General features: G+C 48.9%; 6 protein-coding genes across 6 annotated transcripts; 3 read left to right on the top strand and 3 right to left on the bottom strand.

Annotated features, from left to right (window-relative positions):
• Positions 1–10,120: 10,120 nt before the first annotated feature.
• Positions 10,121–22,818, bottom strand: LOC144125093 (dual oxidase maturation factor 1-like). The gene is made up of 11 exons (XM_077658178.1): positions 22,641–22,818; positions 21,885–22,077; positions 19,454–19,511; positions 18,148–18,282; positions 16,700–16,798; positions 15,714–15,867; positions 13,627–13,850; positions 13,203–13,319; positions 12,426–12,541; positions 11,844–12,007; positions 10,121–10,395 (listed from the first exon to the last, which is right to left on the bottom strand). Exons 2-11 carry the CDS (start codon positions 22,068–22,070, stop codon positions 10,344–10,346), a joined length of 1,305 nt encoding a protein of 434 aa, XP_077514304.1. The 5' UTR covers positions 22,071–22,077; positions 22,641–22,818; the 3' UTR covers positions 10,121–10,343.
• A 123-nt stretch (positions 22,819–22,941) lies between these two features.
• On the top strand, positions 22,942–74,383 carry LOC144125092 (dual oxidase 2-like). Its single transcript, XM_077658177.1, has 30 exons — positions 22,942–23,224; positions 25,893–26,027; positions 26,608–26,772; positions 30,987–31,165; positions 33,909–34,113; positions 35,860–36,065; positions 38,177–38,237; positions 38,297–38,393; positions 38,504–38,609; positions 49,243–49,339; positions 50,271–50,458; positions 51,600–51,778; positions 53,735–53,856; positions 54,812–55,024; positions 57,280–57,393; positions 58,134–58,342; positions 58,697–58,882; positions 60,445–60,667; positions 60,770–60,863; positions 62,006–62,181; positions 62,842–62,929; positions 64,639–64,892; positions 65,847–66,077; positions 67,194–67,287; positions 67,399–67,448; positions 68,116–68,397; positions 69,350–69,579; positions 70,742–71,062; positions 71,992–72,120; positions 74,131–74,383. The coding sequence occupies exons 1-30, from the start codon at positions 23,089–23,091 to the stop codon at positions 74,251–74,253; spliced, it is 4,893 nt and encodes a 1,630-aa protein (XP_077514303.1). The 5' UTR covers positions 22,942–23,088; the 3' UTR covers positions 74,254–74,383.
• A 4,787-nt stretch (positions 74,384–79,170) lies between these two features.
• On the top strand, positions 79,171–89,196 carry LOC144125087 (peptidase M20 domain-containing protein 2-like). The gene is made up of 6 exons (XM_077658170.1): positions 79,171–79,378; positions 80,687–80,853; positions 81,920–82,069; positions 84,135–84,261; positions 85,646–85,891; positions 87,960–89,196. Exons 1-6 carry the CDS (start codon positions 79,171–79,173, stop codon positions 88,250–88,252), a joined length of 1,191 nt encoding a protein of 396 aa, XP_077514296.1. The 3' UTR covers positions 88,253–89,196.
• Positions 89,111–99,430, bottom strand: LOC144124175 (solute carrier family 28 member 3-like). The gene is made up of 8 exons (XM_077656827.1): positions 99,297–99,430; positions 98,698–98,919; positions 96,895–97,056; positions 96,663–96,788; positions 96,371–96,498; positions 95,430–95,604; positions 93,251–93,590; positions 89,111–89,175 (listed from the first exon to the last, which is right to left on the bottom strand). The coding sequence occupies exons 1-8, from the start codon at positions 99,345–99,347 to the stop codon at positions 89,111–89,113; spliced, it is 1,269 nt and encodes a 422-aa protein (XP_077512953.1). The 5' UTR covers positions 99,348–99,430.
• A 690-nt stretch (positions 99,431–100,120) lies between these two features.
• Positions 100,121–102,659, bottom strand: LOC144124174 (uncharacterized). Its single transcript, XM_077656826.1, has 3 exons — positions 102,585–102,659; positions 100,978–101,337; positions 100,121–100,303 (listed from the first exon to the last, which is right to left on the bottom strand). Exons 1-3 carry the CDS (start codon positions 102,603–102,605, stop codon positions 100,121–100,123), a joined length of 564 nt encoding a protein of 187 aa, XP_077512952.1. The 5' UTR covers positions 102,606–102,659.
• A 1,207-nt stretch (positions 102,660–103,866) lies between these two features.
• LOC144123374 (uncharacterized) lies at positions 103,867–105,984 on the top strand. Its single transcript, XM_077656217.1, has 3 exons — positions 103,867–103,912; positions 105,010–105,143; positions 105,287–105,984. Exons 2-3 carry the CDS (start codon positions 105,031–105,033, stop codon positions 105,885–105,887), a joined length of 714 nt encoding a protein of 237 aa, XP_077512343.1. The 5' UTR covers positions 103,867–103,912; positions 105,010–105,030; the 3' UTR covers positions 105,888–105,984.
• Positions 105,985–113,234: the final 7,250 nt, after the last annotated feature.

The following is a 113,234-nucleotide window of genomic DNA, read 5'->3' as shown; positions in this document are numbered from 1 at the left end:
ATGTAGGAGGAAGGGCCACCGCATCCTCTATAGAGACGAGATACGCGTGTGTCGTAGTAGTCCCGATATTGTGATGCGCAATGTGTACCTGTGCAGACGAGCTAGGGCTTCGCGGATTTTGGGGGTCAGTTCGCATGCGGCCGGGGCGCCGTATAGAGAATTTTGCCGACTGCTACCACGGGATCCAGCGTGTGACAGGCCTCCTGCCTTGCACCACCGTACTTGTTTGACATGCGAGCGATGAGATGATGTAGGGTACTCTTGCAGGTGCTCTTGAGGCAATCAAGTACGAGGAATATTACAGCGGCTGACCGGTGCACCGAGAAGTGTGAGACCCCGTTGTGAGATGTGAGCAGCTCTGTTGGGATGGTTCCTGCCACCACTGCTAAAGAATTCCGTATTGTACGGTGCTAGCTGGAGGCCCAGGTCTGTTAGTGAGGTCTCCAGGCTATGCACCGCTTCTTGCAGCTCGGCTTGCATGTGATCGACAGACTCAAAATCATTGGCTTCGACCCACACGGTTACATCGTCCGCGTAGATCGCGAATCTTGCTGCAATATCTTGTTCTCTCGTGCTACCTTCGCCATTGCCAAGTTAAACAGTAAAGGGCCGAGGACTGAGGCTTGAGGAACTGCCCAGAAGGCCACGTCCCCTTCTCACCCATAGAATCCACTCACTACCAGCCGAAAAAAAAATAGAAAAAGAGTAGCTAGGAACTGCAAGCTCTGCTATATAAAAAAAAGAACAGAACTCAGAACAAGTACGTGTTATGTGCAGCACACCCCACATCAACCTCCAGTTCATGCCCTCACGCGATTGCTTTATCTAGTGGCAAAGCAGTCATACTGCGTGACATAAAAGGCCGTGGAAAGTGCAGGGTATTATTTACACAGCTGAAAATCTCAAGAATGGTAACTAAGAGCATATGCAACGCTGTGTACATTTTATTTTTTTGTAATCAGTTTTTGGCTCAGTGGAGTGGTTTATTTTGTTCCCTTGTATTCTTTATTTGTGTTACCAGCATATTTAACCAACAAAATTTCAAAGAGTTTCGCACACCCAACTCTGTCGTTTCCGAGCGCAGCTCTCGCGCCCGTTCCTGGGTTGAGCCGCGTCGCCGTCGGTGTAACTGAGTGAACGATAGTACCGTTGCTCGCTCACAGATGGGCGCGCCGTCGTCCATCACCACTGCATGAACGGAGGTTAGAGTCACTGGATAAGCCAGCGACTCTGGCGGAGGGAAGGTCTGTCTGCAGCGTCACGCGCCCACGCGCACCCACGCGCTGCCTCCTCGCAGTATAGCGTTACGCTCCGCTCCGTTGGCAGGCGGTGCTGTGAAATACGGGGTACATTTTGTCCGCGTCGGCCACACCACTCACAGCGTTGTCTTCCTAGTATAAGGCGTCTGCTTATATATTACAATACAAAATAGGCTCATCCGGTTCTTTTTGAAGAATGAGTGACGCAACCGGTGGAAATGATTCGTCTGCCGCTGCTGCTAAACGAGCTGCTCGAGCAGACGCTCAGCGCCGCCGCCCAGAGGACCCAGGAGTCCGCGGTTCCGAAGTAGAGGCAATAGGCGGCGCCTTCGAGAGGACCTTGCCGTTCGCGCCGCCGAAACAGACAGAGCTGCAGCTGTAATTTCGCATTAGAAAGTATCGCAATCGTACTTAAATTTTTTTTTTCGTTCGGAAGTATTATGAAGTTTGATGTATTATAATGCACGGTGCACTTAGCACTTCTTGAAGAAATTTTTTACTGTAAAACACTCAAAATCGGTCATTTTTCCCCGGTAAGGAAAGAGTTGAATGACGAGCAGATATCTAGGTGGCAGATTACGAGACTATGCGAAGGCAGCGTGTGAATACGCATCGCTTCTAGCGTACTTTGATCGCGTCGCTTGCCCCCCTTGCTTATATATGTGCATGGACTTATGTATGGGGCCAAAATGCGTCGTTGGCATGGAGGAACGAAAGCTCGGGAGAGGCCCTCGCTATCCGAGCTGCATGCCAGAAAGTGTGCCGGAAGTCACGCGCTTTCGCAAGGACTACTTGGAGTATTTGGCCGGCGGCGCAGCCAATAGTAACGCTGGGCGCAGCGGCGTCGTCTGCTACACTGTCTGCTGCGCATGCGCAAGCGCGCCGAGACGACAGCCAAGAAGCGGGAGAGGAGGGGGCAGCGGCTTCAAAAAATGTGACGTAACCGCCTCTCCTGTGTTCTTTCCTCGCTCCATGGTCGTTGGTCATAAAATTCGGCCATTGAGTGGAGGGAAGTGATTGCAGTAGACGGGACGATTTCCACTGACTGGAGCGAAGTGGCGTCACTTCCGGCAAAGGCATAAACAGTTGCTAATATGCAGAAGCGTAGCTTGTTGGGCCAGTTGGCGCATGGCCCAACAATTCACGTTTATTTAATGTTATTTAAAGGTTATTCGAGGGTTTATTTGTAGCATCACAGAAACGTTAGAAGAAAAGAACATTAAGGTAATTGAATTAACGTTTGACCGGAACAAAAAAGTAGCATTGTTCTAATGTTTCGGTGATACCCGGTTTTCATGCGACGTTAATATCATGTGCGCCTATGCAGGCAACTATGGCGACCAGGCTAACCAGGCTGGACACCCTAGCCAGGCTAGACAGGGGCCAGCTAGCCAGCTAGCCAGGACGACGCCCGGTAATCCGGTACGTCTCCGCTACGCTAAAGGCGGTGAAAAAGTGTACCCTCTATGCCAAACCTTTAGGGAAAGGGTCATTAGTGGTTCTGGGTTTTTGAGGAACGTAAATGGAACAGTAACAACTAAATTCTTGGTGGACGCCAGTGTGTTGTGCTGTATGATCTCAGTGCACGTTAAAGATCCCCAGGTGGTCGAAATTACTCCGGAGCTCTCCACTGCGGTACCTCTTTCTTCTCTCAGTCCCTCTTTTATCCCTTCCCTTACGGCGCGTTTCAGTTGCCCGCCGAGGCACCCCGCTATACCCCCAAGCCCCTTAACGATAGGGTCGACTATTCTAAAATTCTCTGTCTTCTGGGGAAAAGGTTATGTTTGGGATTAATTTTGAACGCGTATTAGGGGGTCGGGTTACACTGCCCCATCACCCCCTCCTTTTGTGCAGCGTCTTTTGGGCTGCGAGCAGCCCTCTGGTTGAGCGTTTTTCGAACCTGGCAACAATATGGCGGCTGGGGGCGTATAGGGTTGCCACGCAGGATCCTCCTGACGCCCGCCAAATTTGAGTGAATCTGCATACGGCGTACACGCTCATGTTTTCTCACATGCACGGTTTCAAGAACACCTAATTTTATTTCAAATTTTGTGGGTACTAAAACAATATACTTCCCTTCTGCCTCGTGCTGGGCGCCAAAATCAGATATGATGCGAAGCAAAATATCTGTCTCTGTATTTTGATATTTGCTTTGCAATAAATATGGCAGGGTTGCTCCTAATTCGTATAGGATAAGATAGGATAGGATAGGATAAACTTTACTGCTCTAGTTTCTATACACTTCTGAGTGCAGAGGTCGTCTTCATCTTGCGATGTCCTCGCCCTCTTCAGCGAGTGGAGCCCCTATTCCAGGGCCCCATTGGATCTGGAAGCTTTCATAGCATGTTGTACCAGCCTTCGTTGGAAGGCTGGATTGTGGCTGGAAAGCGCTTCCTCCCACTGCTCCCGACACGGTTCTTTCTGATTATGGAAACTATAATTGTCCTTGCACTCCCACGTTGTGTGATACTCCGTGGGTCTACCTCCTCATTTGGGGCACGTGTCCCTGTACTGCGTCGGATGCATCTTATTTAATATGAAAAGATTAGCCGGGGTTTCTGTTTGGAGCCTCCTCCATATACACTATAGTGAACTAGAATACTAGTATTCTAGTTCACTATAATATACACGTAAAGGGTGGATTGAAGGGAAGCGGTAGTGGGGCGACCACCTGAAGTGAATTGACAAGGGGTTGACGAAGAATGAACTAGCTTTATTAGGTTAGTAGCTTTTAGCCTTGTGGCTCGTAATGCCACCCCATACGCTGCGATAATATGGGGCGTGGCCGGCTTATCTAGCGTAGATAAGCCCGTCAGTGCCGCATACTGATTCACAATTCTTTTCCCTTATGGAGCGAAGCGGTCGTGGGGGGGGTTCTACTTTGACTTATGCAGTGACGCTTCAGAGCGGCCGGTCACCCATGTCTCGGTTGTACCGTCCTCGGCTTGCGCGTCAGGCGGCGCCTGCTTGAGACTGCTGTGACCTTGAGACTGCGGATCAGACGATGTGTTTTGGCTGCCTTCAGCCATTGATGTTTCCGTGGGAGCCTCTGGCCTAACTTGAGCTCCTACCACGCTGGTCCTCCTGGTGTTTAGCTGGTCGCGATCGATGTGTCTCCCCATCTGCAGCCTTTACGATTGCCATGTGAGAGGCCTCGATAGACTACCACGCCTGATTTGTATTTGTCACCCGTTCCGTAGTTTTTGAGCCATATGTCCTGGCACAGCGGTTTGCCGCTGCTGCACACATCTGCAGAAGGGAAAAGGCCGTGACACGACACTGCTCAATAAACAGCGTGGCCGATACCCGAGAAGCATGGAAGCTGAGGTTTTCCTCTGTTTGGGAAGGTACTACGCCGAAAATGATGAACAGTGTGGTCCAGGCATCTTGCGAATTGCCGTGCGTGTTACTGTTTAACCCTTGCTTCACATTCTGTGCCGCCCTTTCCGCCAGACCGGTCTGTAGGGAGCGGTCCGCAAATGATTGATGCTGTTGTGCTTCATACCTGTATATACACGGAACTCCTCGCTTGTAAACTGCGGCACGTTGTCCGTCATAAGCGTCCTCGGCAAGCCGAACTGGCTGAACATCGTCTGAAGTGCTTCACTTGTTTTTGCCGAACTGACAGTCTTCATTGCGATAACCTCGATCCATTTCGTATTATAATCACCCCACGATCATTAACGTGTGACCTTCCACAGGGCCCGGAAAACTGACATGGATTCCAGACCACGGCTCCTCTGTGTCCGGCCAAGGCAAGGGCTGTTGGGCAGGGGGCATGCTGCCTTATTCTATGCATATTGGACACGTGTTGACTGCAGCTTCTCAATGTCCCGATCTAGTCCTGTGTACCATGAATACGGAACGTGCCAAGTTAGTCATATAGTAGCTACTCCTTGAGGCATCATGCAGCATACGCAGCATTGCTTGCCGCGCAGTCATTGCAATTACTGCTCGATGGCCCCAGTACACAATTCCCTGGCTCGTAGGTGAGCTCTTGAATCTTGGCCGGCGCGCAGCGTCCCGTTATTATGTCGACTGTTGCTGTACTCAAGGCCGCCGTTATAGGGCCGCCCGTTGTTCCTTCGAGTCGTCGATTCCGTAAGTTTCGAAGTAGGACTCCGGACGCAGCTGGTAGGCTTCCCAACTGTCTCTCGTTTCATCGAAACCCGGCGGTTCGGTGCGAGCTGCCATGGAGTGGCCCCGTTGTGGGCAGCCTCGTCGCCACTGAAGGAAATCAACAATGGGTTGGCGAAGAACGAACAAGCTTTATTAAAGGTTAGCAGCCTTTATAATTCATACTTGGCAGCGCAAAAAAAACGAGGACAAAAGCGAACGAGGAGACAACACAAGCGCAGACTATCAACTGAACTTTTATTCACAGAAAGGAAGCTTTATAGGCGTGAAAGAACACAAAAACAACAAAAGGAAACGTTACAACCGATGTACAAAAAAATCAATGACATTTCATTCCTGCGTGATAAGGAACACAACAGCAAGAGGAAAAACAAAATCAATCTCATCAGGCCAACTCTTCGTACTGTCTACTTGCCCTCAAGAAACTGCGCAGAAAAGGAACTTCCTTATCCTGCAGGCTGACCGACGGTGATGCGGCACATGCTTCTCTCTCTTTCTTAATCAAGTAAGCTTCTATCAGCTCCCTGCATACCTTATCCCTGTGCCTGAACAAGATACTTGTCCTGTCAAGGTGAGGAAAGCAATCTTTGCAATCCTTGCAGAGCAAAGCGAGGTGGGAGGACACAGCACCTTTTAGTGATCTGCGGTGTTCCGCTAGACGCTCATTGATATACGGCTAGACGCTCCTCGTTTGCTTTTGTCCTCGTTTTTTTGCGCTGCCAAGTATGAATCCACACCAACTAGCCCAACTTTCTGTTCTTATAAGCTTTTATAGCCTTTTGACTTGTGATGTCACCGCAAACGCTGCCGATAACATGCGGCCTGGCCGGCTTATCTAGCGTAGATAAGCACGTGTCAGCGATTGCTGATTCACAACACCACCCACCCAAGGCGGGAAATTATCTGTGGGGAAACCTTTTTAGAGCAAACTTTATCGACCAAAAATATTCAAGAGGGGCACCCACTCAACGGGACATTATGCTTGGTATCAGCTGAAGAAACAGCGTGCGGGGGCGTCATTGCGTAAGGGAATGCTTTTCGGCGCGACCACTCACGACATCATGGCGGGCTTGGTTCCTTTACGACTGAATAGCTTGCAAGCCGGACCGAAGAGGGATAATACGGGCTGGTTGGTGCATGTTTACGGAAAAGAAATAACAGCGTTTTTTGAAGACGGGTTAGATAACGAGACAGATATCTGCGCTGACTAGCAACCAAATGATTTATTGTGAAAACTGAAGCAGCATATAAAGGACACGCGAGCAAGATAACAAGAATAATAACAAGAAAAAAAGAAAAAAAAGGGCGACCACACACCACGCACTCGGGGTGAATTATTCATGGTTACTGTTTAAGATAAGCACGTTCCAATGGGAACAAGACGATTGACGTGCTACTGATGCATGCGTCATTTGCGTTTTGCATATTGTAGGCCTCGAAAATGAGCATCGATTCTTTCGTCTTTGTATTTGTAGTTTTGTATCTGGATCGAGTTTGCCTATTACGTTTGAAAAATGTTTCTCACGACTGAAGAGGCTGATGATCCGCCGACATTGCATCGTGCGATGAATCTGGCCAGAACTGTGCATATTATATGAGTCTGTTGTGACATACGGCTATAGTGAACCAAAATTTCTGGAAAAAGAGTTACAAGATGGGCAGCGAGGTGCGCGCATTGATGTGGCTGGTACTCTCGCGCTTCTGGGAACATATTCGGCCGGCACAGAGACTAAACTGTACAAAACAACCTCCGGCTCCTTTCCGCATTCTTTGTGACCAGCTGACTTCTGGGCACAGGTTGACGTCAAAGGGTGTGGTCTGGTGCTTAAAGTCGTCGGACTTTTACTTGTCTTCTTAACTGCCTTGAATACTTTGTGCAGGGAAGGAAAGAGCGTGTGTTGTTTATTGGGTCCCAGTCTGATTATGTTGCTCTATAGGTTCCGGTGCACTGCAGTGGTCTCTTTTAGGGCCCCTGTTGTTTCTAGTGTATATTAGCGAAATTGTGAAATATACGATATACGTACGTTTATATGCAGGTGACTCTGTCATCTAGCATGATGTAAACAGTTCTTCAGATTCCCATTTGCAGTGCTACTTGGACCGCATACAGAAATGGTGTTTGACGTGGAAGTTGTTCTTGAACCCAGTAAAGTGTCACTTATTTTCCTTTGCACGCAGACATCATCTCTTCCTGGCTGAATATAGATTGGACTCAATTTGACTACCTAGAGCATCATCATCATCATAATCCTGACCACGGCCACTGCAGGGCAAAGGCCTCTCCCATGTCTCTCCAATTAACCCTGTCCTTTTACCGCTGCGGCCACCTTATCCCCACAAACTTCTTAATGTCATCAACCCGCCTAACTTTCTGCCACCCCCAGCTACGCTTGCCTTCCCTTGGAATCCACTCCGTTACCCGTAACGACAATCGGTTATCTTGCGTTCTCATTATATTCCCTGCCCAATCCCATTTCTTCCTCTTGGTTTCGACTAGGATGTCATTAACTTGCGTTTGCTCTCTGTCCAAGTTCTGCACTCTTCTTGTCCCTTAATGTTACGCCTATCATTTTCCTTTCCATAGCTCGCTGCGTTGTCCTCAATTTAAGTTGGACCCTTTCCTTTGGCCTCCATGTTTCAGCCCCGTATGTGAATGCCGGTAAGATACAGCTGCTATGCAGGGTGTTTCACCTAAGACTTTACACAGTTTTTAAAAACAAGTTTTTTGATGTAGAAGTGCGCTTTTTTCGGCTCTTTAGTTACTGAGAGGCGTGTCTCGCACCGTAATATCCATATCAATTTTTAGAATTTTGAAAACTCGGTTACCCTCGGCGCTGTGGCGCAACAAATTTCGACTATTTCGACGAGTTACTTGCGCTCGAGAGGTTACTTTTCCTGCAAGCTTCTCTCCAAGTGTTCCCTCTATGCCCTTCTTTCGCGATGTTGACTAAAAACATTGTTTCCTGGCGATCCGTGTCTGTATTATTTTGTTACTGCTGCGTGAAGTTTTATAAAAAAGGCGAACTGTGTAAGGATATTTTCCGATCTGCCATTAGGTTATGTGGCTTTGTGACCGAACTCGGCATCGCGCAAAATTCGGCTGGTGATGAGCATAACTATCTAAACTGTTCAATTACAATTTAAAGAGTGCAAATTGCAATTCCGTAATGGAGCCAGAAAGTCATATCTGTTAAGACAACAATAATTTTTTCTCTAGAAAAAGTTGTCTTGGGTGCTAGAGCCTGCAGTAGTTTGGCTCTGCGAGCGGAGCGGCCTACGATTAACCGAATAAGACATAGCGCACCAGTGACGTCAGTCACTCCACGTATTCATCTTCCGCTTTGTGAGTGCAGACCAATGTAAGCCGAAGCTCCCGCTGGCACTGGCTTCATCGTAGCCTTCACTGCATGCATACTACATTTGCGAGCAGTGGGAACTGAAGGAGACCCTCCGGATTTCTAAAGATACTCGCTTACGGTACTCACCTACGTTACGCTGGGTGAGCAGTTAAACAACTCTGGGTGGTATAAATTTATCTGGAGCACTCCACTACGCGACACCTCTATCTCTATTCCTTATTTCACCCTCTTCCTGCTTCCTTATATATATATATATATATATATATATATATATATATATATATATATATATATATATATATATATATATATATATATATATATATATATATATATATATATATATATATATATATATATATATATATATATATATATATATATATACAGTGTTGTAGGCGTTACCGAAAAAAAGTACCGCACGTTACTTTGCCGTTACTTCATGGACATAAATTTTAAAGTTTTCGTCACCTTAAGAACTTACGATAACAATTTTATAAAGCTCACATTTCACATATAACATCTAGCCCAAACAACGATTTGGCGCGATATCCTGATTTAACGAGAATACTTTGCACGAATGTGCAGGAGCTTAGCAATGTTATAGTGGCCTAAACTTGCCTGTAGAGTTACATGTGTTGGATTCTAACTGTGTGGCACATGATGAAGCCATCTTCTGAATGTGGCATTAAACACAAATGACACTCCATCATCAATTCTAACTTCACAAAGAAAACATCGCTGAACTGTCAAGAAATTCATAGTAATTCTGAAAAATGTGATGCTCCAAAATGCTCGGCATACTTCCACTCTGTAGAGAGCTGTGTTTGTGAGTTTTTTGGGAAGGGGAGGTAGGTGAAGGCAAGTGTGTGAATGCGTGTTCGTGCAGGTGTTTCGTGCTTTATGGCTATTCCGTCTTTATTTTTTTTAGTTGGGTGCGTTGTCAAGGGCAGCTGTTTTCTGGCATGCATGCGAGCCCCAACAAGGGTTGTCGGGAGCACCTGTACATTTTGTTTATTTACATCATTTTAGGTGCTCTGTGCTTTTTTTTTCTAAATAAGTGGGTGGAGTGGGTCACAACTAGAACAACTAAGTAACTAGTAACGTGACACCTCACGTTAGCGAAAAATGTTAACGTAAGTACGTTACCCATTACAGTTCCGGATTGGTAACGAGTACGTTACTAAGTTACCGAAAAAAGTAACGCGTTACTGGTAACGCCGTTACTTGTAACGCGTTACCGACAGCACTGTATAATATATATTATTCAGGAAATTGCTCTTGCAAGTCAAAAGAACAAAATCTTGTTACAAGCATTTGCTTCCTGCTGTGCAGGTAGTCGAGATCAAAGGAGAGACAACGCTGTGCGCCACAGAGACGGATTTATCGGTCACTTTTGGAGGGGGTGGGGATCAGACCCATTTGATGTATTGATCGATGTGTTTCTCACATTTTTTCATTAAAAATAGTGCGACATAAATTTGCTCCTCATGTGCAATGAGTTTCCTTCATTCCCATCGCCGACTGCGTGGAGATGGTCTTCAGCAATGCTTGTCGCGGCAGCGTTGCCTCGCAGCACCTCTTAGGCCTATCGCTTGAGCGTGTCCATGAGGATGTGCTCCTTGGAACTTCCGTCGTACCTGCAATGGAAGACGTTCCCAAAAGCTTATCTCTGGATCACGGTTTGAGCCGCACGCTCTGCCAAACAGGTCTGAAATTGAAGGCGTCTGCTCCAACCATTTGGCCACTGTGCCTGGGGTGTATCGTATGGTATACGGCCTAAACGCATGGTCTTGGGCCACGTTCCAAGAGAATGTCATCTTTCAGGCTCATTCCACACGTACAAATAGAGGCCAGGAGTCAGAAAGACATAGAGATAGAGGGGAGGGATTTCTTTAATGTGAGAAAGGGACGAACTTGGTCACCCTGATTATAATAACGTGTCTCATCTGGCCCACCAGAGGAGAAAGAATAGCGAAATGGCAGAAAGGCACTGAAGATGGAAGGGTATAACGGAGTAATACAATGAGCTATGCCAAGCCTAATCACCGCACGGCATCTCTGTATAAGTCACGTGCAAGAGCGCGCGCTCTCACACACACACGCACACACCTCCCGCAGCGCTCCCATAAATGGCCAAGACTGAATGGAATAGAAATAGCAGAAAAATGCACAGTGATACCAACCCCAGCGCTTCGGTGCAGTGTTCAGCGTGGTCGCGTTCATCTCTTCTATGTCCCTCTGTCTTTTTGAGCTGTTTTTTTTTTCATTTCAATCTTGCCTACGAATTATCGATTAGCCTAATCAGTCGCGTTTGCAACCTCATAAATACATGGCTTTAAGACAGGTGCTTAAGAACGTGTCACACTGCACTGTAGCAGAAATGCAGGTACTTCAGTATCGATGGCAGATGCCGGGGCTAGCAAAACTCTTTTCCTTCCTTTTTACTATTATTTTAATAAAAAAAAACCACTACCACCACCAAAGCAGCCTACGTCCTGCCTGTACTGATCCCCAGTGCCGCCGGGTACCCACCGGTGATGCAGTGGGTACAAGCTTTCCCCTGTCTGGTGCTAGGTTTATTTAGTGTGAAATGCTTGGGAAATGGGTCTTTGACTCCACCTTGAGAAGTCGAAAATACCTTGTGCCATGGCGCTCTCTGGCCATAGATGCCCTTGTGGCATAAAAATCCACAATCATCATCATCATCCTGCATGTACTGCCGCGCTAGAATTTTACAGAATGCGTGTTCTGTAGGAAAAATAATTATTGTGGCGCTGCATGCCTCGCGACCCAGTCGTCTGGTATTGCTACACCAGCAGATGTAGACTAGACGTCCACACGGACATTCAGACATTCCAGGCGACCACTTCACGTAAGTGGGCAGAAATATTTTTTTTTCTGCCCACGCGGCCTCCGTATAACTTCACTTTTTAGTACATACCTACAAACGGCCTGAAAATATTTCGCCCAAAAACTTAAGAGCCAAGCGAAATGCCTGTATACCCAAATTTCATGCCTTCCTTATTAATCTTCTTCCACTGCTTCGTGCAGCCTTATCCGGCTTCAGCCCATGGTTTGAACTTGCCTGTCAGTGGTCTTCAGCGTGTTCTCGTAAATGGGGCCTTCGTCCTCTTCCTCCTGCACGGCGTCCGGCACTGCGGGCCGCCTGCGCGGGGCCGGGGCCGGCTTGCGCACCGACACCACCTGGTAGCGGTTGTAGGCGCTGCGCTTGCGCAGGGCGGGGGCCTCCTGCATGCATCCACGAGACAGGTTATATACCAGCGCGTGACGATGCAACGTGTTCCGCTACCTTACGCTCAATTCCCAGGGTTGATCCCGTTCGGGACTCTGGGGGATAAGTGAAAGCTCGTGGGGGGCACGGGAAAGAACTCTGGGGGACACGGGACGTAAGGGGGTGTACGGAGGGAAAGGGGAATCTATCGGGCATGAATATTTAGAGCGCTCTTCTAACTAATCAACAATCCCCCCTCGCCCCTCCTCCCTGCGCTGCGTGGCAAAGCCCTACTGGCACATTGCTTGAGGAGGGCATTGCCGAATTACCCTCTCCCCACCCATGCCGGTTAAGTGCGGAGTTGCCGTCCGGGCGTTTAGGTTTGCGCTACTGTACTAAATTCATATTCTATTATATTCGAGCGTGCCTACTCACGTAGTCGGGGCTATCTGTGCCGTAGTCCGGCACGGAGTTGCTCGGTGAAAGCAAAGCAGTGCCGGTAGCCGCTGGCTTCTTTTCATCGGTCGTCACCTTCGTCAAGTCCACGGGCTCTGCAATAAAGCGTGCGACAGGTGCCGATGGTTGAGAGGTCAAAGGGAAGCGTTCTTTGACCATGAAGTGGACTGCGAGGACGATGCGGACGTCACCATCGCGAGTGCGAAGAAAGTAAATACAAAACTAAGTCACGTGAAAGGTCAGCGGCCATGGAGACGACGGGAAATTAGGGCGTAGCTGAGACGGAAGTCACCTGATTCTGAGAAGACAAATATGCATTGTAATGTACTTCTTTGGCAAAAGTAGCGAGCAACAGGTTTTTGCTTCTCAGCAGTATAATAACGGAGCCGTTACGACAACCCTAAAGACCGAAAGGTGTCAGAACATGAGGACAGGGGTTCGCCTTACTTTGCGGAAATTCAGAGCTTAAGGCCTGCCATAAGTGCTTCACAACGCGGCTAAGAAACAAACCACCTGCGCCCGGTTACTTTTTGGCAAAATACTACGTGCGGTATGATCGACCAGGATATCATTAGCCATTTCTTTTTGTGAGCTGCAACAATTAGCACTGACGACTTTCCATCAAGCATTTCGCGAGCTGTAAGCTTTACCACTTTGTTACTTGTACAAGAAGGCTGGGGAGTCCCGTCGTCACATTTTCAACGCTTCGTCACTTGATATTTTAGGAGCACTCATAGAGAAGCAATGGGCACCGACCGTCGTAAATCTCCTCGTAGTCCTGAAGGATGTCGATGTCAAAAAATGCGGCGATGACGTCCGGGAAGCGTAGGTCCATGAACAGCACTACAGCACCGGCGGTCAGACATACCAGCCCTGCGGGGCGAGACGACAGGTGTACTCATTAACCATTGATTGACGAGAATATTTTTATTTTAGTTGTTTCTCGTTCTTTTATTTTTATTTAAGGAGGATGGAGAGGGATTTGTATGGTTAGCTAAACTTTGCACTCACTTGACTGCCTTCTCGTGTGGCTCGGTTACTGCCACGGATATCAGCTCATCTTTACGGTAAGGTCACTACTGCACGATAACAGGTTAGCTAAACGTAATTGAAAGTTTGCGTCAGTTTTCCTCCACCAAATATGACAGGGAAGCTAACAGTGGAGACGCTGGGCACGCACCGTTAACGAGGTTCATCCAGAAGCACCAGCCGTAGTGCATCCGGATGAAAACGAGGTGGTCATGGTCATAGAAGGGCACCTCCAGAGGAATGAAGTTTCGGACGCTGGCATATACGATGGTACCGGTGATGAGGCAAGTCCCGGTCAGCATGAGCACGCAGGCACCGTACCAGAGCACGCTGAAGAACAGCAGGTTGCTCACCACCCAGAGCGGGAATGCGGTCCTGCGCATGTGGGAACAAGATGTCGTTTGTGTGTGTGCAGGCTCGCGCCATGTTGTAATAGTTGAGAGTGAAGGAAGAATGAAGAGGAAAGTGCACAGGCCTGCCGACTGATTCCAGCTGAGCCACAATCACTGCCGCGTTCAGACACATTAGCGTTGAAAGAGATGTGAGAAGAAAGATTCAAAGAAAGAAAAAGGGGGGACACTTAGGCTACGTCTTTAAGGCTTGACACGTTAGTGTTAATGGGTCCTAGCTGTCAGCGGCTCCTCTTGACCACGCAGACACGGACACGATTTCCTCATTATGTGGAAGATCACATGGCATCCGTATAAAGCCCTGCTTTAAACAAGCCGTAATGACGTGACTGCGTGGCCTATAAATATAAGGTAGCATGTCTGACTCGCAACCCAAGAATCAAAGGTTCGATTACTCCAATTTTCTTTTCAGCGCAACTCCTTTACTTTATATACTTACATGTCCTAATGATATTTGAGACATGTTGAGACATTCTAACCACCAGTTTTTTTATGCTTCAATCACTTTCCATTCCACAGCTCCACGTATGACATCACGAGCCTTTCGACCAATCCGGCTTTTCCGCCCACACCGGCGACGACTAAATCCCGCGACGACGACTACGCCGGGTTCTTCGGTGAACGGGACCCTTAAAGCCGTCGTGTCAATGCACTCGTCGCATCAACCGCGTCCGCGAAAGCGACGATGACATTCACTTCGGCAACAGATACCCCGCGCGAGTGTCACTGCGCGGTGCAAAAAGCCGAGCAGTGGGAGACTGGCTGCATGCGCCCGTCGCCTTTAATTCTCACACTGCCCGAGGCCAGGTTGCGCTAGAGTCACTAGGTTGAAGAAGAAATGAAAATTGGTTTTGAGGAAAGGAAAGACGCAGTAACCATCTCACTTCTCAATGAGCACCGAACCGGGCCGTGAGGGAGGGGAGGACGGTGCGAGTCAGAGAGGACCGTATAGCTGGAGGGCTCCGCAATAACGTTACAAGCATAGAAGAAGCTGTGATAGAAAGTACTACATTTGCTTAAAAACATTAGTGGACATTCGAGCGTTCCCTGTAGTGGCATGACATCTATATTCTCTGCTTATCTTTATTAACGCGACAGCGTTAAGGAGCTCGTGTCGCAGAACCGCCGGTGTCGTCGGCGTCTTTGGACGCGTGAGCGAAAAATGGCGCATCTCGGTGGACATCTGAACCGCGCCGTAAGGGAAGGGATTTTAACGCGACAGCGTTAGATTTATTTATTTATTTATTTATTTATTGATTGACTGATGGATGGATTGATTTATTGATTGATCATTGATTGATCGATCATCGATTGATTGATTGATTGATTGATTGATTGGTTGGTTGGTTGATTGATTGATTGATCGATTTCTCCTTCCCTTACGACGTGATCCGGGTGTCCAACGAGAAATGAGAGACAGGCATAATTTCCTTTCCTTAAAAGCAATTTTCATTTTCCTTCCCTTACGGCCCGGTTGTCCGCCGAGATTTGTGAGACAGGCGTCCTTTCCTTAAATTGTCCAACGGGCCACGCGTCGCGCCGAACGGGCGATGGCGTTCCGTGTACTCCTCGGCAACGATGCGACACGCTGTCGCGTCTCACTCTTAAAGACGATGCTTAAGCGTCCTCCAATTTTTTTGCGTGCTTGTTTCTGGCCGTTAATTTCAACGGCGCTCCAAATGGAAATCAGGCGTGTTTGCACACATTTTTTGTGCGTCACTTCCTCAACAGCTTGGACAGTTGGTTCCAGCCAGTCTATTGGTTGTCCTTCGTGGCGTGTGGCAATAAATGGTATAAGTATATATACGCGCAGTGGAGGCGGGCTCACCAGATGAGTATGTGCGTGTACCAGCCGGCGATGCGGTAGTTCCTGCCGAAGCGGATTCCTTCGCCGTCAAACGTGAAGTACTCGGCGATCCAAAGTATCGGCAGAGGCGTGCCACGCACCTGGGCTTCTCGAAAATCCTGGTTATAGTGGCCAGCTGAGCAAATGATCACGTACATGTATGTTAACAAGCTAATAATCACTGCGCGATTAGAACTAACAGCTCATTCAAAACATCTTAAACGGTCGCCAAGGAGCTGAAGTTGAAATATCGGTCGCTTAAATTTGACGCCTTGCTGGCTGTGTTATGTCAATCACGTGACTCAAGACAAGCATACAAGTATAAGATCCTTCATTTGTTAGGATAGCTCGCCCAAACAATGCAGTTAATTTGATATTTTTCTTGATACCGTTTTAACTTCTACTACCCTTGCCATGTATGCCTCTTTTACAGCTATATGGGCATTTTAGACTCGTTTCCCTTGATTCGCGTTGACAGTGTCGCCGTTACGTCCGCAATCCAAATTCCTCAACTAAATGACTGACAAGTGTATAGAATATGCACAAAGCTGCTGGCTCGGGCACGGCCAACGTATAAGGCTGCTAGGTTCCAATCTTGAGCGAGGACCAACTTGGGCGACCGAATTAGAACTCGAAGCTAACCCTGACCTTTATGCAGAGTGAACTTCCTTCGGCCATAATTCTGCACAATGAGTCATGGGCTGCAGCGGCTATTCGTGTTTTATCAGTAGCAGTTCTGTAGCAGTGGCATCATCATTACGTTAATCCTTTTCAGAACCAAGTGGCGCTCATCACTAGTCGTACCCTGAGGTTAAGCGGCTCATTAACGCCACAGAGCAGGTATTTGCGCAAAAGGCAAATCGTAGCAAATGCTGCTGGGTGCATGTAAGCCACACCGGATCACACATACTCTAGCCATACTGAAACGCTCGCATGTGTAGTGCCAACACTGTTCAGCGATCCCGCACCTTGAGGTCCAAATCCCTGCCTGCCTTGAGCCCACTCCCAAGAGAACCGCTCGTTGTAGTTCACTTGGTCTCCGTCCGTGCCGGTGTAGATGGTCTCATCTGGAGGGCACAAACAGGAAGTCTGATCAGCCGACTAATGAGCTGTAAATCTGTGTAAGAGTGACATCTCGTCAACGATATGGCTCTCAGTAGGTTAAAATTTATAAATAATGAATAAATAAATAATTTCCATCTATATGTGTAAAGTACACCTTCTGCCTAAAACACCCTGGTCACTTGCACATGAGCTGCACTCGTTTTGGGACCATGTTATGGCAATCTGAAGCGTTGTCAGCGTTTAGAATTTCCAAATAGCCTCGAATGCTGCGTGCTTCCGCCATTTTCTACGCAGCCCCAAACCAGCAGTATACACAATCGTGGAAGCCCGAGAGCGAGGTGCGGAAACTGCTGAGGCCAGTCACCAACTGTTAATTCTGTGCGTTTTTGTTTTTTTACAGAGGATGTACATGTTTGCACTTTGTGCCAGAATCAATCGGCCGCTGTGATTCAATGAATGCTGTCCCACAGTTTCGTGGTGTAAAACGCTTAGCTGAATCCTTCTGGGACCTTGGTCGCTCTCGCAATGTTCTATCAGTGCTGATCGAGAAAGCTAAGGATATGCACTACGTTTAACAGCGCCACATAAAAGAAAAAAATGACAGACGATTACGAAAGTCAGCAATGCGAAATTTGAGCGCAGCTCTTCAGACGCCCCTCCGAGATCTTCCTTTGGCAGACACCTTTCGGGTTGTCCGTTCATCCACTCTCGCCGTGGCAGGTGGCGCTTCGCTCTGCTGTCACCTGCCAACGATTATTTTGGTACGAATGTTTTGTTCAAAAAAATTAAATAATATAATTTTTCGGTGCTACCAAATCAGCTATTGTATGCAGCACCTACAGGTTCCAGAAGCTACTGGTTGCAGCAGATACTGGTTGCAGCAGATACTGGTCCCAGCAGACACCGGGAAGTCCTCTCTTCCTGTCCCCTCACCCCTTTCATTTCATTTCTCCATTCTGCCTGCTATCCTTTATTTCTGCTGCCCCAGCTCAGGTGCTTCAGTATCGATGGCAGATGCCGGGGCTAGCAAAAATCTTTTCCTTCCTTTTTACTATTATTTTTAATAAAACCAGTACCACCACCACCACCACCACCACCACCACCACCGGGGATGTGCTAATGTACGAGTTCTCCTGGAGCCAGTAGATTCCAAGTTCGAAAATTTCGCCTGAGTAGGCATGGACACGAACGCTGACAACGCTATCTATTCAAATTGCTCCAGATGCGACTAGCCGACATTGTTACATCATCGCTGCGTCATGAAATTGTTGTGATCCTCAGCAAGTGAAATGTGTAGCTGCCAAATTAGCTTTACGTCGCCTCGCTTCGCAAGTATCGCCACTGTGCTCACTTTTCAGCGTTATGTTGACGCTTCGAAGACCAATCTTGACTTCTATTTCAGCGTTGATCTCCTGGTGGCTGAACGCCTTGTATGGTGTGGTCGCGCGGATCTTCGAATACTCCCATTCTTGGCCGAAGTTGCACACTGCGAGAGACAAGCACAAGCTAGACACTATGGAGTAGTACATAAATAAACTGAAGCTCTGGAACATTCGAAAAAAGTCGCTCCCTTTCCCCCCAAAATGAGACAAGAAAGCAAAGAACTCCTGCTGAGCTGTGGCATACTGCAGCCTCAGCAAGCAGCGACTGCCCTTCAAGGGTGCTTCATATATATTTGTCTCCTGGTACTGTGGTGTGACCACAATCACCTGATGGGGAGGTCATTAGGTGTGGTTGGCCTCTGGAGAGCGGGCGATATTATTATAAGCTACGGGTTAACCACACAACAAGGAAGGAGGGAAGGAATTTACCCTTCATTACGCTCAGGGCTTTATGTTGTAAATGCTTAATTTTTTGAGCGTAAGTCATTCAAAGCATAAGATTTAGTTTGAATTGAAAGATATTAAGCTCCATAAAATGATGGGTTTTACCATCGTTACCAGACAGATAAGCACATAGGGAATGAAAAATAAGATATCCTTAATTGAAGGCGGCACTCGAGAGGCGCTAGTGATTGCACTCTATGGATTGCTATCGCTGCCAACAGCTAACATTCTATTACACCTTCCTTTAATTACAGATTACTTTTGAAGAAAAGTTTATTTTTGCATCCACTGCTGTTGCATATTTACATTCATCTTACCAAAACTTCCCACGGGTCCAAACATCAGCGCTAGCCGCCGGAGTCCTGAACTAAGGAGTCCGCCCGCCTGACTTGCCCAACGTTTTAAAAACTAAAAAAGTTTTGTCTCCCTCTCTCCTGTTTAATGCATGCATACGCAAAATGCATTCACAAATTTCATTCTTAAGTGAGGTAAATTGTTATTATAACCGGATACAACTTAAGTCTGCAATGAAGCCCCGTCCACATTTATGACTCCCCTATACTGCTCCTGCGCTACAAGGAAATAGGCCATTGGTAAAACTTTTTTTAACTGAAAAAAAGGCAATCACAGGACGACATTATAAGCGCAAGAACTCTGCTTCTTCTGACTCGTTTGGAGTGAAACATTAAAATATTGATTTAATTTACTGCTGCGATTGGCTAGCGGAACTAAGCACTAGCTGCGTGTTTCATGGGTATTTGTTGCCAAATGCTAATTTTTGTATCCTACTATAGCAAACTGTTCTTAAGAGACAGCAACGTCATCACTTACGCAGAATGAAGGTGCCGATGAAAAGGCTCACGAGGACTCGTACCAGCACGTTTACTTTCTAAAAAGAAAAAGGAAAGAGACAACCGGCGTACATTTGCGCGCATAGTTCACATTCATTCATTCATTCATCTTTGTTCGACATCTTTACATAGGTCTGGAGCACAGACAAAAAGCTGAAGAAGACACTGCACTACTCAGATAAAAAAAATAAGGAACGAAGTTGGGAAGCGCAGAGCATCACCTGTCAGTCCTTGCCTATATATATATGTGTGTCTCCTTACCGAATATTTTCTGAGACCCTCACTTTTGCCTGTAGTAAAAGGAGTGTGTGCCTACGCATGTACAGAACCTTGTAGGTAGAAAGCTGTCAACCACCGGGCATCGGGGAGTACCCTGCTTCATTGTCCGCTCCCGTTTTACAAAGAGTACGCTAGAAACGACGAATGACCCCTCCCCCTTACTTCTTGCTTTGGCCAATCTCGGTTCGGATTCATGCTCAACTCGGCGGCTTGACGTAGAAGGAAAAGGCACTCTATACCAAACTGACTTCAAGGCCCATGTGAGTATAATTAAACGGTGTAGAAAGTGCGCCTGTGATGACGGACACGACAGAGTCGACTTTCGCAGCCACTGAAAGGGGGGCGCCCAGCAAGCGCTAGTGAAGATATCCTATTTGAAATCAAGAAGAGGAAATGAGCACGGGCAGAGCATGTAATAAAAGGAGCAGATACCGACTGTCTTTTCTGGCAGAGGAAGAATTCACCGGTGTTGCGCTCCCACGTGCTTTTCCTTTTTATTAACTGCGTTCAGGTGAACAGCCGCCCGATTCTTGGCCGATCCCCCACAGTGTGGGTATGTGCCATCTTTTGATAGGCTAACAACAACGACAACAACAACAGTGGAATGTATTCCAAAACAGGGTAAAGGTAGTAGGGAGCAGCAGAAAGTAAGGTAGGTGGTTTCCTACTCTCAATTAAGAAATTTGAAGGGATAAAATGGCCGCAGCTCGCGCAAGACAGGGCGAACTGCATTTATCGACAGATGCTTTTGTTCCACAGCTGACGCAGTTAAGCTACTGCAGATTATGATTATGAAAAGATTGCCACAAAGCACGAAAAGACACAATAAAGGGCATTGTGTGGAAAGGCGAGGCCAATGAGACCCCGCGAAACATTGAGGTTGTGCTGCTAGATTGTTTGTGACCATCTGTGACCGCGAAACTGACACAATGCAAACATGCATGGGATGGAGCGTAGAGCTTTTGAGGGACATATCTTGTCTGCAAATATTAGATCAAAATTATATTACGAAAAAGAAAAATATGGGGTCAGATGACATGAAATTGCTGAAGCTGTGACAGAAGAGCAGAACAAGTGACTTATTTAACTTTTCTCCGCGGAAAGAGGCCAGAAGTGCCCGTGCGGGAAAAACAAGTCGCATACACTGCGCCACGGCGCTACTGCCGCTTGTGAAGCATCAAGTGTGGCTTTATTCGCGACTAATAAATTGGGAAAGCAAATAATGCGCAATTAGGTGACTAAAACAGATCCATCACGTTCCCATAAAATAGTGACTTGCTAGGCAAATTCTTTTTGCGAGTCACATGCGTGAAAGCTCACCCAAAACGCCGGTGGTGCAGAAGAGGCGCGTGTTATCGCGATCTTTCAGGCTACGGATGTTTAAAAAGCCTTGCATCATCCGTTCCTCTGGGTGTCGAAACCAATGCGTACTGTTTTATGTACATCCTTGCTCGTGTGTACTGCTGAAAATAGGCGGATGGGACGTCATGTTGGCGTGCACTTCGCAGCGAAAGAGTCGGCATGTTCGTTCTCTGGCAACGTACCAGAACCTAACATCACCGCTTATAACACATCAGAATCCAAGCCAGTTCTTACCATGGTGCTTTCTATTTTTTTTATGCATGTTTCTTTTTTTGCGACTGCTGCGCAGCAAGCAACAAGACAGAATGCATAGCTAGGCAGAAGTTTGAGATTACAAGATTTACATGTACCTTTACGCTTGATGTCTCTCTTCGTTATTCTGCGTGTTATAGCTAGCCTTCAACGTGTTCTTTTTGCCCGAGGCCACTTCACGACCGCAAAGAACCACCGGAGTTTCAGCTCTCCATCGCCTTTGCGTACACTGTGATCAATGTAGAGATGCGGTGCGGCCAAAATACTACGGAGCACGCTTCGGCGTTTGAAGTTTTCTCACGTGTTCCGTATAGAGAAGATGTGATGGCTTTTTTAGTTCATGCATGAGCGCACCAGCGGCACGCGCTAACATATTAATAAAGTACTTCCTAATTTTCGTTAGTTAAGGCGTGACAATGGTTTCATCGCCGATGCGCGCTCTCTCCCTGAGGTTTGTGAGCCTGTTGGCATCGTTGCTAAGATTGTATGAGCAAGCGAGAAAACGAGCAGTTTCTGACCTGTCCACTTCGGACACCGGGTATGATGAGCAGGAAGCCGAACGTGAGGATGCAGAAGACGAGGATGAGACCAGCCTCGAGCACGTCCGCCGTCACCGGGGTCTTGTTCTCGCCATAGAGCGTCGGAAAGGGCTTGTCCCGAAGCGCCGAGTACCAGGAGCTTGGCACGTACTCGCCGCCCGCCATGATGATGCTGGTAACAGAAGGGCGAAAACGCAGAGGACATTCCTGTCACCAGGCAAGAAATCAAATAAAGAAAAAAGAACTTCCAATCCTTTTTAACCTCTTTTAGGGTGAAGATGTGACAGAGGTAACAGTACCACGGTCCAGCCACCCCACATCCCACCCACTCCTTCCAACGCCATAAGAGAGCTCATTTCAAGCCCTGCGCGTACAAGGCACCTTCTAAAGACATGACTGGAGTGGTTATTTCTTCGACAACGTCCACTCCGCACCCCACCTGGACAAAATCTTGACTGGCCAGCAGGTGACGCACCTACTGCTGTCAGACGCGTTCTGTAACTGCTCAGGAGCTTCTGACATCTCTGCCACCTTCAGGGCCATTGAGCGCACTGTGCTTTTCTCTGTACTTCACTGACTTTGCGACGCCTTGCGGGTCCAGACAGTCAGTAATGAACCCGTTCCCTACACCGATCGCAATCCTGGGAAACGACAAAACCACCCGTCGCGCGCTGTCTTTGAGTCTCCCACTGGCGGTAACAAAAGAACTGCAGTGCCGACAGACCTCACACTCACCGGGATGTCTGTTTTGCCTCGTTGCGGATGTACTGCGGTCACCACACTCGCGCCCGTACGCTAGCTCGTGTTCTAGTCGCCGGCGTCGCTGCTTACAGTTGGACCGCCGCCTGAGTGGGGCAGACTTCGCCCCTAACCACGGCGCGGTATTTCACTCGTCGACATCGGCGGCTGCAATGTCTCCACTCTTGTTCCAGAGGAAGTGGCTGGCGGGACGTTTCTTTCCTGGTTCGCATCCGGCACGCGCGCAGCCAAGAGCCTTCCACATCCGCCCGATCAGTGCAAGACGGCCGCCACACATCCGCCGGGAGGCGACGAAGACCGCACAGTTCGCGCTCTTCTCCTTTCGAGCAGGGGGTGAGAGAGACTCCCGCGATCGAGGAGCGCGGACAAGTGCCCCAGTCCACCCGCGCCGCGTCTAGACTCCTGCTGTGTAGGGACAGGCGCCATGATGCGGCCTGCGGCCCTTCTAGCTGTGCTCCTCCTGAGCTGTCCTTTGCCGTCGAGGACTCAGGATGCAGGACCGACAACGACGACGACGAGCTCAGCGCCAGCAACGACACCAACGCCGCAACCTTCCAGAGGTGAGACTGACCTCCTCTCTCGTGAAATGTTTCTAACTCTACCTGTTTGTTATTGTCGGGGATGAATAATACACAAAATAATTATGCGCCCTCACCACTTAGCGCGTGCCACACACTTGCGTTGAGCGAAAGGACAGAATCAGAGCTGTAACCGCTTCTGGAAGCTTGTGCAGTAGATAAGCTCGCCTGGAATAAAAAACAAACAATTGAAAGCGAGCTAATGACCGCGAAGAACATTTCGTCGTGGTTTCCCATGTGTTCATTGTAAGAAACAAAATACAGGCTTAAGTAATGTGGGGTTTTAATAGGGGAGGTAAATATGTTCTCCTCGCTTAATCGCGGCTGACACAGTTCAAAACCGCCAGACCCCACCCCGTGATCGCGTGCGCTACCGAGCGCACGCCGACCACGGCCTCAACGCCTTCGTACAGGCGTTGAGGCAGGTCTTGCAGCGGAGGTCACGCCGACAGCGTCCCCGCAGACTTCCGCGGTGTTCCGAAGGCGGCGTGAAGGCCTCCGCTGGGACGACCCGCATGGCCCTATCGTGTCCGCAGGCCCACGAAGAGAAGGCTGGTTGAAAACTGCAGGTCAGGATTCTGCAGTAGTCGCCAGGGCAGCATCAGCCGGAGGTGACTGCTGACTGGTCTCGCTACAGCTTCCCCGAATGGATGCGGCGAAGAGGATACAGGCCACTTCGTCGCAGCAGGCGGCAGCGAGACGATGTGCACCGGACAGCAAGTCTGGGTGGCTCCACCGGATCTGCAAGATAGCTGAAAGGCTCTCGGCGTGCCTTTAACGTAGGTCACGGGAGGGGAAACGGCATGCGCAAGGGCCTCGTGGCACAATGCCTAACTCGCGAGCAAAACGTGTAGGGCGGCTGTGCAAACGCAAAGTTCGAGCGAACAAAGCCCTTTCTTGAGTTGACCGAGACTGCTCAGTTCGTGCGAGACCACAAAAAAACGAGTGGGCAGCAAAGTGCGCAACTCTCAACACCACGGTCCTTTGGTCGTGTCTCCTCTGACATGGTGCAGGCAGCTCCAAAAATCCTCAGGCCTCACTACCACTCCGACAATGACCGTGAACAAAATAATGACCCGGCAAGGGTTGCGTGCGCGCAGCCGCCAAGAGACATCAGCTCTGCAGGGTGGTCGTATATCCCGCTCACTGCATGAAGTAGCTTCTGAGCGGTTGGTGCCCACCGTATCGGACGGTGTCGGAGCTCCCGGTGCCGAGCTGCAATACCAGTGAGCTCGTAGCAGCACCCGTGGCCCCAGGCCACCCGGCTACCGTAGCCGCGACTCCCAGAGTCAAAAAGAGGGAGCAGAGAAAAATATAGAGAGAAAACTCGAACCACCCACGCGGCTTTCGTACTCACTTCGGGCTCGGCAACTACGCGGGCGCTAGGCCTCGCGCTCCCACGACGCGGGCCAAGTGGTTCTCGTGCTGAAGAAACTCTAGAGAAAACTTGACGAAATATGGGCTGAGCATGTCGAAAATTTTAGACATGCTATGCTACAGCGCAATACACCTCGCACTCAAGAAAGCATGCCGCAGGTCCTAGCGATCAAAATTCACTCTAGGCCTAGAACTTGTCAAGTCCGGACAAAGAGCGCTCCTCGAACCGAACAGACAGTCGTCCAATGTTCCAAAAGCAGGCACCACGTTGGGCTTCCAGATGTGGGGTTTTAATAGGGTAGATAAATATGTTCTCCCCGCTTAATCGCGGCTGACACAGTTCAAAACCGCCAGACCCCACCCCGTGATCGCGTACGCTGCCGAGCGCACGCCGACCTCGGCGGGCCTTGATATGAGGGAACAAAGGAGCGACACAGTGGCTGGCACAAACAGGTATTTATAGCTACAGAAACAATAACGCCAGCTAGCAACAAAATACGCTAAGAAATCGAGATCGTCCGACTCACCAGCAAGGTTACGAGCGATTGTTCGCCCACGCTAGGGCAAGAGATACTCCGAAGCCGGACGGGACGAGATGCGGGAGAACGGTCCTCCCCACGAGGCTTCGCCCCGCTGGCGAAGAACGGAGCCGCGGGCGGCACGTCCGCTCGCGCGATCCCAGCCAAAGAGCCTGATGCTGTGGGCTATGTCCCGCGCTCAGCAAGCAGTCTGTCTGTATCGCCCTGCCTTGTTAGTTACGGTAACTAACCAAGGAATGCGCCCTCTCTTGAAGCGATGCTGTTGCTGCAGGGTGCATTGCTGAAAAGCAAAACTTAAGGGGACGAGCCGCAGTAAACAAGACTTAAGGAACTTTGTACATGCCTAACAATTTATTTTGGTTTTTACCCTACTATCACCACAAGCACAGTTAATTTTATCCAGCAGGTTTAGAGTTCACAAGACGCAGGATAAATGATTCGCGCTGGTGTGAGCTTTTCGCAAATCGCCAAAATAGATGCTAATTGGAATAAAGCGGAATCAGAATGCTAGAATACGGGAAGTTCGATGTATAGTTGTGAATGTCATGGGCGCTGCGAAGCAATGTGCTGAACAATGCAGGCCTCCTACTAAACAGAACGTACCCATTCTCACAGAACCCATTCTCACAGAACGTACAAGAATCTGCTTAGTGAATTTTGTTCTAGAGAGGATGCAAAGAATAGCTGTTGAGATTGTATTCGCCTTTTTTCTTTCCTCTCTTTTTTTTTGCTAGACAATAAACCAGCCGACATCAAACAAAATCTGATCGACTGGCTGCTTGACGGCATCGACCCTCACCATGAAACGGAGTTTGAAGGTTACGACGGTTGGTACAACAACCCCAGCCACCCGGAGCTGGGTTCAGCAGGTGAGTGTGCTTGCCACTAATTAGAGTCTTGTTCGTGCGCGGACGGTGCCCTTGCGAGGAGGTTCCGTCGCTGTTGCGCGATCGTGCAGCGGCATACTTACAAGAAACACGCTACATGATGTGGGTTTCCTTAAAAATACAAAAAAAATACACCCCACAACAAAATACCTTTTCGCGATTGGTTTTACCGCTTGTAAACTGGTATGTTCGTTCCTGCGATTCGATCAGTTCTTTTGCACCCATGGTGATCTGAGCCGCTAAAGAAGCCAAATAATTCTAAACACAGACGGGTAGTAACAGCTGAGACTACTACCACAACTTAGCATTAACGTCTTTTTTGTTTGTTTGCTACACCTACAACTTGATTGCTGAAGGCCCCGGCTTTAATTTCGACCACGTGCAAATCTTTAATTCGAGAACTAAGTAAGCTGCGGCGTTCTTGCATTTCACTAATCTAAATGAGGTCGCTGTGGTGCGGGAGACGAACCCACGACCGTTTGTATAGCAAGAGAAAACCCCTGCGGGCATTTCGGCATTTGTGACTGCGACAAATGCTGATGGCCACGTGTTCTTGCCGCAGACGGACACCTCATCCGGCTCTTCCCAGCGCAGTACTCGGACGGCTCGTACAGGCCGAACGGCCAGGATCGACCCAACCCGTTCACCGTCAGCGAGAAGACCATGCGGGGAGACTTCGGCGAGGGCCTGTCCCGCACTGGAAAGACAGCCTTCCTCGTGTTCTTTGGTACGGGAGCACAGCCCCGAATCTCCGACACACGGCCGTAGCAGGCTGTATTCTGACCGTGCGGTGGACTAATCGTACTATTATTTTAGTCTGAGCGTGCTTTCTAGTGAAAGCAAGGAGGTAAGATACTTTTTAAGCACGGAGTTTCTGTATATCGTCAGGGTATACAGGCCTTTATCAATTCTCACTAATATATCCTTTCTTATGATCGATACGTCAATCATTTACTTATTTTTGACCTTTTCATCCATATACTGAAATCCAGAACCATGTCACTCAGATTTCTATCTGTAAGGCTTCATTCATCGATGCATTATATATTTTTGATATTCTAAAACAGCGCGCACACAGCTTTCATACCGTTGGGTCAGCATCATAGGAACTTGATTGCCCCTGTTTTTTGTGTTTTTTTACACAGCGAAATAATCTCGGATCTGTTTGGCCGACCTTGAACTATCAATCATAAAAATGTGAAATGCTTTATAACACCTTTTTTTTTTTTAAGCGGAAACACACAACTGATATAAGTTTAGTCGAGTAGAGCTTGTTTCTTTAGGAAGTCGATTCATTAGATTCATTGGAGTATAGAGCGAATTCATTACAATGAAAAGAAGTCTAAATCGGATGCCTATCGTTCATCGTTGAAAGGTATCATCAGCTCTGGGCTGTCTGACGCCCACCGTTTAACCCGTGATCTCCTTACAGTGTGGAGCTTGGATAGAGATGGACCGTCAAATATTTGGCACGGCATTTTAAAAATTCACCGCTATTTTTCTTTACACCCATATCAAGTTGCCAGTTTTCTCTGCTTGCTTTCTCGGTGATTATGCCGTTAAATTCTTACTCTTTCTTTTGATTGACCACGTAACTTTGGAGCTGGACTTTGATGGCGACTACATATCAGGAGTCATCATCAGCAGCATCATCAGCAACCTTACTACACCCACTGCAGGGCAAAGGCCTACCCCATATCTCTCCGATTTAACCCTGTCTTTTGCCAGCTGCGGCTACCGTATAACCGAAAACTTCTTAATCTCATCCGCCAACCTAACCTTCTGCCGCCCACTGCTGCGCTTGCTTCCTCTTGAAATCCACTCTGATACCCTTAAGGACCATCGTTTCCTTAAGCCTTCTCATTACGTGCCCTACCCAAGCCCATTTCCTTTAATGGTAATTTCTTATTCTTGCTGTGTACCTTTCGACAACCAACATTTATTTTGTTGCGAACTATGCACACACACTGTCGCTTCACTAATTCTGTATGTTCAACGTGTGATACTCTTATGCCTAGCAGTAAGGTTGTGTTAATTTCTTGCAAATTTTCAATTATTTATTTATAGGCGGCGCAGCAGTCAGGATCGCCACCAATCAGGATCGTCACACAGTAGAGCGCGTAGTACCCGTGTAACAGGGATGCGGTGACCCGGAGCAATAATATTCGGCGTTGAATATTTCTATTCACGAGGATTGAAGTTCAACATGTTCGTAGTGTGCCGGAATCATGGCTTGTTTAATTTTTTCTATGCAAGCCGTATGGGCTATTTACGCAAAAAAAAAATCGATTACAATTAGTAACGAAATCCACTCAGCTAGACATGATTAAGGCCCCTAGTTTCCCGCTATTCCGCGAAAAAATGCGGATTTAAAGCATTTTTCGCGGAATATGTGTTAGCAGCCACATTCTCTTTTTTGATGACACTGTAGTCACGGGCATCAGTAGGAACGATGATGTAAAAATGACTACCTTATTTGCACGAATAAAACGTGAGCGGGGAAATTGAGAACTGAGGGGATTTTAGAAGAAATTATATTGCGATTACAATGCAATCTCAAACATTTCAGGCCAAACATAGTCGAGCACCCTGTCATCCAAAAAGGAAGAACGAAGCGGACTGCACGCTAAAATAAGGAATCAGCGGATATGCCGGTGTTATATAAAAGGCCACGCTTCAGATGCACGCCCCGCAATCGAGCGAGGCTATGCCTCCGACACTTTAATGCGCGCAGCCTGCCACTCAGAAGCAGCCTCTGCCACCGCCAAGCCGCCACTACTTGATGTTTAGAGCTTCCCAGTCCTGCGCCCGTTTGCATTTATTTGCTTTCCCTGCAGGGCCTGCAAGGTCTTTGCTCTGCAGTGGGCGTAATCAGGCTGATGATGATGCTGATGATGATGACGACTCCTTTTAACCGTTTCAGTGTCTTCTCTTTTTCAACTACCCGCACCGCCGCCTCCTTTCCGCTTCCATGGTCCGTTGCACTTTCAATGACACGTACTTCGCCCCAAGGTTATTCTAAAGCTGGCTTCTCCTTGTGGCTTTTTAGTCTTCTGGCGAAAGTCGCTTTAGCTAGCTTGTAAAGCTATGAGAAAAAAATCACACTATGTTCACGCCTTGGTTCCGAATATAAGCGAGGTGCATTCTGAAGCATTATTTAAAGTCTCCGGCGGAATTTCGCGGATTTTTTTTTTAAATTCGCGGAATTTTAGAATTTTCCACCGTGGAAAGTTTGGGGCCTTAAACATGACATTCTGCGGTCTAAAAAATGCTGATATACCGGTTGTTTGGAAACCTCACATCACCTCCAGATATCTGAGGAACGCTGCAGAATTTCTCTATTACGAGCAAGAGAAACTTCGCCCTCAAAGGTGGCCAGTGTTTCAATGGCTTCCATCTCTAAAGAAGGCTTCCTGCAGTGCAGCACCCATAAAAACGGAACTTTGGCGGTGAACATCTTCCACGCTCGTCATTAGCCATTTTTTACCACGAAGAGTTCTGTGGCTATTATTTCCTTCATTGCTTGAAAGAACGGGCGGAAGTGCTGCGCTGACGTCACCGGGGCGCGCTCGAGAAAACCGACAAAAGAGTCCGTGGTGGTCGGTCTTATCGGAGCCGAACCACTTCCTGAAAACACCGATGCTGCAAACCAACTCACTTGGCATGCCACTTTTTGTTCCTGTGAGTTCGCGTGCAACTTTATCGGCATGCATCACAGAAGTGGAGCGGGATATTACAATGATTCTATTCCAATCTTATTATATTTTTGTTGTCGCTCAAATAGGCCAGCCGGCGCTGCGTAGAAGTGCAAAAAAAAATAGTTTCATGATATCGGCCGGTATATTACCTCCTCTAAGCATTAGATTTCGGAAACATTTCCCTTTACCTATACACTACAAGGATCACAACAACGATCGATTTAAAGATCGCTCTTCATGTCCAGGTGGCGCTGCACGATGAAGCATCGCGAATGTCTGTAAATGCAGGAAGGTTCAAGCAGAATTAGAAACCTTAATTTTAGCATGAGTTTGACGCATCAGACCTTGAAACGAAAAAAAAATTATCTGCTCACATTTCACGATGTGATGGTTGCTTGGTTACTCTTTGTAATGTATTTGTACCTGGAACAGATGTGTACGCGTGTTATACTCTTAGTACAGGATGTAATGTCTGTGTAATTACTGCATTTATCATACGGCACTGCAGGGTGATGCTTCATCGTCACCTCAACATGGATAGTTTCGGTAAACGGTGCAGAAACAATAAAGCGCACTATATTGGTATGCCCCGAGTACGATGTTTTGCGCTTCCACATCGCTTGTCGGCATGAGTGGCGAACAGAAAGCAGGAGGACAGACCTTCTCGTTAAAACGGCTTTGGTACAGTCAAATATGAAAAGAAAGAAACTGTTGGTTGCTGCTCCTTACGCCGTGCAAAGAAGGAAGTTCATCGAGACGATCCACGTCTCTTTTTAGCTGTAAACGCCAGCGAACATATAGGTTAGGGCAGTTCATCAAAAACAACGTTGATTTAGTTCCTATCTACCCGATAATTGGCAGGGGCTCCGGTTTAGTTAAGCCGCTTCGGCTGGCAGATTGCTGGTTGCATGACGAATAAACACGCGTTTTCTAAAGAATGGACGTCAAAAAACACTGGCATCGTAATATCCTGCACCTACTCCGGTGACCATCATCATGTCGCGCCATCATCATGTCATGTCAGGAAGCTATGGCTACGATGAAAAAGAACAGCAATAAGACAGAATATAAAGGTACACGTGTCGCGAAACCTCCACTACGGCTCCACCGTCGAGCCTGGAAATGCTCCAGGGCTGTTCTAGAGATGCCGTGGAAATGGTGTGGTCGTGCTTGGGATACGTTACGGGCATGCTCTGGAGATGTCCTGGAGTAGCTCTAGAGGTGATCTTCTGTTGTCCCACAGGCCAACAAGTGGTCGAGGAGATCCTGGACGCGCAGAGGTCTGGCTGCCCGCCGGAGTACTTCAACATCCCTATACCGGAGACGCACGAGTACCGCAATATCGGCGCTGCCGCCATGCCTTTCCTCCGGACTCGCTACGACGTGCGAACGGGCAACTCGCCCAACAACCCGAGACGACAGGTTAGGCTTCATACACTGTCACAGATTGCAACACGGGTCGCTAGGTAGACTTGGATACTAGATAGTTAGTGTGTCGGAACGAAAATGTGGCTGCGAATTCGAGGTTGATATTTCACAAAATCAAGCAAAAAAGTACGTACTTATGATTGAGCAATCCCATAATCAGCCTAGGAAAATTATAGCGTGCTACGTACGAGGTCGTTATGAGCCGTGGGCAACGGCTCTGGACAATTACGTGATTTAATGAAACAAACCGCCTGTTTTGAGGACCTTAAGCGCATGACAAAGTTTCTATTGCAACTGGGTCAGTGAACATGCCCTCAGCGAGACACCATAAAGTTTCCAAGCAACGCTTTGCCGAAAGCCTGTGCACATACCGTAACATGCCGAGCGAGCATGTGCATTAAGAAGCGTGCAGGGCACATCTCCGAAAAAAAAAATATTGATAGAATGTTGGTGACGAGGAGGCGTCGACGGTAAAGTGTTGAATATTGCTTAGAACTTAATTTGCGCTTGCTCGATATTGGAGCGATAGTTTAAAAAAAAAACAAGTGGGTGGCCTTTCGGGTCCAGCTGCTAAACTTGAAGAGTAATTGCTGCACTATAAATCCTCGAGTCAGGTAGGTCGGCATTATTTCATTCACCGTCGCCATCACTAATCCATTAATAACATCCTTACCATCAAAATGTGGTGCAAGGTGCAAGAAGCGCTGCGACCAGTTTTTGTTTTATGAAGCCTTTGCGAGTTCCTGAACTCATCGCTGTTTCGGTTGCTGCTGAGAAACCCCAAGTGATAATTTAGTTCCTGGTCGTTGGAGCCGTCGAACTCTCTTCCGAGATGACACACCAGTAGGACGACGATACCATGCGATATCCTTGAACAAGGAAGTCTGCCCGTTCGATGCCCAGGAAGTAAACCAGCAGACAAGGAGAGGAAAAAGAGGAGATCGGTGTGAGATACATGACGTAAGCAAACAGTCACAGAAAGCAAGGACCATAGGGGATGTCTTTTTTCAATTTTGTGCTTTTCATCAATGGAAGATTAATAAAAGCAGAAGAAAAAAACAACCTCATGGCGCCGGTGGGATCCGAACAAACGAACACCGAATTCAGCGTCCGATGGGTTCGCATCCCACCGGTGGCATGTGGTTGTTTTCTCTTCTGCTTTTATTAATCTCCCATTGATGAAAAGCACAAAATTAAAGAAAACACATCCTCTATGCTCCTTGGTTTCGGTGACTTGGCTTACGTTATGCAGGAAATAAACCAGCACTGCTCTTGGCAGAATCAGCAGAAATTGACAGCATAAGTCCGTGTCCGGTTTGCTGCGGGTATCTTGTCTACGGACGTGTGGCGTTAGTTTGAAGAATTTCTGTTGTTGTTGTTTTTCTATGGGAACAAGTTCCCAATGCTAGTGCTGAACTCGCCCCAATGGTGCAAAAAACCGTGCATAACAAAGTTCTTGGCATGGCTGTGCAATATATTTTGGTGCATATTACCTGAAGACAACCAGCGAGAAAAGGAAAAAAAGACGCGGCAATCTCCGCCCCGCCCGTGCTGGAGCAGCAAAGTGGGGAGAACCGGGAAGCCATGCAGCACGTGCGGGGCAGAGATGGTCGCGTGGTAAGGGCGTCACGGAGTGGCGCGATTTGATTGACGTCGCCTTGCACTCCCCGCAGTCGCGCGGTTCTCGAATGGCACGAGAAATGGCCCAAATTAGTTGAGCCACAGCGGCGAAGGTATTCGTTTTTTCGAAATAATAAGAAACTGATACGGCTATTACTAACGGCACGGTTCAGGTGTCCGCCGAGATGTGACAGATACTGCGTCATTTCCTTTCACCAAAAACCAATTTTCAATTTTACTAACGGCCGGCTACAAAGCTCTAACTGCGACGAATGATTTCCAGGCTGCGGTTTCTGTATCTGCTCAACAATCACCAACTTGGCATAAACCCACAATTGTTCATTCATCCACGTGTGAGTCGTCAAACTCGGCACTCCCACCGTCAAAACCTGGAACCAATCTTTGCACGTACTAACAGATTTAAAAATTCTTTTTTTTCCACGCACTGTCACCCAGTGGAATGCTCTTCCAAGAGATGTTTTTTCCGCTGATAATGTAACAGTTTTTGAAGCAAGTGTACGAAAAACCCTGTGCTGATTTTTCCTTTATATATTTTTTTTGCTTTAATGGTTGCCGATTCATTTTCCCCTTTTCTACTTTATATCATGTGTTTGCAGTGCACCCTGTTCGTTTTATATTTTGTGATTGCTTCCCAATGATGGCGCTGAATTGCATTTTTTTGTGACCTGTATTGCCCTTCCTGCTTGGTCTTCAATGACTGCAGTATGTTTTAAATAAATAAATAATCGGGCGCCCAAAGGTACAATTGTTATCAAGTTTACCGTTAAAATTTAGTCAGTTACTTTACGAGTTAACATGATTCGCCTGTTTTTCGACGGCCGCCAACAATGGTATTGCTATGCCGCAACAAGCTTCTCTTTACCTGAAAAATCCCATTTTTTTTTAATTTAGTGGCGGGCTAATTCTCCGAAACACCTGGTATGTGTACACACACCTGAACAGACGGGCTGATGCAGCAGTCAAAGCATTGCGGTATGGTTACTTACTCTATGTGCCCCTCTTTCCGTTATAACTTGCACGTATCAGACAACCCGCTGCAGTGAATGACCCTTAATTGCTGTCGCTGATTAATGGCGAGCACTGCGGCCGGTCGCAGATCAACGAGATCACCCCGTGGATCGACGGCGGCCTGACGTACGGCACCTCGAAGACGTGGGCCGACACCCTGCGCGCGTTCCGCTGCGGCAAGCTGGCCTCGTCGCACGGCGGCCAGTTCCCCGTGGAGAACAGCATCCGACTACCCATGGCCAACCCGCCGCCGCCCAGGTTCCACCGGCTACGACCCGTGTCGCGCTTCTTCCGTGAGCAACACGGCCGTGTCCGCATGAGCTTGCTAATCACTTGGCCGCCTGGCTCGTCGCCTTCGAAACTACACTTTCGTCAATCAGACTGCTAGTGGTGCACCTTTTTAGACTATTTAACGATTTCTTGCCCATCATGTCCTACGTTGTCATGATGCACATAGGCGTGCTCAAAGGGGAGGGGGGGGGGGGGGGGGAGGGGGGCAGTGGCCCCTTTGATGACATGAGGAAGGGGGCCGCAAATTTTGTCCCCTATTGTTCCCTGCTACCCAGGAGACTTAAAGAGGCACTACCATGAACGTTAGACCCCCTCATAGAGATCTGTGCACGCATATGATGATACACGCCCTGACAACTTTCAACCAAGTGATATATATGCCTGTGGCTGATGCTTCTTTGCAGCCTTTGTGAAGAAGTAGTGCTTGCTCTTGGCGGCATTAATATGGTTGTGGAAACTCAATTATTCCCCATGGTCTAACTCCGGGAGCACTTAGTATTTTCTCGCTTAGAGTGTAGACACACACATGCGCTGGTTCTAGTCACTACAGCATCGCGATCATTCTCTATTATAAGGTACGAGAAACAAATTGGATGTGGTACGTAAATCAACGTAGTTTATGTAGGTTTACAACGAATTATTTCGCACGAGTGCATTGCGGTCACAAACTTGGAGGAGGGGCCGATGGTATCTAGTGTAAGATCCGGCTGCCTTTGACAAAACTGGGAAGTTCTGTCTGTGTTTTTGTTTAAGAACAGATGAACATGCATGCATTACTGCTGTCAAAACTGCATGCCTGTGCAATTTTGACAACCAGCAGAAATGCATGTGCCCATAGAAGTGTGCGCTTCATTTTGCGGTTCAGCCTATAGGCTGAAGGAAAAAAAAACATGCGGTTGGTATACCAACCGCATATTTTTTTGTGTGTGTGTGCAGAGAAGGCACGTTTGTTATACCAACCACATATATTTATTTTTTTTTGCGCAGAGAAGAGAATATAGATGGAGGTTTAATCTATTTTCAGACTGCTGCCATCGCCTCCGTGATCAGAAACTCGTTCTTTTGCCTATGAATTTCATAAAAAGAAGGGAGGTGAACGGCTTCGCTTCAAAAGTGGAGCAAAAAGTTTTTCCTTGAGAAAGATTGTGAACTTGAATAACCTTAAAGCAAATAAAGATGGCATATTCGAACGCATTATTTTCTAGAAAAGTGGATGCCTGAAAATGAGTGTCCATATGAAATAAACCTTTTCTACGGACATTGGTAAGCTTGCTAAAAACTTAATATTCATTCCCAGCGTGTTCCTTCACCAACAGGGCTGAAGGCTGCTCGGGAAAGAGGCGGCACTGTAAGGCAGGTCTTAGTTTTTTTTGTTGTTGTTGTTAAAACGTGAAACCTTCTATTATAACCATTGCAAATGATTCCCTACGAACTGAAATTTTTTAAGAAAAAAAAAAGACAGTGGAACGCACACAAAGCCATGTTTCGCACAATGCTGTCTTAAGGAGACTAACTTTAGAAAATCGAAACAAAAAGCAGGCCACTGAGGCATCCTGTCCCGATATTTTTTTTTCTTACTACACAAGCTGCAAGATATATTTATGACCAATTTCAAAAACGTCCGAAGATGTCTTGCGGGAAGTAAGTAGAAGAGATGATAATAAAAGCAAAGAACAGACAAAGCCTATTTGGTGAAGACTGCCAGGCGTTCGTCCGCAACCGGAACATGACGCCGGGCCTTGTTCCAGGGCTGGGCAACCCGAGGGGCAATGAGAACACCTTCCTGCTGACCATGGGCACCCTGTGGTTCCGGTTCCACAACGCCGTGGCCGAGAAGATGTGCCAGAGGTTCGGCACCGTCAACGCCGGCTCGAACAACTCGTCTTCCCTGAGGATATGGAACGAGGAACGCATCTTCAACGAGGCCAGGAAGCTCGTCATCGCTGTGCACCAGGTGACGGCGCAGCGTTTTGGACACTGCTTTTCCTTCGTAACATAGTGGAAAGAGTACGCTGGGCCAATAGCGGAAGCTATAGTGTAAGCCCATAAATTGTGCATTTGTATATGCAGCAGCAATAAAAAAACACAACTGAATAATTTCTTAAAGCCAGCAACATCATTTCAAACTGACGATGCTCCAGCGAGCTGCTGTGGTTTAGTAAATGAACGCAGTGGTAAATACCCATCAAATGAGGCCTTCCAGTCAATGGCGTCAACCGATTGTCACGGCATCACGGTTAATTAATGATCAATCCCAATTCACGGACGCACCTGACAGCCACTTAAGATGTCACGATAAAGGAATCACCGCGACGCCATGACAACCACTCGACGCCGTTGGCTGGAGAGCCTCCTTTGAGGGCACTTGCCGCTGCAGTCTTGAGCTGTATCTGACTACAGTATATGCGCGCATGCACCATTTTAACGCACTAGTGTTAATGCTCCCGTTCCGCAGAAAATCCGGCGTCGTCACCGTCGGCAGCGTGAGTGAAGCGAAAACGCAGGTGGCCCACCTGCCACCTAGGTCACGTAAACTTGTGACGTCATCACAACCTGCCCACTGTAGCAGGTGGCAATTAAATTATTGATTGGTCGTGCGAGGTTTTTCGAGAAGAGCAACCTCGTTCGCCCCACAGGTGACTCTTTGAAACAGCCACTTCCCGGGTCAGTGGCGCATCTCTCAAACGCTGCACCACTGCGCCAGGAGTGGCATGGGGGCTCCCAGCGACCATCATCATCAGCTTGACTAGGCCCACTGCAGGGCAAACGCCTCTCCCATGTCTCTCCAATTAAATCTGTCCTTTGCCAGCTGTGCCCACCGTATGCCAGCAAACTTCTTAACCTCATCCTCCCACCTAACTTTCTGCCGCCCCGTGCTATGCTTGACTTCTCTTGGAATCCACTCTGTTACCTTTAAGGACCAGCGGTTATCTTGCCTTCGCATTACATGCCCTACCCAATCCCATTTCTTCATCTTGATTTCGACTAGGATGTCATTAACTTGCGTTTGTTCTCTCACCCAGCGTTATATGAAAGTAAAAAATGGAAATTCCAATTCCGCGCATAAGGTCATTAACACATTCACGCTGTCGCCTCATATCCTTAAGGTAGAGCTTAAGTATCCCCTCCATCTTTTTTCTTTAAAAAAGCACGACCACCACGCACATAAGACGGTTTTCAGAATATCGCTTGTCCGCTCACTGCAAGCGGTGACGCTATTAAATAGGTTCTCAGCTTTTCGTGCTGATAACCTTCAAAAGCAAGGCGGGTAAATCAGTGATGAGAGCTTTCATTTCCGTGGGTTACGATCGACACTCCAGTTCAAACACATCGGGAACTACAGTACGGAAAAGAATGGAGGAGTTGAAAATTTTGTTTTGGATATGAGTTTATTGTTAAATTAAGGAATTTCCCGTTGGCTGTGTATCAATGCATAGTCATACGAGGGCATCGCAAGAGTATCCTCCCCTCTCACAACAGGACCTGGGGGAAGATTTCTTGTGGTGTAAATTTACTCAGCGCTGAGAAAAAAAAACCGTCATGACAGGGACTCTGTGTGTTGAAAGAGTAGCTATGACAAAACGCTGAATCGGGCGGCTAAGGAGAAGCTACCGAAACAGTACAATATAGTAGCTGCATTTCCTGCGTCTCAGCGCACTTGGTGGCATCAGCCCTATTCGTATAATTTGAAAGCTTCGGGAAGGTTTTAAGATCCGAATACACGAGCTCAGTGCAAGAAGAGGTGAAATTTTCTTTTTCAGTCTTCCTGGCGTTAGCAAACTGGATGTCATAGTGCAGGAACCAATGACGAAACTAATGAAAGCGAAATAATTTTTTTCTTAAATATTCGTAAGAAGTGTGCAAGAGAGTAAGCTAAGTAGTTGAAATCGCTAACTTTTTGCACTGCATTTCTAATGCAATGCGTAGAACGAATAATCTTGCTAGCTGCGGCGGTTCACAAAACGTGCGTACATACCTAGTAAATTATTCCGTAGTTCCTTCCTTTTCGTGATGACAATATTAGTAAACCAAATTAGTAACGAAAACATTTTATTGTGTGCGCAGCACATAATAATAAACGACTGGCTTCCTGAGTGGCTGGGATCTCCACTCCCGCAATACAAAGGTAAGCCGATAGACCTCTGTTGTCAGGCATCGCCTAATTTTTTGCGTTCAACACTTCAGGCTGGGACTCGAGCATTGATCCAGGCATCGCAACAGAATTCCAGTCGGCAGCTATGAGATTTGGACACACGCTGGTGACGTCAGGCGGCTACAGAAGGTTCGATCCTTTCGAACATACCGAGCACTGCCTTTCTTTCTGTCGCTCGTAAGCTGGCTATTACAAGTGATACAAGCGCTTGTATTATCTTTTCTGTCCCTCTCTTTCAGGGGCCCTGCCTCAGACTGCACCGTGCGTAACGTGACCTTTGAAATGGACGGACTGAGGCACAGTGTAAGCGGCGTCCGCACGTGCAACTCCTTCTGGAACCCACAGGTACGAGCGCTGGTCTTCACTTCTTTGATTCCTCCTCCGCGTTTTCTTTATCTTTCTGATCTACTTCGGTGCTGTCCTTAAGTCTTCTCGTCCGCTTTTCCTCGGGGCTGCCTGCTGCCTGGGCGTCGCTGGTCTCTTCGGGCTTGAAGGTGATCAAATCTTTGCTCCTGTGAGCTGCAACTGGCGAGTTTCGCCGAAAGAACACGTCGGGGCTTGTTGCCAACGCGCGTGGCCGGTCGGCTTCAGACGGAACCGGATGTTCGTCCACTGGCGTCACGAACACGCCGTGCTCTGATTTATCACCGGGCCTCACTCGGGCAGCCGCGGTGTTGTCATACGCCGGAATCAATTCTCGGCCGTCTCTGCTCGTGGATTCAAGAGTACCCGGAGAAGCAGCTGATTGGACTGCGGACGACTCAGAATGGTCGATGTCGACACTATCTGGCTGGCTGGTGGCTGTTAGTTCCTCTTTGTCAGGCTTTGTGCCTATTGGAGGCTTCGAGAACGGTTGCGGCAACCTCTGCCGCCCGTTATGCTTCGCATTGGACGGCACAGTTTGGCTGCTCCTTTCCACAGGGAACCACTTCGATTGCTGACGAGAATCGGTATCTAACTGGTTTACTTGACCGGTTGCCAATTCGCGCTGCTGGGCGCTGACGTCAACCAGCTCTTCTTTGATTGGTTGCGCAACAGCACAGCTCGGCGGAGACCTTAGCTGCCCGTTACGCTTCCGGTCCGACAACTCTTGAATCGGTCTTTCTATAGGAAACCACTTGGGGTGCCGGACAGATTCCGCGTCTGCCTGCCTGGCTGTTGGTGTCGTTACACCGCGCTGATTTGATTTGCCATCGGCCGGTAGCTCTGCTGCCGGTTGTGTCAAAGCACGGTTTGGAGGCGACTTCAGTTGACCATTAAGCTTCGCATTGGCTAATAATTCTTGTTTCCTTCTTTCGATGGGAGTCCAGTGCGGCGGCAAGCGAGAGGCGATCGTTGGCACATAGGCTGGCAAGGGCTCTAGTTCTCTCTGATCAGCTCTGAAGACAGTCGGGGTCTCTGTGACCGGTTGCGCCAAAAAGCGGTCGGGAGCTGACTTTAGTTTCCCGTTAGGCCTCTCAATCGGTGACATTCCTTTACCCTCTCTTTCCGCAAGAGCCGAACCCCCATGTTTACGAGTGTCCACACGTGCGTGCTGTGCTGGTGATGATGCTAGCTTTCGCTGATCGGTGTTAACGCCCACAGGGGCCTCCGGGTCGCGTCGATCAGCCGCATTGTCACTTGAAGACATTGCTGATGTGATGGATCCGTCGTTCTCGATTATTTCTAAAGATGATTTCTCTTGACTACGCAGTGACATGCTTTTGCTGCAGGGAGAATCAGAACCCAGGAGGTCACCGGTGATCGCGCTGCCGGGTCGTGGTTGTAATTTATCGTTCCCCTCTTTGCCTTCTCTTTGTAATGAAGCTTCATTTGCATTGGCACGCTCCTGCAACGCAGTGATTTCTTCTGGCTGCTGCTGGTCAGTACTGGGCGATGTTGTGAATGAAGGCAGCTGAGCAGGCACAGTGGCAGCACCAGAGTGTTCTGCAGTTGGAAAAAGCGGGGCACTTGGGTCCTCGGGCTGTGGCAGAGGCGGGTTGTGTGAAGGCAACACTGCCTGATCAGGGGGCTCAAGGCTGCTCGGACGTGCTGATTGCTGGTGTATTGGAACAACGACATTTTCTGCTGTCTTGACGACAGCGTCGAGTGCAGGCGTTGTTTCAGACAAAAAAGCAGTCATGCTGGACGTGTGCGTCAAGTCACCATACGCTGGAAGCGAAATGTCGACTGATGAATGCGATGAGCGAGCCAGGTTGGGTGGCCGCAATTGTGATTGTGAAGAATCATCCCATGAACTACGACGCTTTGCCGTCTTAAATACGTTCTCCATCTGTTCGGTGGATTTTGCGCCCTTTGCCGCCGCTCTACGAACCTCAGAAAATCGCGGCTCTGAGGGTTCCGGGGAGCCAAAGTCATCCGTAAGCCTTCTTTCTGAAGCAGAAAATGGCCCGCCGGTAATTTCCCCCGGAACGGTATATTCTTGCCTCGTGGTGAGGGCGGAATTTTTGTCGTCCCACACGGGAGGAAGAGGACCATGAAGGAGCATCAGTGGAGGAGGAGCAGAAGTGACTGGAGGGCGTTGTTGGCTAGGGGCTACAAATTCTGTGACGCTTGGCCCAGATGCGCTGTCTGGTGCTCTGAATTCTTCATCGTCTAGGTAACTCATTGGTGGAGATCGCGTTACAGGAAGGGTTACAGGAATGACCTGTTCTTCAGCGGCCGCTCCTGGCGGATTAGTCCCAATATCTGGGGCGACTTGTTTGTCGGGCACATTCGTTTGCCGAGTGACTGCATCAAGTTTCTGTGCACGATCAGCCGGTACCTCAATCTCTTCCCGGCTCAATACCAGACCGCCATTTTTGGGGAAAGGTGAGCGCTGCTCCGAAGCAGATGGTGCCGCTGCTTCTGAAAGACTCCTATTTTCGCCTTCACATGGTGTCCTTGGTCCCAGCACGCCTGGAGTGCTCGGTTGAACTTCTAGCGACTCTTCTGCAACTAAGTTTCCGACGCCAGTATAAAGGTCTCGCTCCACAGTATCCTTTCGCTCGTTACCTTCCTCGGAGACTACATCACTGAAGGGTGCAGCGGCAGTATCACTTCCTCGCGCCACAGGCTCCCTTTTTTCGGCAGTCGTGATCTGCTTATTTTCATTGATGGATTCAACAGTAGCATCATGACCTTGTGGCATGAGCACCTTTTTCTCATCTCGCGCGATCTGCTTATCTTCCGCGGAAACGACGTCATTGGAGCGATCAGTGACATCATCATGGCTTCGTTCCATGGGCACCATGTTTTCTTCACTGGAGATCTGCTTATCTTCTGCAAAAGCGACGTCGTTGAAGGGTGCAACAGCAGTAACACGGTCTTCCGCCCTACGCTCCACTTTTTCGTCTCTCGCAATCTGCTTATCTTCCGCGGAAACGGCGTCATTGGAGCGATCAGTGACATCATCATGGCTTCGTTCCATGGGCCCCCTGTTTCCGTCAGTGGTGATCTGCTTATCTTCTGCAGAAACGACGTCATTGAAGGGTGCAGCAGCAGTAACACGGTCTTCCGCCCTACGCTCCATTTTTTCGTCTCTCGCAATCTGCTTATCTTCCGCGGAAACGGCGTCATTGGAGCGATCAGTGACAGCATCATGGCTTCGTTCCATGGGCACCCTGTTTCCGTCACTGGTGATCTGCTTATCTTCTGCAGAAGCGAGGTCATTGAAGGGTGCAGCAGCAGTAACACGGTCTTCCGCCCTACGCTCTACTTTTTCGTCTCTCGCGATCTGCTTATCTTCCGCGGAAACAACGTCATTGGAGCGATCAGCGACAGCATCGCGGTTTCGGTCCATGGGCACCCTGTTTCCGTCACTGGTGATCTGCTTATCTTCTGCAGAAGCGAGGTCATTGAAGGGTGCAGCAGCAGTAACACGGTCTTCCGCCCTACGCTCTACTTTTTCGTCTCTCGCGATCTGCTTATCTTCCGCGGAAACAACGTCATTGGAGCGATCAGCGACAGCATCGCGGTTTCGGTCCATGGGCACCCTGTTTCCGTCACTGGTGATCTGCTTATCTTCGGCAGAAGCGAGGTCATTGAAGGGTGCAGCAGCAGTAACACGGTCTTCCGCCCTACGCTCTACTTTTTCGTCTCTCGCGATCTGCTTATCTTCCGCGGAAACAACGTCATTGGAGCGATCAGCGACAGCATCGCGGTTTCGGTCCATGGGCACCCTGTTTCCGTCACTGGTGATCTGCTTATCTTCGGCAGAAGCGAGGTCATTGAAGGGTGCAGCAGCAGTAACACGGTCTTCCGCCCTACGCTCTACTTTTTCGTCTCTCGCGATCTGCTTATCTTCCGCGGAAACGGCGTCATTGGAGCGATCAGCGACAGCATCGCGGTTTCGGTCCATGGGCACCCTGTTTCCGTCACTGGTGATCTGCTTATCTTCTGCAGAAGCGAGGTCATTGAAGGGTGCAGCAGCAGTAACACGGTCTTCCGCCCTACGCTCCATTTTTTCGTCTCTCGCAATCTGCTTATCTTCCGCGGAAACGGCGTCATTGGAGCGATCAGTGACAGCATCATGGCTTCGTTCCATGGGCACCATGTTTTCTTCACTGGAGATCTGCTTATCTTCTGCAGAAGCGAGGTCATTGAAGGGTGCAGCAGCAGTAACACGGTCTTCCGCCCTACGCTCCATTTTTTCGTCTCTCGCAATCTGCTTATCTTCCGCGGAAACGGCGTCATTGGAGCGATCAGTGACAGCATCATGGCTTCGTTCCATGGGCACCCTGTTTCCGTCACTGGTGATCTGCTTATCTTCTGCAGAAGCGAGGTCATTGAAGGGTGCAGCAGCAGTAACACGGTCTTCCGCCCTACGCTCCATTTTTTCGTCTCTCGCAATCTGCTTATCTTCCGCGGAAACGGCGTCATTGGAGCGATCAGTGACAGCATCATGGCTTCGTTCCATGGGCACCCTGTTTCCGTCACTGGTGATCTGCTTATCTTCTGCAGAAGCGAGGTCATTGAAGGGTGCAGCAGCAGTAACACGGTCTTCCGCCCTACGCTCTACTTTTTCGTCTCTCGCGATCTGCTTATCTTCCGCGGAAACAACGTCATTGGAGCGATCAGCGACAGCATCGCGGTTTCGGTCCATGGGCACCCTGTTTCCGTCACTGGTGATCTGCTTATCTTCGGCAGAAGCGAGGTCATTGAAGGGTGCAGCAGCAGTAACACGGTCTTCCGCCCTACGCTCTACTTTTTCGTCTCTCGCGATCTGCTTATCTTCCGCGGAAACAACGTCATTGGAGCGATCAGCGACAGCATCGCGGTTTCGGTCCATGGGCACCCTGTTTCCGTCACTGGTGATCTGCTTATCTTCGGCAGAAGCGAGGTCATTGAAGGGTGCAGCAGCAGTAACACGGTCTTCCGCCCTACGCTCTACTTTTTCGTCTCTGGTGATCTGATTATCTTCCGCGGAAACGACGTCACTGAACAGCCCACCTGTCATTTCACCTGGCACTGTGTACTCCTGTCTGCTAATGATGGAGTCATTCTTTGTGAAGTCCCAAAATGTTGGCTGAGGGCCAAAGAGCAGCATCTGAGGCGGAGGGCTGGAAGTGACTGGAGGTCTTTTCGTTGTTGTTATGGCGTCTTCCGTTAATCTCTCTCCCAAGGTTGGCTTAGCGGCATCTTCCAGTGCTCTAGATTCTTTGCCACTCTGGTCACTCAGCTGCGACTGCCTCACGAAAATGGCATTCCCTTCTGGCTTGGGTTGCGCAGCAGTGGTGCTTGGCCTTGGATAAGCTTCTGTTTGATCAGGAAGGGCCACTCCGTTTTCGGAAGCAGCTTGTCTGTCCACAGGAGGAGCTTGTGGAACGTTGGCCCAGATTTCCTGCTTAGTTCCACGACTGGCTGGAATATTATGTTCTTCCCGACTCGTTAATTTGTCTGTATGCGGAAGTGATGTCAACTGTAGTGTTGCTGAAGGCTGAAGTGCCTTTGAAAGGCTCTTGCCATTTTCTTCATACCTCTCAACTTGTTCCTCACTACCTATAGAGCTCATAGGAACGCCACGTCTCTCTTTTGTAGCCAGTTCGCCAGAACTACCACCAGGGCCCCGCTCCATAGCTTCCTTGTTTTCGTTAATGGATATCTGCTTTTCGTCCGCAGAAGCAACGTCACTAAGTTGTCCACCCTTCTCTTCGCCTGGCACTATGAGGTCATGTCTTCCGGTGATAGCAGTACCTTTTTCAATCTGATGATCAGGAACCGAAGTATGAGGGATCATCTGCGCGGTGGCATCGTGAGGGACAGGAGGTTGCCGCGTGCTAGGGGGGACAGATAAGATGCCACCTCGGTTGCCAACGCTTGAGGCAGCAAAGCTTCCGGCAGCCCCCGATTCTTGGTCGACGTCGTCGTCGAACAGCAACGTCTGCTTCTCAGGAATAACCTGTTCTTCCAGAGCTCCGCTTTGAGCCTTAGTATCTACTGTCGGCAAAGTAGTGTCTCTTCCGCGAATGAGAAGTTGCTCCTTGCTGATAACAAGTTGCTTTTGTGGAACTTGTGCTGGCAGAATACTGGTGCCATGCTCCTGATTAAGGCTGGCCAGAGCCTCCCTGTCTGCCTTACTGAGCACTTTGAACGGTGTCCACAGGTCGGCGGCATAAGGTGGAGCTGCATCCGAGAGGCTCTTTTTCTTGGTATCATACGCCTCTAGAGACCCCGTTGCTTCTTCTGATTCGGAGCCCGAAGGAAAGACGAGAGGCTCTTTCGGAGTCAAGCTGCCCTCGTCTGTTTCTGCGTTAAGCTCCCCAGGAGCCGTGCTATTCTTGCCTGTGACTTCTTTGTTCTGCGCTGGAACAGGCAAAGCTGACTGTTTTCCGCCAGCCTCGTTGTCGCCGCTACGTGTTGCTGCCTTCCCTGATGACCTGGTCTCCGCAAGTGTGTCATGTTGTGCAGAGGACTGTATCAAACTGCCTTCTCTTGCGGTGATGGGTTGTGCAGAGTAGTCTGGCGCGTATGTAGAGGCGGAGACGGCGGATGAAGGAACTTCTTGAACGTAGGAAGTCGCACCGGGAGAAGTGTGCTTTCTCGACTCCAAGGTGTCAACGGATTTTACAAGTGCTGAGGAGGTCACGGACGGTTCTTCTCGAGCGACTACTTTTCCCAGTGGCTGCGCGCCCTTTTCAATAATCAAAGGCGCCGAGTCAGTGCGAGCCTCAACGTCCTGAGCACCTTCCACTCGCAACGACAGGCCTCGCCCTTCCTTCGCATGTTCTTCAGAGGAGGCACCCAGCCCGAGGCGTCCGTCGTCGGCGGCTGACACAGACGCTGTCGAAGGCAGCACGGGAAAAGCAAATGACTTAGTGCGCGGATGTACGAACGGCGCTACAGCTGTGTCTTTCTTCACGTAGGCGGGACCTGAAGAGGCATCAGTTTCTGAAAACGGATCTGATGCTGACGCCTTATGATGAGACAGTTCATCGACGCTGAATGGCTCTGTAGAGCTTCGGTCATCGCGCCGCTTCCTTACTGACGACGGCAGTGAACCGCTTATCACAGCTGACTGGTCATCGGAGAGCTTCGACTGTAGGTCGTACCTGACTCGTTGCATTGGGGGTTGCGGCAGCCTCAGCTTTTCATTTGTCGACAGCGTTCTTTCTTTTCTTTCAGTGAGAGAATTGGACACGGAAGCTTCTGCCACAGGGTGTGTTCTTTGGGGGCCTTCAGATGACGATGACCTGTCCATCATGCCATCTTCAGGTTTTTCGTAGGCTGTGGCCTCAAGAGACTTAGCAGTTTCAGGCAGGTCGAGATAGGCTGCAGTTTGAGGCACCTGAGCCGACATTTCTCTGGAAGGGCTTTGGTAAGGGGAATGTGTGGCTGAAGGACGTGTTAACGGTATTCTGTGCAGATACACATTTGTGTTGATCCCCATAGGGGCCACTGGCGGCTTAGACTCTTCCGCAATGTTTTGCACAGGTACAATTGCCTGTCTGGCTTTGGCTGCCTCGTTTCCGAACAGCTCCTGGAATCTTGTAGAATCGCTCGAGGTCACTGAGCTGCTATCGTCGCGGGCTGCAATCCTGTTATCAGGAAACTCCACGAGAGCACTGCCCGGGTGCCTTATTCTACCCGGAGATGTCACCGAGACTGGCTGGCGCCCTTTTGGCGCAGAATTCACCTCAGAATGTCGGCGTGCCGTAACTTGTGATGTTTCAGTCTTGCCCATTTGACTGCCTGCATGCTCCTCGTAATAGCGGCCGTGACCAAACACATCCGTGGTTTCTGCTCTAAACGGGGAGGTATGTTCTGATGTGGAGTCGCCAGGACGGCGTGTCCTAGGTATGTTTTGTAAGTAAGGCGAACTCACGCTCAAAGTTCCTGGACTGAACAGTGGGCTTAATTGTATATCTGAACTCATGTCATATCCTCCATGCGAATCTACCTCAGTTTGTGGCGAAATGTGCAGATCTGGATGGAATGCGTACGCCGACTCCGTGGTCTGAGCTGTCACTGAACTTTCAGCCTCATGATCTATGCGTGTTCTTCCTGGAGGCATTCTTCCGCCAGCTGCGCTGCTCGCGTGTCGCTTGACCAAACGGTCCCGAACGTTTATTTCGAGCTGCGGTATAACAGACCTGAACTGTGTACAGCGCTCCCTGTACGTATCAAACTCATCTCCATCGTTCAGTGAGCCCCCGTGAGACAAGGGTATGCCGACAGGACTCTGTACGCTGACGCCCTTCGTCGGTTGCTCTCCTGTGCCATGTACAGGAGCGTTCGTTGATCCCGAAGGGTTAATGTCGCTTTCTGCTGACGTCGGCCGTCGCTCAGGCTGCGTGTCAGCGTCATCTTCGCCTGAAGGTAGACCCATACCCGCCATACGACTCTTTCGTGGCGCTGGGGAGGGCGCCCCCTGCCGTTCCCGGGGTTTGTGCGCGTCGTTCACTTCGAGCTTAGAAGCCGTCTGAAATTGCACGCCGAAGCGTGGTGCCGGCGCTTGCCGCTGCCCCTCAGCGGCATGTTCCCTGCAGCTGCAGTCAGCGTTGGACAAGTCGACGTAAGTGAACACCTGCGATTGCCTGGACCGTTTTGTCTTGCTGCGGTGGCGGTGGCTCTCGGAGTCTTCGGAGCGCAGCCGGTGGTACTTGGCCGAGTCGGATTCGCAGAGGCGCAGCACCAGTAGACAGCCCAGAAGAAGAAGCGACAGGAAGATGAGGGCCCCGAGAACGAGGAGACCGATGAGTAGCGGCAGCATTACAGCTTCGTCCTCGCCGACGTGCTCGATGAGGATCTCGGAGATCGGGTCATTGTCCCGAGCGTGTTTGTCGACCGTCACCGCCGTGATGTTGGCAGCGCGCGTGGTTCTTAAGGCCAATGGAAATGTCGCCGCCGGCGACCAGGTCAATAGTTGCACCAACAGGACCATGGTCGCGGTGCGGACCAGCGATCGGGCGCCCCAAGTCATGGCTGCCCCCGACGCATGGCCCCGCGGCTATGCCGCCATTTGGACTGGATTGTTGGGGTTCCGGTCACGTGGCTGTGAACAGGAGCCCAACATCCGGTTGCGCAGTGGCCTTTTCGTGAAGAAGACGAGTGACGGAAAATGAAAAGGGGTTCAGAAGTAAGACGCTCAATGATAATCCGTTTTGCTCCAGTGCTGCACAGCTGCTCTGCAATGTGCTGTATATTAAAATAAGCTATTTACGATTCTCCGAGCCGCTGCACGTAAGCTGTCAGCAGAAAAAAGATGATGACGCAATCGTAACGCTTCTTCATCGTTGTCGGAAACTTGAACACTTAACACAAAATTTATCCAAATAATCCACTCCTTCTCCATGAGTGCGTTTGTATCCGCAGTGCACCCTGGCCAATCCCCGCCGTGGGTATGTGCCGTTAAGCCTGACGACGTCATCATCATCATACCGCGTGATTAGTCTTCGCGTCTTTCTTTTCCGGCCAGCCTTTCTTTCGGTTGGTGTACAATTTGTCAAGGATGGAACGTAGCAAGCGTGCCCTTACACTCATTAGTCTTCTGCCTTCCATGCATCTTGCTTTTTTTATGAAACATTTTTGTATATCAGGAATTTATTTCCGCCGTAAAATCAAAGATAATTTCCCCTTCTTATAAGCATGATGCCTTTGCCGAAGGAAGAACAATTGAAACAGAGCACCACATCGTAGCTCCCCGAAAGATGAAGCATAATATTAATAATAATTGGTTTTGGGGGAAAGGAAATGGCACAGTATCTGTCTCACATATCGGCGGACACCTGAACCGCGCCGTAAGGGAAGGGATAAAGGAGGGAGTGAAAGAAAGGAAGAAGAGGTGCCGTAGTGGAGGGCTCCGGAATAATTTCGACCACCTGGGGATCTTTAACGTGCGCTGACATCGCACAGCACACGGGCGCCTCAGCGTTTTTCCTCCATAAAAACGCAGCCGCCGCGGTCGGGTTGATGAAGCATCTGCTCATTCAAGTTCAAGTTCCTCGGGCACAAGCATCTCCGCTGACGTTGTTCACCAACGCTACGACGAGCTTGCCTTTTTTTGTCGTAGTGTCATGCTTTCAAATAGAATTGATATTCTACTACCTGCTTGTCAAGAAGAGCCTTAAAATGCGGCATGAAGTGAATCTTTCCCAACCGTTCCATTCTTAAAAGTGTTTTGAAAGCGGCCGAGCTTAAGACTGGATCCGATGTAACTATGAATGGCACGTAGTTTGGCAAGAACACCAGTTCGAATTCTTTCTGCTTTCTGCGCATTTTAATGCGCTGTCAGAGCGCATAAAAATGTGTGTCGGTTTAAAAAGAACCGAGGCATAATTTGGTTTGCTTGATCTGCAAGATGCGCTTTTCGCAGCCAGAAGACAGCAGGCTCCCTTCCGCTTAAAACTGCCTACGCAATATCACTTAGAGTAAGTAAAGATATTGTATTCTGCACCCCAAACAAGATATTCCTCTCTCCAGCTGTTCTGTGTCGCTTTGTGTATGTGTTGGAAGTGGGCTGCAGATGTTAATTTCCCCGCAATTTGGTTTGGGATCGCAGGAGGCACTGCTAGACGGCGGCATCGAGCCCATGATTATGGGGCTGAGCTCCCAGGCTGCAGAGCGTGAAGACAACGTCATAGTCGAAGATTTACGAGGTGAGCCGATCTCTGCGCGAAGCTTATTTAGAGATTCGTTTCGTTATTATCCCCCTACAAGATGCGTAACGTACCCTCCACAGTGCTGTGGCAAAAGCAGCGAGAATGCATAGCTGCGGGTCGCCAATGTAGCTACGGGCAAAACTCTGAAGGTGCTTTCGTTTCAGATTAATAGTGAATTAAAATTCCAATGATGAGTTTTTGAGCCACGTGAACAGACCTTGATAAAAGCCTCGACTATATTGGAGCGCTTCGGTTCTTTTTTGCGCAAATATGTATTGAGAGAGGTGATCAGTGAGTCCCCCCTCCCCTACATGCAAAGCGACAGCGACACATGGAAGCGACATGCAAAAATAATGCCGTGCTAAGCAATGTGGCGCATGTTAAAGAGCCCACGGTCTAAATTAATCCCGAGCCCTCCACTACTCCGTCCTCATATCTTACGCCTCTTCCGGGCGCTAAGCCCTAGCTACCAATTCCACTACCACTTGATTTTGTATGTCATGTTGTAGGAATGATGGGACATGTTTAGCCTACCCCGCCTTATACAGCCCGGACCTAACGCAATCGCACTTTTGGCTGTTCATCCAATATGACGCAAGATCTGAATACTACGCGCTTTGCATTTAAGTGGCCACCAATGTAGTGCGTCGTTATACAGGAACGGGGCATTGTAAACTGTCGATTGTCTTGGAGGTCGATGACTTAATGGCTCACAGCCCAAAAGACAAGGCTCACCTAACACCTCTTGCGCATGGAAGTTGAGTCTTGAGTGAAGCAAACCCCCACTACGCTTTCTTATTCCCATCAGTATAATTGCAATTGGCATATCTGCCCCGGGAAACACACGTGTCGGCCACATCATAATCCATATGATCAGCTCCGCTTCTGTCGTCACAAGTGTGCGACATTGGTGGAACGCGGTTCGCAGGGCGGGTGTTCGGCCCACTGGAATTCTCCCGGAGAGACCTGATGGCGGTGAACATCCAGCGAGGGAGGGACCATGCCATCCCAGACTACAAGACCGCGCGCCGCCTGCTGGGCCTGAAGCCGGACTTCAGCACTTTCACTGAAATGGGACAGAGGATATCGCCTCTGCTGTACTCAGAGAACCCGAAGGTACTCGCATAAAACGTCTCGAGCTCAGCTTTGTCGATTTTCTGCGATTCATGGGCCTGAAGCTCGCCTGTAGACGCTGGAAGAACAGATAAATTAATTTTCTTTCAGAACAGTAGCTACCATAAAAGCTAAGAACGTGAAGGTGGCTCATTGGTTAGGGCGCTCGTCTGCTGATCCGGAGTGCCCTGGTTCGAACGCGACCGCGGCGCCAGCGGCAGCGTTTCGCTAAAGGCGCGCGTGTGCTGTGCGATATCAGTGCACCTTAAAGATCCCCAGGGGGTCGAAATTATTCCGGAGACCTCCACTAAGGCACCTCTTTCTTCCTTTCTTCTTTCACTACCTTCTTTATACCATTCTTTGCAGCGTGGTTCAGGTGTCCGCCAAGATGTGAGGCTGAGACATTTCCTATCCCCAAATCTAATATTCAATTTTCAAAAACAGAACAGATGTGGGGGAAAGTTTTGGTTTTTTGGGGAAAGGAAATGGCGCAGTATCTGTCTCACATATCGGCGAACACCTGCACCGCGCCGTAAGGGAAGGGATAAAGGAGGGAGTGAAAGAAGAAAGGAAGACAGAGGTGCCGTAGTCTAGGGCTCCGGAATAATTTCAACCACCTGGGGATCTTTAACGTGCTCTGACATCGCGCATCACATGGGCGCCTTTGCGTTTCGCCTCCATCGAAACGAGGCAGCCGCGGTCGGGTTCGAACACGGGGATACCGGCTCAGTAGACGGGCGCCCTAACCACTGAGCCAACCCGGTGGTTGAAAGGCTGCTTAAAAACAGATAATTTCTATTGAAGAGCGCCCTCTCTCAAGTCTCCATCACGAAGTGTCATCTGTTGTCATACAGCAGCGTATAATATCAGCATTTTCGGGCACTTCATTCTCCAATATTTTTAAGTAAGCTCTCTTTGACGCTGTTTAGTTTGTTTAAAGACATAACACAGCTTTATTGCTGCTGTCGTGAAACGCGAAAACGAATATACGAGGGACTAATCGAAACACAGACCTATTCGAAAAGCTGTACAATTCTTCGCCCCCTTAGGCGGAAACTCGGGAAAGGGTATTTCAGTGCTTTTCAGATGACCCTCAACGGTGACTTGTGCGCCAAGCTGATCTACGCGTGCCTGATGAACGCAGCTCTTCGACGAGGTCCTGCCGTCTCTGTACGGCAACTCGACGGAAAACGTGGACATGTGGGTGGGCGGACTCCTGGAGACCAGCGACAGGCCGGGCCCGCTGTTCCAGACCATCATCCGCGACCAGTTCCGCAGGATTCGCGATGGGGACCGCTTCTGGTTCGAGAACAATGGAACAGGGTATACGTTTGTGCGATTTTTACCTTTATGCTAGACACGTTCACCTTCAATCAGCTTGAGATCCGTATGGGCGGCTCAGCATAGAGGGTGAGGCAATCGTTCACAGACGCGAAGGTTTCATTTGTGTTGCATCATATGTGAGAACGGATCCGGGGTGGAAGTGAACAGAATGTTCTTCGAACGAAAGAACGAAACTAAGGCGGGGTATGGCAGACTTCGAGTGTATCTTTATTTAAAAGGGGGGGAAAGAGATCTCACTTTTGTTTTAAATATTGGTACTGTATAATAATAATAATTGGTTTTGGGGGGAAAGGAAATGGCGCAGTATCTGTCTCATATATCGTTGGACACCCGAACCGCGCCATAAGGGAAGGGATAAAGGAGGGAGTGAAAGAAGAAAGGAAGAAGAGGTGCTGTAGTGGAGGGCTCCGGAATAATTTCGACCACCTGGGGATCTTTAACGTGCACTGACATCGCACAGCACACGGGCGCCTTAGCTTTTTTCCTCCATAAAAACGCAGCCGCCTGTATATACGGTAATGCTATGCGAAAGCGTTCCAGTAGAACGTCTTTACTTAACGTTACTGTGTACCGCTACGTTACCGCTAATGTCATTTCTGTGACATGTATTCTCAGTGTCGCTGCAAAACAGCTCGACCCCTGACAAGAAGAAAAAAAACTGCCTCCAACGTTTAGTTTGCGGTTTTTTGCTGCTAGGATATTTAGAGCGAAAGAAACAAGAAAAAATCAACGCAGTAAGAACATATACGTGCGCGAGTGGATCAAAAACGGTCAGATTACGTTGTCGATATCCTGCCTTCAAAACTACTCTTTCATCAAGCCCTGCGACACCACTAATTAACTCCGGAGTCCCCTGTAGCTGCTATATGGACGTAACGATATGAAGCAGTATAGGTCGAGCTTCGGAGCACTGAACTTACCGCACCGGTCTTGCCGTTGTACAAGCAGCGGTAATGTGAAACGGAACGTTTATTACGGGTCCCCAGGGTGCAGGTCCCCGAAATAGGGTGTATACGTGTACTGTTTTTTTTTTCAATGTTCACTCCTCACCAGACGATATTCCGTCGTACTGTTGATTACACATTTGGTTTTACTTCTGCATTGAATCTAAAAAAAGAAAACATTTTGCGCTTCATGGTTTCGAACCATAACCGCGCAGCAAACGAAAAAAATACAAGGTTGCTTCTTACTCATATTCGGTGAGTGATCGTTCGTCAAGTGAAAATTACTTGTTCCCTCGAATAAATCCGAAATTCTGGACTCTGCCTTCAAAATTATGACAAAGTTCTATACTTAATGCTGAATCACGCCGAAGACAGCTGAGGCTTGAATTCATTTCCCTAATTTTTGAGAATAGGCTTGAAAAAGCGCCAGTCACCTTATGTAACGCCAGCACTAACATGGAACACAAGACATCACCATCTTGGCCCACTGGCACACTGCTATGCTCCAAGAGATGCATTTAAATTTTCCTTTTTTCCTTGGTCAATATCGGACTGTATCGATGGTTTACAGACAGCTTGTGTGACGAAAAATTGTACAAGTTTGTGCTTGCTTGTTCTTGATTGGTTCATTATTGTTTTATGTATTCTATCGGTCATTCTACTTTATATTCATGATTCCTGCGAGTCCTCATGCCACTCATGGCACAGACCCAAGTTGCTCTTCCGCAGCAACCAATCGTTAATTGAACTGCCGCCTGGGCAGTTTGCTCACAATGCGTGGACAGGGCTTCACTCTTTATCCGCGACATGGCCGCTCTAATGCTAACGCATAAACAAACAGATAAATAAACAGATATTTCTTCCTCTCGTACTTTCCTCGTGCACACTAGCAGGAGCAAGGAGATGTGAAGCCAAAGAAGTGGGAGGGCACCGTTGTAGTCATTTTCGCCCGTGTGTGCCCTTCACTAAAGCGCTGTGTTTTTTTTTTCAGCTTCTTTTCGCAGGAGTTGATAGAGAAGATCAAGAAGCTTCGTATCTATGACGTCATCTTAACGGCGACAAACATCACTAGCGGAGATATTCAGACTAACCCCTTCCGTCTGCCTTCTGAAGGTGACTTCCCTTTGCTGGCTACGTCTTCCCTGTTCTGATCATAAACTCCGGTTCTCGTCACGTTTGTCAAAAAGCGAAGCGTTGGAAAAAAAGAGCGCAGCAGTTTTTGACACTGATGAAGATGACATGTTGAAATATAGATAAACTGAGTAGAAGGGCCGCTTCACCGCGCTGTGCTCACAAACGTAATGTCTCGGCAACGTTCCTTCGGTCTGTAAGTCAATAAAAGGGGGTGAAAATAAAGAAAAAAATGTTCATGGCGAACCAACAGTGCCGAAAAATACCTAACCAGAAAAAGAGAGAGAAAAATATAACTGAGATAAAGATAAGAACGAAGAGGGAAAAAAGTACACAACGCGACCGATACCATTGGACGTGTTGCTCTTTGTTTTTTCTTGTAATTATTTGCACGGAAGTTTTTTCCTTTATGAAACGCAGTTGCCATGTCACACTCAGTGCGTATATAGTTCAAATACCACATAATGCAGATCGGTGCTACATTTGCGTCTTTTTTTTTTTTCATTGTATTTGCGCAGCGCGCCTATGGCATAGCCGCGCAAGCTGGAACTAAAATGGTTGCCTACAATAGGGGTGTGCCTTTAGCCATTACTTCACGGATATGTTTACAACCAGCAGCGGATTTTAAAACCGAGCGCAAAATTCGCCGTACTTCATTCTTAAGAATGACTGTATGGAGTCGATCATTTCTACTCAAGGAATCAGTATCATCTCATTCATTTGATATTTGTTCAAGCGCCTTACACAACAGGCCAGGCAGCGCCAACTTTAGTCTCTACTGAATGCTCCGGCAAGTATGTATCCGGTAAAACACAAAAGAGAGGCAACCAGTGAGAGCGTGACCCGGATTTTTTGTCACCAGGCAGTGTTCGAAGCATGGGGGCGTGTCCCACATGCACGCCGATACAACATGTGTTCTCCCCTCGACTGCTTCCAGCAAACCCCGGTTTGCAGCAGGAATGCATGAACCAGTTGACGAAGCAGTACCCCTGCACAACGGTGGACAACCGAAATGTCACTTGCTACGCTCTGCCGCCGCTCAACAGTCAGCGCGTCGAGAGCTGCACACAGCTGAAGACGTTCGACTACTTCAGCGAGAGCGAGGTCTCCTACGCACTCACCTTCCTCGGACTGGCACTCTTCGTGGTCGGTGAGCGCACCTCTCTAAGCGACTATACCTACGCAGGGTGCTAACAGAAAGGTATAGCGCAGTGCTGACGAATACTGCTACCGTTTCCACAGCTGTCGAGCGCCAGCCGCGAAGAGTCATCATGCGCATGCGCCGTTCCTTGCATAGATAGATAGATATAGATAGATAGATAAAGAGGAGGAGGGAAAGGCAGGGATGTTAACCAGAAAGGGGTTCCGGTTGGCTACCCTGCACTGGGGAAGAAGGATTAGGGGGCTAAAAGGAGGAAGAGAGAAGAGGAAAAAGGCATAACACACACACACACGCACAACGCTGTCACAATTTGTCACTCAATCCAGTCGCTCTCAGGTAGGCAAAGAGTGCCTTGTATGCCTTGAGGGCAGTCGACTGCTGTGGCCACGGACCGAGGATATTTTGCTCTGTTAATGGGCGAGGATCGAGGCGGTCCAGGGCACAACACAGTGTATGTCTTGCACTCGCAAATGCAGGGCACTCACAGAGAAGATGAGCGATGGTCTCCATCGGTAACAATAGTGGTGGCGTGATAGCTTATAGTTATAACGTCCTTTTACAAGCGCATGTGTGGGGAAGACGAGACCGACTCGGTTCTAGCCTTCTTCAGTTGTTTGCAGGGCAAGTACAGCAGCCACGCAGGAGTGGTAACCAGGAGTGGTAATGCGTATCTCCGTCATCGTGCGTGTATTGGCGTGACGCACGAAAGTTTTGGCGATGCCGCAAGATATGCATTCTACAATAATTGCTGAGAGTATAATAATACAATAATGCTTAGAATGCAACTGCCTTCTATAGTCGTTATCATCATCATCATCGTACTGATCGTAATAATCCTCATTATAACTTGCGTAGCCCGAAGTCACAGGGAACGATCGTGAGGATTGCTCGGAATAAAAATAAAGAAAGTTCGCCTGACGACTCACGACGAGTCCCTCTTGATTTTTAGGCTAGGATTATACCCCAAAACTGGACGTGAAAAGCTCTGCAAAAACCGTATGCCGGGCACCAGCGCAGGCCTGTACTCCGTGGCGGTAAAGGTAGAACTAGGCTGAAGTACAGTTAAAACTCGCCGTAACGATGTTGATGGGAGCGCACGATTTATTCGTTATAGCCGTTCCTTCGTTACACCCTTAGGTTACCTTAGTCGCACCTCTCGCATATCAGCGGGCTTCTTGTCTTCGAGAAGATGCAGGACAACATAGCTAGCGTTTAGTCTGCATGCGGCCTGTGTTGAAGGAGCCTTCAACACGCATTCTGAGCGCTGCAGAACCGACCGAAGATAAGTAAACGAAGTGAACATGTTAGCCTTGTCAAGTGTGCGCGCTTTGTTTTCGTTTTCCGCGGCCCCTGGAAAACAAACCTTGAACTAAGAACGCAGTACAAGACAAGGTGAGGCCTATTCGCAACAATGAGCTCCGTTTCGGAGCTGAATCCCACACCGCCTGCGGTGAGAGAGGCCATGTGGCGACGATTCCGTCACGAGTGCCCGCTGTGGTTGCTTTCCCTGCATGACGAATGAGCATGCTAGCCATAACACTTCACTTCATGAGTGCAATGGGCAGTGGAGAATGAGTACACCAAACTGAAGGCTGTCTAAGAAGCATTTGATAATTTGATAAAGACTCCTTCAACTTTCATTTTACAACGATGCCATTAATCTTGGCGTTGTGATACCAACGTCCGTTGTGACAATCAACGTGCATGGTTTTCAACCAGTTTTCGCCCACTTCACAGAGGACACCACTTCTTGTGAAAAAGGCGGATTTCAATTTGCCGCAACGCATGGCACACAACCATTGCGCACCCTTACCAATTAACGTACTCAGCGCAAAATGGTCACTAATTTCACTTGGCGTTCGTTGTACCCATATCGTAGGAAACGTCCACTTCGTTAAAACGAGATATCAAATACATAAGCCTTCATAGGAGCCTTCGAGAGGAATGGCTATTTCTTCATTATATCCATTATTTCGTTATAAGACGTTTCGTATAATAGCGAGTTTTGGGTGTGACTATACTTCAGTTTGCCCCACATAAACATCAATCGCCTAGTACCTTTCCCCCAAAAGCCAAGCGCTTCTCTCTATCATTTCGCGCCACCTACTTCACGTAATGAATTTCCTGCAGCTGCGCCATTGCTTTAATGTTCAGACCTGCAGTTTCGTTGTTACTTAACGACCAATTTCTTTGGCTCTTGTCTGATTTACACATAATGGACGCGTCTCTCATCGCGGCCCCAGGATGCGTGCTGCTCCTCCTGTTCCTAGCCCAGAGGCGGAAGCACTTGGTGGCCGAGGAACGCAAGAAGCTGAACCGACGCCGGTCCCGTTCGGGCGCCAAGGACACCGCCATACGTGAGTGGATCCACACGTACGCGCGAAACTTGCCTACCGCAACGTTTCTTGTAGACCTGAGAAGTCATGCAACGCGGTCTTGCTCGACAGATGCATCCTGAATCTGCAGCTGTAATTAATGTTTTTTTGCATTTTGGTGCTGTATGCTACTCGTTTTCACCGCACCGTAATTTATGTTCAGTGTTAATGTCCACACTTGGGCCATTTAGGTAAATAAAAGTAGTTGCTTTGGCTTAATGCAGGGGTGAGTAGGAGGTGACGGTACCTCGCAGTGCTGAACAGAAAGTACTCCGCCAGAATCCTCTGATCGCCGCGGTGAAGCGACACTCATAGGGAACCATGTCACGGGCGTATTTAAGGGGGCATGGACACACCAAAGCGATACATTTTCAATTGAAGAACCGCGCACTGCTCCCATGCCCCGCTCTTGTTTTATCAGCGATTAATGCTCAAAAATGTGCAGGGTATACCGAATCCCTCTCTCCAAGAGTTTCCCGTTATTCCGACCCTTTTAAAATTTGCAAAAAAGAAAACGAATTTGATTGCAAAATGGGTTCAGTTTGTGTTGCTCGGTGACCGCGGGTAATGAATAGCTTGTTTCTATACGCCTAGAAAATGCTTTCATATCCCCAACGACTGGCGAAACTTCTGCGTACCACGTGCTGTGAAAGCCGTGATTAATATCGGGGATGACATCTCATACGAATTGGCATTTCACCCCCGGCGGTCACACGACGCAGTGCGCGAGTGGCAGGGTCATCGGCAGGGCTACCGCAACGTGGTGGCGCGCTTCATGGACGACAAGCGCAGCCTGGTGCTCACAAACGCGGCGAGCGGAGGAGCGCTGCGCAGCATCGACTTCCGCAAGGTCCAGTCCGTCTTCATCCACGCGGCCTCGTCCAAGAGACGCCACTTCTGTTTGCTTAGGGTCCCCAAGGAGTACGACCTGGTACGGACCACATCTTTAATTTTGCGCACTCGTTTATCTCGTGTGTCGACCGCGATAACGCGGAATATATGGTTATATTTGAAGTGGTCATTACCACTTCGCCCCCGCATGTCCTTAACCGACGTCTTCTATGATTCTTTTAACCTCCCCCCTCCTTTCTGTCCCATTACATCCCCTCCTTCCTACCCAATGTTGAGTACACACCCGAAACCGTGTTATGATTAACCCCGCCGCCTTCCCTCCCCCTCTTTTTCTCTCTCTTTCTCTTTAAGAGGCAATCGTTTATAAGGTAATGAAACATCCCATGGACTCACGACATGAACTGAGTGCTCCGGCGAACGGACTTGTCCGCAGGTGCTCAAGTTCGACGCTCTCGAAGACATGGAGTCATTCGTCGCGCGGCTCGAGGACTTCCTGGGCAACATCGGAGTTGGGCGCGAGAGGCGCCAGATGGAAGAGAGCGTGCTGCTGCGAGACGCGGTCACCCTCGAGCACCGCCAAAAGCAGTTGGACAAGTTCTTCCGCGTAGTCTTCGCTCAGGTACGCAAAACGACGCAAGTCTTCACCGCAATACTGTATGAGTATCTGTTCTTCACCCTGTTTCAATCTGTGTCCGCTGTTGGCAGGGTCATACTGGCCTTGTGGCATAAAGGCACGGCTGGGCCTAACCAAACATAGTAAATCTTAACTTACAGTCCAAAAGTTTTACTTCCCAGCACTAAGTTTCTATGGTTCCATTCAACGCATGGCTGATTGTATTCTCTGATACCCTCCTTACGTCCTTAAAGGATCGTTGAAAAAGGTGTTTGAGGTTGTCCATGAAATGCTCGCATTATGTAGAGTAAAGGCCGACAAGCGTTCATGCTGTGTAGAAGACCTCAAAAGCGAGCTGATAATTTACGATGCAACTTTGAAAATTCCCGCTTCCTTGCCTAGAGGCGACCTGCGGTGCTGGGCTTTCGCCAGAATCCGCGCTCGTTACGTCAGCATCCGCGCTCGTTACGTCACGCAGTGCTCGTTACGTCAGCAGCGGACTGCTAGCATTGGTTCGCGCGAGTCGGCAGCCGGCGGAGGAGCGCCGGCATTTCAGCGTGTAAAAAGTGAGGAGAGTAGAGGAAAAGGCGCGAAGACGCGAAAGCTCAAATTTTGAATACAGATAGCTCAGCTTCCACACAACGCATCAAAAAAATTCCTGTTAGTGGGTACTTGTGAACCGGAGTCCTTTAGCATCCTAGGCACAACGCATCTTTGTTGAGACCCATTTCGCAGCCCCTAAAAAATCGCTACGTTCAAGCCTGGGAAATATTTTCTAGCAAACCGGTTTGGGAGTACTCCGCCAGACATGTTTCTTTCACAATAGTTACTTCCGTATTGATTTTAACTAAGTGCCAAGCTATGCATGCCATATTATTGCCCTGAAGTTATGAATTAACAGAGCCCTTCGGTACGTGCGTGTCCCTACGAGCTTTCATATGTAATGTCTCTCTGTGTTCGAGTAAATGGCTTTACTCCGAGACTGCCACACTGCAACATACTCACCTCTATTCAGTGCTAAACTAATAATCTCAGTCTGTCTCTCACCTGTGTTGCCCAGACAGTAAGGTGAAAAGTCATACATAAGAACTTGCTATGTTTTTATTTCCTTTTCAATCAACACGCCCTGGACCTTCTCCGAACCAAAATTAGCGCCACCTACAAGAGTTACCACGAATCCAGCGCAATGGCTCGTAGTCTATGGCATTATGCTGCCGAACCCAAGGTCGCGGGATCGTGTCCCGCCAGCGGCGACCGCGTGTCGGTGCAGGCGACGTGCAAAAATGTCAGAGCATTAATTAATCTCCAGGTGTCTAAATTAATCAAGAGCTCCCATCAGAGCCCACGAACGTGCGTCTTCGGGATGTTAAACCTCACCTATACCATCACCATAGTTATCGCACGCACCGTACCTTTCCTCTTGAGCTGCTGTTAGCTCTTTTTTCTCCCGATACCCCTCAACGCATTGTGCAGCGAGGCTGACATTGTCGCATGTCACATTAGTCAAGGTTGTGTGACGTTGTGATTGACCGGGTGCGCTCCTGCGCTGGGGCACGCGAATCGAGCAGGCGTTCGGCATCGAGCACGACCAGAAGGAGATCCTGCAGCTGGACGCGGCACAGGCGCGCGACATCGTCAACCTGGAGCTGACACAGGCCGAGTTCGCCGCCGCCCTCTCCATGCACCCGGACTCTACATTCGTGCAGCAGATGTTCGCCCTGGTCGACTTCGACAACAACGGCTACATCTCCTTCAGGGAGTTCCTCGATATGATAGTCATCTTCGCCAAGGGTATGTATGTGCTTCTACAAGCACTATGCAGGCCATCCGTTTCAGCATGGGCTTTGTGTGGGGCCACACATGCGCATGTCGCGTTGTTTTCTTTCGTGGCAGGAACGGCCGAGGACAAGACTAAGCTGATGTTCGACATGTACGACATCGACCACTCCGGAAAACTGTCCCGCGATGAATTCGCCAACATGATCAAGTATGTGGCTCGGTTTGGCCGAGGTGGCAGTGGACTGCCTTTGTCTCGCACTTATTCCTCGTGCAGGCCTTCTCGTTTTCCTGTTTGAGATGCTTCGTTTATAGCACTTTCTCGACAGCTCGTTGTGGATTGGTATAGTTTTCACAGCGAAAAGGAGTGAATGAACTACAGCCGTTTGCTACACATAGTCTATATCGCTACGAACAAAGAAATTGGAGGGGACACCTGAGCTCCGCCTTAAGAATATGACTCGATAGCGTAGTGGGTTACGCTTTCAGTTCTAAGCATTTTGACACCTTTGAACGCATTTTTCAATCTTTAAATTGTTTCACTTAATTGATCAATTACACACTCAACATTTTTAATTACCATTATCAAGTATTGGCTTTTCATTCTGAGCATTTTGGCACCTTTGAACACCCCTTTTTTCATTTTCCGTTTTAATTTATTTAATTAATCAATTAATTAAAATGATTTCATTAACTCATCATCGCATATCATACGCCAGTCAATCATAAATCCCTAGAACCACAAATTACCACGATATTATTTTTTTACGCAGCCCCCGATTATATAGGTCGCCGGTTCGAATATCTGCCGCAAGCTATAGGCTCTAACTTAACTAGCAGGTTTATGCTGCACGAAACGCTGAATCGTATGACAGCATCCGGAACTTTCTGCGGCAAACGGTTGACATGATACGATTTTTTTTACGCAGGCCCCGATTATTTCCCACATGCGGTGTCGACTACGCCGACGGCTTTTCAACCTTTTTTGCCGCGTTGTAGAGATATGCTCAGCCGTTGCGCCTCGACACTTCACGATGGCAGGAACTATTGGAGTAATAGCAGAGATGTACAAGAAACTACTTATGCGAGGAAAAAATATATTAACGATGCACTGACTAAACATCAAGCATGGAAGGGATGTAGGATTTTGATCTTGCATACTCAGACTGCTTCCTTTTTATTTCACGAAAAGGTGACTTTCTTATCCCTCAGGCTCAACATCTTAACTCAGAAGTGTGTCATATGGGCGATGGCGGGTTTTTGTGGTGCTTTTCGTGATGTCCGCATGCTTATTTTGCTGCTATAAATTTGGGTCTGCAAAGAGAGCGTACGCTCTCACTCTGTTCTGCACAGATCGCTGCTGGAGCTAGCCAACCAAAGCTTGTCCCCGGAAAAACTGAACGAGCTGATCAGCTCGATGTTTAGAGAAGCCGGCTTGGAGAAGAAACAGACCATCACACTGGAAGACTTCCAGATGTTGCTCTCCAGCCACAAGGACCAGCTTGGTTACACGCAGCTCAACTTTGACGGTGCGTGTGACAGTGTTGCCGCGTTCAACATTGCTCGAGTCCTGTATGAACGACGCCATTACCGTTCTTGAGTGCACACATGCCCGACAATTCTGAACAAAAGCATTTTTGAACGGGAAATATTTTGAGCACAATTATTCACTATAACAATAAATATAGCCGCACATCTCTCGTCGGCAGGCTTGCATGTTTTTACTGATAAAGAATTTGCTATCGTCAAAAGAGTTCCCCATTAGTTTTCCATGCCAGTCTAGCTGCTCAGTGCGAGCCATGGAAACACTATAAAAGAAAGATTTTGCTATATATCCGAAGAAATGATCACCTTCAATATGTCTACGCCGGTACCTTATAGTTTTTCAATATTCAAATTTTCTGTCCAAAAATGTTGGACGTGGACGCTCAAGTCGCACAGTGCTTACAAACAGTACTGACACACAGCTTTGACACAGTACTCTTCAGCTTGGCGTGCTCGGCAAAAGAAGCGTAGCTTTTTTTTTCTTCAACGTGAGCATTATTTTCTGTGTCCTTACCCTTAGCACAACATTCCAACAACTTTCTCACCGACTAACGCATCCGTTTGTTACTTAGTTCCCGCGCTGTCCTGAACATAGTGTCTCTTTGCGCAGTCGCAAAAAGTTCTTGTTTATCCTTTTCTCACAGTGTCTACGTTCAAAGGGGCCCTTCCTCCGTCAATGAGCAGGAACAGCGTTGTCTATCGCGCACAGAACACACTCGTCCGTGCGTACAGGTGAGTGTCTCCTCATTCTCGCAATTTCTGAGGGCTGCTACACTGCAGCGTATATGTATAGGCGGCACTCTATTCCCACAGCGCTGCTGCAGAGCTTTGTTTCCAGCAACACTTTTTCGCTCTCAGATTCGAGACAAGGTTTCCAAAAACGAAAGTCAATCGGCGAGAGCAGCGGATCCTAAAATAAAAAAGAAATGAAAGACAATGTTTGCAACATTCGAATGCAGTGCGAAGGCGCGGTGTATTTATATATGCAGAATTAGTCTTTATATACTTAACATTCATAGCTCCCCGGGAGTCCTCATACCACTCCTGGCGCAGTGGTGCAGCGGTTAAGCGATGCGCCACTGACCTGAAATGGCAGGTGCTGCCACCGGTGGGCCTTGTGTGATCCAGGCTGCTCTCGGACAGACTAACGCTAGACGAGTTTGCCAGGCTCTGAACCTCCGGATTAGTGCACTCGCACTAAATGTGTTGGAAGTGTAAAGGCGTTGGAACAGAAGTTAAGTTCGTGCGGTTGGCTTTCGCGATTCGTAAAGTTGTTTTTTGTTACTCGGGAGAGCGTTTTTAACAGGAGGAGGTTACAGGAATTCAGTATATATCAAGCTGAATAAAACTTCCGCTCCAAGTTTCACTGCATGCACTGAAGCTGATGATGATGACGGATTTTTATGGCGCAAGGGCATCTATGGCCAAAGAGCGCCATGGCACAAGGTATTTTCGATTTCTGAAGGTGGGATAAAAGACCTATTTCCCAAGCATTTCATCCAAGATAAGCCGAGCACCAGGCCAAGAGAAAGCTTGTACCCATTGTGTCACCGGTGGGCACCCGGCGGCACTGGGGATCGAACACCGGACCTCCCGCATGCGAGGCGGATGCTCAACCACTCGGCCACCGCTGCGGTACTGAAGCGTCGTGCGGAAAAAACTCGCAGCACATGAAAGATTACATTTTCTTTCTTCAAAGTTCCGTAGAGGACAAATAAAGATGTGCGGGAGGCACCACAGCCCCAAAGGAGTTGCCAGCACTAGGCTTGGGCAGTTGCGACACTACTACAGAGTTTTCTTGCCGCTGCCTTAAACAAGCCGGAAGGACGCGCGTAAATTCTTTCCTGTTCCTTTCCTTTCATTTCTCGTTTTTGACGCTGAGGCACATCTGCTGAGTTTGTGTGTAATTCTTTTCGCTTACGTTGTGCGCGCACAGGGTCGCTCAATATGAAAGGGAACACGAGAGCCAGTGAGAATGGCCGGCACCAGGCACAAGCGCAGAAAGAACAGTCGGCCAGGCTTATATACCGGGCACACAGTTTTGCCGCCAATTCTCGGCGGCTTTCGGCCGCAGCTCTTCGCGAAGCGTGGTGACCACATGCATCGCGTGTTTCCTTTCACATTGAGCGACCCTGTACAGACTTGGCCAAAAGTCTTCAGGTCACATGGTTGTCTTTTGAGCAGTGTGGTTGTGCAGTCACGGCACGAAAGAAGTCTCGAGAGGGGGAAGGATACCCCTGTGCGGGATATTCGGAGCTTCAGCGGTGCACCATGTGCCCGACTGTACTAGTCAAAAGCGAACCATGTGGCCTGAAGACATTTTACGGAAGCTGTATACAGAACACGCGGATCCTAACTTAACCACACATCATGCAGCTCCAGCCCTGAGCGGTCGTGCTGCTCCGCTTAGTGTGTCGAGCATCCTTTTTTCCTCTCCGCAGCTACTTCGGCGGCCATAGCGACGCTGCCACGACAGCTGCCAGCCTTGCCGCCGAGGCGACTGGCCAGCAGACCCGCAGTCGGCTGAACGTGCAGCCGCTGGCGCTGCCGCGCAAGGCCAACTACGAGCAGGAGTCGGCCCTGTCTCTGTACCTGGTCGCCATGGGCAAGTTCGTCGAGAACCACCGCCTCGAGATATTCTGGCTCACCCTGTACACCCTCGTGCTGCTTGCCATCTTCAGCGAGCGCGCCTACTGTGAGTGAGATTCGTTGTGCATTCGGCGAATGTTCCAGCTTCAACAAGGATTCCGGGAAGTGGTTGACACCTCTGTGAGGCTTGTCCGAACGACTTCAGTTTATTCGACGTTATTAGTTCTTGTCTCCGGAACATGGAAGGTAGATGTTACAGCAGCTCTCCTGTAGGGCTGAGTCAGTGGGCGAGACCGAGACGACCGCGAAGGATGACCGTCACATAATCTGTATATGCTGCCGCAATAAATATGTATGCACTGGTTTGGCGTCGGCATGCGAGTACCGATAAACACGCTTAGATGGGATGGTCACTTACTCCCCCAGAAAAAAATGCGGCGTGCAGAAAGGGGAAACCAAAGACGCAGTTATGCTCGTGATGTTAGTTCATCCTCCTGGCATAATAAATCCTGTCGGACAACTTTATTCCGTCCAGGTTAAACCTGAAATTATGATTTTTTTATTGATGGTGACAATACCAGGGGCCTCTGAGCTCCAAGTGAAAGTTCACTCGGGTTCAAGCTTTCGCTTAGAATCTACACTTAATTTAAATTTACAATCTACACTCTTCACAAAATCTGGTCAGCCTTTTCTTCGGCACCGTTGGCATTAAGCCCACCCGCCGCCTTATCTCTACCCTTCTCCTCCCATGTGGTAGGCTTGGTTCGCCAATAACCAATTGGCCATTGGTAACTCGAGCTCATGATCTACTGGATGCCTGGTGCTACGTCGTTATAAAGTTATCCAAGCCTCCGTCCCCTTTCTGCATTCCTAGAGCTTCAAAATGCGTCTTTATCTAATGACAAACTCTTTTCTTCGCCGACATGCGATGAAATGTGTACAGATATCAATCAGCTCTTTGTTGCTTTTTTTTTAACCGACTGAGCATGCACGTACGCCTGATCGGCAGCAGTGAGCGAAGCTCTACCGGCGATACATCCTTTGGTGCTGCCCCGCGCAGACTACTCGGTGGAGCGCGAGCACGGCGGCCTGCGGCAGATCGCCGGCTACGGCGTCACCGTGACCCGCGGCGCGGCCAGCGCCCAGATGTTCACCTACTCGACCCTGCTGCTGACCATGTGCCGCAACAGCATCACCTTCCTGCGGGACACGTTCCTGCACCGGTACGTGCCCTTCGACTCGGCCATCCCCATGCACCTGTACATCGCCATCTGGGCCGGCATCTTCTCCAGTGAGTCACTCTGTTCCCCGCCCCCTTTGGGCCCGCTGCTGAAGCGTAAAAGAAAAACTGAATGGCGACTGCACGCTTGTGGTAATGAGGGATATCAACGCTGATATTCCGCATTACCAGGAGTGTGTAATCGCCGTTGAGTTTTTTGACTACGCGTCAAGGACGAACACGCGCTGCACGGGAACTTCGTCCAAACAGCGAGCGTTTCTGCTTCGAGAAAGTTAACGCTACTGATCGTGCCTCCCTCGTGTGGCACCTGTCTCTTGCCTTCTTTACCATGTCCTCGCTGCCACGCTTGGCTGCACGGACGCTTTTTGACAACGATGACAAACGCGATTTTCCCGAGAACCTTCGCATTTACTGGTACCGCTGTAAAGAGAACTTGCAGATACACCCGCGAAGCACCGAGTGCTGCTGCTGCAGAGATGGATTCACACCTATATACTGTGCTTCTAATCAGCGTTAGATTACCGCACCTTTGCTTTGTTCTTCCCACTTGTATTACGGAAGCTCGCATAGAAGTCCATACGCGTTATATTTAAGATATCTTCTTCGCCTCCTCTTTAATGGTCTTCACAGCTCAGCAGAATCACATGAATAGCCCTTCTTCCAACCGCGAGGCTGTATATGTAGTGTAACGCTTAAAACATGGGTGCTCTCTATCTTTAGCCCCGGTGAGGTTAGATACGAAACTTTAATCTTTTATTATTCTTTACTGCATTTTTTCGCCTTGCTTCCCGAACCTCACGGTAGTGCAGCAGGATAAAGTCCGGCTGAAGGAAACCTGCCCGTCTTCCTTTTCATTAAGCTGTTTTCTCTCACTTCTTGATGACAAACTGGTCAAAAGCATGGTTTGAGGGTAATCTTGGAAGTTAGAACTCATTAATTACTTAACTAGTGGGTAAGAAATTAGCATCATAACAACAGGATGGTCGTAAAGTAAAAAAAAGTTTTTCGATCGTCCATCCGATGACCTTGCGGAACTGCTAATATCGCCCCTACAAGCGTATAGGCGTGAGGAGAGTGCATGCAACCTATTGCGTGCACAGGCCACTCATGGCAACCAGTTCTGCGCCTCCTAATGACCGTTGTTACTGTGCCGGTATCTGTTCGCAGTCATCCACAGCGTGGGGCACGCCCTCAACTTCTACCACATCTCTACGCAGACCGCTGACGACCTGACCTGCCTCTTTCGGGAGTATTACCACGCGTGAGTGTCGCGTAGTGAACGGCTTTGCTGGACTTAGGGCCAGTCGTGCTTCTTCGCACAACTCTCCGAATCTTGTGGCGCGAGCTGAAAACGCGCGCTATTGCTTTGCAGAACGGACGAGCTTCCCAAGTTCCACTACTGGTGCTTCGCTACCATGACAGGTATAAATGCGCAGGACATTCCACGTCTTCCCAGACGACTGTCGCCATTCTCGCTTCATCAACAGCCGCATTCACGCAAGGGGCCAATTTATGGCCATATGCACTGAAACGATAACATGAAAGGATACAGTACCTACACGTAACACCCCAATGGGTACTGGAACTCTCTTGGACGTCCCATGGACGTCCTAAACGTCCTCAGGACGTCCAAGGAAGTTTGAGTGCCCATCGAGACGGTGAGAACAAACACGCCTAATTCAGCACTAGCACCCTTTCAATGAGCTGATACACCAAGCCCCTTGCTATCCACTACAGAATGGAAACTAATCAGTTCAACGCTGTCGCACCTCACGTCTGTCTGCATGCATGCATGCACGCATGACAGACTGCAGGCGTGAGCCTTGTCTTCAGCTTCGGCTTTGTACTATTCAAGATGCTGAAGCTTGCGTTACACTATTGTCAGAAATGACCTGTTTTTTTAACCGGTATTATTCTTAGCTTTCTGTGATAATGGTTTCGTGCTTTGTCACCAAAACTGCTGAACATATGAGCCATATAAGCCTGCCGCATCTTCTGAGCTGTGCATGTTTTGAAGTCTTAAAAACACTAAACTGACATGTTCTATGACTTCTCTTTCCCTCTCTGACCTCGCACGCCTGGCTCGCAGGGATGACTGGCATACTGCTGCTGATGCTGCTCGCGGTGATGTACGTGTTCGCGACCCCGTTTGCTCGGCGCCACGTGTTCAACGCCTTCTGGAACACGCACAACCTGTACCCGGCCTTCTACATCCTCATGGTGCTGCACGGACTCGGCCGACTGGTGCAGCCGCCCATCTTCTACTACTTCTTCCTGGGCCCACTGGTGCTCTATGTCCTGGACCGCCTGGTCTCCCTCAGCCGCAAGAAGGTCGAGATCTCGGTCATCCGCGCCGAGCACCTGCCCTCGGGTCAGTGCCCATGCTTGCTCTGCTGCCTCGCCCCTGGCTTGCCGGGTCAATCCATTTCGGTGTACTAACACCTTGTTCCCCTCTGAGCACAGTACATCACATTGTCCCATGGCTCCACGCAGCGACAATCTGGGGTGCGCGCTGCGTCAGCCGTTATTATGCGCTTTGCGTCAAGGAACATGCACGAACGTTGCTTGAATCGATAACTGTAGTTACAATAGTATGTCTTAGCAAAACTTGTCCAGACAGCTAGGCATACTCGTCTCTGTTCCCACTATAGTTGGATACAACTCAAGGAAGAAGCGGCGAATTTCCCTCAAAGGAAACCCTCCAGCCAAACGACGTCCACTACTGCCATGACGTCAAGCTGAATCCCCTTTCACCTGCTAGCGTAGCACCACGGGGGCTTACAGGGGCAAGGAAATTAACCACGGCTTAAGTGTATTAACAATGATATCAAGGCAACTGGTCGACGCCATTGGCTGGAGGGCCTCCATTAAGCAGTTTTCGACTCTTCGTTCTTGGGTTGTATCCGACTTCAGTTCTAAACATTTCTTCAACAACGGAGCCTTCCATAAATTTGCGCGGAAAAAACGGCCCCATTACTTAGGTATTTTAAGTTCGTGATGTATACCTTCAACTCTTTAGAGAAACGTAACACTCTCCCCCCTTCGCTTTGTTTTCCTTTTCTCACCTTGTTGTGTTCTGCCGCTTCAAGCCATTGGCAAGGAAAGGCGTCAGCAAAACACACAAGATTTCAAAACTAACAACCGCCATGCTAAAGCTTCGAAGTGACTTATTTTCACTGCATGACTGACGTACTCTGAATTATAACCTCTGGCTTCAACGTACCAAGGGCAGTTCTTGAAGTTGCTGCCTTGCTCACCTTTTGTGCTCACCTCTGCAATAGTCCTGCCACTATCTCGAAAAACTAAACACGCGTGATTCGCAGACGTCACCATGCTGCTGATGAAGCGTCCGCCAAGCTTCGAGTACCGCAGCGGCCAGTGGGTGCGCATCGCGAGTCTGGGACTGAACGGCTCCGAGTACCACCCGTTCACCCTGTCTTCGGCCCCGCACGAGGATAACCTCAGCGTGCACATCAGAGCGCTGGGTCCGTGGACCATCAACTTGCGAAAAATCTACGACCCGAGCAACTTGCCGGGCAAAGGATACCCCAAGGTAGGCACCGATGTCCACCCGACGTCTCCAGGCAGACGTTGGCTCGTTACAGACTTCCATTCTTGCGGATGGCACGAGGAAAGTTCTGTGTCAATAGCTCTTTTTTTCTTATCAGCACTTGTATATTTAGGGCTGCCACTAGGAACCTAAGGAACAATTCATTTTAATAATTTCGGACACCTCTTCGTCGAGGCGATCAACAAAGTAACGTATATGATGCAACTAACTGTTCGTGAAATGATCAACTGGCCAGAGCAGCTCACTTCATTCACACAAGGTTTTTAGGTCAAGCTGACACACAACGACAATTTTGAGGTACAAAAAAAAGATGCCTGCTGAATTTTCGGTAATAGCAAATGCGTAAAAAGGGCAGTGCCTTTCAGCCTCCAGAACACTGCGGTCGCTGCCTGCCACGCCGGATGTTTTTTGCACTGTCGTCAGAAAAACAGCAAGCAGAACAAATTCTCACATCTACGCGCGCCATTGGTTCTCTTTGATAGCCTTGTTCACGTATGCGGTCGATTCGCTTACAACTCACGCGCACTGGTCGTAGACCGTTTTGGTTTCGCTCCACGGGCCCCCTGCCACCTCACAAACCATCTGCGGTTAAAACAAAAATGTTCACATTAATGTACCTTGCTGCACTGAACACATTCGTGAAGATCGAACACGTGCGCACGACACTTTCGCTACATGCGTAGTCGTAACATGATGCTCTAGGCGCTTACATTCGCGAAACATTCGTTTCATGGCCAGTGAATGCTGTGGTCATCACCAAAAGATTAGGCACGTTTAGTATGGAAAATGTAAACTGAAGCCACTAAGCGTTTACACTTTAATCTAGAAAGAAACAAAAGGAGTGCATGTGCTAGCTTTTTGGGGACTAACTGCGTTGTTAAACCGTTAGGCCCTGTTAGACTAGCTGCAGAAAGTCTTCGGACACAGTTTACCCCTCGCCCCTCGGCTAACCATTCTTCGTGAGAGCTAAGTGGTGTAGTTGGTAACTTTTACTTTTCTTGTTCATAGTGTATAAGAAAGAAACTACAAATACAAAGTAGTTCGCCGTTGTATTCTTCGCGTAAACAAGACTTGTTATAAATTACATGCTTCGCGCCAGAAAGACATTTTGTGCGTGAGAATCTCTTGCAAAATGTCACCGCAGATCTACCTGGATGGGCCGTACGGTGGAGGCCACCAGGACTGGTTCCGCTTCGAGGTATCGGTGCTGGTGGGCGGAGGCATCGGCGTCACGCCGTTCGCCTCCATCCTCAAGGACATCGCTCAGCGGGCCGCGTCGCGTTCCGGGGCCCGCGTGGCCTGCAAGAAAGTCTACTTCATCTGGGTTACCCGCACTCAGAAGCACTTTGAGTGGATGACCGACATCATCCGCCAGGTCGAGGAGCGCGACGCCAAGGGCTTCGTCAGCGTGCACATCTTCATCACGCAGTTCTACCACAAGTTCGACCTGAGAACCACCATGCTGGTGAACTTACGTACTGCTATGCCCTTCAGTGAGCTATGCTCGCCGGAGGTTGCCTGTGGTTGCACTTGGATAAGCCAAGTTCACCGACAAACACAAAACGAACAAGACACGGCGGGAAGCCTCAGTCCTCTACAGTCAACGTTTCCAGTACTGGCCTAGCTCAGACGAAGACAAATCCTCTTGTAGAAATCTTGTTCAAGCTGGCTGAGGCTTATCTCCCGCGCCTTGTTCTTTTAGTGTCTGTCGAGATTCCCACCTCAGTTCCCTGCCCTCTGCCTACAGTTTATCGGCATAATTTCACGTTTTGCCCTTGTACTCCGCAAACATTACACCCCATAACTCGTTTTCTGCCGAGGGATTAATGAGTGGTACTACGTACTATTCGAATTATTTTAATGCAGCAATGCATTCTGGGCCTCGAATGCCAGATCTTCATGGCAACAGATTTTCGTGGTTTTAGCTCGCACTGCACAGCTCATCCACATAAAATGGAGAGCACTAAAAGTGTACATCGCATACTGCATACACATTGCGCGTAGGAAGCAGGATGTACAGGTTATTCATGGTATCCAGGTGGAATTGGAAGAAGATAGCCTCGGTACACTACGTGAACTTCAATAAGCAACCCATGAAAATGAATTTCTGCCGCGCTCGCATCGAGCGTTCGGCATGTGCTCCGCAAACATTACACCCCACGACAGATATACACGCCCAGAGAACGGTCGTGATGACAATGTTCGAGAATATTTTGTGCTAGGGAAAAAGCATGGGTGACGAAACGACTTTGTAATAGAGTTTGCCAAGAAATTTTTTAATACAGTTACACGGTTGCAGTTCTTTGCCATGAAACGAGGCTTTGATTTCATTAAGAAATATAGACAGAAGAGAATACCTTCACATTCGCTGCGTTTCTTTTTTTCTTCTTTCAGTACATTTGTGAGCGACACTTCCAGAGGATATCCAACAGGAGTCTCTTCACAGGGCTGAGGTCAATCACCCACTTCGGGAGGCCAGACTTTTCAGGATTCCTAGACTCGCTGCAGGTGGAGCACCCAACGGTGAGTTCGCAATGGCGAAACAGCCGTCTGGATCAACCAGCATGAAAGACTCACCGGAGTGAGCCCACAGTGTCTGTGATTGGCTAGCAAACAAATATGTAGAACGTGGCCCAGGGCAAAAACAATGCACACGTTTTCAGTGCAACATCAAAGTATATATTTGAACACAAAGCCTGTAAAATAAATATTCTCCACTCCTAAGAACACAGAGCCCCTGTTCTTTGAACACAAAGTGCACTCCCATTCTATACCTAGCTAATCGGAGTAGTCATATCTGAGAAAAATTTGATTTCTCCTTTCTTTAGAAATGTCACTCGTGCGACAGTTTTGAAGGAGCGCAATTTTCATGTTTTGCAGTCGCCGTAAGAGTTTACGTATACATTTGATGACTGCAAGAATGAAATTTTGCTTGGCTTAGAAGGTGGGTGCTTTTTGTCGTAAATGTGTTTAAAGTGTTGCTCCTACAAACTGCTGAAAACGTTTCAAACCGCTATTATTATCGCTTCCTTAGCGTCTTATTTAGGATAGGAGATAGTGAAGTGAATGGGCAAATTATCAATTCTAGAGTTCGAACACCATAAAATCTTTCCTTCAGTTTTTGCTTTAATTGAGTCTAATAACGTGCATGATTACAGCTACGCTGTCTATCTCTTATCTGTAGTTCTGTCAGAAAAGTTGACCTGAAAGAACGAGAGGAAGTAAAAAAATAATCCTATCACTGATAAGTTGCAGCATCGCAAAGTGGGCAACTTTGTGTTTCAACACCCAGGAAGTGATGCCTTGCTTCCAAGATCCGCATTTATCAGTGGTGAGCCGATTGTGTTCTGACGGTCGTATCTCCGTTGGCACTTCGCTTCCTGCACGGAGTGAAGAAATGTAGCAGTTTGGTGCCAGGAAAAAGAGTGGGCAAAAATCATGACAGCGAAAACCAGAAAACTAAAGCCGCACCAAGACATACAACGGCACTTGTTTGTGTGTCTTGGTGCGAAGGAGAAGCAGTGCTAGACTTTCGTAACACCCAATACCAACGAGTTACGAAAATAGACAATTCCAAAAGCGAAGCTGCTTGGAGAGTAAGGCGGGGACATAACACGCTAACAATCTACGGAAAACAACGCATTAATTTTTTCTAAGAAAACGATTTCTCCCTTCGGAGCATGCCATCAGCCGCAGATGGGTTGAAAGAACTTGAAACCATGGCTCTTTGACGGCAACATATACGTTCTTCCTACATGTTAACCCAGTTTCGTCACAACAGTGCGTGTCCATTGGATGGCGGAAGAGTATATTTTCAAAGCAAGGAATGCACAAACAGTTCGTGCATTTCACAAGGCATCCAAGATTGTGACGTAATAGCCGCGATAGCACCATGTGTGCCCGTGAATATCTATAGGGCTCGATAATAATTTCGACTTAGCCTGAGTGAGGAGCAGCAGAGCCATTAATTGGGTAACGTGCAACCCGGGGACACCGACTTCACAGTTACTCGCTATAATCTCCATCTTGATTTAAAGCGCAGAAAAAGACGAGACACTTGAAGGAACACACGACAAGCGCTTACTAAAAACAAATGCGTTCATTAAAAACGCCCGGAATAAATACGGGGTAAGAAAAAACAAGACAAAGACAGTAAGGAACAAAAGCAGATCAAAGATTAGCTGTGGCACTCTAGAAAAGAAATTTCTTTCTCCGTCAGCGCAAGGGATGGCTCACTTATACAGTGATCTGTCTTGGCAATGTGATATGCTTCAGCAATATCCTGAGTAACTTTATTTCGATTGGTACAGATTACTGATGTTTGGTCCCGGAGGGCTTCACAAGTTTTATCTCGCGGTAAGGCGCGAGTTAGTGAGTACTCTTTCTCTTGGCGCGATTGTAACGATCTTGGATAGCCACAAGAAAGATGGTAACTGATAAGTCAGGCTTTTGAGCCTGGAGCCATGCCGTGAGTGCAACGCGCATGGTCCACGTGAAAACGTTAACGTATGTTCCTTTTTCATGTCATTGCAGGTGACACGCTTCGGCGTGTTCAGTTGCGGCCCGTTCACCATGACACGCAGCGTGCAGGCAGCCTGTGACGAGCTGAACCGAAAGGAGGGCGCCCTTTTCGATCACCACTACGAGAACTTCTGAGCAAGCGGCCTGTGCGGCACCTCCTCACCGAACCCAGCACGTGCATGCACTTGCGACGACGCTGGCATCGCGAGTTCGGCCACATTTCTCTCCAAATCGAAAGAAATAAAGTTTCTCCGATTCCCCATCACGAACGGGTGTCTTTAAAAAGTACTTGAGCTGCACTAAGTCGGGACTGAACTCGAAGCATAGTGCATGAAGGTCCACGATGCGCGCTATGAAGGCAATTTTTTTTTCAACTTTAGAGGACGCTGGCCTTATGGGGCAGTGGTCAAAGGTTTTTTTTTTTTTTGCTTACACGGCGTCACCAATGTAAGCCTAGCCCCACCTTAGCGCAACCACCATCGACACCCTGATTTTGTTTACGTCAGCATAATTCGACAGAATAACAAACGCCATCACTCGTTGAGGAAGCACCACAGCTAGTTCGAAAACAAGCCACTTCACTTAAGTCCGTGTTTCATAATGAATGAAATCACCAAAAAAAGGCCGGGGGGGGGGGGGGGGGGGGACATAGCCGTGCCGCTCTTTGCATTTCCTCCTGGCTCGACTGCTCGTGTGTGCTACTATTGCCTGCGCCTCTAAGCATGGCGTCGAGGAATGCGACACGCACGAACCCGCAGTACATTTTTCTGGTGACTTGATTGTATTACTATATGCAAACAAGTACCCGTACTCAAGCAGCCTTTGGATACAGTTGAGTGCTGCTCGGTGATAAGACTACGCCGCGCAAACAAGCTGCGGGGCTTCTGCTTCTTTTTCAGGGTTGTCGTAAGGCCATCTACTACCTGCCCTCTCGAGTTAGGTGTCCGCCGCAAATCATCCTCGCAAACAGCGACCAGTATCTTATCGTAATTACCCTATCTTTCGCCCCAAATCTCTGCTCAAAGCCAGCTTGCGCTTCCTCAATGTGCTTTTGCTTCGACTGTGGCCATGTGGCACCCTAGGCCAGATGATCCTCAAAAACAAATGCGACCAGGCATGAGTTGGCGAGATAACGCGCCAGACAACGCAGCGCAAATGGATCTGCACTACGGAATTGCTGTTATCTCGATGACGTAGCGGTCCAGTCAGTTTATCCCTTATCACGACGAATCCTTGGACTCTCCTCACGCGAGGCAAGAAGGTGAGCACTTTCACTGGAACAGCTGAGTGGCCTACTTACAGCTGCCGCAACCACGGACCGCCGTCTGCTGCTGCTCCTGCTGCTGCTGCTGGTGCCACCACTGCTGCACTGAAAACGGTACGTCCTTGGAAGCATCTGAAAGTATATAACGTACGAAAAGACACTCGCTGAACCTAAGGTGTTGACCAGACGCAATTTTAAAATCAGTGCTCGGTCTCAAAGAGGCCGTGCTTGTGAGCGATCATCACGGCCAAGATGCGGCAACTGACGCAGAGTGGTGATTCGAGTTGGTTGGTTCATTGCTACAAGGAAAGACTGCAGCTCAACAAAAAAAAATGGACAAACAGAAGCGCTGACTACTACTAACAGTAGTATATTCTCTGACTGTGTATATTTCGCAAGCAAATAAGCCGTTTCTGTTGGTAGTAGTCAGCAATTGTGTTTGCCCATTTTTTCGTTGCGCTGTTGTTGTTCCGTGCATGAGGCAGCTAACTTGCCGTCCAGTCACCGTTCTCACATGTATCATAGGCTCCTGCAATTAGACCGATGAGCAATTTCCATCTTTCTTATAACTTGGAAAACGTAACGGGCTCTTGATTTTTTTTAGTACTTGGGGGGGGGGGGGGGGGGGGGCTTGTTTATAAAACGCTTGGGTTCCAGTGGACTAGATATGACCCAGTTTTTTTTTACTAAGCTCTGCAAATTGTGTATACGTACAGAATCACAAATCTAGTCACTGTAAAGAAAAGCTGCACTCTTCCCTAATTTAATAATTTAATTATGTTTATTTGTCATTACTCAGTGTTCTATGGCTGTTGCATGAGGAGTACAGGAATAGGTGTGCACGCGGAGCAATGCGGCACAGAATACATCAGAGGCTTAATTGCGTTCGAACGCTTGTTACAAAAACTCGAAGTCTAAACTACGAAAACCGTAACAAAGCATTTAGAAATATTTAATGCGATATTATTAGTAATTGTATAAAAGAATAAGAACTACAAAGCAGCACTGTTAGTCAACGACGATTCCAATCAGAAATCGTGCACCATCCCCTGTCGATGTTAAAGGCTTGTCTAACGGTGAACTGACAACCAGATGTAAAGGGCCAGTTCCGAGACAACAGAAAAAATTTGCTACCTGAGCCACAATATGTGAACATTTTCCGGTTGAGATATTCCGTGAATTTCTACATTCAAAAGCTGCATGGCGGGCCATGAATCCAGGCATGCATAATGGAGGGCTCCGGAATAATTTCGACCACCTGGGGATCTTTAACGTGCACTGACATCGCACATCACATGGGCGCCTTAGCGTTTCGCCTCCATCGAAACGCGGCCACCGCGGCCGGGTTCCAACCCGGGTACTCCGGCTCAGTAGTCGAGCGCCCTAACCACTCAGCCAGCGTGTCATGTAAGCCCAAACAAATCAGAACAGTGAAAAGGTCACCATGATCATCAGCCTCACTGCGCCCACTGCACTGCAAAGGCCTCTCTCTTGTCTTTCCAATTAACCCTGTAATTTGCCAGCTGCGCCCACCGTATTCCCGCAAACTTCATCCGCCCACCTGACTTTCTGCCGCACTCTGCTACGCTTGCCTTCTCTTGGAATCCGCTCCGTTACCCTTAAGGACCAGCGGTTATCATGCTTTCGCATTACATGCCCTGCCCAAGCGCATTTCTTCCTCTTGATTTCGACCAGGATGTCATTAACCCGTGCTTGTTCCCTCACCCACTCTGCCTGCTTCTGGTCTATTAATGTTATACCTATCATTTTTCTTTCCATAGCTCGCTGTTATCCTTAACTTGAGCTCAACACTTTTCGTTAGCCTCCACGTTCCTTCCCCGTAGGGAAGTACTGGTAAGATACAGCTGTTGTATGCTTTTCTCTTGAAGGATATTGGTAAACTGCCATTCATTATCTGAGAACTTACCAGAGGCGCCTCGCGTTCGTGGTTGGTTTTGTGACAGATGTACGCATATATGCTGTCCTAAAATCAACCACGAACACTCGTACAGCCTCGGACGGTATTTGGAGGCGAACTTCGAATTGTCGGCTGCCTAAATTTAGCGGTACACTTGTCATAAGCCTACTATGAGCGGAAAAAATTTCAAATGTTGCTGGAGGCTGCGTTCTCAAGAGTGACTCTGTATGTACTATCAGCAAGAAATGAAACACGAACAAGATCATTGAACCACAAACAGCAAAATATGAATCTCTTAGCAAGGGGAAACTCAATACCAGCGGATAGTTATTCAAAGGTGCAAATACTCCTCATCAGCAGGGTTATTCAACGTCGTTTGTATTTCCTATCCGGGAGATATGTTGGTGTTTTCGTGTTCCCACCTCAGTTGTCTTGTTCGCGTTTCATTAGTTGCTGACATTACAGTCTGTGTTCAACAGAGCCGCTTTTCCTTTACTTGATACGGCGAGGAACTGAGAACATTTTTTTCTATTGTATCAAGTTTGATATTGTTTCGATAATAGCTAGCGAAAAACAAGAAATGGTAACCCATTATAGTATTGGTCTTTCAAGCGTTATTAGATCTGTTTCGGGGAGGGCAGAGTGAAGCTGCCGTCTAACGAAAATCGACGCTGATCACGCGACGTAGTCAGTACCTTGTGGCACGCCTGATTTTCAGCATTAAGCGGTGGGCAGTAGGTGGTTGGTTAGGGTTATGCAGGACAGGGGATAAATCAAGCCCCGTTTCTATCAATTCAGTTACGTTCGAGTCACTGAGGATTCATGTGTTGAGAAGTATGTGTAGAGAGGGATATTTTCTCGAGCAGCTTGCAACACGTGCTTGTTAGGCATGTGGTTATGTATGTCACTAATCAAATCGTGAGTTGATAAATATATGTGTATAAATATAGTACACAAATGGTAGGACCTGGGCGATCATCAACGGCTTATTGCGTGGGCCTGCAGGATAGCAGAAGCTATGTGAGTCCTGGACTGAGGACCCCGTCCACGAGGGCCGGCCTCCCAGTCCCACTTTGAAAATCAAGTTTTTCACAACAACCATAAATGGATGCGGAATGAGCACGAGGCTTTGGGTTGAACATGAGACATGCAGTCAGCCGTTTGGGAACCAAAAAAGTTAGCAGGGTTTCAGCTGAGGCTAAACCGAGATAGATGTGCGAAACCACGGTTTTATCTGGTTTGTCTTTGGTTTGCTGTAAGTTTCGTTTACGATTTCTCTGTTCCTTAAGGCGAACGGCTCTGGTGTTTATCCCGTCGCTCATACGTATGTTCTTCATTGCGTTTAGGCACGCCTTCGGTATCGGTAGACTCAAGCTGACGCCGTCCTCTTTCCCGAACTACATCCGTGCAGCGTAATCGGCGCAATCCCTCCTTACACACGTTAGACGGTCCCGGCTCGCTCTCCATCATGACGTAGACTGACGTATCCGGGCAGGCGCAGCTCCTTGCATCACTAAGCCGCGTAACTGATGACGTCAAGCGAACGTTTAACTGGGAGCGACGCCTATCGGCTGGCATTGGAACTCAAGGTCAAAGGTCATATGCCCACCAGGGTGGCAATGTACACCAAGGTGTTCCCTTTGGTGGACATGATGCTACGCTATACATGGCTTAGCAGTGGTTGACTTGCTATAGTAGGTTTTGCCAAGGTCACCTTCAAGGTCAAGCTTCACACAAACTCGGTGAGCCGGTTTAGGCTTTGTGAAGTAGTACGTGCTTTTGCACTACGGCACTCGGAGCTTTACGTTTGACACTGCGCGGCGTTCAGTAGGGGCGGTGCACTCCCACGCTGTCCTCTGCCCCGGTGCAGATGATGGACCCTCGCGCAGTCGCCGACGAGGCGGTGGCAGCCAGAGCGCAGGCGCTGCACGCAGTCGGCCGCTTCCTGTGGGAGAATCCGGAGACCCGCTTCGAGGAGCACCGGGCACACGACACCCTGTGCGCGTTCCTCGAAGCCGAGGGCTTCGACGTGCAGCGCCACAACGTCCTGCAGACGGCCTTCCGCGCCGAGTACGGAGGTAACGGGGGGCGCTTGCTGAAATGGCCCAATAGGGCTGATATCAAAGACTGCAGTTTCATGCTGAAGTCAGGCATCTTTGATTGTCCGCGTACATATTGCCTTTTGTCGAGTGCTTCCTAAGCGCGAGCAGGTCAACATTATGGGGCAACATATCTGTACGTACCCACACAGTCAAGGCCCGACGTCAAATAGTATAAATATCCACTACTTTACGTATGCTGTTCCTCGACTGCCTAAACAGTCTTTCTCAAATTGGTAATGACATTGACCTTTTTGTCTCTTAGTGCGTGGATCTTATCTTTGCCCATGTCGAATTTCATCTTGATCGCTTTTAGTCTGCCTTCTTCTTAGAACGTACTCGAGTCTCTCCATATAATACTTCCTTATGTCGGTTACCGTACCCTTATTCAGTAGTTTTCACAGTTCTGCAAGTTCTATCTATTGGGCTAGGCTTTCATGGTTCGGCGTTTTTAATCTGATATTTCGTATTTTCAGGAAGCTTACCAGTATCCAGTCTAGCTACCCTGGCCCTTATTTTTTATTGTACAGTCCGTAATGATATTCATGACAATATAATTGTTTGCAATCTAAAGTCATTATCTTCAGTTAAAGCGGAATATCTGTTTTGCAGCGAGATCCCTGATTTCTCTTTTTTCCTCTTACGCTAACTCGTTGGTGTGCTTCTTCCTTGCTAGCTTCCGCCGTTCTCTGCTCAAATCTAGGTTTACTCTAATCTCGGTTAATTCGAGACCTCACCATACTATAGTCACTACATCTCACCTTTCCGAGCACCTTCACATCCTGCACAGTGCCAAGATGCGCGCATGATATGAATACGTGAGCGCGTTATGCATGCATGAGATGTGTCATTGAGTGAGTGACTGATTGATTGATTGATTGATTGATTGATTGATTGATTGATTGATTGATTGATTGATTGATTGATTGATTGATTGATTGAGTGAGTGAGTGAGTGAGTGAATGAGCGAGTGAGTGAATGAGTGAGTGAGTGAATGAGTGAGTGAGTGACAGACACACAGTGACTATACATGGCACGCATAAGTTAACACCTGCAGTGACCGACACATCCATTCGTAATACTGTGCAGGCGAAATGCGGAACATGATTGTCTGCTGTGGAACGGTCTGTTCCTCACAAATCTGCACTGCGCTAACGCGGTCACCGCGCAAGCACCTCATATATAATACACAGCCAGCGCGTGCACAGCTTGCAGCCACGGTGTAGTCCTAGCGGTAACACGATAGCGGCATGCATCAACCTCTCTCTGCCTGTCGACCAAGCGCAGCCGGTTCTCCCGTGGTGGCGTTCCTCTGTGAGTACGACGCCCTGCCGGGCCTTGGCCACGCCTGCGGACACAATCTGATCGCTGAGAGTGCACTCGCCGCAGCCGTGGCAGCGCGAGAGCTGGTGCGAAGGACGAGCCTGCTGAGCGGAGAGCAGACGGAGGGAAAAGTGAGCAATTTCTCCTCAAAGCACCCCGCTGTCTGCCGGCAGGTCAGACCGCGAGGTAAAGAGCAGACGACTCATTCTGAACGGTTGGGTGCTCCCTTTGCCCACGCAAAGCATCATGCACTGTTCGGGTTGCTGATGCGCGTTTGAAACGTCCTATCTGGAATGTTTCTAGCTCTGCGCAGCTAGTTCTACTCACACAAGATTGATGTAGGTTCTTTCAGTTCCTTATCTTGAAATTTATGTGTCAGCTATAAATTGAGCGGGGCCGAAAGCGGCGGGGATTCAGTTCTGCGACTTTATCGCCACCCACGTGGAATTATCCGATGTGCTCTTTTTTGTTCGTTATTAACGCCTTCTGCACGCGCAATAAACCATTAAAATTATTACCTCCTCCTTCCGCTGCTCCTCAACACTGACTTTAGAGCTATCAACTAAAAACGGGACGTGCACATGGATGCCACTCGGCGCATCCATTGTATTTAATGCGTCCTATAGATTACCGCACCATGATTCGGGCCACGTAGCCACCTACATGGCACGCCTCTGTTTGGGCGCTCATCATGCGCGCCTCACTCTCTTTCTGCAGCAATGCATGCGATTTGTCAGCTTCATTTTCTCTTCATTTCTTTCTTTTCTTCCGTCCTCGTTGTAGCCTCTTCCGCGGCCGCGTTTCCAGAGGCCGTACACAAGACGGTTTACTTACGGTGTCTATCTTGTTCGCTTGTCGTTTGGTTGGCTACCTTCATCGGCGCTACCCTTATAAAAATGGTCTGCAGACATTTTTATAGACTTTTTATAGACTCTGCATTGCCTTTCTGTAGAAATTTCTTTTTGTGTATTTACAGTTTATAGACTGGCTATAGATAGAAATCTACTAAAAGTGTATGGTCATTAATCTGTAGATTGTGAACAGACTGTCTATAGGGTTTGTATTGTCTACAGAACAGTCTGTGAGATTTTGTATAGAAAGTCTATGGACTTTATGGATGAAAGTCTGACAGCCTAGACCGTCCGGAGATATGTTTGTAAGAGTGAGCTGCGACGTCCTCTTCTCTGGCGATCGCAGATTGTGGTTCTGGGTACCCCCGCCGAAGAAGGCGGCATGGGCAAAGATTTGCTGCTGCGCGCGGGTGCCCTGGACGACGTCGATGCCGCCCTCATGGCCCACCCTGAAAACAGAAGCGTCCTCCGCCTCGGACTCTCGGCAAGATGCGGGGTCAGTGCACGCTGCGCCGATTCGTTCCCCGTGGACGCCTGTTAATGGCCGTAAGAGTGTCGGAGTCTGTTAGCACGCATAGCGAAGAGACGACAGGTAGGCAAGCCGGGAAACAGCAGACACCCGTGATGCCTTCTTTCTCTCTTTTTTTTTGCGCTGTTTCTTCAAGGAATAAGATAACGTAGCTGTGATATGAACGGGTTTCAGGCCAATGCGTTCATGAACTTTCGGAATTAACGTTACAGCAATGGTACCAGAAGCTACGTACAGATGCGCACTGGGGGGCACCTTCTACAAGGGTAGTAAATCGTTCATGCACTGTCGACGGGAAGCAGTGAGAAATTACGTGTGGCTCATAAATGTCACTCTGGATCAACCGCGGTGTCAGTGCTCGGGCATACACGTATATATGCTACGGCAAAGGCGAGAGCGGGGTCCGCTGCAGCATATCCTGTGTGCCGTTCGTGACCTCCAGCAGTGTCAAAACACCAGGGAAAAGTCCGTGACGATTCTCTGATAACGTGGTTTACGACCAGGCAGCTGGCGCGCGTCTTTCAACAGCCTGCGATTTGTCCTCGTGGGTTGCAAGAGAACGCCAGAACAATGGCCAAACACACTGGGGCTCGTGCATATCACCACCCGTCCTTCCTCCCTAGCTAGCTCTTACCTCTCGAGTACTGATGTGCTCTACACGCCCAGCTACATAGTTCTGTTGTGCTTTGGCGTCGCCTAAAGATCCCATGGTTTTTCGAGCAGTGAATTACCCTGAAGCGATGCCCTGTTCCCTCCCAATTCCTTGTTAATGGGACAGCATTTAGGTAGCCGTCTCACACAAAAATTTCGGCTTCTCTGTCACGAAATTCCCTGATTGGTCGAGATAGCTAGGTTACGTGACCTTATGACGCCATCACAAACTAGTCACCATGGCGCGTGGCAACCTGCCCACTGGGTTGTGAGCTATACCTGCCCCCTGTGGCTCGTGGAAATAAAACAATTCAAATGCAATGCAGCTGACACCTTCCCACAGTGGCGCTGCTCATCAGCCTTACGGGAGCTCGGCAAGAGCAACCTGGGTCTCACAAGCCCCACCGGTGGCTGTGTTTGAAACATCCACCTGCTTGACAAGTGGCGCATCGCTTAACCACTATGCCAGTCCTCCTCCCCGCGATTTTTGAATGCAATTTAGAGGGTCGTGATGTCATGAACAACACGTGACCACCAGTGGACTAATCTAGGGCACCGTCATATTTGAAAATTTGACGACTCTCGAAATTTTGGAAGCAGACCCACTCTATAAATTGGACTAAGGAGGATTATTGGGTGGATTGAGTACTTGGATTATTGGGCTGGATTAGTATAATATTATATGATAATTCAATGGAAGGTACTAGAGCAATCTATAAGGGGACGACTAATGCACGCCACTTAAGGGAAATAGGACCGGCTCTAACCAGAGTTTTGGGGGGGAATCGGAAGAAGAACATTAGACATCATTGTAGACATCATAGCAGGCAACCGAAGTGTTATCGCATTTTCGTCTTAAAGAGCGCAGTTAAGGCCCCATATTGTTTCTGTCCTTTCTATTCCCGCTGGGATCTACAACGGCGACCCCAGAGATCAGAAGCTGTAAAAAGTTGTACTCGACTGGCACTGTTTTAATGTAAATTTCTGCAAACACCTGCTACCCCAGCTCAGGTGCCGCCGATTAGTGATGGCAGATGCCGGGGTGAGCAAACATCTTTTACCTTCCTTTTTGTTATTTTAAATAAATAATCACTATATATATATATATATATATATATATATATATATATATATATATATATATATATATATATATATATATATATATATATATATATATATATATATATATATATATATCTGCCGGTGCATAAAGTCGTCTTCGGAGTTTTTGCAACGTACACGCCTCGTTATCGTCAAAGCAGGGGGCGAAGTCGTCGTTTATAGGCCGTGCGTGTCTCGGGCCACCTTTTAGTGTTATGCAGATAAAGAGGTGACGCTCCTTACAGGTGTGCTTTGTATCGGCCTACTCTCAACGCAGGTGAGCGCTCTCTTCGAAAGCTGCGACGTCTCGGAAGGAAGACCCAGCGCCTTGGACGCTGCCGTGCTCGCCTACGCGAACATATCGCTGCTGAGGGCCCGCCTCGATCCTCAGTGTCGGCTGCACGGTGCGAACGCCCTCTCTCTGCTAACACTGACGGCCAGAGGGCGCGGAAAGCGTGATGCTTAAAACTGTCCTTAAACGGCATTTACTAAACACCACAGTAAAACACTGTGCTCCTCGCCACGTCGGCATTCATGTTCAGGCCATCTAAAGAAAATGGTAGGGTTTTAAAGTAGTTAAACCGAGTAGGACAAGCGATATAGTTCTTGAAGTAACACCGCCTCAAAGGCAGCAGCTGTATCGGTAGCCGCGCTCCGGTAGGGGGCGAGCGCCGATTCCGCGCATTGAAGGAGCAGCTGCGCAAGGCCTCCGCCGCTGGCGCTCCGTCAAAGGTTGAGGCTTCACAAATACCTCGGGTTTTCCAGCTCTGCTAGGTAAGAAGCGCTTTCGCGCTAAAAACGCCTGATCGCGTCTAAATCAAATTCTTTCAGCCTGTAGTTGTTACCCATAGCCGCTGGAAATTGGTGTGTGGGGTTTAACGCCTCGAACTTGCACACGGGTTATGTGAGGCACGCCGTTCTGGAGGGCTCTGGAATTATTTAGACCGCTTGAAGTGCGCTGACATCGCACAGCACGCGGGAATTTTGTATTTCGCTTTCATCGAAATGCAACTGTCGTGACGCCCGAGGTTTGATCACGCGTACTCGGGCTCAGCATGAGAGTGTTATTGCCAATAAGCCACCGCAATCAGTGGCTGAAAGTGCAGTCCTACCTTTTAGTGTTAGCATAAATTCGATTGAGTGTTTCGTCTTCTCAGTATAGTCCGGTGGTCGGGCATCTCGAAACTATCTAATCTGTTCTGCACAGAAAGGAATTTTCTGGCCGATGAACTCGCACTTGCAATGAATCGAATTTGCGCTTCGGGCGCCGCACCATACAAATAAATACAACTGAATACGCACCCGCAGGAGACATACACCAGGCCTCTGAAATATATTTGGTAAATTTACCGCAGACATTTACCGGTTTTTTAGTTTGACTGTTTACCATTGCGTGGTCTTTTTGCGAAGAAAGCCTTGGAGAAAGAAAACTCCGCGTGTTTCTGCTGAAGTTATTGCACAATGGACACGAACTTTTTTGTACGTGCTACGGACGTCCTGAACGTCCGAAAGACGTCCACGGGAGTTTTAATGTCCATTGGGATATATTGCGTGGTTTGCTGTACTTACAGTCACGCTAACGTGCACGTTCTGAAAAAAAAACGTTCACGTGTTTCTGCTGCAGTTAATGGGCACTGGAACTCTTTTGGACTTCCTACGGACGTCCTGAACGTCCGCAAGACGTTCACAGGAGTTTTAATGTCCATTCGGGTATATTGCGTGGTCTGCCAGCTGTACTTACAGTGACGCTAACGTGCACGTTTGTCTGGACGCGAACCACTGGCACAGGCGTGCTGCTACGTTCCGAGACTAGTGGAAACTTGGAGGTTTCCAGCAGCCGCCTCGACTTCAACGTGCGAGGCCCCGACACCGAACGCGTCCTGGGGATGCGTCACGACGTCGAGGCCTGCATGAAGGCAGCAGCCGTGGCCACCGGCTGCAAAGTCAGGGTCGCCGAGATGGCACCCCTCTGCAAGCACATGAACATCAACGAACCACTACTCAGGCTGTTCCAGAGGCACGCCGAGGATTACGGTGCGTCCGCTGCACTGCGCGCAGACGTTAAATGCTTAAAGGCCGCTTGCTGCTCCAATGGCTGATAAGCCATATCGCGATCACTGTGGGTACTTTATGATGTTTGATCAAACGCATTTAACGAGAATTAATCGACAAAGTACACTTAATGTTTCTGTGGAGTAGCAATATCGGTCTCTCCTGTACTGCGCCTGCGTTGTTGTCGTCTTTGTTGCGTCGTTATTGTTTTCAAGCGCCGTTTACACCACGTTGTCTTGCCACCAACTACCAACAAAAGGCACCTTGATGAAACTGCATAAAAAAAAAAGTCGCGCACCATGATTTTTTCCACAGTGTACTGTGTTCGACGCGTGCTTTCTTGACCCGTGCACAACTGCGCGTATACGCAACGAAACGCAACCACCACGTCGATCGCATGTACAGTCTTGGTCAAAAGTCTTAAGGCCACAGAGTTCAGCTGCAGCGAAATGAATGCTCCTATAATGCTCCGTGTAGCGGATCATTCAAAACACCGCAAGAAGAAACCCTCTGCTAGCATTTCAATGTCATTCGGTATTTAATAATGCCATACTGTGACTGGCTCTGTCGATAAAGCCTTTAGCCTTAAGACTTTTGACCAAGACTGTACATCTTGGACACAGATATGCAAAGCTGCAGTAATCTTGCAAAGCGTTATGTCAACATGATGCCACAGGTTTCCTGTCACGCTCACAGTTTAATCAAACAGCATATACCTCATATTACACAGATTAACTCTCTCGGACTTCCTGCTCACGCGACCTTCCTGGTTGAGGACCACCTGTGTGAGATCATATGGCGGCAGGTAAACGCGGTAGTTTTCGGCTACGACATAATGCGGCGTCGCGTGCCCTAAAGGGAGTTCTTCGTTCGAAAGCGACCAAAAATGCGTAACTAAGCTAAGCTGGCTCACGCGCTCCCAGGCGACGCTCCACAAACGTTCTGCCGCAGTCCGTGGCGTATACTGAAATAAAGCAACCGGGCTTCCAGGTCAACAGAAGACATGCGCCTTTGGAACAAAAGGCTTAGGTTCTCGCAAATCCATACACGGCACTGCTCGTAAAAATAGTTCTGTAAGTAATGCGCCATTCGCTGCTCTTCTGGTTGTTCGTCGCTTTGCATGCGAACGTTTGCCGGGTTACACAGTGCAGCGGAACCAGACGGATAATATGCACTGCACTGTCCTTCAAGACTACCCAAGATACTGTCCTGTACAGCCTCGCCCTTGTTTCTTCATTCAGCCTTCGTCTTTTACCCCACCATGAACCTCATTGGAGCAAATTCGCCAGGTCGCCAAATTCCTTTAAGAATTCTCGCCCAACTGAGGCAAACAAATTCCAAAGATGGGAGAAGAAACTTGCAAATAACAACGTGTGGTGACCAAATCGAGATTTTATTTTAAAAATAAATACCGAGACTGTGGTACAGCTTCACGTATGGGTGAAAGCTCCACCTCATGACTCGCCAAGAACAGCAACGACCCAAGAAACACAACAGCAAGTTTGCCAAAAATCTCATACCCCTTCCCCCATTTCCTCAATGCAAGGCTTCAGGTCATTCATTCATTCATTCATTCATTCATTCATTCATTCATTCATTCATTCATTCAACCGCAAAATTAGGCCTCCGTTTTCAAGGTATAACATTGTATGTATCCGACGGAAGCCAATATTCACCAAAAACAAGGAGCACAGGGGTTTTTCAATTTGTGGTGTTCACAAATGAGAGATTAATGGCGTAATTAAAGCAGAAGATCTGACAGCTGTCGCCGTAGCTCAGTTGATAGGGCACCCGACGCGAAATTTGGAGGTCGTGCGTACGGATCCCATCGACGGCTTGCGGTTGTTTTTTCTTGTGCTTTCTTACCAATTATCTTTAAAATAATTACGCCATTAATCTCATCGGTGAACACCACAAATTTACAAGAAAAAAGCATCCCCTATGCTCCTTGGTTTCGGTGACTGTTGGTTGGCTTCCTTCATGTATGTCATAACAAGCACCTCTTTTCCCTTCCCTTATTGTTTGCTAATTTGTATGTATCGCCATGCAGGCATTGTCTTCGACGACAGCAGAGACTTCCGTACGCTGGCGACGGGCTCCACCTCGGATGTGGGCAACGTGTCGCATCGAATGCCCACCATCCATCCCGTGTATCGCATCGAGTCGGTCACCTTCAACCACACGGCCGAGTTCTGCCGCGCGTCCGGCACGAGGCAGGCCCAGGAGTGTGCGCTGGTCGTGGGAAAGGCTCTGGCACTCACGGCCTTTGACCTGCTGTGTGATCCGAGTCATCTAGACAAAGCCAAGGAGGACTTTGAACGCTCCGTCAAGCTCGCTCAATGAACAACCACGCAGCTAGCAGGCGAAAGATTTTTTTTTTTCGAGCCGGACGACACATTTCCAAGTCATTTCCTTGAGCCAGAGGTGCAAGGGAAGTCAATACGACACGTAGCGGAAACAAGCGACATATGCGTCAACAAAAAGCGTAACGAAACGACAAAGCAAATCACATAGTATACAAAGAAGCAGACTTCAAACGACGTCTGGAAAAACCAGTGCAGAGTGCCAAACATGAACATGACTAACCTTTCAAATTTAAGAAATATTTTGGCCCATTAAGAATGGAGAAGGCTGGCTTATGCACCTGCTCAAATTCTTATTTGCCAAGGGGGAAATTTGGAAGGAAAGTTGTACGCTGTGTAAAAGCCTTCCTTTCGTTTTCCTTTTTTTTTCACACGGACAAAAATATGAAAAGATCTGTTTCCTCTCCTTGAGATGGAATTGAATCCTGTTGTATGTAGCCGCCACGGTGGCTCAGTGGTTATGGCGCTCTGCTACTGGCACGGAAGACGCGGGTTCGATCCCGGCCGCGGCGGTCGCATTCCGACAGAGGCGAAATGCTATATAGGCCCTCAGTAACACGGCGAGTTGAGCGTGTTGGTACATACTTGAACAAACTTGAACAGCGCAGGAAAAGGGGACGAGAAAGACGAAGACGGGACAAGCACATGTCCAGCCTTCTTTCTCGTCCCTGTTCCTGCGCTGTTTTTGTTCAAGCTATAGGCCCGTGTGCTGTGCGATGTCAGTGCATGTTAAGGAACCCAAGGTGGTCTAAATTATCCGGAGTCCTTCATAGCCTGAGTCGCTACCAAACGATAAACCAAGCGATTCCGGTTGTATGTATATTTTTATTGCTGCCGTTCAGACAAAGTCGTAGCTATTAAAGCGCATGGGGACCTCGTAGGCCGTAGTATCCGTCAGCGCCCCTGCAAAAAAAAATAAATAAATGTTTCAAGCAATAAGCGCAGTTTTCTATCCTGCCGCAACGCATATAGGCGACGTTGCAGGCCGCAAATAAAGGCGTTGACGCCTACTATTCTTAATAATAGGTTGCTTGCAAATTATATCGCATATATTCATGACCTACTTTCGTGTCTAGACGCCAAAGTGAGGAAACATTTCAGTAGTGATTCATGACCTCGTCGGTGAGCTCCAGCCAAGAGCGCCTGGGATTCCAGGCGGTCATGGTATAGTATCGCACGTGGACACTACTGTCTATTAAAAACCCGAAATAAATCTTCCCTATGACAACATTAGACATTCCCTTCGTATCTTCCCTGTGCAAACAAATCTCTCTACGCGTTCTCCGGTTCAATCCGCATCAATATACTACTCTCCCCTGCCCGTTCTTTCCTCTACCGTCTCCCTCCCCTCCGCCCCAACCCCCTTCCTGCCGACATTCTCCGATTACCCCGAACCTTATGCCAAACTGGAACCATTCCCCGCTCCTCTTTCCCCGTTGCTATTCAAACGCCCAATATAAATACCCCTCTCTTTGCCAAACGTGATGAGTGATGCGCCTGGTTAGCCTCGGACCAGCAGACGGACCATTCAGCTTTGGTGACTCCGGTGCACGATATCCTCAGCGCTTAATGCTTAGTTTCAAAAAAGTTCTTCCTCCCGCAACCCCCCCCCCTCTTTTTTTTGCCCACATTACAAAAACGTTAACAAAAGTAATGTCGAAACAGAATGAATAACATTAATTAATTGGATTAATGCACTGCTAAATGTGTAACAACGAACTACAAAACCTATTTGGAATGCATCTGATATATGCATGTACTGTCCTAACTTGTAAACAGTACTTCTCGTCGCTTTTAATACCCCTGTCACACGGCCAGTTTCAATCACCCTCGAGTCGAGGGTCTTCGAGATTCTCAATCGCCACCGAACTCATCGCTGCTACACGGCAAATCTCAATGGCCATTGAAATGGTTCTCGTGTCTTACGCCACGGATGTGTGGCGCCACAATCGCTACTTTGGATTTTGCAAAAATAACAAAAATATTTGATAAATGTACACTAAATGCTGAAATACACGCATACGCGAAAGTCGTTCAAAACCCTTTTAATTGCACGTGCACGACGGACATGTGCAGACACTGCTGTAGCCACTCTAATACAAGACGAGCCAAAACCAAGCCAGTCCAACTGCGTCGGAGCGCTGCTTCGTCAGGCTTAACACCTGGAAAATCGCTATGATATCTGAAAAACAAGAGCTATTTGTCTCTTCAAACTTTATGCGAGGGTAAGAATGGGCAAATCGAAGGCGAATACAACAGCTTAGAACACGATATTGCTTTGAGGGATTGGCGACGAAGCTGTTATCACTGTGAAGCGGGCGGGCAGGGCGCCGCCATGTTGTCAACGTTAAGTACGCAAGAAACGCAAAGACTGCAACGCAAAATTAATGCGCTTAAAACCAGTCTAATATAATTTTAGAATAATTTTACAGACTGCTTGCATTAAATTTTATGCGAATAATGTATGTTCATGTTTTTGTACCGTGAATGTGTCGTGTACAAAAGTGCGCTTGGCGCCGCTCGAAGCAACGCTAGCAACCTTGGGCAGCGCTCGAAGGCCCTCGAAATCTCGATGGAGTTCCGTGCTGCTCCGTTGACTCGATAGGCTATTGACTCGATCGCCTTTGAGTCGATAGACTATCGGTTCGAGGGCTCTCGAAATGCTCGTGTGACAGGGGTATAAAACCTCAATGACAGCCAGCTTAAGACAAGTGTATAAAATAACGTAAGAACAAGAGGGTGTGGTTGAACGGCACATGCTGGCACGTTGATCAAACCAAAACTATCGAAAGCAATCAGCCGACACTCAACTCTGTATCGCACTTTCAAAAATGAGATCAATTAAACGACGAGAAAAAGGCCTGGTTAGAACTCCAAGAGTATTAACTTGTAGAGCAAGATGCCTAAAGACTGATCAGAAAGATGTCTTCAGCCGCTCAGTTTTGGAAAATCACACGTGAATTTACGTTAGTTGTGCTGTGAACACCCCCATGCTGATTTCGAAGACGCATATTTGGCTGGGGCCATATTAGAGCCACCGTCTCGCAGACGGAGTTAAACTTCGGATGACATCTTCTCTTGTCCTCTATAATATTATCCCTCCAAGACACTTGCACCTACAGCCCTCAGTGTGGTCGAATATGGGTACCACCTACCGAATACGTCGCTCTCTCAAATGCATACTTGGTTTCACTACTTTGACCATTGCCTTCGTTACATCACCAAAAATCTTTAACGCAACAGACATCGCTCTATACCGCTGTCAGACATCTTGGCCTTGTAAAAACCGGAGAGACCATGATACCGTCAAGACGCAAAACACACTGCCAAACAGCCAAGGGACGCCTCGCGATTGCGCTGCGAAAACAGAGGAGGAGGAGGAAAACATTATTAAACTGAAGGGTAGTTGGGCGAGCTTATGGGCGGGGCCCTCATTCCAGGGCTCCACTGGCTTGAGCTGCCCTGCGGACTTGTTGTATGAGGGCCCGTTGGTCCTCCTGGTTATCGCTGGTCAGCAGCGCCTCCCACCGCTCAAAAGACGTGTTCGCGCGGCCTCTAAAGGCCGATTCACCTGACGGACCTTTGGCCCGCCGACTAAGCGCCACGTGACGTCCAATTTCCGGTCCGTCTGGTTCACTCCTGGCCTCCTGGCCAACAGTGTTGGTAAACTGGCATGGCGAATGATTGTGAACATGTCTAATGAGCTTAACACCAGGTGCATCTGAGGTGAAGACCGGAGGAGCGGCGATAACAGGATTAGACATGGGCACGGCCTTTCCCCGCGAGCATCACGGAAAGGAAGTGGAACGTCACGTGACGCCCGGTCCGCGCACGACGGGTGCGTCGTGCGCAATTTTGGGCAATTAGTTACCGTTTACGAAGCACTAGGAATATGGGGGGAGGGGGGCGTAGCAAATCGATTTAAGTCTGTCGCGCGACCTCCGCGACTCGCCCGTGTGAATCCGCGCTCGAAGCGGGCCGTCTGCAGCGAAGAGATTGATCGAACCCGACAGAACTCCAATCACCTTGGCAACTTTATAACTTTACCGGCCGTACGCACCATGCTGCGTGACATCTTTCAAGAACCGCGCGTGCTCGCGGTTAGCAGAAGGTGGACGCGGCGCCGGCGCCAAAGTTTTGTTGCCACGCTTACGAAACATATACGGAGAAATGCTCCGTGCGCCCGCTTGGAACAGAGTGAACTTTGCGCTCGTTTTGAGCGCTGCTCGAGGGAGCGGGTACGCGCATAACTTCAGTTTTTCGCATCGAACGGCATTGAAACAGTTGCGCACCTTTACATAACAATATACTGAACGCGAAATAGACAATACGGTTCATTTGTAGTTCCTTATGTGTAGAAATATTTTACTTCGAAATAACGAGGCATCAAATACATGAGCTTCTATGGAAGCCTCCAAGGAAGAAAGCTATTACTTTGCTATATCCACCATTTCGTTATAAACCGTTTCGTTATAACGAGGTTTGACTGTAGTGCTAGCCTTGATAACTTGAGTGTTTCTAAAGAACACCGAAATCTAAATTGATGTGCATTCGCACTATGCAAGTACGTAACACTGAAAGACCCACTCAAGCAAGGCTGTCGCAGAAGACCGATTGAGAAAACCACAGGCACCCCATGGTGCATTTCGCGCAAGGACCCAGGGGCGTGCCCCGATTTCCTCTCCAACAATAAAGTGTTTTTTCCCTCTCTCGATTCGAATGAGCCGAAAGTTCGACCAGATGCGTGTTAATGACACCCTAGTCGATATCAGGAGGAAGAAATAGGCTTGGGCAGGGAATGTTGCAATGTTCTAATCAACGACTAAACAATTAAGCTCTCCTTCATGTACGTGACGCTGACGGGACGAAATCGTCGATTCGAATGAACCGTAAGTTCGTATTAACGCGATTCTACTATAAACGATATCATTCGTTCAAAACTATGGGACACACAGTGAAAAGTGTAGGCCACCCTCACCGGCGGTGCAGGCGGTCATGAAGCAGGCCACCGATCCGGCGGCCAGGGCACGTCCGGCGACGCGCGCGCAGTCGGGCAGTCGGTGTGGCGCGAGGGCCGCGCATGCCCCCAACTGCACGCCCAGGGCTCCGACGCTCGAGAAGCCGCACAGCGCGTGCGTGCAGATCAGCTGGGCGCGCAGGGACAGCCGGCCCCTCTGTGCCAGCTCGCCCATCTGGCCGTAGGCCACGACCTCGCTCAGCGCCGTCTTCAGGCCCACCAGCGAGGCGACGTGGGAACACTCGTCCATGCTCACGCCCATGGCCAGCGCCAGGGGCACGAACAGCCGGCCCAGCAGCCACTGCGCAGCGGCGCACGCAGGGGCAGGGCTGCACCAACGCGCCTGACTGACCGTTCACGCGACGAAACCGGAAGCACACACGCATTGGATGTTCGTTATCTTTTAAGGCGATAGCCTTTAATGGCTCATACTCACGTCCGTCCATTACGTAAGATCACGTGACGTCACAACGTCACGTGACTTTAGGATCATGTGACCTTGCAATGTCACGTGATCTCTCTGCCACGCTCGCGCCAGCTGCCCTTCTCCTCTGTCGTGAAATGAATTCAAGCGCGGCAAATTCAAATCAGTGCAATGAGTCGCAAATGGCTTTCGCTTTCCCACAGCTAAGAGATATCTAAGTGCCTCCAACGAATTCTGCATCTGCTGTCAGTAAGTGCTCTGAGGCGGCCAGGGTAACCCAGCAAGACAAGAACCTGTATCGCATGTAATCACTTTTGACAAATCCGATTCTTGATTCGCTAACGCCAGTTCTGGCTCGCGCAAACGTTGTGAGGGCTTCTTTGAGGCAGACTGAAATAGAGGAAGAACCAACAAGAAACACTTTCCACTATTTTCGGGCTGTGTCCTCAATGCTTAAACCGATGTTCAGTTTGCTAAGATAGAGCTTGAGGCCTTTTCATTACTTTCAGCTCGTTTGACACGTGGCCAGACTTTGTCCCTCGGTAGGTAGTGCGCAGTAGAGTACCGGCCCTTTCAAACTTCACAATATACCTCATTGGATCGGAGTACCTGCACTTTGTGAGGTGTAGTGGCCAAAACCCCCAATTTCTGTTCTTCGGTTTTGTTTGCATGTACAGGGGGGTGGGGGGGGGGCACTCTTTGCGAACTGTTTCCCTTTTGTACAAGAGAGCCGAGCGCCAGGCCAGGGAACGCTTGCAACCATTAGAAAAACTGGTCGGTTATCAGCGGTACCGGGATTGTAACCCAGTACATTCTAGCATACGAAGAGAACCTCCCTTTTTCCAGAGACGCGCGAAGCCTCATTTCTGAGCGGTATGCTCCCCTGCCAAAATGTCACGCAGGCCAATCCCGGTCAGAACTTCCGAAAGCTGCTCCTTCGCACACATATAGGGCTGTACAGTCAGGGACAAACTCTGTGCAGCACGTGTTCCCGAAACGAAGGCGATTAATAAGCCCGCGGCTGGAGACCACACTTGTGGAGGTGAAAGTCAAAATTTTGTTCTTTCATCTTCATAAGTGTGGTCACCGCCCACCGAATAATACAGCTATGGGCTTCGTTTAGGGAACACGTCGAGGTGCACAGACTTTTGTACCCAACTTACATATATAGAGAGCAAAGAAATGACAGCGAATAATCAGTCGCACACTACTGCATGCAAATCATTAACCAATCTTCGTTTTCTTCACGTGCAGGGCAGTCGCACGCCTATGACGCGAGCTAAGGCATTTGGCTTTCCCAAGGCAATCGTGAATTTTATCGCAGACATGCGTAGACTCTTGCTTATCACACATCTTTGGTCTCGCGGCAAGTCAAAGCCACTGTGCGAGGGCCTTTCGATCGACTGCATGCCACCAAAGGGCACCTTCATCTAAACGTCTCGATGCTGTCTCACGGAAAATGTGCAGCGCTAATTATGAGAGCCATAGCGGAGACGCCATCAGTTTCGATCGAAAGCTGTTTGCATGACAGAACGGTTGCGATATTAACCAGCGCCCTGGAAGTCCTATTAGTAGTTATCCTATTGCTCCGCCCGCACGCCCAAGACAGTGGAAGTAGTATAGGTCGAGTAGCTTTGTTAATTGGTGCCCTGATTGGCTGGCGAAGCCCCATGGATGGCTTCCAGAGTTAACTCTGAAAAGTGGGGCACTGCTCACGTTCAGCGTGACGAAGGGCCATCCCAGCAGGGCGCCCAGCTGCGCGAGCAGGGCGTCGGCTAACGCCATGCAGGCCAGGAAGCCGACCAGCGAGGCCACCACATGGGCCGACACCGCCAGCAGCGAGGACACGCCGCGCGCCATCGACTCCAGCACTGTGCACTCGGGACGGCCGCTGCAAGCGAGGACGACACAGAAATGCAACGATGACGACGCCTATGCTTCATCTCACAGTGTGCTGGAGTCATAGGGGGAAGCTACACAGCTGACACAGCATTTTTCACATCCGTCAACGCCTCATGAACGACAGCGATTGGATGTCAACCCTGACGTCACAGGCAGCAGTTGCCGATGATGCAGGGGAAGAATTAATGGTTACAAAATACGACCCAAGGTGACGCATGCACAAGACTGTTCATACGTAAAAACGGTTCGTGCCTGGCTGGACAGGAGGGGCGTGGGGGTGTTGGGGGAGGGGACGTTTGAAGGTATGTGTAGGTTGTTAAGAAGGTGACCTTGGCTTGAACCGGATTTTTTCACAAGCAAACTGATTGAAGCCGAGGTCACCTCTTTACTGCCTTCCCTGCACCACACCTTCCACCCCTTCATACAAACGCCGGTCCTTTCTCCCCGAAGTGAGTGGTCTATAAAACCGCTGCGAGTGATGACCGCGCCTTCCCACAAGAAGACAAGTCCTCCTGTCAAAATCCTTGTGTTTTCAAGGATGCCATCTTCTCTAACCTCTCTTAACGAGAATGGAAGTAATTTTATCCAGGCTGTTCTCGTAATTAAGTATGGGGTGCTACCTTTACGCACGGAAGCACAAGTATATACCTAATCTATGGTATTTAACAATGAAATCATTAACGTGACTACTGGCACTAAATAAATACTTTCCGAAACCAACGTCCTCGTTTTCGAGTTAATGGAGGCACCCCTACCTTCTTCTGACGTCCCTGATGTCAAGGCTGTTGAATGTGTCTTCGGTCTCCGGATAGAAAAGTTTGGAGAACCCCAGCGCCGCCGGTGCTGACATCACAGAGGCCGCCAACATGTGCTCGGCTTTCACCTGCACAAGTGACCACACTTGGCAAGAATGCTTGAGTCACGCCTTTTTTTTCGCATAGGCTTGGCCTGAGAACAAACACGACATCTGTGTCCCGCGGGACACTCCGGCATTGCATGGAACGCTAACGGAGCCGCGACAGCAAGGTACTACACGTATTTACTTACGCCCAAAGTCGTGAAGACAGCGAATAGGCTGCCCGAAATGGTAGCAAAGCCGCAAGTCATGACGCAGTGGATCTCCGACCGGGTGAGATGCGGCAAGTAAGGCTTGACCAGAAGCGTCGAGTCGGCCTGCGTTGTGCGACAACAGAGCCGTCAAATGTTCCGAGGCAGAGACTAATCATACGGACAACTACGATGCTACAAGTAATAATCAGATTAAAGCGCAAATGCTCACCATGCCCAGGAAGACGTTGGTGGCGGCGCAGAAGGACTCGCAGGCCGTGGTGCCTAGGGTGGCGGCCATGAGCCGGCCGAACCTGTATGCCAGGCACTGCAGCAGCCCGTAGTGGCACAGCACCGACACCAGCAGTCCGAAGGACACCACGGTCGACACAACCTGCGCATTCGAAGCGGATGTGGCCGAACCAACCACGTCTTTGAGGGCACATCTTCATAATGTAGAAAGGACAAGAGAATACAAGAACAGCGAATATGGTGGCGCCAGGTCGCTTGAAACTGAAGAGAGCATCCTTGCAGTAGATCATCCGCCTCGCTTTCGGGAGGTGCTGGGTTCGATTCCCAGTGCCCACTGGTTTTCTAATGGGTACAAGATTTACCCTGGCCTAATGTTCGGCTCTTCTGTGGTGAAATGCTTGGAAAAGCGCATTTGGTCACCTCAACCCCCATCAGTGGAATAGAGAGGATTAGGACACGAGTGACGCTACCCGTTTCTAAATCTTCGTTTTCGGTGCTGCTGTAAGTTTGTACAATGACCTGCTATTACGCACCCGCAAAACGGCCTAAAAACGCTGTCTGCGACAGGAAAGTGAAAACAGGCAGCTGAACGCTTGAGCAAGCAGTGCTTCTACCAGAACGGGACGAAAGTTTCATCATTGCATCAGCGGCGTCACGAACCACAAGAGGACTGGCAGCTGCATGGGTCATCTGCCATAAAACGAGCCTTCTCGTGGTTTAGCAACAAAACCAGCATCACGAGCAGCCAAAGCCTGATGTCATATGTGTGAAGATGTCGGCTGCAGCTCAATCACCGGGATCACGAAATCTGGCACGAGCTAGCTCAGTCTAACGGGCGAAGGCGTGCACAGTGGCTACCCGCCGCGATGAACATGCCGCTCGGTGTAGAAAGCAGAGTGCGTGGCTAGCCTAATAGCCTTGCGCTTTGCTCCTGCGAGCGCCTGCAGTACCAACCCTAACACAGCTTCGTAATGCCTGAGCTCTTTCCCGCTCCATCAATGGACAGCACGCAGCTATACCCGCCGTCACATCAGGACAACCATCTACGTTACACCGACACCGCCAGGAGCACCTGTCAAAGCAGACTGGTCGTCGCCCGTATACGGAGTCAAAACGTCCTCAAAATTGGTACCGTCGGACCACGGTAAAAAGCCATTTCTTTTCTTGCGTTTAGCAATTTACATCATGCAATAAGTCTTTTTGCGCCAATACGCTAAAGCATCTGCGTTTTCGTTTCCTCAGATGAAGGTATATTCATGGCTTCAGGGGCAGACACAAGTAGTGCTAACGCATCGCACACAGACACAGTAAGCATCAATCCAGCGATGCGCAAGACACGGCAAAACATTGACAGACGATTACGATAGTCGGTAATGCAAAATCTTAGCGCAGCTCTTCGACCGTGGCAACCAAGGCAGCTACTACCTGTCACGGATGGCAGCTGACGTGTTACACTACTAGCCATCCCCCAGGATCTTCCCGTGCAGCCACCTTCCGGCTATCCATTCCTCCGCTCTCGCCGTAGCAGTTCGCTCTTCTGCTACCTTCCAACACGCACCTCTCACACGCCTGCACACGCCACCTGTCAGGTGGCGTGTGTTACGCCGACTACGCAGACGACGACTTGAAGCGCAGGAACGGGCGCCTAAGAGCTGCGCTCTAAGAAAAAAAGCACTTCGTGTCGATCGTCCTCACTCTTTGGGAACAATGGAAGCTACAGGCGCGTTGGCTGTGATCAAACAGTGCACATTTAGTGAAAGACTCACTGCGTCCCCGCACGTACCGTGAATGCGAGCACTGGCTGTTGGTTGGGCAGTCCTCCGTCCAGCTGTCCCGTGGCCAGGTATCCGAACACGAAGCGGCCGCCATGACTTGCGAACGATATGGCGTGGGTCATCTTGTCGGCGATGCAGACGAGGGCGCCGCGGCCGACCTCCCAGCGCACCAGAAGTAGGCCCAGCACAAACTGGAGCAGGAAGCCGCTCAGCACGGTACGCCATCTGATCTGCGAAGGACGGAGCGGCAGAACAGACGACGCTGTATGCGTGCTCAGTTCAGCACAATGAAGCCACTGAAGTCCTGAGCATCGAGAAAAATGCAATCCTCTCCCCTCAGAACTATTGGTAGCGAGTTGTTATATGTCAACAGCCCTAGTCGGTTAAAAACAAGAAAGTTCACTGCGTTTCGTAGTTCGTCATTTAGGTTTCTGTCTTATACCTCACTGTCGTAATCATCTTTATTGTCTAATATCAGATATGCTTCTCTGGAACTCGAGTTTTTACTGCAAACAGCGATGTCTGTAGGACGTCACTGCTAAGTTATCATCGAAAGCAAGTGTGGCGGCTCTAGTGTACCGCTGAAGAGGCAGCAATGATTACGTGCCTTGCTACGATTTTTCGAGAATATGTATCCAAAGCCCGCCAGTAGGAGCATCCCGAAGCCAGCCGTGATGCGGGGACGATGCAGACGCGAATCGATGGCGACGAACGTCAGCACGCCGGCCCACACAACTGTCCAAGCAGCTCTAGAAGGGAGGTGCAGCAAGTAATTGGTGAACGGTGATGGTCGATGGATGCAGACAGTGAAACGAACAGCGGTGCGGTGCATTATACGGAATCAGCACTACTGCTCGCGCGCACAGTCGTCTGAGTCATTTGCGCATGCGCATTGGACACTCTTTGTATGTGGCTCTATGTACACGCAATGGTGCGTACGCAAGACGTGTACAGCGCAGTATAGCGGAACCCGGTTTCCCGGTGTATCAAAGATTTCCTGAAGAGCTCTAATAAGTGCATGCTTCCTGGCGCGTCAAGCGATGTTTTCCGGGGTTCTATGACCCCTTCTCTCTATCTTCAGTGGTGTTTTTGGACCCTATCAGTATCGTGCTGCCAACTGTGACTCTAGTCCAGGTCAGCAGATGCATGCTGGGACTACTGGAACATTGCGCTGATGCAGTAGATCAGCAGGACACACGCAGTCTTGCGTGTGTAACTCAACCGGTAGATGTGCAATAAGCGTACTGCAGCAACCAGAGTGCGGGTCATTCCTGAGTAATCGTTGCCTCACTGGTGCACGACACCTTCGTTTTGAGCAATTTATAACGTCGGATATGGGGAACTTGCGCTGAAGTTTGCGGTGCCGATTGCAGCGCCATAACACAGTGCCTAGCGAGAAGAGCAAGCATTTTTGGGTTGTACTCTTAGTACTTACGCTACTAGTCTTAACGTCCACTTGCGATCAGCAAGCAGTGATGCCTGTTTCCTCGCACGGTCAGTCAGAACGGTGGCCTTCTTGCGGGGCAGCCATCGCAGACAGAGTCCGTACAGCAGACAGGCGTCAAGAGTCACCAGCAGCAAGAGCAGCAGGCCCGAACCCTGGCACCAGGGCTCCTACAAGTAGTACCACCAATCGTCCACCATCATGTAACTTAGAAGAAAAAAAAGAGCTGGATAGCGATATCGTTTTAAGGACCTCGATGAGGACAGATTAATGACACCAAAATAACTCCGTTTATAATATAAGGAGACTTCTGAAACGGAACCTTTAAACTAATCGCAGAAAAAATACATCTTTGAAAACGAGTCTCTGATCTACTCACATGCGGAATACCTCAATATGTGAAGACGAGTTATGCCCTATTTGCAGGCGAGATAATCCCGCCACTGATGCGAAATTTCTGAACTACTCTCAAGACGGAGTACCCTCAATTAGTGTTTTTTTTATGAGCAAAGAAAAAGGTGCCGTAACTGTCGCACCACTCGGTGGATCGATGGACACCTCAACCCCACCGTGAAGGACGAGTGGGAGGAAGGAGTGAAAGAAGAAATCGAGAAAGGGTTGCCGTGGTGGAGGGCTCCTCATTTCGACCACCTGGGGATCTTTAACGTGCACTGACATCACACAGCACACAGGCGCCTTTTGCGTTTCGCCTCCATTGAAACGTGGCCGCCGCGGTCGGGTTCGAACCCGGCTACTCCGGCTCAGTAGCCGAGCGCTCTAATATCTGAGCCACCGCGGCGGGTGAGCACCCTCAATCGCGAGCGCAAGCCCTCGCCAGGCTCACCTCGGGGTCCCAACCGGTGTCGATAAAGGCCATGACGAGCACCGCGTGTGCGGCGATCAGCAACAGCATCCTGAACAGCCGCGGCAGGTGGGCAGCCAGGGCGGCCCACGGGATCTGTCGCTTACGCACCTCCACGGGAAAAGGCGGCGGGATGCGTAGAGCGCCTCCACCGTCACGAACTGTGCGCGATGGCGACGGCGGCGTCGTGCTGCTGCTGGTCGCGGTGCCACCCGCTGCGGCCAACGCCGCGGTGGCCGTCACCGACGCGTGCTCGGGAAGCCGAGACAGGATGAAGGACATGACACTGCGCGTCTCGTCGATGGACTCGTCGGCCGAGGCCAGACTCTCCTCCGAGGCGCGCTGCGGGCGGCGAGTCAAAATAAGCTATAACTGGAAACGCATCCTGAATTGGCGTTGAGGCTGAAAAAAGCAATGCAACCGCTTGCTACGCGGCTGATACATCGAAAGAGGGAAAAGGCCAATAAAATGTTTAATCTGATAGCAGTGAGCCGAATTTGTTTTTGAAAAATAAAATAAAGAGGGAAGTGAAGTTGAATAAAATTGAAGTGAGAATAGCGTAGTATGATTTAAGGTGGAACAAAGGCAGAGATGTGAGAAAGTATTAATTACTATCAGGGCTGTGCGATGAGTTGTACGCGCACAATGTCGTGTAAAGAATTCTTCAAGAATTATTATCATAACTTCTGCTGACAGCTGCAGGACATAACTTTCTTCTGATGCAGGTATTAGCGTAATTTTCCTTCGTGTCCTCGCATGTGTTCCGCTAATAGCTTAAAATATGACACTGATGTGCCTGAAGAAACAAATGAGCCCCGAATGTACAAGAATAGTAAATCAAATAAAAATTGGAAAAGAATCGGTATATGTCGTGTTGCATAAGTTAAATCGTCGACGGAGTACGTGTTATGTCTTTTTGATCCTCACTGCTTTCATAATGAGCTCTAGTGATAGTTACATTACGCAATTATATATCCTCCTGCGGCTCTGTGCACAAGAACAAAGAACTCACGAGGGGGAAAACGGTGTCAAATTTTTGTTGATTAGGATGCGCAGTGTTTTTTTTTTTACTACAAGAGCAAGCAACAACGTTAACTAGCAGCGAACATTCAGCGGACAGCTGCTGAGTCAAGCTGGTTTACTAGCCACACAAGTATTGCAAGCAAAGTGCAAAGGAGATCCTATCGGGCAAAATGCATCTCGGTCGATAACCACGGCTTTCTGCACGAAGTTATAATGAGCAGGCAGCGTCGTTTCTTCTTAGTCCTAAAAATCTCCATTAGGCACTCGTAAAGGCAGCTCGAGGAATTTACATGGTTGTCGCGAGAGTCTGTCCGCTTTTCTCAGCCCTTTATATATGTCATCCTTGCGCAGCGAGATTAAACCGAGAGTCCAATGGCACGCTTTTTATCAGCAAGAAATTTGAGTTGAGAACCGAACCTCTCGCCACCACGCACAAGAACAAGCGGCGCAGCAAGCAGCCTTGAGACTTTAAAACAAGTCCTGTAGGGACTCTCTGAAGAGCACTCAGCGTGACCAATAAGGGCAAGTGCCAAGAACAGGCGATGCAGTTCCAGAAAAATTCTCACCCTTCCTTTGATGCGGGACATGGCGACCTTCTTGGCCACTCCAGCTGGCTGTCGGGCGTTAGCTGCTGCTCGCAGTCCTCGTTTCTGTAGGTAGCACGTGAGCGCTGCCGGAAGCCGCTGGCATCAGCGCGTGGCCACGAGAAAGAAGACGCCATGCGGCCAGAAGCAGATAATGTTAATAATGCGAGCGCCAAAGAATTTGCATTGGGTTCAATTTGTGGGATTCTCCATGATTACATGATTGCATCTGGTAGGTTGATTTGCTAACTCTTTTAAAATTCTTCGAGCTATTATTTTTTCACCAAAATGCTCTTTGTTATTTTACTTTAAATTTTCTTCTGTCGTTTTTCGTTGATACATTTTTTCCAAAAACCACGTTTTGCGCTAATATTGTGTCGTAATACCCTATGGAAATTTTGTTGTTTATGCCACTACACATTGGCCAATCCCCCCATGTGGGTATGTGCCATGTTTTAAGAGGAAGAAGACGAAGAAGCAGATAAATATATGATCAAATTTTATCTCAAAGCGGAAATGGCAAGCAATGTCGCCTCCTAATGAAAGAAAAAGACCAAATATCCTGCAGAACAGTGTTCTTGCTATTTCATTGGTCTGACTTGCAGGATTAAAATATTGTTTGATCCGAATGGCCAACTCACTCGTTCAAAACTGAGTGCCATGCTAATGAGATTCTGTGCCAAAAAGCAGCCCGGGCATCTGGCATTTCTTTTTTTCCCCTTCCTTAAAACCCGCCGCGGTGGCTCAGTGGTTAGGGCGCTCGGCTACTGATCCGGAGTTCCCGGGTTCGAACCCGACCGCGGCGGCTGCGTTCTTGTGGAGGCAAAACGCTAAGGCGCCCGTGTGCTGGGCGATGTCAGTGCACGTTAAAGATCCCCAGGTGGTCGAAATTATTCCAGAGCCCTCCACTACGGCACCACTTTCTTCCTTTCTTCTTTCACTCCCTCATTTATCCCTTCCCTTACGGCTCGGTTCAGGTGTCCAACGATATACGCGACAGATACTGCGCCATTTCATTTCCCCAAAAACCAATTATTATTATTATTATCATCTGGCATGCTTGAACTTCTTCGCGCTCTGTGATGCCATGTTCCAACACAGTATATCTTTAACTGTTTTCTGCGCTACTGGTCTGTCAAATTACCGACTGTGCAAATGCTGTTTTAAGCTTTCGGAAATTCAAAGCAGCGTAGCTGTAAAAGAAACGGAAAGAATTTCGTAATAGGCATGCGCCTTCCAAAAAAGTATCCGAAAGACGATAAAGCAGAAGCGCGGAATCGATTCCACAGATCAGCAACAACTTGCTACCGGTGAGCGCTGCTGTGTGACCTATTGCCGAAGAAATCGATCGATCCTATTGATTTATTTGCACAGTATTTTCGAGAAGATAAGCTAAAACCCAATTTAGTTTGCCTTCTTATACAAAACAGTTCCACAGCCAGTTTCCCCTTTCGGTCCTCGGTAGTTCTCTTAGGTATGTGCCGTGAAAAAAAAACTAGCAAACAATTGTATGAGATGTTATCAGAAAGACACGGCGGGTATTGTGTGGGGTTAATTAATGGCGTCAACTATAGCCGATAGCAAGGAACTGAAGTACTAAGAATGCGATCCGCGGGCCGAAATTATCAGTAGCGTTCATGGTTCGCTACTAGCACGCTGCCGAATGAATACATGATTTTCCAAATGAATTCGAATGAATACATGATTCCGAATGAATACATGATTTGGTGGAGACAAAAATCTGAAGAAGCACTTACGTGATGCGACACCATCCAGCTTCAGGATCAGGTGTTACCGTGGCCACGTTGTGTAAGGGGTCATGGTTATGCACAAGGAGCATAATGGAATCAGTGGTTCATGTGATTCATTCCTCATGCGACCGATGATAGTGGGCCGTGTGACCTTGCTATGTAGTGACGTCATCATGTCACGAGGACTACACACCCGGAATATCGGGGAGAGCGAGGGGGTGTAGTAGCTGACACTGAATAGGCTAAAAGGCTAAATAATTTCCATGGGGCTCGGCCAAGCACGTGGCAAAGCGTTTGTCCTTGAGGAATCGGGTGCCTTGCACTCGGGCTGGAAAATTCATGGCGGGTTTCTCTGCATCTCGTTCTGCCATCTAGCTGAGCTCCTTGCCGGCAGTTAACACATTTGGAGCTGCAGTGTTTACCTCCTTCTGTACGTGTTTCTTCCTGCTTTGTTCCCTTCTCCCCTTTCTCTCAACTGCTGACCGGTGTTTTGGTGTTAGCTTGGCATTAGGCAGTTGTGGAGCGACCACCAGGTTTTCCCTCTTTTTGTTCAGTCATTTTCTTTATCTTTCTCCGAAGTGTACTCTAGCCCATGGATGTCAATGACGTGACCTGGTGGCTGGAAAGACCACCTTCAGTTGATTTGTTTCCTGCAGCCTGGTCACTTGGCCGCAGCAATGCAAGTGCACACGCTTCGACAAGGTGGCGCCCTCTACGCGACCATGACGTTCCTTCTCTGCGTTCTTTCATGGACTGCTAAGCCTGTCCTAACAACTGAAGTCCGTTCTCAGTAAGTGCACAGTTTCGTGCTCGTAATAGTTGAGCTCTGTGATAGAGTAACCGCAAATGTTTTGAGGCATTCAGAACACGTGCAGAGGCCTGAGGACGGATGGGACTCTTAAAGGTGTACAACTAAGGGGATCGGATGCGCAGGGCAGACGGTGATCAGCGCCGGCCGTACCCGAGCTCTCGATCGGCGTCATCGTCTTCCACGTCAAGTTTCGTGGCCGAGGGCGAACAGCCAGGCGCACCGAGGGTGGTGGTGACGACGACCTCGTCGATGCTGACGGCGAGCTCCGCAGGCTCCACTCCGGACGGGGGTATCACGGCTACGACAAGCACCATGGCGGCAACGACCACTTCGGTGACCGCGCAGACCGGCTCGGCGAGGATGGCCGCGGCGTCGACGACCGTCGCCTCGACGACGTCCACAACCACTGCCTCCGCTCTTCCGCCGAAGAGACGCGCGGGGACGTCGACGTCCTCGTCAACGGTCACAACCACGACAACTACGACGACGACAACGAGCACGCTCACGTCGACCACTGTCAGCTCCCAAGACAAGCGCTCGTCCATTGGCCATGGCGGTAGTCACAGCGTCTCGGGCAAGAAGCGATTCGAGAGGATCGGCACAGCGCAGAGCGACCAGCACGCCCTGGAACATTCTGAATCGGATGTTTCCAAGCGCGCAAAAAGGCGGCATTTAGGACAGGACTATGAGTGCGGCGGCGAAGGCCACTGTCTGGCTGTTTAGGCACATTGGATAGCTTGCTGGTGAAAGAGCTTGTTCTAGAACATGGCAGAACACGTTCGTTTTGTTTTTAGCTCAGGGGTATCATTACATGACTGTTCCGGGAAATAAAAATGGAGTATAACCGCGTGAAGACGTTTAGCGCCAGATTGATTATTTTTGGCACATGGCCATGAACTCACTGTGGGCACTGGCAGAATGAATTTAAAGGTAAACGGAAGCTTGCCTCTTTCGATCACTTTCGATAACGTGTTTTTCAGAATTATGCATGCGAGCAGTTTTTCTATCTTACATGATTATTTTATGTCATAGCTTCAACTCGAATACATTACATGGTAAACACTTGCACCTCACTATAAGAAGGGCCCCGTGGTCAGTTCGTTATATCCGTTGCTTCGTTACAGCAGTAGGCATCTTGGTCGCCACTGCCGCATGCGAACAGGCTTACATGGCATTGTGCAAACCGAATACAACTTATGTACCGTTTAGTATACCACCAGTGTGTCGAGAAAGCCTTCAAACGCGCAACAAGCGCCCCCGACACGGCCGAATATAGGTGCACCAATTGAACATATCAGCTTCGCAAACGCGAACCCATTTCCGCAGCTTGCACTGGCTTCAATCCCTAGTATACGGTTTTTGGAGGAAAAAGTTGGAGGGGACTGTTAAGCTCCGTCTTGAGGGTACTACGCGAAAGCATTAACGGTTTAATGCCCATATATGTAGAATTGGTCATTCTCTATTTTACATTTACATTTACATTTTACATTTACCTGGGATCTCTCATGCCAGTCCGGGCGTAGTGGTGCAGTGGTGCAGCGATGCGCTACTACCCTGTGCTGCCACCGGTGGGCCTTGTGCGACCCAGGTTGCCCTTCGCGAGCGATCAATCATAAATTTAACTGCCACCTGCCACGGCGGCCAGTTCGCTCACGATCCGGTGGGCAGGTTAATTGTGATGACGATGCAAGGTCACGTGACCTAGGCGGCCCACCTGTCTCAGGGGATTTTTCGCACATATTTCGCTCACGGTCAACGACGCCGACGCCGGATTTTCTGCGACACGAGCTCCTTAACGCTGTCGCGTTATTACAACTGCAATCTCGTAGATTAGAGGGAGAGAGGTATTCGGCACATCACTGCATAAGCAGTATGAGTACCATTAGGAGAAATACTGGTGTGTGTCTCTACGTGGCCACCTAGTTGAGTTTCCGGCACCTGCAGCGAGGTCAGCGCGAGAACAGCTCCCCGACGAGAGGCGAGCGCAGTGGCGCCCCCAAGCAACTAGCGAGTGCCGAGAGGAGGAAAGAGGCATCGAAAGCGAGCCTGCGTCATCAGCTGATCCAATGCAGCGCGACACGGAAGGCGAAATGTGTGTAGTGCAACAAATGTTAAAGAATAAGAAAATCATTAGCGAGCCTCTAGCCAAACTAAAGCGAAGTGTAATGTAGTAAATGTGAAGGATAAAGTCATTAGGGAGCCATAAAAGCCAGCCTACAGTAAAGCGAAATTGGCGCGGAAATTTTAGGTAGTGGTATACGGCAAACGGAAAAAAATACCGAATGGAAAAGCACCATTCTAAAAGCTCATTCTGCTTACACAGATCTCGTCAGAGATCTGGGCGTCTGCTAATTTTTTTTTAGTTCCATTTTCTATAACTCCGTTTCATACATCAGGTGCAACGCTGTGAAAGGTATGGATGCAGTCCGCACGTAAAAATAAAGGAAGGCGTGTTACTCTGCGCTTGTTTAGTGGCCGAGTGGTCTAAGGCACGAGAAAGCGACAGTGTGTCGTCAGCAACAAGAGTGCATTTAATCAAGCCGATTACAAATGTGTGATGTATAAGCCTGCAGGCAAAGGATTTGCTATGTTTCGCTCACACAAGGAGCGCACTACTTTTTGGTCGCGGATGCAGGCAGCACAAACAAGAGTGCCAGATTTGACAGCGTTGCACCTGATGTATGAAACGCAGAAGCCGATACGGGTTGCTGTGAAAGAGAGTACGCGGTGGCGATTTCGGCGTGAGCAGCCCCTTCATTTGGCTTCACCTCATAATGCACGGGTACACTGGACATAACACTTCACTGCATGACAGAAATGATTTGTGGAGAATGGACTTGCCAGACCCAAGGGAAGCGAAAAACCATTTGTAAAGGGCTCTCAAATGCTTCGAAGAAGAAAGATCTCAGCTTCTTTCTAATTCCTTTCACACCGTAGGCAACGGCTTTAATGACTGCTTGTTGGTTGCCGAGGATTGTAGACAGCGTGCTGAGGACTGCGTTTAGCTCCTAAACTATCGACATTTCTTCGCACACAATCTACAGGTGTTTTGATTACGGTCGCCTTCTGGTCACCAACAAACATGCGCTTTTGTTTTCCACCACTGTCACTAACCTGCCACGGTGGCTCAGTGGTTAGGGCGCTCGGCTACTAATCCGGAGTTCCCGGGTTCGAACCCGACCGCGGCGGCTGTGTTTCGATGGAGGCGAAACGCAAAGGCGGCCGGGTGCTGTGCGATGTCAGCGCAGGTTGAAGATCTCCAGGTGGTCGAAATTATTCCGGAGCCCTCCACTAACGGCACTTCTTTCTTCCTTTCTTCTTTCACTCCCTCCTTTATCTCTTCCCTTACGGCAGGGCTCAGGTGTCCGCCGATATATGAGACAGATACTGCGCCATTTCCTTTCCCCAACACCCACTTCAATCAATTCACTAACCTGGCCTTGTAAAACTATAAAAACATCAGTACCGCCAAGCATACCAAACGCATTGCGAAAAACCACATGACAATTAATACATGCCACGAAAACGGAAACATACTACACGATCTAACCCGCCGCGGTGGCTCAGTGGTTAGGGCGCCCGACTACTGATCCGGAGTTCCCGGGTTCGAACCCGACCGCGGCGGCTGCGTTTTTATGGAGGAAAAACGCTAAGGCGCCCGTGTGCTGTGCGATGTCAGTGCACGTTAAAGACCCCCAGGTGGTCGAAATTATTCCGGAGCCCTCCACTACGGCACCTCCTTCTTCCCTTCTTCTTTCACTCCCTCCTTTATCCCTTCCCTTACGGCGCGGTTCAGATGTCCAACGATATATGAGACAGATACTGCGCCATTTTTCCCCCAAAAAAACAATTATTTACTACACGACCGGCACCCTGAGCACAGCGCGCTCGCATCGGGCCGTGTGCAGCAAGGAACGCGAGTGCGCCAGCGTCAATTTTGTCGCGTCAAAGCGGGCGCCCACGAATCGCCCGGCGAAATTTATTTCAAAATACTGTTACCCGTTTCGGGCTACTACACGGCGGGAATCAGATAAATAAAACAGGGACACAAATGAACAATTTCCAAGTTGCGCAGCACAAAGGGTGGGATGCAGTCACATAAAACAATACGAAGATTAACAATAAATACCGGTAAGCAGATTACCCCGCCGCGGCGGCTCAGTGCATGGTTAGAGTGCTCGGCTACTGATCCGGAGTTCCCGAGTTCGAACCCGACCGCGGCTGCTGCGTTTCGATGGAGGCGAAACGCTAAGGCGCCCGTGTGCTCCTCTAATTGTTCTTTTCCTTGCTTACTCAGTTATGTAATCACAAGTCCAGCATTGTGCAAAATCAAAGGCCATCTACGTTGGCAACGTTTTGTTTGCTATGGTAATAATTTGTATTGTCTTTTAAAATGTATAGTTGGGCAGACAATCTTTTTCTACGAATTTCTAGCATTTGGTGTTCAAGCAGCAGGTTTCAAACCTTAGTACAGTAGTGCATGCGGAGGTTGATGACCTTTTCAAATGACGAGCTGCTGTCAAAAGCACCTTACATCCTTTTGGCCTATTTTTGGCTCCTAATTTTTCATTTTGTGCCTATAACCCTATAATCCAGAAATTTTTGGAGTTCTCTATCTATTGCAGTTGAAATAAAGAATATATCCTCCCATTTTAGGTTGCAAACGCTACCTCTGTATGTGGATTATCTATGATTCCACTGTGAGTTAATGTTTGGATTGGTAGACAGGGTTCAAGAGCTGACTACAAAAGCTGCATACGTATGAAGTGGTATATTAATCCAAGCTTATATTGTTGCAATGCCGGATGCTAGACTAGCTAACCCTGGTAATTGCAATATAAAAGTAGTAGCACTGTGTCCTATTTTCTATATATGTGGTTAGTCATCAGAAAAGCACTTTCAGGTTGCGCCTGTATCATTGTATGTTGATATGCATGCCTGAAAGTGAATACAGTTGACATCTGATAGTCTTAATTGGAACAGGCAAAATCAGTTTTAGTGATATGGTGTTTATGGCAGGAGATAATTGATTAGTGGAATTTTGCATGCTACGGTAACGCTACGGATCTAGGATAAGGTTATGAAGGACTCCATTGTAGAAGCCTCTAGATCAATTTGAATGACCTGGCATTCTTTAACATATGCTGAAAAAATAGTACACGAGCATTTTCGTATATCGCTGCCATCAAAAGGCAGCTGTCACAGCTGTGATGAAATTCGCGCTCAGCTATTATGGTGGGTGGTTCACAGTATAGAATGTACAACAAAAATTTGCAATATATTAAGCCTGTTTTACTTATCTATCCTGTGATGGGGGCTTGTACGTACTTGAAAATGAGCGCTGATAAGCACAGTGGTGCATGTTGAATGAACAGAAGTTAGCTCTACTGCGTGTTTGCTGTTCTGGCACCGTTTATGTCTATGTAACTGCCCTTTCTAACAATACTGTGTATGTAAAGAAAATTTGCTTTCCTTAGCGACCAATGAATCCATGAAGCACCTACCTCTTAGGTAGCTTCAACTAGTTGAGTGTCTGGTCAGAGTTAAAGGTACCATGACAGCCTATATTGACGCATACCCTGCTTATAGCCTTTAATTCCCAACAGATTAAATTAAAATTCCCCGAATTGTCAGTTGATTCTGTGCGGTAAATATTTTTAAAACGAATTTTTTTCGTTTCTTCTGCGAACTGCTTGCTGATCTGGCAACCTCTGATCGCTGACGTCACGACGGCATGCCCGCGTCGTCTGCTGCGAGCTGTTGAGGTGTTTGCATGCACACCGTAGACAGCGGTCGCTCTAAAAGTTTTTTTTTTCTTTTAGCTTAGCGAAATGCATTTTCCGTGTTCTCTTTTGGGAAGCCTTCAACTTAGTACGCGAGCTGAGTGATCCTTAGGAAGGCGGACTTGCTCGTGGCGCCCGTTTTCCGGTTGTTGAGGAAACAGAAATCGATGGACCCCTGCTTTATTATTTACGCTTAGAAGCATGCTGTTCGTATGTTATGAGTGTGGTCTCTTTTAAGCAGCCAAGTGCTCCCGTATGTGCAAAGCGGCACGTGCCGTGCATGCCTTCGCCGATGTGCGCAGTGAAAGCCGCGGCGTTTTGTGTAGCTACCAAGTTCTTGTCTGCTATTCATCGGCTCGATAATTAAACTCAAATTATCAAAAGGTGGCACTACAGTAACCTTGAGGAACGAAAGGAGCAGACAAAAGTGCCGTGTTCGACGACTTCCCTGCTGCATGTACGCGTTTTTAAGTCGAACATGCATTCCCTTCGAGAACCCTTTTGCAGGAACCAAGCCGCTTGCAAAACCCTACGCGACTCGAATGCTTTCACTGCCTGCACGGATGAATAGTCGCCGCCGTCTAAATGAGTGCTTCAAAATAATAGTACAGCATTTAGCATTTTGCTGCGCGTGCGCATTGTGCCCCAGAAGTGCGACGATTATAACTGCAGCCCCGCGCTGAGGTTGTTTACAAGGCTGTGCGCAAACAGTACTGCTCATTTGCGTGGCATAATACGCAAGGTGGGCTGTCCTTATCTTAAATATTACGTACCCTTGCTCACAAATTGCACTTTTACTCATTTACACACCATTATAACGCTTCCGCGGTGGCGGAGTGGTTACGGCGCTCGTATGTTGGCCCGAAAGACGCGGGTTCGATCCCGGCCGCGGCGGTCGAATTTCGATGGAGGCGAAATTCTAGAGGCCCGTGTACTCTGCCATGTCAGTGCACGTTAAAGAACCCCAGGTGGTCGAAATTTTCGGAGCCCTTCACTACGGTGTCTCTCATAGCCTGAGTCGCTTTGGGACGTTAATTCCCCACAAACACAAACACCAGACACACCATGATAACACTGCAACAAACGCCGATGATGCTATATCGCCCGCTTGGGAAACGCTTCGCGTACGATACAGGCGCTTCCTGCTAATTGTATCTGCTTTCTCTTATGTCACCGAAATTTAATTTTAGATCTTTTTGGCTAAAAATACGTTCGGACATTACTTGTATTAATGAAAATAACCAGACTTGTTGTCTACAGTCGACGCCGACGGTTGCTGCCGGCTGCCTTCTGCACATGCTATGCAGACCGGGTCACATGTGGGCACTTCCCCCTTATTGTACTCCGTCCTGCGATATAGGCAGTCGTCGCCTTGAGGGCACTGTAGCCAAAACTACGTTCGACAGCTATTTGCAGGTGCTAAAACATGCGAATTCACTCTCCGCAATCGCCGAAATCGCACACAAGAATCCTGCGTACTGGCTAGGCCTCGTCACGAAAGGGGCGGTGGTCCACCGTCCACCGAAATTCAAAAATATGGCAAAAGTTCCTCGCTGATTAGTAAGAAAGTGTGAAGATATGATATTTAGCCGCTCGTTTCGCTTTTTTCGATACGGATATGGTACACAAGCGCAGTTTTTCCGGCCGTCGCCTGACCGGGCGTGAATCTTTCGCTCGGCCGCACAAGCCCAGGCGACGGCGGCGAGCGGCACTGTCGTCCGGCGTTTGCTGCGCCCCTGTCGCTTGCCCCGCCGGTCGGTTCTATACACAGGCACTGATTGAAAGCACATCTTCGCTGGTGCACGCACATCGCGTATGTCGCCGTGGCTAGCATTAGGTGCAATAAGTTTTAAAATTCTTAAGTTTATAGAATGTCATACCAACTAGTCCCCTACCACACTATTCTGGTTTCCACTAAGCTGACACTTAACATTACTACGATACGCGGTCGTTGATCGTGCTGGCGGCGTCGTCGGTCTAGCGTGACAGACCAGTGCTTCAGCGACGGCATTTGCGTACCGACCAGCCCACCGACCTCGATCGCCGTCGCATCGGCCGATAGTACGTGACCGGACCCTACCTATACCGAAGAAAAACTGCGTTACTGTTGTTATAGCTTTTGCGGCACCAGTCACTCATATATGAGGGACGACTGCTACTTCGATCGCCCGCGAAAGTACAGGGGGGAATGAGACCTCGCTGCGCATATTGCAGCAACGAGAGCAGAGGACGTAGCCCCGCCGTGCATGTCCTAGTGACGTCAGGATAGCGTTCAATATGGCGGTCA

This window comes from Amblyomma americanum, chromosome 3 (genome assembly GCF_052857255.1).
Source record: "Amblyomma americanum isolate KBUSLIRL-KWMA chromosome 3, ASM5285725v1, whole genome shotgun sequence".
NCBI classification, from domain to species: Eukaryota; Metazoa; Arthropoda; class Arachnida; order Ixodida; family Ixodidae; genus Amblyomma; species Amblyomma americanum.
Note: the sequence above shows the minus strand (reverse complement) of the source record. Positions and strands in the feature narration are given on the sequence as shown.

Coding starts and splice junctions, on each gene's coding strand:
- LOC144125093 (XM_077658178.1), bottom strand. CDS start 22,070: ATGGCGGGCGGCGAGTACGTGCCAAGCTCCTGGTACTCGGCGCTTCGG. Junction 18,283..19,453: donor CATCGGCACCTTCATTCTGC/GTAAGTGATGAC, acceptor TGTCTCTCGCAG/TGTGCAACTTCGGCCAAGAA. Junction 12,542..13,202: donor CTACGAGGAGATTTACGACG/GTCGGTGCCCAT, acceptor GCTTTATTGCAG/AGCCCGTGGACTTGACGAAG.
- LOC144125092 (XM_077658177.1), top strand. CDS start 23,089: ATGATGCGGCCTGCGGCCCTTCTAGCTGTGCTCCTCCTGAGCTGTCCT. Junction 38,238..38,296: donor TCCACTCCCGCAATACAAAG/GTAAGCCGATAG, acceptor TCAACACTTCAG/GCTGGGACTCGAGCATTGAT. Junction 69,580..70,741: donor CGGGCAAAGGATACCCCAAG/GTAGGCACCGAT, acceptor ATGTCACCGCAG/ATCTACCTGGATGGGCCGTA.
- LOC144125087 (XM_077658170.1), top strand. CDS start 79,171: ATGATGGACCCTCGCGCAGTCGCCGACGAGGCGGTGGCAGCCAGAGCG. Junction 80,854..81,919: donor GAGAGCAGACGGAGGGAAAA/GTGAGCAATTTC, acceptor TGGCGATCGCAG/ATTGTGGTTCTGGGTACCCC. Junction 84,262..85,645: donor TCCTCAGTGTCGGCTGCACG/GTGCGAACGCCC, acceptor CCACTGGCACAG/GCGTGCTGCTACGTTCCGAG.
- LOC144124175 (XM_077656827.1), bottom strand. CDS start 99,347: ATGCTCCTACTGGCGGGCTTTGGATACATATTCTCGAAAAATCGTAGC. Junction 95,605..96,370: donor ATCAGGGACGTCAGAAGAAG/GTAGGGGTGCCT, acceptor CCTCGCTTGCAG/CGGCCGTCCCGAGTGCACAG. Junction 93,591..95,429: donor GGCCCTTCGTCACGCTGAAC/GTGAGCAGTGCC, acceptor GCCGCTGCGCAG/TGGCTGCTGGGCCGGCTGTT.
- LOC144124174 (XM_077656826.1), bottom strand. CDS start 102,605: ATGTCCCGCATCAAAGGAAGG. Junction 101,338..102,584: donor TGTCCCGCATCAAAGGAAGG/GTGAGAATTTTT, acceptor CGCCGCCCGCAG/CGCGCCTCGGAGGAGAGTCT. Junction 100,304..100,977: donor ACACCGGTTGGGACCCCGAG/GTGAGCCTGGCG, acceptor TACTACTTGTAG/GAGCCCTGGTGCCAGGGTTC.
- LOC144123374 (XM_077656217.1), top strand. CDS start 105,031: ATGCAAGTGCACACGCTTCGACAAGGTGGCGCCCTCTACGCGACCATG. Junction 105,144..105,286: donor ACAACTGAAGTCCGTTCTCA/GTAAGTGCACAG, acceptor TCGGATGCGCAG/GGCAGACGGTGATCAGCGCC.